This window comes from Eumetopias jubatus, unplaced genomic scaffold (genome assembly GCF_037043125.1).
Source record: "Eumetopias jubatus isolate StellerSeaLion01/CBP00866 unplaced genomic scaffold, mEumJub1_p1.0 scaffold_5, whole genome shotgun sequence".
NCBI lineage: Eukaryota > Metazoa > Chordata > Mammalia > Carnivora > Otariidae > Eumetopias > Eumetopias jubatus.
In genome coordinates, this window is record NW_028274811.1 from 120114248 (window position 1) to 120258426 (window position 144179).

The window sequence follows — 144179 nt, forward strand, 5'->3', positions numbered from 1 at the left end:
TGAATTCACAACCCCGAGATCAAGAGTCCCATGCTCCACCAGCTGAGCCAGCCAGGGGCCCTTGCCGACTCAAGTCTATGATGATAAAGGTGTGCATGATACTACCCAATTAGACCAGCAAAAATGCTGGCCACGGGTAATGCAAATTTAGGATGGGTGAAGGAGGGAGGGAGGGACGAGTCTGTAGCCTCGGGACCGGCTACAGGATGCAGACCGTGGCTCCGTAGTCTTCAAAGCCTGGTCCGTCCCTAGAAGCAGTATCACCTAGGAACTTGTTAGAAACGCACATTCTTGGGCCCCGCTCCAGATGTACTGAATCAGAACTCTGGGGGTGGGTCCTCACGGTCTGTTTCCACCAGCCCTCCAGGAGATTCTGATGTGCTGGAACTGAGAGCCACCCCTGTAAGCTGTCCGACTCACCCCACTGCATGGAGTCATTCCAGGCCCCAGCGCCTTGAAGGAGCTGCCTGCGGTGGTTTGGACGGAACAGAGGGCTGCTCGGAGGGGGGCCTGGGCTGGGCTGTGTCAGCTGCTAGGCACCATTCAGGTCCTTTCAGCCGTACTTCTCCCTCCAGCCCCGGAGGCCGTGACCACTTCCACGCGAGTTTGGACAGCGTCATGCAGGTCCTACTTGACTGCATCTTGTCTCAGGCCAACGCTGTGGACTCTTCCGTCCCTTGGGCTTTCCTGACACTAAGGCGTGGGAAGCTCCAGGAGCCCATCTGACACTAGCACAGCCTCATCTGCAGATGTTTTTCCAAAACATGCTCCAGTGGTGCCCTGGGGTGGGGTAGTACTTAAACACAATCTGGAACTGCAGGGCAGGTGACCCCCTGGGACCACTCCTGACAAGGGGTGAACAGGAGCTGGTGCGTCAATGCTTTCCCCTTTTGCACTCTGGGAGTCAGACACCCGAGAGGTGCTTCCTGAGGCCCGTCAGAGCGTCCTGCAGGACTGAGCACCAACCACCCGGAGCACTGGCTGATTTGTGTTGACTTTTCCTGTTTCCCTCCCCGCCACTCCCTCCTCTCCAGGCTCGTTTCCCCAATAAGCTACTAGGCTCTGTTTGGCAGGAACCCAGTCGAGAACTCCTAGCTGCCCAGAATGCTCTTGGCTGGCTTTCTGAGGGCCACCCCTGCTTCCCACTCAGATCTCAGATTGTCCTCTACTCAGCGTGGCCTTTCACAATGGTCCCATCCCACGGAGTGAGCCTCTGATATCAGATCACCTGACTTGAATTCTCTGTATAGCATCTGTCACTATCTCATGTTTTTCTTACAGCATTTTTTTTCGTCAGTGCCTTTGTCCAGCCCTAGCATATCCTGCACAGGAGAGCCAGGGCCCAGCCCAGCTCATTCTTTGCTCTTTCCTCGGTACCTTGAACAGTGCTGGCCCATGGGAGGTACTGGATAAATATTTCTTGATTAAATAAATGAATGAATGCTAGAGTTTGAGAACAAGAGAACAAATCTAGACTTTTGGGGGGGAATGCATATCTTAAGTTTAAATTTATTTAAAAATTACAAAAATGTCTCCACACAAGTTGTCCATGAAAAAGTTTAAAAGCAGCAACAATGCTCTTGGTTAATGTCCACCAGTTTAACGCAATTTATAAAATTGAACAAAATTTAGATGTGTGTCTGATGCCTCTATAGACACGGGACCCCTTCTTTAGGTCCCTTTCTTTAGGGTCTGGTAGTATCATTATCGGAACACTTTCCAAAGCCTTTTTCCTTTGGACTCTGTGTAAAATGATCCGATAGACTCCCGTGATGGAGCTCCGGGCACCTCTCCCGTGGCTGTTCCGGATGTGCTCTTCTGTAATACCCAAATATTCCAAAGTGCTTTTGACCTCGTTTTCTTCTTCTTTAAGGGTGCTGGTTTCGGACAAATGTTTGGGATCCAGTTGGAAAGGCTCCAGAGGGGTGGGGTAGGGCACCCCTTGCATCCACTCGTTGTTCATGATGGAGTCAATCCCGTGCCTGTCGGTGGGTACGGGCTGGAGGACGCCGCGGATGAGGCGGAGGCAGGGCTCGGACACGTGCGGAGGCACGCTGTATGCGCCCTCCAGGATGCTCTTCTTCAGCTTGGCCACGGTCTCTGCCCGAAAGGGCATGGTGCCTGTCACCATGAAGTACAGGAGCACCCCCAGGGCCCAGATGTCCACATAAATGCCGACATAATGCTCGTCTCGGAAAAGCTCGGGTGCAGCGTACGGAGGTGACCCACAGAAAGTGTTGAGCATTTCGCCTTTTTTACTTACTGTGCTGAATCCAAAATCACCCACCTTCACACAAGTATTATTGGTATAAAATACGTTTTCTGCCTTCAGGTCTCTATGAATAATTTGGTTCTCATGCTGTGGTAGAAGACATAGGGAAAAGTCATCATTTTCAGGGTATAATACCAACATAAAAAAAAATGCATCAGTTGCTTGAAACAGTGAGGTGATGATGGGGTAATAACAGGAGTTCAATGGATGTCACCTTGACTCAGATCTGCAAACCTCCAGAGCTGCTCTGTCCTAACCCTGAGCAAACATAACACCCATACACCCCCCAAACAAATCAAAGATTCTGTTCTTCGGTGGGGCAAAGGTTGGAGTCTGTCCCACACATGTGACTCAGGAATTAGTGCCGGAAATGAGGTCTGGATCTTTCGAAACTGCATGTTCTCAAACACAGTGAAACTAATCCTTCATATTTGAGGCCGTAAATGTTTTTTTTCTGGCTAAGCAGTCTCTTGACTAGGGCTAATACCAAGACGGTTTAGAACCCTCCCCCAACTTTTCAACCATGCTCCTTTGTGGGGGTTGGGGGGGTCAGGGTTCTCCTTTATCTTTATAGAATTCAGTAGAAAGAAAGAGGCTATATTCGGCAAGGTTCTAGCAGCAGGTCCCACTGAGGGTGTCAAGCGCATGCCCCACCCCAATCTCACGTTCTGGATCCAGACAGACAACCTTGGGACCCCTGGCCTCCTTAGTCCCAGGGGATCTTGGGAGATGGTTTAATGTTACTTTGCTGGGCTTCCTGGGGTAAGAATCCAGGCTTTGGAGCATGATGGTTTGGTTAACTCTAGGTTCAACAGTAGCAGCTGTGTGATGTGTTTTCTTTCTTTGTAAAATGAGATACCGACAGCCACCACCTCACAAGATCACTGTGAGGAGGGCGTGTGGTGCTCTATCTGCAGTGCTCAGCAAGGTCCTGGCACGGAGTCAACACACTCCATGAAACCTGGATCTACATTCATGATTCTCTCTTCCTCTCTTCAGAGACCAGGTAACCGGGAGAAATGTCAGGGCACAGAGCTGCAGAGGACTCAGCCTGATTCTCTTCTCCTCTCCCGCCCAATTTCTTTTCTATGGAGGATGTGGAAGACTCTTCCCATCTGTTCTATTGCTCGATGTGGGTCCTGCCTACTCCCTGGCCCTGGGAAAGTTCACGGCAGCATAGGACCACTTGAATGCCAACACCTCAGGTCTGAAACACCCACTGCCATTACAGTCGGGCTCTTCTCTCTTGCTCAGTTTTTTTCCTCCCCTTCTCTCTCCTGATGCCTATCTTGGGTCCCTAGGTCACTAACTTCCCTCTAGTAATTTTTCCAGAAAGTCATTGATCCCAGCCTTACCCCACAGCATCCAGTCAGAGGAACAAACTAGAAACAGCCTCTCAGCTCACACAGAGCCCAGACAAGTGTGTCTTTTCTGCCAGCTGGGTAGAGGACAGCCCAGACTTCTGGACTAATGGAGCCACAGAGGTGGTGGTCAGGCCCACGTGCCAAGCTCCTCTGTGTGTGTGACAATATGGCCAATGGCGGAGAGGGCACAGGAGAACCAGCTCTTGGAGGAACTAGGGCGTGTGCTTTAGGAGTACAGACTTACCTAAAGAAATAATCGGAGAACTAAAGTAAGAATGACATCACCAAGTGTTAATCTGCTGAGCACGGAGGCGGCCAGAGCTGGAGGGATTCACCAAAGGCAAGAAGGGTCTGTATGAGCTGATGTGAGATTGGAGAAAATTCCAGACACAGACAGAGCTGAGCAGGGACATGAAGGGTGGATAGGATTTGGAATGTGAGACATGGTAAGAGGGGAGAGAGCATCCTACACACACAGGCAGGTAGACAGGGCCAAGCAGCAGCGAGGAGCCAGCTCTCTGGTAATGGAGGATGGGTGTGGAGGAATGGCTGTGGCCAGGACCTGGTGAGGGTCATCCCGCTACTCGGAGCAACTCCTGCCAACTGCCACAGAAGGCAGGAGGCTGCCGTGTAACTGGAGATCCCTGGGCGTTGCTTCAGAGGCTGAGAGTGTGATCTCATTGAAGCTTTGGACTAAAGCCTTCTGGGATGCTTGGATGGAGGTGAACCAAAGCCCATGCTCCCACTGTGGGGAGTGTGGGAGCAAGACTCCACTCCTCACCCCCACTCACCATGTGCTTCACGGCAGACACAATCTGAGAGAAGATGAGCTTGCTTTCCGACTCTGAGAGCTTCCCTTCTGTGCTAATTTTTCCAAAGAGCTCCCCACCTCCTGCATACTCCATCACCAAGTGGAGCTTGGATAAGGTCTCCACAACTTCATACAGACGGATGATGTTGGGATGGTGCAGTTTTTCCATGCTGGAAATTTCACGGGATAGTAGCCGTTGGGTTTTCTGGTCTAACTTGGTCTTGTCCAGGATCTTAATGGCCACCTTTTCTGGAAGGAAAAAAAAAAAGTCAGGGGATGTGCCAGTGTTCCTAGGCGCATAGAGAGATTTAGAACTGTAGGGGACCTAGATTGGCCCCTTTATTTCACTAGACACAGAAGGTAAACGGCTGTTCCCAAGCTCACAGAGCGTGATGACAGCAATTCTTGAGTTGAGATCAGTGCTCATCCCTTGGATCAGCGTGAGTCTTCCACGCACAGATTTTGATGCCAACTCCTGCCTTCCAAGGAAGTTTCAGTTTGATCTTTATCCAGTTTTCTGGATAAAGTTAAAGCTTCTTTGCTTAGCCCAGATCAGACCCAATCCACACCCTCTGCCTCCTCAGGCATGACCCCTGTTCAACAGTTCCCACCACCACACGCACAGCTATAGTCCAACTGTTACACAACTGTTTGTCGTTCCTAAAAAGGGACTGAACATCCCTGTCTGGGGCCTTTCCCCCACCTGGATCATGTCCTCTGCCTAGCTCACCACTGCTTCACTGCTTCCCTGTTCTTTATGCAGGTAACTCCTGATGAGCCTTGCGGACTAGCCTCAGAACCAGCCTCTTCCAGGACACTCCGATTCCATGTATTCTCTGTCCAATGATCTCAGCACACTGGCTTATAAATGTTGATTCCTTGTCTGTCTCCCCCTCCTACCCCTTCCTGTGTGGTTATATTTTATCTGATTTTGTCCATGCCAGGCACATAATGTCACGTGCAGGCCACAGCGGCGCTCAGCGTGTGCAGAGTCCCGGGGAGGGCACGAGCAGATGGACCCGCAGGGGGACACGCAGCTGGAGGGAGGGGTTGCCAGTCCGATCGTTCTGGACTGTAGTTTGCTATTATGTATTCAGAGTCCTAAGAATGGCTGCACGTTTTGACCCAGCCATTTCACCTCTGGCAATTAATCTTAAATCATCTGACACGTGTACAAGACAGGATGTGGAAGGAGACTTCTGTGATATTGAGAACAGCATCCAGCAAGACAGAGGGTTAAAGTGAAGTCTGGTTCATCTATCTCTGTAACAGTACACCATGCAGCTATCCACATAATGATGTGGATCTTTATCTATTGAAACGAAGAGATGTTCAATAGAGAACAAGTGAGAAAAGAATACAAATATCCATTTGCATACATTTACATTTATATAAATATACATCTGCATACAAAAAAATCTGGCAACTTATGCACCAAAATGTTTAGATAATAGTTATTTTATTAATAAGGGGATCATGGGGCGCCTGGGTGGCTCAGTCGGTTGAGCATCTGCCTCTGGCTTAGGTCATGATCCCAGGGTCCTGGGATCGAGCCCTGCATTGGGCTCCCTGCTTGGAGGGGAGCCTGCTTCTCCTCTGCCTTTCACCCTGCTTGTGCTCGCTCTCACTCTCTCTCTCTCTAATAATACATAAAATCTTTAAAAAAAATAAGGGGATCATGGGTGGTTTTTAAAAAAATTTTTCACTTACCTGTATTCTCTAATTTCCTACGATAAATTTATACAATTAACATAAATTGTGTAATAAAAGTGGTTAATGTTTGAAAATGATGAATCTACTCCAAAGTGAAACAATTCACTTTTTGGTTCGAATTGGACCAGCCTTTCTATGAGGTGAGGAAAGAAGTTTCCAGGCAAGTAAAGGGGAAAACAGGACTGCAAGACCCCCTTTGACCCACTTGCCAAACAACTGTTTTGAAGAACTTTGGCACAGTGGTTGTGGGCATGAAAACAGATGCGGCTGGTTTGAAATCGGAGCACTGTTGGTACTAAACGTAGGTCCGTTAGCGCTTCCGGAATGGAAAGGGGCAGGGTCCACTGGCGTCTGATGTGACCACACTTGCTCTGGTGGAAGCAATACTGGGGAAGAAGGAGACGAGCCATAAGCGAGCAGAACCCTTGGGGTTTACATAACCTCTGCAGGCAGAGTCCCAGGGACAGACCCCCCCCCCCCCCCCCCCCCCCCGCAGCACACACACAAAGCCCGGGGAGGCATGCCGCCGCCCGGCTCGTGGCTTTTCAACTGTTCAGTTTTTAGGATTAAGATTCACTACACCTGCTTACCAGAAACAGAAACTTTTGGTTTGGGTAGCCTGTTAGGTGAGCTGCTCTTTTAAGGGCTGGAATAAAGAGCTCCATCCTTGAATCTGGCAGATGGCTTGCAGAAGAGCCCGCTCTGGCCCCCCTTGATCCTGACCCCAACTTCTGGGAGGGCGCGCAGCTCCTCTGCTGCTGCTTGGCCGGCGGCCACACACTGTCTCCCACATTGCGAGCACCCAACAACCAGGTCATGGTGCGGTCAGGCTGATGTCACAAGCCTCCCTGGAGCGCAATCCTAGCCTTATTTTTATTCTGTGTTTGAGTGGTTCTTGGCAAGGCTGCAATCCCAGGGCCTGGACCAGAGTAGGACAGGAGAGGAGCTGGGGGGGCGAGGGGAGACTTCTCTGAACTCTGTGCCCTGGGCACAGAGTTGGCCTCACGCTCCTCCCCACCTTCTCCCTCTACTTTGTGTTAAATCAGATTATTGCCATGCTTCATAACATAAATGCATAATCATAGAACACATTTTAAAAAGCCCTGGTATTCAGAATGGTTGCTAAGTGCCAGAAACTGCTCTTCCACGAAGAGCGAGGTCTCCACATCCACTCTTTCCACAAGTGTTCAGTGAGGACAAGTGAGCACCTACCGTGCACCAGGCAATGAAGACACTGTCCCTACAGTCCGGTGAGGGACAGGGATCTTTGAGAAAAGCCCCTATTACAAGTGCAGCCCAGGGGAGGAAGGAGTACAGGCAGCACGGCAAGGCCTTCCTGGGAAGGGACACTTGAGCCGCAGCCACGAGGTGAGGAGGGAGGCCCAGCCCGTGGCCGTGGGAGCCACAGGTGTGCTGGGCCTGAGCGAGGGACGGCCTGTGTGTTTGAGGACGGGAGGGGAGCCCACTATGCTGGACACAGAGAATGAGGGGAGTGGGCCCAAACCAGCCTTGTGTGGTCGGCAGGGTCGGAAAATCCTGGGCCTTGGAGGCGGTTTCAAGAAAGGCAGCCTTTATCTGTAGGACAGTGGCAGACGGTCCACAGTTTTAAGGGAGGGTATGATCATCTGATTTCCGTGTCAGAATGAGTCCTCTGGCTACACTGTGGGGAACGGATAGACAAATGGGCCTGAGAGCAGGTTCGTGGTTTAGGAGGTGATCATGGCAACCCCACAGACAGGACTCTCTTGGTGCTGCCAGGGGAGAGAGAATGGACACGTTTGAGAGTAGCCTTCCCCTTTCTTCCAATAGAGTAAAGAGTCCGACACAGGTCCCGTGTAGTGGGCAACACATTCCTTAAACTAGGACTTGCAAACTCAAGTATCTCGAGAGGCCAGGGTGGGGAGAGGGTGGCAAGCTTATTGTGAGGCGATAGGGAGTAGGTGGGGATGCCGGAGTCCTGGGGAGTACATGGCCCGGTGCAAACTCCACCCAGACAGTTGTCCCTGTTTGGAATGTAGACTCAGTGTTGTCAAATCTGATTTTTTCAAGAGAAGCCAGACATCTGAAAAAAAAATTTTTTTTAAGATTTTATTTATTTATTTGACAGAGAGAGCACAAACAGGGGGAGTAGCAGAGGGAGAGGGAGAAGCAGACTTCTTGAGGCAGGGAGCCCGACGCAGTGCTCCATCCCAGGGCCCTGGGACCATGACCTGAGCCGAAGGCAGACGCTTAACCATCTGAGCCACCCAGGTGCCACAGACATCTGAATTTTTATGCAAATATTCCAATCACTAAGTGTCAGCAACAAATTCAAATTTTTAGACCTCGAATGGACCAAGCAAAATATGTCTGTAGGACTAAAGGGACAAGGGGAGAAAACAGATATTAGAACACAGAGTGCTGTGTAGAGAAACTTGCCGTGAGAGGAGCTGAGACCTTCCTTCCAGACACCCAGCCAGGCTGAGCCAACCTTATGGTGAGAGGCTGGGAGAACAGAGATCAGGCCCTCCCTCTCCATCCTTTGGTCCCCTGCAAGAGACCAAAGCCAACTGGAACCCAGAGAACTAAGGAGACTTGAGGTAGCCTGGGCAGAGGGCAGAATGAGGGAGGAGAGTGGATCTGGAAGGTCGCTGGCAAAGGAGGCTTACAGGGTAAGTGTGTGGGAGGCAATGTGGGCATAAAGCAAGGGGGTGTGCCCCTAGTCTGGGGTCAGGGGAGACTTGGAGGCTTTCTCTGGAATCTGACCGTTAGCTAGAGGAAAGTAGAGAAGAGGCGATGAGGGGAGGTTCTAATGGTAAGGATGTGTAAGAGAGAAGGTCTCGGAAGCAGGAAAGACCTTGATACCTTAGGGTATTTGTCTATATACCTTCTGATTGGCTTTCTTTATCAATAAAATATTTTGAGCACTACTCTAATATATATATATATAAATTATATACATGTACTACTAATATATGCATTTTAAATATATAATCATAGAAATTAAAAAGATAGAATGACAAATAAATATAGATGGAAATTCTAATATTGCCTTCCCTCACCCAGTGAATCATTTTGGGCATCCCCTAGGGAATGCAGACCCTATTTTGGAGACCACTCAGGGTCACCAATGACCTCCAAGTTGCTAAGACTGATGGTCAGTTCTTAGGCTTTATCCCTCCCCCTTGAAGCACCTTTACCACTTGGTTTCTAGGGCAACACACACTCCTGGCATTTCTCCTAGCTCTATTTTGTTTTTTTTTAATTATTGAAGCATAGCTGAATATGATGTTATATTCGCTTCAGGTGGACCACACAGTGATTCAACTTCTACACATGACTTAATGCCCACCTCGGTAAGTAGTCACCACACAACGGTATTACCATAGCATTGACTACATGCCCATGCTGTGCTTTTCCTCTTCATGACTTATTTATAACTGGAAGTTTGTAGCTCTTAATCCCCTTCACCTATTTTACCCATTCCCCATCCTCATGTCTGGCAGCCACCAGTTTGTTCTATTTATTTATTTATTTATTTATTTTAGAGAGAGTGCGTGTGTGCAAGTGGGGAGGGGGTAGAGGGAGAGGGAGAGAATCTCAAGCAGACTCCCTGCTGAGCGCAGAGCCCATGGGGCTCGATCTCACAGTCCTGAGATCATGACCCTAAGATCATGACCTGAGCCAAAATCAAGAATCGGATGCTCAACCGACTGAGCCACCCAGGCACCCAGTGTTCTCTGTATTTAAGAATCTGTTTGTTTTGGGGAAAAAAAAAGAATCTGTTTTGTTTTTAGATTCCACATATCAGTGAAATCACATGGTATCTGTCTTTTCTCCTGCCCCTCCTACTTCCAAGGCTCCTTTGCTGTGTTCTTTTCATCTCTGCAGCCCCTGAATGTTGGCTACCTGAAGGCATCGTCCTTGGACTCCTTCCCTACAATCATTTCCTTAGTGATTCCAGATGCATAAACATGTCTGCCTATATATGATCTCTCCCCTTAGTTGTCTTAGTTTGGGTTCTGCCTGAAGCAGAGCCTGAGGCAGGGATTCAGGTGGACAAAGTAGGTAACCTGGGAAATACAGGTAGAAGAATGAGAAACAGAGATGGGAAAAGAAAGATGGTCAGGAAATGGTGTGTTACCAAGCAAGTTACCAGTCAGACCTGCTAAGAGTTACTGTGCCTAAATATCACGAGAAGAACTGGGATATTTATATATCAACGACTGCCAGTAATTGGTGTCGGCTGCTCTGGGGGATATAAATTTCCGTCTATTTCTGGCCTCCCACGCATGCGGGAAGAGCAGGCTCCAGCAGCTAGAGAGAGCCCAGAGGCTAGGAGATGGTGAGACTGGCACGTGGAGGCCAGGCTCACATGCACTGACTTGGTAAGGTGCTAGGAGACATGATGTGTGTGGAGGCGGGGAGACACCCACAGCACCTGCCGTATATGTGTAATGGATGTGTAACAAGCATGCACAACAGAACATGTTCAATACTGTGCTCCTGATCTCCCCCCACCCCAAACCTGCCCCTCCTACAGTCTTCCTGATGTCAGCAAATGGACACTCTAGTCTTATGCTTGTCTAGACCACAAATCTTTGAATATCTGAGTCCTCTTTTACATTTGACTTTGAATTTGTCAGCAGATCCTGTTATCCCTACCTTCTAGACACAGCCAGAATCCAGCCACTTCTCAGAACCCCACTGCTGCCTTCCTGCTCCAAGCCACCATTCTCTCTCGCCTGGATAATTGCAATAGGCTCCTCACTGATCTCTCTTTTTCTGCCTTTGACCCCTTGCAGTCTATTTTCAACAGAGCTGCCGGGGTGATCCTATTAAAGCATAAGCCAGATCATGTCACTTCTCTGCTCCCTCAGAGGGCTCTGGTTTCACTCAGAGGAAAAGCCAGAGTCCTTCCTATGACATAATGACCCCACATGATCTGGTCACTGCTGCCCCCTGGCCTCAGCCCCCTGGCCATTCCTGGAGTACCACAGGCACCCTCCCTCCTTAGGCTTGCTGTCCCTTCTGTCTGACCACTCTCTCCCCCACATCGGTGGCCAGAGAACGTATTTCTTTCAGGTCAGTAATCGCCCCCTCAGTAAGGCTGTCCTGGCCAACTTATTTAAAATGTGGCCCTCACTGTTCCCTATGCCCTCCTCGATTTCCTTCTTATCACTTATCACTATGTAACAGAGTGAATACTTTCCTGACTTACTTTTGTCTGTCTCTCCCCACTAGAATATAAGCTCCATAGGACAGAGATTGTTGTCTGTTTTGTTCATTGCTGTATCCCCTGTCCTTAGAAGACTACCTGTTACATACACAGTAGGTGCTCAACAAGTACTTGTTGAATGAATGTATGAATGTTCTCACCAGCCCCCCAAGAACCAGGGTGAGTCTTGTCATCGCGTTCTCACCAGCCCCCCAAGAACCAGGGTGAGTCTTGTCATCGCAGAGTAAACTCAATTTGGCACTTGGCTTTTTCATTTACTATTTTGTTCCAGGCACCTTCCATGTTACCATAGACTCTTCAAACCCTGATTTTTAATGGCTGTATAACCTCCCATCCAGCATATATGCTTTTATTTACCTGACCATTCTTATGTCATTGGATCACATCAGTGATTTCTAGTCCTTTGCACTATAAATAAGACCACAAGGAGCATTTTTGGGTTCTAGTATTTCTAATAGTAGACTTATTTTTAGGATGGATTCACCAAAGCCACTAAGTAGCAATTTTTAAAACAAGAAAACAAGCTTTAATTGCTGTTTTAATGAATGTTGTTCAAAGGAGATATTACTTCTTTAAAGTCTGTGGGCCTTCTCTATGAAGCTTGACTCAAGACTGAGTTAGTCCCCAGTCCTGTCTGCCAGGAGGGGACAGAGAGAGGACCTACCAGAGAATACTGCTATGCACTGCTCCCTCGAAAATCTCTTCCCTGCCATTTCTGGGTTTTCATGAGAAATTCTATACTAATTTAATTCACCAAATACTTCTTGAATAGTTATTATTTATAACCCATATGGGGAAACTCTAAGGATCAAAATGCTACAATGACACCAAGGAGCCTGTAAGCAGAACACCCAATATTTTCACTATTTCCTGGATTTGTTAAGCCCCGAAGTCTTATTTCCCATTCATACTTTCTTCTGGGCTCCAAGGTGGCTGTTGGACTCCATGACCTTCATGTTCCTCCAAGTCAGTGCTTCCAAAACTTTTTTTAAAGATTTTATTTATATCTTTGACAGAGGGAGACACAGCGAGAGCAGGAACACAAGCAGGGGGAGAGGGAGAGGGAGAAGCAGGCCTCCTGCTGAGCAGGGAGCCCAATGCGGGACTCAATCCCAGGACCTGGGGATCATGACCTGAGCCAAAGGCAGATGCTTAACGTCTGAGCCACCTAGGCGCCCCCAGTGCTTCCAAATCTTTACTCTCAAATCCATTTCTTCTCCTACAGTCACTCTTCACTGCTGAGTCGTTAAAGCTGGAAACCCGGGGGTCACCTTCAATACTTTTTCTCCTTCCCTGTTCTTACCCATGTAACTCACCACAGGGTTTTCCAATATTCTGAAATAGTTCTCAAATGCATCCCCTTTTCTCCATCTTTTCTGTCACTTCTTTTTAAAAAAATTTTTTTGTGGGGTGAACAAATCTTTTTTTTTTTTAAGATTTACTTATTTATTTGAGAGAGAGGGAGAACAGGGGGAGGGGCAGAGGGAGAGAGAGAATCTCAAGCAGACTCCCAGATGCCCGTGGAACCCAACACAGGGCTCGATCCCACGACTCCAAAATCATGACCTGAACCAAAATCAAGAGTCAGAGGCTCAACCAACTGAGCCATCCCGGTGCTCACCTGTCGCTTCTTTAGTTGAGATGGACATCATCATTCATCTGGACAATTAGACTAATATTTTTTCTGACTTCTCTGACTTTTGTCATGCCCCAACTTCAATTTGCTTTCCTCACTGAAAACTCATATAAATCACTTGTGTAAATTGCTTGCTTAAAGCTCTTCAGTGGCTCCCCAGTACCTAAATGACAAACCCCAAATATGCAAGAAAACTCTCCATGATCTATCTAGTCACTGCCTGCATCACCCTCTGTGTCCCCCTTGCTTAATTCCTTTTAAATCTCCAAAGACTCCATTCCCTGGCTCATAGCTCCATGCCCTTCATAAACCTCAAGACCTACTATGAGCCTGTCCTGCTCAATGACCCTTTCCTTCTGCCCTCAGGCACGGCGGAGCACACTCTTTTGGCCTTACCCTGTGGCAGCACCTACCAATTATATCCTGTCTCTGTGACCTACTGTGAGTTCTTAACAGCCTAGAACTGTATCTTACTCATCTCTGTAAGGCCCAGAACAAAATATGGGCCCAGGAGAGTTCACTGTATTTTTAAAAAGGAAGGTGGCAGGGGCATGAATGAACGGATGAATAAGTAAATTGAGAGAAAAGAAGGGTTCTAGAAATGTGAGACCAGAGTGACAGACAGGAAGACCAGGGAAGAAGCAGCCAGGAAGGACAGCAACAGAGAAAGGGACAGGCACCCGCGGCCTCGTCTACTTTTGTTTGGGACAACAGATGGAACATAAAATATTCAGAAGCTGAGTGCATCATCTCTTTTGAGAAATTTCTAATCAGCTTAAAAGGGGACTCATAGCTGCCCTATCAGCTTGCAAGGCCCAGGGGAATCTGAGCTGGTAGCTATAAAAATAAACTCCAGCCAACAGGGGCCTCTCCTGGAGCCTTCTTTCTAGAGATCCATCCAGAACAGCTGGGGCCCTTTAAAAACTACCGTCCTGGGAGCTGCTCCCGGCACCCAAACCCTCTGCTTTCCTGGGAACCCCTCCACTGTCTCATTTAGGCTGTCCATTTCCTAGACAACCTGATGACAATTCTGGATCAGCTGGCTTTGAATGGGGACCCTATTTATACAAGCTCTGTCAAGCGACACCATCTGATGTGGCAGGCAGTGGGGCAGCTATTTGAAATGCCCAGCGTGGCTTTCTAAGCCACTCACAAAGCCACTTCACTCTCTTTCCCCTTTCAGTGGTGAAGATTTTGGAGGCAGGTGGCATCTATCTTTCCATCCCAGTCAGCTCAAGGTGGCCAAATGTCCCCCCTCCTTCTCTCAGCCAAGTCTCCCAGTCTGAGACTCCACCTCCCAGTACCTGAGCACCCCCTCTCTCTCCTGAGCCCTCACATCCGTTTGCATCTGGGCTCCCCCCTGCCCCCTTCTCAACTGCTTTGTCACCTTCCTGCTCCTTCCTGATTAGGGGGCTCACCAAAGGCAGAACCGCAGAAGAGAGGAGGGGTGCAGCTCTAGGACCAGGCCTTTATGGGATGGGCCTACAAGTGAGGCCCAGGATTCATTTCTCTGTTGCTCAGTGACCCGCCCTTGCGTTTTCTGTTGCTTAAACTTGCTCGCTGACCTGATTTTCCCACTGCCTGTTCTTTGGGCCCCCCTCCCCTCTTCTGCACTATGTCCCATAGCCAGAGGGTGACACTGAACCTTTGACAGTAGGGCTACGCTGTGGCAGGTCGGCAGTGAGGAGTGCATGTGGGTGAGGCCACTGACGCACCCAGTTTGCACAGCAGGAAAATGCCATGTTCTCTGGAACTCAGGGAGCTAGGATTCAGTTAATTTGCAATACCGCAGATGAGAAGCCTGTGGCATTCGAGCAGGAGGTCACTACGTCAATCTCCATTGTTGCTGCTCGTCTTTCTTCTGCCCTCCTCACTGAACAGGCTGTCTGCAGACTCAGACGCTTGCTCCTGGCTTGTGATTTCTCTACTCAGCCTGTTATTGTCTCCACGGCGGACGTGTCCGTCGATTTGCTGTGCTCTCTACTACTCTCCCCTCCCAGAGACACTGGTTAGGACCTCAGGCTCTGCTGACACGGCTGTCGGGCGCGTCACCCTAGAGGCTGCCGCTGACCTGACGTGGGCGTGCCCTTGAACTCAGCGGTGGCCTCTCATCGGTAGCCTGTCATCGGTTGGCTGGGGAGCAATCACATTCTCTCTCTTTAAAATGGGAGCTGGCCCAGAATGAAACTAGTGGTAAGGAGAAGGGTAATAATGCCGGGAGACCATGTAAACATGGGACTGGCAACCACCATTCCTGGCCAGGAGTCCTGTGATAGCTACACAGAGAAAGCCGCTCTGCAGAACGAAGTTTGAAGATGGAACACTTTCATCAAGGGAAGTAGAAATGAACAACCGTGAGGACCCAGAGAAAGAGGAGATGGAGAGAGTACGATCTTGCCACTCACTCCGCTTCCCTGCTGTGGGTGCACAGAATTCCCCTGTCCACGATGCCCCCCTTTCCACGTGAGCTAATTTGCGTAGCCTTCTGTTCCATGAACCCAATGATGTGTGACTCAGCAGGCCCAAAGAACCTAGACTTTTCTGAAATCAGACTAATAATAGCATTTAATGAATATTTACTGTGTGCTCTGTCTAAGCACATGGTAGATATTCAATACATTGCATGTTTAAATTTTATTCATGAAGAAATTGAGGCACAGAATGATAAGGTCACTTGTTTGGTGTCACGCAGCAAGAGATAAAAAGACCACCCAGGTCTCACTGATTCCAAAGCTAGGATCTTTCCACAATATTTATTGCATGCCCTTCTGCTACTTAAAGACACAGCTGTCACTGAGACCCTGAACAGGGAAAAGGACTGGCAGAAAGGAGGCTGCAAGATGAACCCGCGCTATTTCTGCAAAGCAGGAGGACTAGATGAGGTCAGTGCTTCCCAAAGTGGAGCCTGTAACACTCATGGGGTGCAGAATGATTTTCATGCAGGGAAACTGCCTTAAATAGCACTGAATCACAGCATAAAAACATCATCCCCATTCGAATTATTCTTTAATTCTCCTAAGTAAGGCAAAGAGAAAGTCTCAGATTGGTTGTTGGTATGTTTTACTTTCTATTACTTGGCGATTTTCCTTGACAACTTCTTGAAAGTTTCTAATTAGCGAGAGTCAATCTTAGAAGTTCTCACCATACACACAAAAATCCTAACTCTGTGAGGTGACAGGTGTTTTAAGGAACCTCATTACAGTAATCATTTTGCAATATATACAGATAGAAAATCACTATGATGCGTATCTTAACCTACCCAATGTTACATGTCAATTATGTCTCAATAAAACCGGGAAAATACATAAATAAATAATAAAACTTTTACATTTTTGCATTCTACCTGTTTTTACCATTACCTTCTATTCATAGCAAGTGACATTGGTTTTTCATTATTTAAATAATATTACATTTCCTTTTGAAGTAAGTTTATTTAAGTAAAAAATCAAGTTGTACCAATGATGGTTACTCTGTGCCATACACGTACTTTGCATGTCATTTCTGATTTTCCCAACAATTTTAAGAAAAGAATCATTATCTCTATTTTACGGCTGAGGCAACTAGGGACCACAGAGTAAGTGCCCAGTAAGAGACTGAAGCAGGAGGTGAAACAAATTTGCCCGATTCTGAAGTGCCTGTTCTCTGCACTGCCCCATGCTGCCTCCTCACCACTGGAATCCAACACCTGAACCCACACTCGGGAAACAGCTCCAAGTTGGCCACACTCGGCGGCCTTCGCTCGGACTTTCGCCTCACAGCCTCTCTGCTGTACTGGACACGCTCTCCTTTCTGGGTTCCTCTCCCAGTTTGCCTTTACCCACCTTCTCCTCTCCCTGTGTCTTAGCTCCGTCTTTCATTCTTGCTCCAGACCACGGGTCCCAATCAGATTCGTGTTACAGCACTAGATCTACCTCTGTGGGTAAAGTCAGCGCGGTCCCTGGCTGCATTCTGTACGTGAGGAAGCGGAGGCTCCCAGAAGCACTGGCATTTACCAGGACAAGTCAGGTGAGCAGCCGAGACGTGAGGACGTGTGGACCCAGACACTTGGGCTCCGAGCAAGATGGAAGGAGACTTGGAGCTCCAGTGATTTGGGAATATGTGTACACATGTGTGTGTATGTGAGAGTGCTTTTTATGTAGGGGCCGAATGTAGGGATGGGATTGGGGGTCAGAGGAGAAAAGAAAAAAAAGACAACTCTAATATAAAAGAGCAGCCCCAGGGACGCCTGGGTGGCTCAGTCATTAAGCATCTGCCTTTGGCTTGGGTCATGATCCCAGAGTCCTGGGATCGAGCCCCATGTCCGGCTCCCTGCTCAGTGGAGAGCCTGCTTCTCCCTCTCCCACTCCCCCTGCTTGTGTTCCCTCTCTCGCTGTGTCTCTCTCTGTCAAATAAATAAATAAAATCTTAAAAAAAAAAAAAGCGGCCCTGGGTTTATGGTAGCAGACTGGGGCTAAGGTGAGAAAATGTCGGTACAGAACTCGCAGGGACAGGGGAGTCTGTGGGCTTTAGGAAGTTGGTAAATTATACCAAGTTGCATGTGTTCTTTTCTGCCTTACAACTCCCTTATGATCATCTCCAGGCTTCAGCTAAGTTTCAGGTGACATGGGGAAGTGCCCACACCAGGCTGGGCCAGCAAAGGGCTGCTGGGCTAGCAAAGGGCTGCTGGGCTGTCTGCATAGTTCTTGCCTGAGGCCAGAGTGGTGGGTGCTGCTGGTCTGGGATCCAGAGTGTCCACAGCCAAGCCAGCATGGGTCTTTGGTAGAAGCAAGGAGCCAAGCAACAATGAGAAGTAGTACAGAGTAGACCAGAACAGAGCAGGTCCTGAGATCCAAAGCCTTTTCCCCAAATATAACAGAAGTAGCAGCTTTGGGTAAGAAGGGGGGTCTGAACCCTGCTATCCACTGACTGTGGTGACCTGGGAAGTCTCCTGTGCCATCCTGTCTCTCTCTCTCACACACACACACACAGAGGTTATAACTAAGGACTTGGGGGGCGCCTGGGTGGGCCAGTCGTTCAGCGTCTGCCTTCGGCTCAGGTCATGATCCCAGGGTCCTGGGATCGAGCCCCCTATCAGGCTCTCTGCTCCGCGGGAAGCCTGCTTCTCCCTCTGCCCCTCCCCCTGCTTGTGTTCCCTCTCTTGCTGTCTCTGTCAGATAAATAAATAAAATCTTTAAAAAAAAAATAAGGACTTGGAAGACGAGTTGCCTGGGAACCAGCCACACCCCACTCCAGTTCTCCAAGGCCTAAACTGGAAAGGACAAGGTCCCCTCAACGTTGAGTGAGTTCATCCACATGGTACAATAGGAGAGTTTTTAGAGTTAAAATCTTTCAAGGTTGAACTGCCGACACTATATTTAACTTCTTTGGATCTCATTTTTTTCTTATCTGTAAATGGAAATAAAGATACTGACCTCACAGTGTTCCTGTGAAAATCAACTGAGGTAACAATGGAAGGTGTGTGACCCTCAGGGCCTCGGTGATGTCGCTTCACCTGCTGCCCTGGTCCTGGCCTCCTAACCCCTTCCCCAGACCAGCTCCCAATACCACGGGAGATGATCCTGGAAGGTCAGATCCTACCTTTGGTTAGGGAGTGAATCCCGAGCTTGACTTGGGAAAAGTTCCCACTTCCAATTTCCCCTCGGATTCGGTAGAAGCCAATCCGTTTCCCCAACGTGATCTCTCTCACCACCTTCTCATCCTGGGACATGTCCTGCGTCAACTTCTCAAAAGGTGTCAGCTGACGGGGCTGCCCCTCCTCCTCGTCCGGGCTGCGCTCTGCCGCACCGCCGCTTCCCACGCTTTCCCGCCGATCCCACCTGGCATAGTGGGGGGTCACCAGGCCGCCTCCATTCGCGTACACTGCAGTCATCGTCCACCACAGGCTCACATCTCCGTCGTGGCCAAGAGGCACCAATGGAAGGCCGCGTGGGGAGCAGCGCCAAGGGCCCAGGGCGTGGGTGCAGGGCGTTAGGGCCTGCCAGAGCCCCGTGTCCCTGGCAGCTGGCCTGCAGAACCACGCAGTCTCCTGGCTTCAGGGAGAGGAGGGCAGAGGCGAACAGGTGTGCAGAGCTTGCCCAGCCAAGCCGAGAGCTGCCCCCCTCACTGCAGACATTTCGCACCTTCCTTCACAGTGCACTGCCCAGCTTTCACTGTCCCGGCACGCACACATCCAGTTACCATAACCACTTCCCTGATCGGGCTCCAGGAACCTTCTGGCTGCCCATGCAGTCCGATGCTCTGTGGTAGGTGACCACGTCCCAGGACAAAGGCTCCAGTTTGCTATTTCCTTTGATGGCCCGAGAATCTTCCACTCTGGTGTGTGAGAGCCCCGGGGAGGCCCCCAGGTCCCTGCTGCTGGCCTTCTGCTCCCACCTCCTTCATTTTGCACTTCTCCTGCTGGCGAGTCACAGGGCCCCAGGGACCCAATGATCTGGACCCCAGGAAAGAAGAAACTTGCAAATCGGCCTTCTGGTCACACGGGCTACCAGAGAAGGATTAAGTCCCTGCAATGTCACTTTAGCCGGCCTTTATTTAGATGAGCCTTCCTCTAAGCCGTGAGCTGTCTCAAAAATTTGGCAGGTGCTGATTCATCCTAAGAACAGAGAATAAGAAAATTTATTAGCCTACGCTAATGTATTGTACAGGATTTATAATGAAATGAAACTGCCTTGTAAGCATCGATTTAAAAAAAAACACTACACAAATTTCAGTTATGACTCTCAGTAGTAAATGCTTGATTATATATGATTTACTAAGAAGAAAATGTATACCCCCCCCCACACACTCCTCAATCTACATTTTAGAAAAGCCCTCACAGCCTGTAAATATTTTTAGCAAAACTATTTTTCTGTTTCTTGACATTTAGGAAAATATGCATGTTGCCTTGAATTGCTTTAAAGCCAGACTTTCAAAATAATAATATGGCACTAATGATGATAAAGATTTTCTATTAATATCAGTTTTCAAAAATTCTTACATTGATTCAAATAACAATGTGTTATATTTCCTGTTACACTGTATGTTCTTGTACAATTTTTCCTATATTGGTTGCTCCCACTCTCTCTTTATGTGCCATTTGATGACAAAGGCTAATTTTTCTCCCAGGCTTATTTTCTGGGTATTTCTGACCAGGTGTTAGCCTCCAGGCCTGAGAGTTCATTCTGAAGGTGCAGAAACCGAGGGTAGTATTGCTGGAGGGTTTAAAGCCTATGGCATCCTCAGTGAAGAAATACTGTCCAGTATTCATGACTTTTTCTACTGCACCCTCCAGGAAAAAATAATCACTTTCTGAATTCCCACTGCCCTTTGTACATTTTCCAAAATGCCTTATATCCATGAAAGTGGGCACTGGGTTTAATTCATCTGTATGTCTTGCTCCTCTCCTCCCTCCCTCAGCATGGAGCACAATGTTCTACATAAAGAAAGTATGTTGAACTTGATTTTTTGGACTTGAGCATTCTGAACCAAAACCCGAGTGAACGTGAGAGATTACCTTGGAAATGTGAATTCTGAATTCTGTTTGATGATATCACATTATTACAATTAAGTACAGAGTTGCTTATATTATTATTGTGGTTAAATATGGGGTTGCCAAATAAGATAAGGACAGGAAAGAGTAAACTGCCACCCAGCTCTGTTCCTCTTTTGGGACAGGGAGACAGGAAGCTGGAAGAAGGGTAAGGGATAAAGGTTTAAAAGGGACCAGGTATTAGTAACCACACACATCTCTAGGTTAGAGTCTGATTAGGATGTTTTAAAAGATGTTCTTAAGATAAAAGATCCTTAATTAAGTTGAGGAAAATCTAGTCACTGGTTCTTAAGTTTTCTGGGGTCACATGCTCCTTTGAGATTCTCATGGAATCTATGACCCAATCCCCTAGAAATAAAAAGCATGCACACATAATTTGCATCCAATTTTAAGGGGTTAACAGACCCTTTGAAACCCAACCTCAGATTAAGAATCTCTATGAAGATCAAGTGGCCCTACATTTCCTCAGATCCCTGGCAGACAGTTACCACACAGATGAGAAGTGGAGTAACATTAATTATAACATTATAATTCTGTAGCTTTACCTATATAAAAAGAATAAGGATTTTAGACAGGTATCAGTGATTGAGCATCTCATGTTCCAGCAGGCTCTATGAAGAACTTCTTGGCTCTGTGTCCTTCCTGGGCCTCTCTCTGAGACATCTCACCGCTATGCTGTCTCTGCAGCTCACCTACTTGTACCCCAACTGGATAAGCACCCGGAGGGCAAGGACCTGCACCTTCTTCTTCTCTCTCCCAGAGCTCAGCACACTGCCGCCACTTAGATGATAAATGTTCGATGAAGAAGGAATGAATTAATTTACCAATTTATCAGCCATTACATTTGGGTATGATTTAGTAGAGGTAAATATTTTTATTTATAAACTAGTCACGCTGTCCCAACATTTACTTGAATTATCTCAGAAAGCTTATTTCAGTCCATATTTCCAAGGCCAGAGGTACCTTCTACTGGCTGTTAGGATTCCTGGCCCCACCTTCTTGTGTAGGTGAAAGCATAGTCAGAATTCCACCATCAGCAGCGCTGGGAGTTGTTACTGGGCTGCTTAGAAACGCAAAGTCTCCCCCATTCCTGTTCATTCCAAAGGATCAGCTCTCCCCAAGCACCTGCGCCTCACCCATGCCTCCTGGAGCCTGCTCTCTGACTCCCCATGCTTGGCCAGGACTTTTCTGCTTTCCTGGGTCCCAGGTTCTCCTGATTTGGGCTCTGTTTCTTGAACTCCATTCAAGCCGGGGATTTACCGTTGGGATTTAGACTTGCTACCCTGATTAACTTCAGGATCCCTCAGGAATTCCTCCCCTCTCTCCTCCTAATTTGACATAGAGGGTCAGGCAGGATTGTCAAGTGTCAGGCTTTATCTTGCGTTACATACCCTCTACGTGCAAATTAAATGTCTTACACAATGGCCTTGAAACCAATTGTCTTGCTTTAATGGCTAAGGAGATAGTTTACCTTCTGTTAAGATCAGATAAAAGACGTTTTTGCAATTTTGAAAATGTTGGGATGGGTTTGTATTGAGGATGAATTGCAACTTGTTGAAACATGTAGCAACCCAACTAGAAAAATTTTGAACCCCTAACTCATCCTACTCCAAAACAAATTCCAAATAGGTCACCTGAGTAAATGTAAAACAAATGAAACCATAAAATACTAGAAAAAAAATAAACAATTTTTTTATGATCTCAGAGAAGGCCATAAAAGAAAACATTAGATTTGACTACATAAAATGATAACTTTCTGTTTGCCAAAAGGTAGCATAAACAAATAAGGCAAATTATTATTATTATTTTTAAGTAGGCTCCATGCCCAGCGTGGAGCCCAGTGTGGAGCCCAGTGTGGGGCTTGAACTCACAGCCCTGAGATCAAGACCTGAGCTGAGATCAAGAGTTGGACACTTAACCGACTGAGCCACCCAGGTGCCCCAAATAAAGCAAATTAAATGACAAACTGGAAAAGCTTCTAATCAATTTTTACAAATTGATTAGAAAAATACCAATATCTCCAAAAAAAATGATAAAGAACATAGGCAGACATTTCACAGAAAATACAATGGGTCTATAATATAGACAAAGATGCTCAGCCTCACTTACAACCAAAGAAATGCACATAAAACTACAAAGAAATGCACATAAAACTACACTGAAATTAGATTTTTTACAAATAAATTTGGAAACTATGAAAACTTTTTTTTTAAGGTTTTATTTATTTATTTGACGGAGAGAGAGAGCACAAGCAGGGAGAGCAGCAGAGGGAGAAGCAGGCTCCCCACTAAGGAGCCCAATGCGGGGGCTCGATCCCAGGCCCTGGGATCATGACCTGAGCTGAAGGCAGACGTTTAACCAACTGAGCCTTCCCGGGCGCCCCTACAAAAACGCTTTTGATAATGCACCGGCAAGAGAGGCTTTGGGGAAACAGGGACTCTCATTCATTGCTACTGAGAGTATAAAGTGGTATAAGTGCTTGGAGGGCGATTTGGCTGTAACTAGGAAAGCGCAAGCGTACATACCCTTTGCCTCAGTGATACCACTTCTAGAGTTAACTTATGCACGCTGTACAAAAATATACCTATTTCTAATACAAGGATTGCTGGATTGGTATTCACCACTGCATTGTTTTGCAGCAAAAACTAGAAACTGTGTATGTGACCATCAATAGGGAACTGGTTAAATAAACGGCCATCTGTATATAATGGATTACTATGCACTTGCAGAAAAGAATGAGTTACAATATCCAACAAGTCTTGTGAAGAGATCAGTAGAGTATATATAAATGTGATGTCAGGAGCGAGAGAGAGAGGAGGGCACCCCTAAGGACCTGCGTCTGAGGAAAAGGACTGGGCTGGGGTCCAAAGTGAGAGAAAGGTGTACTTCTCACTATTTACTCTTTTATCTGATTTACATTTTCCCCATGTGCATGTATTTACACTTAAAAAAGAAAACAATTAAAAATATGTAATGTGTTGTCATCTTACACAGTAAGTTTGCTTTATTTTGGTTATGCAGAGAAATTACTACACCTAATTCTCTAATATCTAATGGATTGCTTTTTAAAGTCAAAACATAATTAGGAATTCTGATTAAATACAGAAAACTTTATACTTTCATTTATTTCTACTTCCTTCCAAAAACCACAATAAGAATAGGAGGAAAAAGGGTGTAAACTCACAAGGACAAAAAGAATAAGAGACAGGAGAGCAGCCGATGTGAGATGTCAACATGTTTCTATGGGGTTGGTAAGCAAATTGAGGAGCAGTGAGTAACTTGGCAAAGACAGTGACAAAAACTGCAACGTCTATCTCGTTGGCATGCCACCGAGATTCACCTTTCTGAACACTCGAAAGACTTCATACTCTGAAAGACCAAGTGCCTCCACGTATGGAGGAATGAAGCAGACCAAAACACAACGGGAATTGTTTGAAATGTGGAACAGTTAAGATCCCCAGCCCTTTTTCAAAGCCAGCTTGTTGCTTTCTCCTCCCACCCACAGCCCAGCTCAGGGGTGCAAGGCCCAGGACAGAGGGTTCAGTCAGACTCCGACTTGTCGGGTCCCCCATCCCCTTCTCTCCATACCCCCGCAACCGAGTTTCCAGAATGGAGGGAAACACGTGTATAATCTTCCAGGTAGGGGATTCCTCTTTTCTTTTCTTTCTTTCCTTCCTTCCTTCCTTTTCTCTCTCTCTCTTTCTTTCTTTCTTTCTCTTTCTTTCTTTCTTTCTTTTTCTTTCTTTCTTTCTTTCTCTCTCTCTCTCTCTCTCTCTCTCTCTTTCTTCTTTCTTTCTTTCTTTCTTTCTTTCTTTCTTTCTTTCTTTCTTTCTTTCTTTCTTCTTTCTTTCTTTTCTTCCTTCCTTCCTTCCCTTTTCTTCCTTCCTTCCTCTCTCTCTCTCTCTTTCTTTTTATTAAGTAAACTCTATCCCCAACGTGGGGCTCAAACTCATGACTCTGAGATCAAGAGTCATCAGCCAGGTGCCCTGGATTCCTCTTTTGGATAAACTAAATAGCTCAAGAAGAAAGATCTCCTGAAACCAGTATTTGCAGATTCTTCAACACAAAAGCCGCCTGACCACCTGGTGTCCCGATTCACTTGCAGGCAGGGGGCTTCCACTCAGATTTTAGTGCCTTCTGCTTTGAATGAATGTCCAGTCGAGAAGCACCAGACACCTGAGGAAAGGCTCCAAAATGAAAGAAACCATCCTCAACCAAAACAACAAAAACCAAAGGAACATGAAGGAAACAGAGCGATGCAGGAAGCAGAAGACCAAAGAAAAGATATTGCATCTATAAAAAACAGGACAAAATGCTAAAAGAAACAAACACAAACCGTCAGAGAAACAAAAAGAGCTCTTTTTGAAAGTGAAATTAAATAATTCGATTAAAGATCTGTTAAAAAAAATCTAGAAGACATGAACAATAGAGAAAAAAAGAAAATTAGGTAATCAACTCAGGAAATCTAACATCTAATTATTAGAATTTCTAGAGTTGCACTATTGTATCCCCAGTAAAGTAAGACATATGGTTCCTATTGTACTTGAATTGCCAACAAATTTCAGAAATTTCAAAAATAGTAATGAATAAGGGAAAACTCCAGATTCTCAGATATTCCAATAGAATAAAAACATAGAAGAAAAAAATCTAATGGAAAGATAAATACCATTTGGGTATGTGTATAATGAATATTATTTTTATTTTACATAATTTTTTCCCCTAAAGACTTTTCTTAGATGTTTGCAAATAGAAATCCTGATTATAGGTTGTGGGGTTGCTACAAATAGCTTATTTTCAGATTACTTTCTAGGAGTGTTCCAAAACATCAAGTTACATCATGCTGAAAATACACAAATGATGGAAATGATGACATACCTAACTGCAGATGAAATCACCCTTTTCTCAGATGCATTTGTTGGGGGCTTTACCTTTTGCCCTTTTGATTTTGACCAATTTTTATGGACGTAAATGAGAGCTTAGAAACCCAACCAGCCAAAAACATGGAGTCACATCACTATAGATCAAAGCTTCTGGAGGAGGCAGACCGGTCTTTAATTATTAGCTTACTGTTGCTGAATAGCAATGCATTAAATAAGATTAAAGAAAACAGAACTTACTTAGTAATTCATTCTCTTGACTTGCAACCCACTGGGAAGAGTATATCAAAGAAAACCGTCTGGACTTTGTTCTCTTTGTCTGAGTTTAAATTACTAAACTTCTGAGCAAGGCTTTCAGACAACCTTTTCATTGGCCGGCAAGGGCAGGCACTGGTTTGCTTAGAGGAAAAGCTGGGTTTTCTCTGTGTGGCAACAGGATCCAATGATAGACAAATCCCATTTAATCCTTTCTCAGGCACGTTGCACCCTCAGGGAGGATCTTTAGGAAATAGATTTCATTTAAAAATATATTTTACCACTTAAAAATCATTTGTACTGCCATAGCTTCTGGCCTTAGCTCTTTATTTCTCAACACATATGTCAAGATCTTCAGGGGGGGCCATTGGGAAATTTTGAAGCAAATGGAAAATCAGTATGAACTGGGTGTGCCCTAGGGATGAAGAGCAGTGTTGTTCCTAACAGTACCTCTCACCCTGCTTGATCTTACAGGCTACTTTACCGGCCACTCAGCCCAGGTCTCCCCCATTCCACTTACATCCACCATCCATGCTCAGTCCACCAATCTGATGAACGTATTACATCAGCTCTTCCCACATGGAGTTCTACCACACTTGAGGTTCCCTCAGCCATCAAGGTCAACCTCAACCATCAAGGTCACAGACTCAAATACCTAGAGGGCCAAGCAGGTGTTCTATGGAGCTTAGTGTAATGCCCAAACCTTGCTTAGTGCCTATCCCAAGTATGATGATGAAGCCCACATTCAGTTCCAGCCAGAGTAGTTATGCTAGAATGCAGGCTTATTTTCACCTGGACTTTTGTTTAAAAGCAGTTGGAAATCAAGAAATTTTTGGTGAATGCTCTCAATTTTTAAATGGTGGATTAAATATTTTAAAAATACCCTGTGGCCAAGGAAAACTGAACCATCAGGTGCGATTTGGCATTCAGGTTGTCAATTTGCTGAGTCTGCTCTAGGTTTTCTAGGAACATCACCAGAAGAAAAGGGGAGGCTCATCCAAAGGTCCACAGTCAAGGTCACCTGGGAGTGACACATGTGATACCACTCAGCTATCTGCATTAGTATGTTACAGTCTTGTGATATTTAACACACACACACACACACACACACACACACACACAATCTGTTTTGTTCATTTGCTTGTTTGATTCAGTGTTCTTGAAGCTTATTTAACTATATAATTCATTCTCACAGAATATCTTTTTGTTGTTGGCATTTTTCTTTTTTCTTTTTTTTTAAAGATTTTATTATTTATTTGACAGAGAGAGACATAGCAAGAGAGGGAACACAAGTAGGGGGAGTGGGAGAGGGAGAAGCAGGCTTCCCGCTGAGCAGAGAGCCCGACATGGGACTCTATCCCAGGACCCTGGGATCATGACCTGAGCCAAAGACAGATGCTTAATGACTGAGCCACCCAGACACGCCATGTCATTGGTATTTTTCTTACAACTCTGCCCTCAGAGTTAGACAAAGCTATAAAATGCTCAACTGTCCATTAAATACCTGTAGGAATTTGGGTCCCAAGAAGAAAATTAGTAAAACTATTCAGTATAGAATGAAACAAACAAAGAAAAAACGGATTTAGTTGAGTTTCATCCACAAATGTGGCAGGCTGGCTGGGAGATGCTTACTTCTGTGACATCTAGAATGCCATAGTTACTTAGTGATGAAGTATCTTTTAACCTTGGGAAGATTTATCATCAAAACCAGAAATGTTTAAGAGACTCAAATCCTATAGTATTAATACTTTTGATGATGTATGGAGTTGGTATTTTATGTACTTGTAATGTGAAGAAAAGTTAACAATAAATAACAAAAAGCTTGGTGATTCTAATTTTAAATGAAGAATTGAATAATTGGTTTCGATTTGTGGTTTTGAGTTGAAATTTTATTGTTCATAAATAGCATAGGAATGTATTTAAGAAAATGTAAGGTTTACCCTGTTTATATGTGTAAATCATTATATTTATAAAAATTATTAGTATTTTGGAAGTATCTTGTTAATCAAATAAAATACTTTATTTAAAAGGAAATGAAATAATAGATACAGTTTAAAATGCTTAAAAAGGTTTAAAGCTTTAAGTGGGATCAAACATTAATCTTTAAAAATGATTGTTAGGGACGCCTGAGTGGCTCAGTCGTTAAGTGTCTGCCTTCTGCTCAGGTCATGATCCCAGGGCCCTGGGATCGAGCCCCACATCGGGCTTCCTGCTCCGCGGGAAGCCTGCTTCTCCCTCCCACACTCCCCGTGCTTGTGTTCCCTCTCTCGCTGTCTCTCTCTCTGTCAAATAAATAAATAAATAAATATCTTTTAAAAAAATAAAATTGATTGTTAGATGAGAAACTGGACCACTTTCTTACACCATGTACAAAAATAAGCTCAAAATGGATTAAAGACCTAAATGTGAGACCTGAAACTGTAAAACTTAAAAGAAAACATAGGGGGTAATTTCTTTGACATCAGCCTTAGCAACTCACATTTTTCTAAATATGTCTCCTGAGGCAAGGGAAACAAAAGCAAAGATAAAAAGCTTTTGCACAGTGAAAGAAACCATTAACAAAACAAAAAGTCAACCTACTGAATGGGAGAAGATATTCACAAGTGATATAAATGATAAGGGGTTAATATCCAAAATATATAAAGATCTTGTACAATGCAACAGGGAAAAAAAACACACAAATAATCTGGTTAAAAATCGGCAGGGGACCTGAATAGACATTTTTCCAAAGAAGACATACAGATGGCCAACAGACACATGAAAAGATGCCCAACATCATTAATCATCAGGGAAATGCCAATGAAAACCACAATGAGATATCATTTTACACCTGTCACAATGGCTAAAATCAAAAGGACAAAAATATTGGCGAGGAGGTGAAGAAAAAGGAACCCTCGTGCACTAATGGTGGGATGGTAAGGATGGTGCAGCCACTGTGGAAAACAATATATGGAGGTTCCCCTAAAAACAGAAATACCATATGATCCAGTAATTCCACTACTAGGTATTTACCCAAAGGAAACAAAAACACTAATTCAAAAAGATATATGAATCCCCAATGTTTATTGCAGTGTTATTTACAGTAGTCAAGATATGGAAACAACCCAAGTGTCCATCAATAAATGAATGGATAAAAATGTGGCTTATATATACAATTATTAAACCATAAAAATCACTAAGCCATAAAAAAGAATGAGATCTTGCCATTTGCAACAACATGGATGGACCTAGAGGGTATAATGCGAAGTGAAATAAATCTGACAGAGAAAGACAAATGCCTTACAATTTCACTTATATGTGGAATCCAAAAACAAAACAAATAAACAAAAACACAAACAGACCCACAAATATGGAGAACAAACTGATGGTTGCCAGAGGGGAGAGAGGTGGAGGGATGGGAAAAGGGATGAAAGGGAGTGGGAGATACAGGCTTCCAGATACAGAATGAATAAGTCACAGGGATAAAAGGTACAGCATAGGGAATATAGTCAATAGCATTGTAAAAATGTATAATGACAGATGGTAGCTACGCTTGTGGTGAGCATAACATAAGGTATAGACTTGTTGAATCACTATGTTGTACAACTGAAACTAATGTAACATTCTGTGTCAACTCTAAGTCAATTAAATAAAAACAAAGTTCCAGAAAAAATAATTGTTAGATGAAATGATACGTTTGGAATGTGCTTCAAAATAACCAGGAGTGGAGGGAATAATGGAAATTTAAATGAACAAGATTGGCCATGAATTGATCATTTTTGAAGCTGGGTGATGAGCACATGGAAGTTTATAACATTCTTTGTACCATTTTTGTATCTGTTTAAAATTTTCTATAATGCTATTTTTAGAAGGATTGTTAAAATTTACCAGATCAAAAATATATTTGTAATTTTAAAATATTAGATATTTTACAACAGTGATAAATAGATGGATGGATGAATGTCATGACATGACCTGACAGTCCTGTGATGTGGGGTATCGTCACCTCCTTTTCATAGATCAAAACAAAACAAAACAAAACAAAAACTAAGCCTGACTAAAGTTAAAGTTGCTTTTGCCAACAGACACATGAAAAGATGCTCAACCTTACTCATCAGGGAAATGCAAATCAAAACCACAATGAGATATCACCTCAGACCTGTCAGAATGGCTAAAATCAGAAACACAAGAAACAGTAAGTGGAGGATGTGGAGAAAGCACATTCTTGTGCACTGTTGGTGGGAATGCAAACTGGGGCCACCACTGTGGAAAACAGTATGGAAGTTCCTCAAAAAAGCTAAAAATAGAATTACCCTATAATCCAGAAATTGCACTAGTGGGTATTTATTCAAAAATACAAAAAAAAAAAAAAAACACCCACTAATTCAAAGGGATACATGCACTCTGTGTTTATTGTTTTTTTTTTTAAGATTTTATTTATTTATTTGAGAGAGAGAGAATGAGAGATAGAGAGCATGAGAGGGAAGAGGGTCAGAGGGAGAAGCAGACTCCCTGCTGAGCAGGGAGCCCGATGTGGGACTCGATCCCGGGACTCCAGGATCATGACCTGAGCCGAAGGCAGTCGCTTAACCAACTGAGCCACCCAGGCGCCCGCACTCTGTGTTTATTGTAACATTATTTGCAACACCCAAATTATGGAAGCAGCCCAAGTGTCCATTGATAGATGAATGGATAAAGAAGATGTGGACTATAAAATATTATATAATTATATAATTCACTGAATAATCCATCATTCAGCCATATTATTGAATATGTACGTGAATATTATTCAGCCATAAAAAATAAGGAAATCTTGCCATTTGCAATGACATGGAAGGAGTTAGAGAGTATAATGCTAAGCAAAATAAGTCAGAGAAAGACAAATACCATATGATTTCACTCATATGTGGAATTTAAGAAACAAAACAAACAAGCAAAGGGGAAAAAAGAGAAAGAGACAAACCAAGAAACAGACTCTTAACTACAGAGGACAAACTGATGGTTACCAGAGGGGTGGTAGGTGGGAAGATGGGGGAAACAGAAGAGGACTCAAGAGTACACTTACCACGATGAAAAAAATAAAATTATTTTAAAAATGGAAATACATATTTAAGTCAAAAGAAAAAGGAAGTTGCCTTTGATTTCTTGATCATTAGCTCCATGAGGGTGAAGATTGTGTTAAGTAAGCCTTGTAACATGTAGAACCAGGAATTTCAAGCACATAAGGAAGAGAATGCTGTCATGCTCCAATCGGGACATAGCAGAAACCCAAGGCCTTCCCCGTAAAGATTTTAATCTCATCTGTAATTCATTTTCAAAACACAAATCTTCCCATCTCCTCTGAGGAACCATGCCAGCCTCTAAACAAATAAGAAATGACATTAAGGTACAGGATGGATAAGGAATAGCCTTAAGGTGCAGGATGGAATCATGGATTGACTCACAAGCAGGTGGTCCTGAGCAGAAAAACACAATGTTTTCTTTGTCTCCTCAGAAATAATGAATTTAGGAAACACAGTGTGGGAACGTTCATGCCTATTTTCAGCTCATTTATTTTTAGGGGTCTAAAAATATTTGCAAGTCAAAGCAGAAACTGCTCTTTTGCTGCCTTAGAACTTTCTTCAACTCTTATATAGTATGTTCACTAGGAAGTAGGGAATAACATTTGAGTGTTGGCCTCAGGAGAAGATAGGAAAACATTGTCCTTTTCTATTTGAGCAGAACTCAAGAAAGTTAGCCTGACAGGAGGCTGGAGGGTGAGGGTCAGGGAAAGGGAGAACAGTGTTCCAGAACAAAAGCTCTTACTTTTACCATATAAAAAGTTCAGGTGGATTTGGAACCTTTATTACGAGCCTCCCATACCTCAGTTATCCCTTCACACTGAGAATTCTTAAATATTTACCCAGTAGTAGAGGTAAGTAAGGGTAGTGATGACAGGGAACAGGACAGAAGTTATCAAATATGAAAAAGTGAGCCTATGTCAGCATACAATGGCAATCTGAACGAACAGAATAGAGAATTAAAAAAAAAAGATCTTGTGGATTATGGAAATTTCCCATGTAATAGACACGGCATTCCAAACCACTGGCAAAAGATAAATGATTCCATACGTGATGCTTGTGGAGACTGAGCCAACAGGTGGTTCAGGTAGGCTTTCGCTCTCCCAGCACCCCAAATTCTCCCATCAGATTCCCCTGTTCTCTGATATTCATGTTTTCTTAAATTAATGTAAACTTCCATACAAAAAAACACAGAGGCTGACAACTTTTCTGGTAAGATTACTATGCCAAGACCCATACATATAGAAATTTGAGAGTCACTACTGGGTGTTTGGACACGCACATATGCATATATGTGTCCATTTGTGTATTCACTGAAAAAGGTCTGGAAAAACACAGATGGAACTAGTGGATGACAACCTGGCAGGGATGGAGACGGGGAGTGGGTAGTGCAGAGCTGGGAGTAGTGAAGAGGAGTGTGGTAGAGGCTGTTATTTGTACCCCCTCTATCTGTTCCCTTTCCTTCCCTCCCTCCCTTCCTTCCTTCCCTCTTTCTTTCACTTTCCTTCCTTCCTTCCCTCTTTCTTTCTTTCACTTTCCTTCCTTCCTTTTCTTTCTTTCTTTCTTTCTTTCTTTCTTTCTTTCTTTCTTTCTTTCTTTCTTTCTTTTTCTTTCTTTCTTTCTCTCTCTCTTTCTTTCTTTCTTTTTCTTTCTCTTTCTTTCTTTCTTCCTTTCTTCCTTTCTTCCTTTCTTTCTTTCCCTTTCTCATAGCACTGATTCTTAGCCCCAGCCCGCATCAAAATCACCACCAAACTTTTTTTTTTTTAATGCAGAAGCCTAGGCCCTGCTGCCAAAGATTCTGATTTCAGTGATCTTGGGAGAAGGCATAAATTTTTTTGTCTGTTTTTGGTTTGTTTGTTTGTTTGTTTGTTTGTTTGTTTTGGTCTGTTTTTAAGTTTCCCAGGTGACTGTGTTGCATAACCAGATTTGAAAGCCATTATTCTACAACAGAAAAGTTTTATCTGGGCACCGTGTTATCTCGTTGATGACTTAGTTCCCAGTCTCCCTTCTGGTTCAGTTTAGCCATGTGCCTGAGTTCTGGTCATGAGCTGTGAGCAAACATGACAAATGTAATTCCAGATTGTGCATTTAAAAGGGAAAAAGCATGTCATCTTCCTCTTCTTTTTTCCTTTCTTCTTGTTGGCTAGAATATGGATATGGTGATGTAGATGGAAATAGCCATCTGGACCAAGATGGAAGACATGCATTGAGAATGGCAGAGCCACAAGAGAGGAGGAACCTGGGCCCCCCTTGCTGCACAGCCACCGTATCAGCCTGGGATCGCTTACTTGTAGATTTGTTGTGAGAGAATTAAGATTCTGCCTTCTTTAAGCCTCCATTGTTTTGACCTCTGTTAAAGAACCTAATATTTTTACAACCTGATGTTATACAATATTTATAGTGTTTACAAAATGAACTTGTTTCATTTCTTACTCCCTATGTTTCCATATTGTTTGACTGTCTTATAACATGTATAACTACTTTAAAAATGAGAAGTGTATATATCCATAGAGAGAAAGTACTTGGGTCAAGGAGAGAATAAAAATTGCAGAGACTTCAGATAATGGTTTTCTGATATATCAAAATATTTCAAATTATTTATACCTTCATACAAAGAAAATTCACAAATATTTATTGAGGTCTGGTCATATGAAAGAAACTAAGGTGTGATATGAGTAACTATGTCATTGTTTTTAGGTTTCCTTTTTTTTAATTTTAAGTTCAATTAATTAACAATATAGTGTATTATTAGTTTTAGAGTTCAGTGATTCATCAGTTGCATACAACACCCGTGCTCATTCCATCACGTGCCCTCCTTCATGCCCACCACCCAGTCACCCCATCCCCCCCCACCTCCCCTCCAGCAAGCCTGTTTCTTTCCTATGCTTAAGAAGTCTCTTCCCTCTCTGGTTTCATCTTGTTTTGTTTGTCTCCCTCTCTGGTTTCATCTTGTTTTATTCCTCCCAGGTTTTTGTTTTTGTTTTTAACTAACCAGAATCATGCTGTATGTATTGTTCATGTGCTTTTTGGAGATGTTCTCAGCCTAGCACACTCCTTTTATCCATTCTGTATTCCACAGAAATAGATGTTTGGGTTGCTTCATTCTGCTGTTATAATTATTCCCACTTTTGTGCACAAACTTGGGTACAGGGGCTGAAATTTGAGGGGAACAGTGTCAATTTGAGCCCTTGGCAATCTGAGGTGAAGGCGTGTTGACTTGGCATTTAGCAGGTGGCAGGCCGTGCACGCTGACTTGGGCAGGAGGGCGGCTGGACCGTGAATTTGGGACCCACAGGCCGATGGCATCATGTGTGACAGGGACATGGCTGGTTTTGCTTTTAATTTTTGTTTTTCTGGGAAACTCGATCTCTCCCTCTATTCTAAACAAAAGCCTTGCTGGATAGAGTATTCTTGGCTGTAGATTTTTTCCTTTTAGCAGTTGGAATCTATCATGCCACTTTCTTCTGGCCTGCAGAGTTTCTGCTGAAAAACCCACTGATAGCCATATGGGGTTTCCTTTGTATGTACCTGCTTTCCTTTCTCTTGCTGCTTTTAAAATTATCTCTTTCTCACTACTTTTGGCCGTCTTATTTACTTTGTGTCTTGGTGCAGACCTCTTTGGGTTGGTTTTGTTGGGGGCTCTCTGTGCCTCCTGGTTCTGGATTTCTCTTTCCTTCCCCAGATTCAGGAAGTTTTCAGCTATTATTTCTTCAGACAAATCTTCTGCCCCCTTTCCTCGTTCTTCTCCTTCTGGGATCCCTATCATGCAACTGTTAGGCCTGACAGCGTTGCTCAGTTCCCTGGGTCTATTTTCATTTTGCGTATTTTCCCCCCCTCTCATCTGTTCGGCTTGATTGCTTTCCATGACTCTGTCCTCCAGGAGGCTGGTCCTTTCTTCTACTTCCTCTTGCTTGCTATTTATTCCAGATGGTCTATTTTTATTTCCATTTAGTAAATCCAATAGCTCTAACTGGTTCTTTTTTACGTCTCCTAGCTCTTGGTGGAGGGTCTCAAGGAAGTCCTGCAGTCCTTCCTCAATTCCAGCGAGAATCTTTATGAGCGTTACTTTAAATTCGCTATCAGACATATTACTTATCTCCGTTTCGCTTAGGTCTCCTGCTCTGATTTTGTCCTGTTCTTTGATTTGGGACACATTCCTCTGTCTCCTCATTCTGTCTCTTGCGTTGTCTGTTTTTCTGTGTTAGGAAAGTCAGCTACGTCTCCTGCACTTGAAAGTAGTGGCTCTATGAAGAAGAGGTCCTGCAGTGCAATGTCTGTTCCCCAGAACCTGGTGCTTGAGGGGGTGTCTCCTATGTGTGTTGCTCCAGGGGGTGTCCTACCGTTGTGGCTAGGATGTGTTTGCCTTCAGTCCTGTTGTCTGCGATGGCTCTCTGCCTGTTGTGGGCAGAGTCTGGTGCCCGTGGTGTTAGTGGGCTGCTCCGGGGCTGCCTCGGGCTTGAGTCGAGTCAGACCAGGCGTTTGCCAGAGATGCAGTAGCACCACACTGCAGGCACTGTCCCTGTGTCGTCCCCGGAGAAGCTTTTGTTGGTGGGTGGGGCCTGCTGCCTGCCCCTAGCCCACTGCTGGGATCACAGTCAGATTGGTGTGTGGTTATCTTCCCCTCTCCCTGGGGCAGGACTCACTCTGGAGTGGTGCTGACCCTCGTCTGGGCCGCGTGCCCACTGCCAGGCTTGTGGCACCGCTTTGACGGGATCTTGCCAAGAGCGATCAGAGGGGGTGGATCTGCTTCGCTGTGGCCTCTTGTCTATGCCGGGCTGTGGAGAGTCTGTTCTGCCAGTTTTCGGGCTGCTTTCTGGGTTATTTATGCCGACGTGGGTGCTCTCTAGGCGGCCACGCGGCAAGAGGTGAGCCGAGGGTCCTACTTCGCCATCTTCCCAGCAGCCTCTGCCACTATGTCATTGTTTTTAAAAGCACCATAATTAAGTTACTTTTGAGGAACAAATTAATTTCAACAGAACAATATCATCCATACTTTTCAAGTGATATTGTTAACCTAAATTTCACTGGTTGAAGTTTTGTTTGTATTTAACTTGATAAAATTTGTTTTGCTTTATAGCTGTACATAAGCTATAAGTATAAAGACTTAGGGTTAGAACGAGGTTAGGGTCTAGACCTTCCCACTAAATGCCTGTGTGACCTGAAGCAAATCCCTTCCCCTCTCTGGGATTCAGTTTCTTTACTGGCAAGTGAGAGTGATGGACCCCGTGAGGTCTACAGAATCATTCCTTGACCTAAGATTCTTGATTTTAACAATATCGGATGAATTCCAAAGCATCTGTGAAAATAAACCCTCTTGAAGTTCAAGTGTCACATTGCCCCCTTCTGGACCTTTGTAGCATTCACATGAATGAGATTATTAAAAATCCATAAGCCGACATGGACACGCTGAAATATTGTAGCTCAACTCTTTTCCCCTCACAAACAGTTTAGAAAGCCCGATTTGAAGGTTTTCCAATAGAATTATTACAAGACAACACAGGAAAGGAGAAAGGGCAAAGGGCATCAAAGGCATAGGTGTTGACGGTGGGGGGGTTGCTGGACTCAGGAGAGTTTTACACACAGTAGTATCACCTTCTCTTCCTCCAATACAATAAATGTTATTGGTTAGCCTTTATCAAATGTCTACTATGTACCAAGAACTAATTTTTTAACCAATTTTAAAAAATCCTTCCAACAACTCTTCCAGCCAGGCCAAGAATATCTGTGTCCTGAGTGGCTCCTGCTTGTTCCCACAATTTTGCCCTTTTTCCTCTAAGTTTTCCCCATCCTGTGAAGATGGCTCCCTTCCCATTTCCTTCTAGAAGTATTCTTTGACTACTTCTTCCTGCACTGCTACTAAGGAGACCTGCATCTCCTTAACTGGTCCTTGACTTCCAAGATTTTTTCACTTCGTGTGAGTCAAGCCTTCTCACAAAGTCTCCTTGGGAGCAGAATCCATGTGCAGGGCATCTTGCCTCCATCACCGAGAACAGTGCTGCTCACATTGGGCTTGACAACACACAATATGACTATCTCTATTGCATCCTCCAGTTACTCCCTCTGTAGGGGAAATTGCTTGTATTTTGGGTAGTAATCTCTCATATTTACTCTAAAGTAGAAAAGGCAAGCTTCTGATTGTCTTCTTCGAATGTGCTTCTTTCACACCTTGGTAAATGACAACACATCCTTCCAGCTAAAGCCAACCCTTGATTCTTCTTTTTACCTTATATCTCATGTTCAATCTGTCAGCAAATCCTATTGGCTCTACCTTCAAAATATGTCCACAACACAGTCACTTTATCCCATTTTACCCAAATCACAATCATCCCATTATGACCACTGAGTCCAAGCCACAGTCAGGTTTAATTGGATTATAGTAACGGTCTTTATAGCTGGTCTCAGAGCTTCTGTCTTTACTTGCCCCATGCCAACCCCCAACATGGTCTGTCTCAAACAGGGCATCTAGGAAGTTCCTTCTAAAAGATGTCAGAACATGTTACTACTCTACTCAATACCTTTTGATGGCTTCTCTTCTTCCTCAGAATAAAAGCCAAGACCCTTAAAATGGCCTTCCAGGCTCTGCCCAAGGTGGTCTTCCCTCTGGCATCATCTCCTCCAGTCTCCCTTTCACTCACTGCACTTCAGCCACACCAGCCCCCTCACTCTTCCTGGAGGGCAGCAGGCCTGCCTCCACCTTCTGCAAACTCCTACTGATCCTTTAAGGTCCACTTTAAGTGTCACCTCTTTCAGGAAGCTTCCCTACCCACTTCACCCTAAACCAGCTGGAGTTCTCCTCTGCACTTCCAACATTTCCTTTGCACTTCCAACATCTGTAGCACAATTATGACTTCTACATCAGACTGTTTATCTCATCAGATTGTAAACCCATAAAGATAGTGATTGTGTTTGACTTATTTGGACTATATTCATGAGAGCTGTAGTAATCAAGAAAGTGTGTAAGGATAGACCAATAGATCAAAATAAAGGGTCTAGAAATTGACCTACATATACATGGTAAATTGTTTTTCCACCAAGGCACCAAGCCAATTCAATGGAGAGAGGGAACACATTTTTTTTTTTTTAACAAATGGTGCTGCATCTACTGGATATTTGTGCAAATAAAAGTTGAATCTTGGGCACCTGGGTGGCTCAGTTGTTAGGTGTCTGCCTTCGGCTTGGGTCGTGATCCCAGGGTCCTGGGATCCAGTCCCGCATCGGGCTCCCTGCTCCGCGGGGAGCCTGCTTCTCCCTCTGCTTCTCTCTCTGTCTCTCATGAATAAATAAATAAAATCTTTTTTAAAAAAAGTTGAATCTTGACTTTTATCCTACATCATATGCCAAAATGAATTTGAGATGGATCATTGACCTAAACATAAAACCTAGGACCACAGAGTTTCTGGAAGTATACATAAGAGAATATATCCAGGACCCTGAAGTAGGGCAAGGTTTTGGACTAGAAACAAAAAACACAAACCATAAAAGAGAAAAAAATTGGTAAATTTGACTTCATCAGAACTAAAAATTTCTGGGTATCAAAGGATACCATTTAGAAAGCCGACAGACAAATCACAGATTACACTACAAATCTAGGGCTCAAAACAGTATCTGGCGCACAATAAATGCTCGATTAAATATTTGTTGAACAAATGTATAAAAGACCTGCCTCTTTCCCAACACAACACACAGCTATTCTAACGGGTACAGCCAGCAGAGCTGTCAACCCCCTTCCACTGTTGAGGGGACAGTGGTAGCTAGAGGGAAAATCTATTGTATTGGAGGAAAGAAAAGTATCAAGATTTGTTAGTAGAAATAAAATGTGTCAAGTCAGCAAACTCAATAGATTGTCTACAGATTATGAGGACTTACAGTGAATCAGACAAGATAAGGAGTGGATAACTACAGAACATTCACATAAGTAAATTAGCTCAAAATACAGGTGGAATTTCACCAAATGGAACAGAAGGCATATATCTCGTTCTTCATTGCCTCAGTGATGCTAATGATTTTATAATGAGAACTGTAGATGCTGTAACTAGCAAATGAAGGTGGAACTACCAGTGTTTTACCCAGAGGAGCTGGGAGGAGTTTTATCACAAAAGATGGGGTCAGGAAGGGAAAAAGTTAGGTAAAAAGGGTTAAACTGGTCTTATATGCTTGAGTGTGCTTCTGAGCATGGCATAGACCCAGGCCAACCAGACATTCCTGTTTGCCTAAGACTATCTAAGCATTTCCCAATGTAATCAATATTAGCTGCTTTTTCACTCTCAAAAGTGTCTTTGTTTGCATGATACATAGTGTGATCATCCTACTTATATGTGTTATTTCTTCCTCTTACTTTATTTTTTTCTTCCTCTTCCTCTGGATAGTCCCTGAGGATAAGAATAATCACATAGTTGCAGATCCATTGTATTGTTTTACTTGTTAGGTAGGATCACTCCCTGGAAGGAATCTCAGGCCAAATAAGAGGGAGTGCTCATTCTCCTGATGATCAGTGTATGACTGGGTTGAGCAACTGTATTTTTTGATTGCTTCCCTGCTCCCTGCTGTAACCAGGTGAACCGGACAGTAGGAATCTTCAATGTTATTATTTTGAATTAACATAGCTCTATTTTCTCCTAAGAGCACCAACTTTTTAAACAATATATTTTTTTAAAGATTTTATTTATTTATTTGACAGAGAAAGACACAGTGAGAGAGGGAACACAAGTAGGGAGAGCGGGAGAGGGAGAAACAGGCTTCCCGCTGAGCAGGGAGCCTGATGTGGGGCTCAATCCCAGGACTCTGGGATCATCACCTGAGCCGAAGGCAGATGCTTAACGACTGAGCCACCTAGGCGCCCCTTTAATCAATATTTTAATTGACAATTTCATTTTAAACCACAATATATTAATCAATACTCTTTTAAAGACATGGAAGCTGAGGCATGGGATGATCCAGCTAAATGACTTGTCTGGGATCATTCAGGGTAAAATTATTTAGATGAGACTCCTATTTATGATCAATTTATTTTCAGTTCACCTTCACCACCATCATTCATTCATTTAAAAATTAAGCACCTATTATGTGCCATCAACTTCCTCTCCACGTGATGCGTCATTCAGGACCCAAAGTTCTGAACATTCACTGCACATGCATGACTTAACAGAGGCAATCTGTTGCTGAGAAAAGAACATCAGGTACTAATGTTTGAAGTAAGTTCTATGCTTCTACTAGAAAACAACTGACTGAAGGGAACCTGCAGTTCTACAGTAAAACAAATCTTAATTGTACTCCTGAATTATACTTTAGGGGTCCAAGCAATAGTGGGTTATGAACACCTAGATGGGGAGGGGGGGAGGTTCTTGCATACAGTGATGGAAATAACCATTCAACTTTTCTACTGTACCTTTCTAATCTAAAGATTTTTTTTTAAGCCTCAAAAAGAATCTTTCATGATGCTGCTCTTTTACATGATAAAACCAACTAGGAACAGTCTTTAATTTTAGTGTTCTGAATGGCTTATACATTTACAGTAGCAACATCACCTTTGGTGCCTTTGATTTCTGAGCCCATTGATCTGCCACAGCTTTGCAATCTCAGATGGGAATTCATTCATATTAACCTAATTTGAAAAAAAAAAGCACCTTCTTTCCAGCCCTCTGAATTATCCAATGGATAACTGGATGATAATTCAGAGGGCTGGAATTATCCATTGGATAATTCAGAGGGTTCCCCTCTGTTCTGGTAACCTCTGGAATGGAGTTGGTTTTCAAAGGTAAAAAACAGCTCTTTGCCATAGTAATCATTTAACAAAATGAAACAAACATAGATAAGAAGAGGGTTGTTCCTTCTTAACAGCTCAAGCTTTTAAATAAGTAAATTCTTATGTACATAAATGGCTGCTACTAAGAAGATTTCTAGGTTGCTAGGTACTATGGATAATGGGAAGTCTAAAATTGTATTGAAATTTACTAGATGATCTCAATTAACTATTGTGGTCTTTGTTTAATAGTAACTGTTATATCAATTAATAGTAGTTGGCTCTTACATGTTATGTGGTAGGCACTGTCCTAGGTGCTCTATGTGTATGTTTAATCCAGAAGTCTGTAAGGTAAGTACTAATACCTCAATTTTACAGGAAAGGGAGCTTTAGTCAGCATAAGGAGGTCATTAGGTGACTCCATCCAGCTGGGATTCAAGCCCAGTCAGGGAGGCTCCAATCTCAGACATCTTAGCCACTATAAAGGACTATATAGTTATTTCCAGAATGTTCTTACTACAATGAAGTAAATTTCTTTATGTCTTGGATTTAATATTTGGTGTAAGGAAAGTTGAACACTTTGTTATATGCCTCTCTAGCCTAGTACAAAGCAGGTTTTCTTTAGGTGTTGTGGGGGAATGAATGAGTTAAATAAGTCTAGAATCTCAGTTGTCTCTGTCTATTACCAATAGTTTTCTTCTTCCTCATAGGCTACCCTCCACCCTACAAACTTGGTTAATGATAAATTTATCCTGTCTTCCCTCTGCTAAGTCCTAACCAAAGGGCTTATACTTCTCTTCCTTCAGTGATTGGACACCCTGATGAGAACATACAAAGGGAACTGACAGTCCAGTGGGGATATGAGATACAAGGTGAGAAACCCCAGAAGAAGCATCAGTGCAGAGCCACAGTCACTGAGAAGAGGCAGAGAATGTGTCCATTTGGGGAGCCCAGGAATGCCTAAGACTGAAACTTTCTTGCCTCATCCCCTAAGACCTGCACTAGCCATGGGATTCATCCAACCTTTACTGAGTATCTCCCAAATGTCAACACTGTGCTAAGCATCAGATACATGACACTGAATGAGAAAGACGTCTTACTTTTTACTGTGATTATTACCTCTCCCACAACACCACCACAATCATGTAATCTTATTCTCTTAATTTCGTCATTCTTCATCTCCCCATCTTTTTGGGATGATCTCTCTCTCTGGGAGTCTATTTATTATCTGTATGGAGATCATCATTCATTGATTTACATATTAGATGAGCACCTACTACATGACAAACACTGTTCTAGGTGCAGGGGATAAGACGACAAGCAAAGCAGAAATCATTTCTGTACCTAAGGGGCTCCTAATAACCCCCAAGTCTATCTATACTTGCTATCTTTCCTTCTCTCAGTTTCTTTCAAGGACATAAAATTATACAAAGTAATAATTATAACAATATGTTGTATTTTTAACACATATAGATGTAATAATTATAACAATAGCAAAACAAAAGGGGAGCTGGGAATGGAGCTATAAAGGAGTAAAATTTCTAGATCTCACTGGAGTTATGTTAGTATAAATTTAAATTAGGTTCTGATAAGTTAAAAAAATATATATTTTATGCCCTAGACCAACCACTCAGAAAATAACTAGAAATATAAGTTAAAAATAATTAAAAGGCTATCTACATGCAAAAGAATGAAGTTATACCCCTACTCCATACCATAAACAAAAGTTGACTCAAAATGCATCAAAGACCCAATTGTAAGAGTTAAAACTATAAAGCTCTTACAAGAAAACATAGGCATAAATCTTCACAACTTTGGATTTGTTAGCTGTGATACCAAAGTACAAGCAACAACAACAGCAAAAAAATAGATAAACTGGCCATTATTAATGAAAAATTTTATGCTTCAAAGGACACCATCAAGAAAGTGAGAAAACAACCTACAGAATGGGAAAAAAATTTTGCAAATCATGTATCTGGTAAGGGATTTGTATCTAGAATCTATAAATAAAGCTCAATAATAAAAAGATAAATAATCCAATTAAAAATGGGCAAAGGATCCAAATAGACATTTATCCAAAGAAGATATATAAATGGTTAATAAACACATGAAAAGATGCTCAACATCACCAGTCATCAGGGAGCATAAAACCACAAGACACCACTTCACACCCACTAGGATGGCTAGAATCAGAAAGACACAGTAACAAATGTTAGCTAGGATATGGAGAAACTAGAACCCTGGTACACTGCTGATGGGAATGTAAAATGGTTCAGCACTTTGAAAAACAATCTGTCAACTTTTAAAACAGTTGAATAGCAGCAGCTCTTTCTGCCTATAGGTCCTGTCCCCATGCCTTAATAAAATCACCTTTTGGCACCAAAAATAAATAAATAAACAGCTGAATATAGTTATCACATAACTCAGCAATTTCACTCCTAGATCTATACCTACAAGAAATGAATACATGTCTATGCTTTTATACAAGTGTTCATAGCAACATAATTCATAATAGCTAAAAAGTGGAAACAACCTAAATATCCATCGACTGTTGAGGGGAGAAATAAAGAGTGGTATACACAGACAATAGAATATTATTCATCAATAAAAAGAAATGAAGTACTGATATACACCATGACATGGAAACACCTTGAAAACATATGCTAAGTGAAAGAAACCAGTCACAAAGGACCATATATTGTATGATCCGATTTACATAAACTCTTCTGAATAGGCAAATCTATAAAAACAGAAAGTAGATTCGTAGATTCGTGGCAGACTGGGGTTTGGGGAAGGGGTTGGGAATGCTGCTAAGCAGAGCAGGGTTTCTTTTTAGGGTAATGAAACTATTCCAAGATTGATTGTGGTGATGTATGCACAACTCGGTGAATAAACGAAAAGCCACTGAACTGTATACTTTAAATGTATGCTTTTAAATACATTTAAAATAATGAAAGGAATTAAAATGTTACACCAGAAAATATTCACTTAATGCCAACTACCCAGCCAGTTGCCTCCATATCTTTTCTGTAACTACCTTGACCATGCTTTCGGATTAAAAACTTTCTGCTTTGGGACACCTGGGTGGCTCAGTCGTTAAGCGTTTGCCTTCGGCTCAGGTCATGATCCCGGGGTCCTGGGATCGAGTCCCACGTCGGGCTCCTTGCTCAGTGATGAGCCTGCTTCTCCCTCTCCCTCTACTGCTCCCCCTGCTTGTGCTCTCTCTCTCTGACAAATGAATAAATAAAAATCTTAAAAAATAAATAAATAAATAAATAAATAAAATAAAAACTTTCTGCTTCCAGACCATTCATGTTCCCTTTTCGGCCATTCACATCTTTGCTTGCAACTTCTATTCCTGCTTACATTCTTTTTTTTTTTTTTTAATTTTATCTATTTATTTGACAGAGAGAGACAGTGAGAGGGGGAACACAAGCAGGGGGAGTGGGAGAGGGAGACCAGGCTTCCCGCTGAGCAGGGAGCCCGATGCGGGGCTCGATCCCACGACCCTGGGATCATGACCTGAGCCAAAGGCAAACGCCTAACGACTGAGCCACCCAGGCGCCCCTCCTGCTTGCATTCTTAACAGCTTTCTCTCCTTTTTTGCCTCCTGGTCTTTGCCCAGACTGTCCAAAATGGCTAGAACAAAGAATTACACAATCCTGGAAGGTCAGAAATGGAAGACACCTCAGTGCTCCTCTCCTCCCACCTCCTCGTTTTAGGGATGAGGGGACAAAGGCCCAGAGAGGTTACATGACTTGTCCACAGCTCCCCAAAACAGCTTGTCCTTGCTCACCTCCTCCAAAAAGCATTCATTCGTTCAGCAAACTCTTCCTTATCTTTCTACCCAATCTCGGATACATTTCTTTACTGCATTACTAAAAGGTATCAAACGCATTGATCTCAAGACACCATTCACATTTAAACTCCAGTCTCACTTTCCAGGGGGAAAAAGCAGTTCCTTCATCTCCGTGGCCACTACATCTGATCTCAGCTGCTGCAGCTTTTCCTCTGTTGTCATGAACAACTCAAAATTCGTAGGAGGCTGGCTTAGGGCCAGCCAGCAGCAGACACGGGACAAACTCCCACCCGGTTTCCATAAAGGATAATCCCTCAACTCACCTCACAGAAAACCATTCCTAAGGTCTTCAGAAAAGAGAGATTCAGTCCATAAAAAATACAGCCTCTCTACATTTTTAAATGCTCTCAGGAAAGAAAATGGTTACGAAGGGCATGTACATGTCTTTCTGGTTTATACCTGTAAGTATACCGAGATCAAAGATTAAGTTGCTTTTTTAAAACAAAAAAGTATTCATCTTGATGGGAAACAGAAAAACCTCGGGTGGGGGGCAGGAAATTCATAAATCATGCAGTCATTCTGGACTTCACGTGAAGAGAAAATTCATCAAAACCAAACTGGCCTTTCATCTGCAGGGAGCCTGGTAAATAATGATGTAAATCCACTGAAGAACAGGAGTGGTGAAGTCAAAGATCTTGCAGGCCTACTTGGCTTGGAAAAGCAAAAGAAACTGCTAAGAGGAGAGGCAGGGCCTTCCCGCATCTGGCTGTGCCTTTACTGCTCCAAGAACTGCTTGGCACAGGCATCCACACACAGGACCTTCGCGACTGAGGAAGAGAAAGGCAAATGTAATTAGAGATGCTTTCTTCCCCAGAGCGGGCACCATTCTGGGGCTGATGGAAGAAGTGATTACATGGTGCTGAGGAGGCAGTTTAAGTGTTGCCCACCAGGGAGCCTGGAGGCTTTCGAAGCCAGTCCTGAGAATTACATGCTGTTCCGTAGTGCTTGCTAATTGACCTGGTATTTCTGGCTGAAACCATTTCCCCAAGGAGGCAAGTCAAAGTAGACAATGAGGATCTCTCATCTCCCAGGGCAGCTCGGAAACAAAGCTTGAGCTCTACAGACTAGATATTATTTCAATGCATAAAACTGCAAGAAGGTCGAGGATTGAACATGAAAAGATTCAGAACGAGGCATCAAGGTTTCCACTGTGATTCTCAGCCCACACTCCCCTCTCCCTGCCCTCTACTACTTGAGAGTTTTATGAATTACTCATCGTTGTAAGGATAAGGGATCATGAGGGAACAGCCACAGGGTCCACGAAATGCATACATTTCTTCATGAAAAGAGTCACTATTCACTTAAGCAGGGATCTATTCATGTATAAGGAAAGATATCTGCAAAGTGCAGGAAAAGTTCTGGATGCACGAGTTCCCAACTGTTGAGAGGGAGGAGGGAAATGAAATTGGGGGAAAGGGGAAGAATTCAAAGAGCTCCATCATATTTTACTCTATATTCTTCTGTATGTGCCTTCGTTGTTGATCCTATTTTGACTATGATTACAACAGAGATTTTCTTGCCTTACGGGATAAAAATACACATTTATCTCCACCAATATCCAGGGATTGTGGTCGGTTTCTGATGACCATGTATGTAAAAGTGACTCATCCCCAGTACCATACACCGGGCCCCCTGACTGAAATGGTCTAGCCCAGCACTCCAAAGCTGAGATTTTTTTTTAGTTTTGAATCCAGAAATAAGATGACTTAGAAATGAAACCTGGCACCATAGTAAATCAAGCAGTTGAAATGGTGACATAGTTATCAACTAACTACAGAATATATTCCCAAGCAAAAGTAGACGCTCAATTACTGGTCATGAAAATCAGTGGTACTAGTGGAGCCCGACTCCTGCCCTGGGCCTGGACGAACACGGAGGAGCAGCTAAGCCTCTATTTGAGAATGTATCTCTAAATATTATTTTGTTTCTTTTGAGGCTGGGGCTTTGGGAAACCTGAAGAAAACAGTGTAGTGAACATGAGGCCCAGGATGATAAGGGAAATTCTCTTCTCAGTGCTTGACACTTCGGAATATTCAGGAACAATCCCAGAGATACATTTGGCTGTTGCCTGGGGCTTTGTCCCCAGACAGATCTGGGGGCTGGGAGTGGGTTAATTAACGCATGACGCTGGGATAAAGACCTGTCTCCATCAGGCGGCATCTTCTCTTTTTTGTCACTGAGCCACAGTCCTACAGTGAGTAAGGGGACCAGTATAACTTTGCATGGAGGAGCGCTAGCCAGGGGACTACAAGAGGTGGGTGAGAGGGCTGGTTGCCCCTGCTGAGCCCTCCTACCCTGAGCCAAGCTTGTGTCAGAGGCCCGCTGACAGGGCTGTGCTGAAATGGTGCTTATGTCAGAGGCCGAATCTTGTCCTGAGGATCTGATGGTCTGTGAGGGATTTGCTTGGGGCCCTCAGAGGAGGGCGTTATAAAAGCCCTTGTTGGAGCCTGGACTAAGTGCAAAAAATGGAGGAACTCTGCAAGGGTAACTGATGTCAGAGGCATGCCTGCCTTGGAGGAGGCCTCTGCCGGACATCAGGAACGATGTGTCGTAGCAATCCAAAGGCAGGCCATGGCCAATACCCTGTCAGCCAAGTCGGAAACCTAAGCACCATCCCAGGTTTCTGTCTTGCCTTCACCTAGTGCTATAAATTCTCCCACTTCGATACCACCCCCCTTCTTTTGCCCATCATCCTGACTGCTGCCTCCTGAGCAGGGCAGAGTCCCACAGTAGTAGAGATGCACGTGCTTGAGGGCACCAGCGGGGAGGAGGCAAGAGAAGTCTTAAAATATTTTGACATCTGATACATTTTTTTGAAGGCATCTTTGTTTTATTAGACGTCTTATGGTTATCTTTGCTTAAATTCGAAATTGCATCTTGGGCTCTTGAGGGCCAATAGTCTCAATCCCATGCTAGACCTGGCTGGCTGAAACAGCCTCCTACTTCCTGTCTTTCCCAGCTCAACTTCATGCTCCAGGAAACCACCTGCAGGATCTTTCTCAAATATAGGTATTACTGCTCCACTTAAACTAACTTCATTAAAATGAATATTGGATAGAATTCAATCTCCATTGCATCGTCTAGAAAGCTCTTCAACATCTGGCTCTTGATTTTCTTCCTAGTCTCATTTCTCATCTTCCCTGCTCCCACTTGCCCTCCTCCATATGCCCTGATAGGGTTCAGGGCCTGCTACCCCAAATATGGCACCTTGAGATATTGAATATTTTAAGCAGGAGAGTCAGTCTGACTTCCATCTCCCCTTGCCCTTCTTCCCTGAAACCTGTTATAAAACCTTCAGGTGAGAGGTACCCTCCCTATACCTGGAAGAAAGGAGCATCCTTACCTCTGAAGACAAGGGGCAACAATTAGAATCCTAACAAATGGGGCTTGCTAAGCTTCCCCCAATTTACTACATTTACCTCATACAGTAGTCCCCCCTTATCCTTGGGGGATATGTCCCAAGACCCTCAGTGGATGTCTGAAACCACAGATAACACTTGAACCCTATATTATATGTACTATGTTTTTTTCTATACATGCATAACTATGGTAAAGTTTATAAATTAGGCACAGTAAGAGATTAAGAGCAATAACTCATAATAAAATAGAACAAGTATAACAATGTACTATAATAAAAGTTATAGGAATGGGATCTCTCTCTCAAAGTATCCTACTGTACTGTACTCACCCTTCTTGTGATGACGTAAGATGATAAAAGGCCTACATGAGGAGGTGTGGTGAGGGGACTGACGCAGGGTGGCGATGGAGCCTTGGGCTGCTTCTGACAGTAAGCCAGAAGAATCCTCTGCTTCTGGGCCCCATGTGACCTCAGGTAACTGAAACCATGAAAAGCAAACTCGCAGCTAAGGGGGAACCTCTGTACTCCTTAGTTCATCATATTCCTCCATGACTATCCACTCCTCATCAAACCTAGCATAAAATACTCAGGTCCAACTGCTTCTTTGAGTCTTCATTTCCTTATAAAGTCTCCCATGTCACATAGAACTTATAATGAATACACATGCATGTTTTTCTCCTGTTAATCTTTGTCAGTTTAACTTTCAGACCCAGCCAAGGACTCTACGAAGGTCAAGGAGCACTCTTCCTCCTTTCCATGGAGCCCTGTATCTGAGATATAGCGCCATACTTGAGGTCCCACAAGCATCCCATGCTGCTTCACGCCTGTACGCCTTTGTACATGGCATTTCTTCTACAAGGAGTGCTTTCTTCAACCCATTCACCATTGAACCTCCCAAACTCTATCCCACTGTGAAGTCGTCCTTGCCTCCTTTAAGTCCAAGGTACTCTCAGAGTACTTCATACACCCCTCTGTGGACATCTGTCTCTTGTGTGCACCTCTCTGTTGGTCTGTGTCAACAGTGAGGGTACTGCGGGCAGGGACGAAGGACGTTCTATTCACCTCTCTCTCTAAGTGGTGTCTGGCACAACGCAGGTAGTCAGTACTTGTTTATGGAATAGATGAATGAATAAGCAAATCATAACAGATTTATTTTGTTGTTAAGCACAACAATTATTTTAAATTCTTGTTTTACAAGAGGTTCATTCCATTCTTTTTCTTATTTCAATCATCTAATGGTTAAAATTTTACTTATTCAAATGTAACTTCAATTCCCTTCTCTTCCCTTCCTGATACTCCAAGCAGAATTCAGCTCTCCCTCTGGTATTTCCCCCCATGAACTCTGTGTTTTCCTTGAACATCTTCAAATTCTGTCTAGTATTTGTGCTACTTGTGCACATATTTGTCCTCCCCACTGGCACGAGGTTTCTATGGGGCAGGTCCTCAAACGTACTAGCTTCATGATTCTGGACACCAAATACTCAGGAGGAGTTCGTACATGCTGCCTGAATTGATCTGAGTTGTACAGATATTTTAAAAGGTAGCATGGATCCCAGAAGATACAGACATAGATATTTCTTTCATATCCTTCTCTGGTGGAAAAACAACAACACCACTACTAACAACTGTTCTATGATAAAGAAAAAATAAAGGTAAAAAATTTTAAAAACACAACCCCCAAAACTCTTTCAAGTGTTCTCTCCTGAAAGAAGGGCAGGTTTTTTACAAGTGCCCCTAACCAGAGCACCTCTGGCTGGAAAATTTCTGAAACATCGTGGGGTTTGGTGAGATGCCCTGTTGCTTTTATACAACATTCTAAGGTTCCCAGTGAAGCACACCTCAAATGTGGGTAGACATTCCTAAGAAGGCTATTTGAGTTGGAAGGATCAAAATATTTATACACCAGCATTTGCTCCAGCCCACAGACTATAAAAACAACCCAGTTATGACTTTCCTTTGGAAGGTCACTGAGGTTAAAATGATCACAGTAAGAGTGAAAAAGGTTCCATATCCCTTTGTTTTTATTTTTAGGGTGTGATATGTTAGCAGCCTCCAGCAGAATTTGCTTTATTTTAAAGCATGCCAAATAATCCCTGCTCTGTTTTCAAGACCGCTTCTGCACTTCTCAACTCCTCTGACAGTGCAGCAAATACTCACAACCAGCACTTGCTCCCGACTCCTTTCCTTCTTTATGTTTACACTTCCCCAGGGGAGCCGAAACCAGCACTAATTAGCAGTGAATTAAATCCTACCTCTAGGACACTCGAGGGTCAGTGTTTACCGGGGGTTCCAAAGCATCCCTGGTCCCCTTCCCCCAAGCTCAAAAGACTGAGAGCAACATATCCAGTCCTGAAGGGAAGTTCTGACATCTGAATCAATTATGCAATTTACTCCTAAAGTTTTACCTTTCCTATCATAAAGTATCTTTTCATGCCTGGGTAGTTTTATATACCCAGCTTGCTCGGCCTGGAACACATTTGCTCCTTACCTTTTTCAGCCTTTAAGACCCTGCTGAAATATCATCTTCTTGGTATTTTCTTCTACTTACCTACTTCCTCAGTAGTCCCACTGAACTCATATCTTGGTATCTCATATCTTATCCTATAGTCCATCTCGATATTTCACATCTTAGGTTCTATCAGTTCATATTCTAATTGTGTTTGGTCTCTTTAGACTGATCTCTGCTACTTATTTGTCTCATATTTTCAATTTTCCCCAGCATCTAGTCCTAGGATATAGGAGGCACCAAATAAATATTTGTTAAAAGAAAAAGAATTAAGACAGAATATATGAAAGGCACTATAACATAAACTTAAAATCTAGAAACTAATAGCATGTTTTGAAGGACATTTGAAAGAAGCCATATTTTTAGTTGGTGCCAGCATATATTGTTAGCATTTTATTCACTCTAACAGGAAAAAAATACTAAAAGCTACTTTTATTAAGCATTTACAATATACCAGACACTGCGCTCTCTTACAGATTTAATCATTATAACAAACTCTTTAAGACATATTAAAATTCCCATTGCACTGATGGAATAATTAAAGTTTTAGAGAGGTTAAGGAATTTGTCCAAACTCAAAGTCACAGGGCCAGCATGGCATCCAAGCCTGCCTGATTCCACTTGCTGCCTCCATTTGGTGTATTCTACTGTGGAACATAATGCTCTAAGGCACCAGCAACCACCATGAAGTCCAAGCTTGGGCATGACATGAATCAGTGTCAGTAGCAAAAGCAGGTAGGAGAATCAGAAAGGAATATTCTTTAAAGAAAAAGAAAAGATTTTATTTGTCAGAGAGAGAGAGAGAGAGAGCAAGCAGGGGGAGAAGCAGGCTCTCTGCTCAGCAGGGAGCCCGATGCGGGACTCGATCCCAGGACCCTGGGATCATGACCTGAGCCAAAGGCAGACGCTTAACCGACTGAGCCACCCACGCCTCCCCAGCAAGGAATATTCTTTAAAGTGCTTTGTTTTTAGATAAACCATTGGGCCTGATGAACATCAGTGATAGTTAATACACAAATTAAATTATTCTTTATTCCCAACTTCATAATGGACTTGTTATCACCACTGCAAGCATCCAAACTGACCTGATGAAACACTAGATAACCCTGTGCTTTTGAATGACAATCTATACAGAGAAAGTCCAAAATAAGTCATGATTATTATCATTACTACTAAATGATTCCAAATGCCTCAAAGGAAGTTATAAATGAATAAGAAGAGATACCATTGTTTGCTGTATATGCACACACCACAGAAGAAACAAACTATACTTTAAGCTACAAGCACAACTCAGGCCTCTTGGGAACAGAATACCTGTTGAAAGTTTGGCAGACTGTACAAGAAAGTGAAATTATAAGCCAATTTCACTCCCTAACATAGATACCAAAAATGCAAAATAAAATAGTAATACTAAATCAAAGCTAGCAATATATTTATAAAAGCTTATCTGAGTAGAATTTCTTCCAAGAATATAAGCATAGCTTAACAATAGAAGATGTGTAGATTTAATTCAACACGTAAATCAGTTAAAGGAGAAAAGCGAAAGGATATTTCAGGAGATACAGAGAAAACATTTGGTAAAATTGTACACTCATTCTTAATAAAAATATTAGCAAACTAGGTGTACAAGGGAACTTGCTCAAGCAAATTAAGGCTATCTACCAAAAACCTATAGCAAATATCTTTTTAAGTGGCTCAGTATTAAAAGCATTCTCTACAACATCAGGAGAACAAAGGATGCCTGCTAACACTGCTTCTATTCAATATTTATTGGAGCCTCTGGCCAATGACAGAAGACAATAACTAAATATTGAAAAGGAAGAAATAAAATTGTTCTTATTTTCAAACACAGATTTTATTTTTTTAATTTTTAAAAAAGATTTTATTTGAGAAAGAGAGAGAGAGTACAAGCAGGGGGAGTGGCAGAGGGCGAGGGAGAAGCAGGCTCCCTGCTGAGCAGTGAGCCCAGTGTGAGGCTCAATCCCAGGACTCCAGGATCATGACCTGAGCCGAAGGCAGATGCTTAACCGACTGAGCCACCCAGGCGTCCCTGCAGACACAGATTTTAAACATAGAAAATCCCAGAGCCCCTACTCATAAACCGTTAGAACTGCTAAGTAGGTTTAACAGTGTCGCTGGAGACAAGATTAGTGTAAATTCAATAACATTTGTATTCACCAATAATAATCTGGTAATAATAAGGAAATAATAAGACATATTTCATTGACATGAGTAGCAATAAAATTCATGAGATACCTAAGCATAAATCCAACAAAGGAGTTGAGAGAGACATAAATTATGAAAATTATGAAAGCTTATTGGAAAACATAAAAGAAGATCTAATAAATGGAAAGACATACCATGTTTAATAAGGGAATACTCACTATCATAAAGACGTAAACTCTCCCCCAAACGAATCTATAAATTTAATGGATTTCAGTTGAAATCTCAACTGTTTTTGTTTTTCTGTGTGGAAATGCTTAAAATGGTATATTTGGTCTTGTATTACATGCTACCCACATATGAGCAGACCTGTTGCAATATCACAATGTATATTGGTACTACAAACATCTTCATAGCTTCTGAAAGAGGTGTGAGCACAACTGTTACCTATGAGTGGTTCAGAAGAGCCACAGAAGCCCAGCACTTTGAGCAATTTTGGACAAAGCAATGAGTTGTCCTAGGAATGGCACAGGGAGGAATCTTTTTCAACATTTCCATCAGTTAGCTAAAGTAGGAAGTGCTCAGCAGATGATTCTAAATCTGACAAGTGAAAAGTTGAGAAAATAAAAATCTACCTAAGGAAGATTTCATAAAAAGAAACAAGTTTTTAGGAATGGGGAAGATAAGATACTTGGACAGGAGGTAAAGATGAGGACTTAGAAGGAGAAAAAAAAATCCAAAATAATTCCAAACCACATTAAAGGTGGTCAGAGATGGGATCGTGGAACGGGTCAGGACCAGCAGTCTTTGGAACCTTGAAGACATCAGTCCAGGATAACCATCGCAACAGGCAACTTAAAGACCACAGTCCGTGGTGTGGTTACTCCTGAGAGTGGCAGCATGACACTGGAGTGCCCCTCTCTTCAGCTCTTTGATAACATTTCTTCTCAAGAGAAAACCTGAACACAAAGTGGTTGGGGTGACTGAACAGTCAATTTATCTAGATTCTAAATCTTTCCCTTCAAAAATAAAAGTAATAGGGAAATGGGGCTGTAGAATATTGGCGATGTCATTTAGAAAGGAGATACAGGGTTCCACCACTTTTCGAAAGTAGAGGGATGCTACGAAACCTTTCATGAGCTGAAATGGCATAAAGGAGCAATTACCAATTAATTTTATGGGATTTTTTTTTAGCATTCCCAGACCCCCAAAAATAGCTTCTCTTGGGCTTTTCTGATACTTTTGGACACAGTTTGCTAGCGGATGCACAAAATAAATTGAGATAAAGCACAGATGCTCACAGACCACTGTTGGAAGCTCTGGTGGCGTGAAGCTGAGATGCGGAGTGTAGTTCCCAGGGAAGGAGCTGGGTGGGGCCTCTGCCACCGCTCCAGGTGCACTGCCTCTAGAATGGCTCACTGCAAAACCAATGCCGAATGCATTTTCACTTTTTGCCTCTTTTCATAAAAGCCAAAATCCTCTTTGGATTTCATTGGGTTAGCGAAACAGGTACCAATGTAGATGTTTTGTAAAAGCAGAATGGTGTACCGTGAACTCTGAAAAGTGGGGGATATCTGTAGCAGCAGAATGGGAGTGGGAGGGCTGGTGTCGGACCATCACCAATAGACTGTGTCAGAATGATTAGACCCGTGATGTGCCATTAGAACTTCTCAGGACATAAACCCAGAAATAGCTGAGCTAAGCCTCATTGCTCTTTGAACCGTGTTAGGTCATTGAACACTGCAAAATAGCTCAGAACCTAGAATAAAACAAGTCTTTCCCTCCCTTGTCTTTCTTCCCTCCAACGCATTGAGTGCCACTGACCTTCCATGATGCTTAGGAAATCCTTCCTTCTGCCAAAAATGAATGGCAAATTGCTTAGATGGACAGTCAGGCACTTCGTGGCCTCATGTCAGTTTTCCTTGCAGTCTTACTTCTTAACACCTCCTTAAACCAAAGTGACCTGAGACTACAAGCAGATTGGCTGTTTCATGGTTTCCCTTGATAACCCAAACACACTCATGGACTCTTAGGAACACAAAGTAGAGGAGCCACAGCATTATTTAATCTCTCGTTTTGTATTCGAGAAACAGATCCACAGAGGAAGGAGACTTACTAGTTAGTGGCCAGGGACAAGACAAGATCCAAATGTCTTTACTTTGTTTATTTCCATTATGTCAGCCCACCAACCCCCCAACAGAATGAATGAATATGTAAAACAAATTGTTGGGATTTTAAAACCAAGCTAAGGAAAAAAAAAACAGCTAAGTAAATATTTTCATTTCAAATCAACTCAAAAGAAAATTTGGAAGATTCCAATATTTTATCTTGATTAAGGAGGACTTTGTTACTAAATAGCTCAAGGTCATACTCTACTGCATGCTCTGCAAGATAATAATCTAGAAACTAATGTAGAAACATATGCAAAATTCCTCTGATAAATTTTGTGATGGCAGAAGAGTATATTTGACTTAATATATAAATGGCTTTTTATTTTGTGTTGTAAGTCTTCAAAATACTCTTAGGTCAAATCAATATCTTAGTATTATATCCCATATTACAAAGTGTTCATCACTCAAACAAAGGCAGCATTAAAACTTATTTGTTGTTAGTTTTTTTAAAAGATTTTATTTATCTATTTATTTTAGAAATAGGGAAAGCAAGTGAGCAGGAGTCGGGGGAGGAGGAACATGAGGAGGGAGAGGGACAAGCAGACTCCACACTGAGAGTGAAGCCTGACACAGGGCTCCATCTCACAGCCTGAGACCACGACCTGAGCCGAAATCAAAAGATAGGCGCTCAACCAACTGAGCCACCCAAGGACCCCTGTTGTTAGTCTTTTCAAGGCAAACCCTGGCACATAAATTTTTCCATTTTTCAAACTGTGCCCAATCCATTTATTTTTCATGCCATGGTGTCACATCTCCCCCTATACTCATCTCCACCCCCAATCAACTCACCCCAACTCATTTACCGATTCACTCATTTCTTTTTCCTATAAACCCAACATATCTGCTGCCTGTACCACACAGGCATTCACCACATGTAATCTTGGCTTATTATTTATCTTATGGTTACATTCTATCTTTTTTATTAATAACCACTATTTAACAAGAGCCTACAATAAATAGCTAGTGCTCACTAAGTAGAGTGAACACAGAATTTGTCATTTAAACCAGGATACTTTTGAGAATAGAAGGGGTTGCTATTAATAATCACACTGGGACAACATGTGTAAACCAGGGTTATCCCTCAAATATGTGGACATATGGGCACCCTATCATTAAGTGACAGTGTGGCAAACATTACAGGCTGGCTCACTCAACATCTTTATGAACTCTTTTCTCCCTTCCTTGACTTCTTCTGCTATAGAAGCTGGAAAGCCCACTTTCTCTTTCTCTCCCACAGCTAACACTGGCCAGGAGCCACAGCTCTGGATAATGGGACCTTAGTAAGGGATTTCTGATAACTTGTTCTTCCTGATAAAATAGGGCATAACACTTTTAAAGTTACTATATAGCAATGCTAAGTAAGGAGACTCTTGGCTTACACCAAGTAACTAGCACAGCTCCTTTCCCTTTCTTCCTGTGTGGACACTGTCTCGAGGTGTAGTGGTCACCTAAAGACAGTGAAATGATAAATATGAGAGCAGGAGGAAGAATGGCAGAGCAGAGAGTCTCCTTACTTAGCACCGCTATATAGTAACTTCTAAACGTGTGACTAACAACAGGGGTCCTTGGGTGGCTCAGTTGGTTGAGCGCCTATCTTTTGATTTCGGCACAGGTCGTGGTCTCAGGCTGTGAGATGGAGCCCTGTGTCAGGCTTCACGCTCAGTGTGGAGTCTGCTTGTCCCTCTCCCTCCTCATGTTCCTCCTCCCCCGACTCCTGCTCACTTGCTCTCCCTATTTCTAAAATAAATAGATAAATAAAATCTTTAAAAAAAAACTAACAACAAATAAGTTTAGAAGTTTAGAAGTTACTATATAGCAGTGCTAAGTAAGGAGACTCTCTGCTTTCTCTAGATATTAACCAACGCAATTGTTTCAGAGCTTTGGCAAATCTTTTTTACTTTCTTTGGCAGACAGTAATCAACAAACCACACAGAGTGGCTTTCATGTGGATGAGATGTGCTACACAGAGAGAGTGATTCTTAAGGAAGCCTGAGTTTAGGCAAGACAGAAGTACACCTCTTTACCTTCTAAATTACCTACAAAATGTCTCTAGCCAAAGCCCGCCACCCAGCCTACACTCTTCTGAACATCGTCTCTGCTTCTTGGGAAGATAGCAATTCTCTGGCCTGTGCAACTTGACAGAACACAAACCCACTAACACAAATTGGCCACAGTGCTCCATGCAGTGCTCTTAGGAGGCATGAATCCTCACTGGAGCTGCTCAAGGCTTAATTCCAAAACCCTGAAAGTGTTGCTAAGTGGCTGTTTCTGGTCACACATGTCCTGCGTGAGTAAAGCAGGCAAGTGACTGTCATGGACTGTGGAAGAGCCAAACTGGGTCAGATCTCCCAGAAGGAGACTGGGGAGATCAATGCAGGCCAGCCTTCAGGAGGTGTCCACACACAGAAGCTTTCTCACCGGCTTCCCAGCCTCACCTAATCTCTGAGGTTGCAAGGAAAAACCAAAACATCAGACCTACATTTCTTTTGGCCTTGGCTGTGCAGTACGGAGACCCACACCTCCCAGCTTGGTGGCCCCACTGAGTCATGCCTCGCTACTTCCACTCTGGTTCTTGCCCTGTCACCCCCATACTCCTCCATCATCTTCCCACATGAGTATTCCTTTATTCTGTTTCTGCTGTGTCCACACTTTTCAGGTGCCATTTCCAGAATGTTTCTACTGCATAGGAAAAGATAAGATCTGTCTTAGTTGCAGGGGGGCTTCTCAAATTCATGATGGAAGGACCTCTCTTTACACCTGTCCAAGCCCAAAGGGTCCAGAAGAAAGGTTGGCTTACCAGACTATTAGTACTTACTGAGAACGCAATTTGTAAGGCTCTGTCTTAGGATCAATACAGAAAACAAATATGCCATACAGAAGAATATTGACTATCCAACAACATGGGAGAAAAGCTCAAAACAGAAAGATAAGTGGGAAGAGCAACAAATAAAACTGTATGTACAATATCTCAATTTTTTTTGGCTTTGTTTTTAACTACCAAAAAACAACCCTCTGAAATGTTAATGGTAATCTCTCTGGCTAGGATTAAAGATAGGATTAGAGATAGAATTATAGATGATTATTTCTTTCATTTTAATATTTATTTCTGTGGGCTTCTGGGTGGCTCAGATGGTTAAGCATCTGCCTTCGGCCCAGGTCATGATCACCAGGTCCTGAGATCGAGCCCCACACCGGGCTCCCTGCTTAGCAGGGAATCTGCTTCTCCCTCTTCCTCTGCCTCTCCCTCTTCCTCTGCCTCTCCCCACTGCTCATGCTCTCTCTCTATATATATCTCTGTCCCAAATGAATAAGTAAAAAATTATTTAAAAAATAATATTTAGGGGCACCTGGGTGGCTCAGTTGTTAAATGTCTGCTTTCAGCTCAGGTCATGATCCCAGGGTCCTGGGATCGAGCCCATGTCGGGCTCCCTGCTCCGCGGGAAGCCTGCTTCTCCCTCTCCCACTCCCCCTGCTTGTGTTCCCTTTCTAGCTGTGTCTCTCTCTGTCAAACAAATAAACAAAATCTTCAAAAATAAAATAAAAAATAATATTTATTTCTCTATTTTTGATAATAATACTAGCAACAATGACATTTATTGTGTGCCAGGCACCATTCTAAGAGCTTTACATGAATGAACTCATTTAATTCTTACAATAATCCTAGAATGTAGGTGCTGTTATTATGCCAAAGAAAGGTGAGGCACAGAGATCAAATTACTTGCCCAAGGTCACATACATAGTAAGTGAGTCACGGAGCCAGGATTCAAACACAGCAAGCTATTTCCAGAATTAAGATTTAACCACCTGCAAATATAAACTATTGGGACTACATCAGAATAAAAAGCTTCTGCAGAGTGAAGGAAACAATCAACAAAACTAAAAGGTAACCTACTGAATGGAAAAAGATATTTGTAAATGACATGACCAAGAAAGGGTTAGTATCCAAAATATATAAAGAATTTATACAACTCAACATCCAAGAAACAAATAATCCAATTTAAAATAGGCAGGAAACATGAACAGACATTTCTCCAAAGAAGATATCCAGATGGCCAACAGACATATGAAAAGATGCTCAACATCACTCATCATCAGGGAAATGCAAGTCAAAACTACAATGAAATACCACCTCACACCTGTCAGAATGGCTAAAATCAACAACTCAAGAAACAAGTGTTGGAGAGGATGTGGAGAAAAATGCACTGTTGGTGGAAATGCAAACTGGTGCAGCCACTCTGGAAAACAGTATGGAGGTTCCTCAAAAAGTTAAAAATAGAACCACCATACAACCCAGGAATCGCACTATTGGCTATTAACCTCCAAAATACAAAAAAAAAAAAAAACAACAAAAAACAAAAACCCACTAATTCAAAGGGATACATGCACTTCTGTGTTTATAGCAGCATTATTTACAATAGCCAAATTATGGAAGCAGCCCAAGTATCCATCAGCGGATGAATGGATAAAGAAGAAATAATGTACGTATATACAATGGAATATTCTTCATCCATACAAAAGAATGAAATCTTGCCATAAGCAACAACACGGATGGAGCTAGACAGTATAATGCCAAGTTAATTAAGTCAAAGACAAATACCATATGATTTCACTCATATGTGTAATTTAAGAAACAAAACAAACAAGCAAAGGGAGAAAAAAAAGAGACAAACCAAGAAACAGACTCTTAACTATAGAGAACAAACTGATGGTTACCAGAGGGGAGGTGGGTAGGGGGATGGGTAAAAGAGGTGATGGGGATGAAGGAGTGCACCTGTTGTGATGAGCACCAGGTGTTGTATGGAAGTGCTGAATCACTATATTGTACACCTGAAACAAATATAACACTGTATATTAACTATAAAAATTTTTTTAAAAAGTAAATAAGACTTGGGGCGCCTGGGTGGCTTAGTCATTTAAAGTGTCTGACTCTTGGTTTGGGCTCAGGTCATGATGTCAGGGTCATGGGATCCGGCCCCCTGTCAGACTCTGTGGTTTAGCAGGGAGTCTGCTTGTCCCTCTCCCTCTGCTCCTCCCTTGCCCCCCGACACACCCTCAGCTCATGCTCTCCTCTCTCTCTCTCTCAAATAAATAAATAAATATGGTCTTTAAAAAAATAAGACTTAACCACTATTTCTTGCTATCTCTAGAATATGTAGTGTTTTATAATACATAGTTTATAATAAAGAAGTATAATCTTTCTTTTCTTTTTTTTAAGATTTTATTTGAGAGAGAGAGAGAGAGAGAACACACACATAGGGGGAAAGTCAGAGGGAGAGGGGGAAGCAGACTTCCTGCTGAGCAGGGAGCCCAATGCGGGGCTCTATGTAGGCAGGGCTCAATCCCAGGACCCTGGGACCTCGACCCAAGCCAAAGGGGGATGCTCAACCAACTGAGCCACCCCAGCATCCCTGATCTTTCTTTATAATAAAGAGAAAAGGTTTAAAAAAAGAAAAGGAATATAAGACAAGGTTGTCAAGAAGAGAGAGGGTGAAAGAATGAGTATTTAAAAGAGAGTCAAGAGAGGGGCGCCTGGGTGGCTTGGTTGGTTAAGTGTCTGACTCGATCTCAGCTCAGGTCTTGATCTCTGGGTGTGAGTTAAAGCCCCATGTTAGGCTCCATGCCCAGCATGGAGTAAGGAGAAATGACCCCACACTTAGTATCTCTGGGTTTGTTACCTCACCTGCAAAACAAGAGGGTGAACAAGACTACATTCTAGAGAAATATTTACCTTGCTCGTTACCAATAGTTGGCATGAAAGATGCCTCATCATTTTAGACTTGGCCATCACATCATTGATTAGTCTACAGCAAATTTGCTGTCTTTGTGCTTTAATTTACATTTTAAAACCCACATGTCCCATAAAGCAAATGCACAGAGTATAAAAACTATTAGTAGACCTAAGGGAATAATCCTATATGAATGAGAGCACTGATCAATTTTAAAAGACAGAAAGTGGTAAGAAAACAGAAATGGAATGCAAAAGGGCCTGGCAGCATGCATGATTCCAAAGAACAGCAACCAAATCATTCAAAAAAGGCCTTGTCCCCTGCAGCTCTGGCTCCTTACCTTCCCACAAGACTTAGCCCCTGACTATTCCTCCCCATTCCCTTGTATAAAATCCAAATCACGCAAACAATGGATGCTAATCTGTGAGAGCAATTCCTCCCTCTCCCAAGAGCCACCCTTGATCAACTATTTCTGATACTAGCCGAACTTTGGCTGATCTGGCTAAAGTTCTAGGAAATATTTAGCCGTCCTGCCCCAAGCCAGATGCTCTTAAGGGCTTTCCCATGCCTGGCATTTTCAAATAAAAGGTTATGCCAACAGTGCCCTGGCTGATTTCTTCCCACCAACTTTGTTGCAAAAATAAAAGGAGGGAAGTTGGAAGGGGTGGGATGAGAGAGCTATATCCCCCCCTTCAATAAGAGAAAGCACATAGTTTCTGTCTAAAACTGATAAATGAAGATCAGCTACATATGCAAATTATTCCGCAATAGGGAGGGAAGTGATCAAACAGCCAAGAGCGGAGAGTGACTGTATCCAAGGAGGGGGACTGTTGTTTTTGTTAGAATCTTTCAAAATGCTCTAATTCATAAAATTAGATGAATATATTATTTGATAACAAGCAGTTTTTAAAAGTTAAAACTTGTAATTTAAAGTAAAAAATTACAATTACATAATCAAGTGTGTCTACAAATTATCCCAGCTAAATGAGCCCAACAAATGGAGATGTATGTTTTCTCGGTGACTTCAGGACTGGGAAGACAGCGCGGTGAGTGGAGAGGGGTGACTGGAGGGAGTGAGTGGGCCAGCATGCGCCCAGATCAGGCCTCCCTCGGGTTCTCTGACATCAGTCGGAGGAGTTTGCTAAGTGGGATCCCTGGGCTTTCTGGAAAAGCATCAAGCTCTCTGTTCTTGGAAGATGAAGAGTTCCTTTTAGCTTCCTGCTCTCTGTCTTGGTTTTGTGTGTCTGTTTCGGTGCAACTCTCTTTGCACCTGACTTTTTCTCTTTGACTCCCTTTCCCTTAATCTGTGCGTTTTCTGCTCACTGAAGACTCCCTTTTCCCTAGTTTTATTTTTCTCTCTAATCTTAAATTCTTCTCACCATTCCTACCTTGTCTCTCTTCTCATTCTGATTTCTCTCTCAGTCTTAGCTGACCCTCATGTATTTTTGTCTCTCAATTTTTCATGTGGTTAGCTGAAATGACTTGAGTCTTTTGAACGCAACTTGCTCATCTGTAAAACTGGTTAATACTCCTCAGTATCCTGTATAATACTGGCTGAGCTATCTTGAAGTTCTTGGGAGAAAATAATTTTATTTATTTATTTTTAAAGATCTTATTTATTTATTCATGAGAGACAGAGGGAGAGAGAGAGAGAGAAGCAGAGGGAGAAATAGGCTCCCAAGGAGCAGGGAGCCCGATGCGGGACTCAATCCCAGGATCCTGGGATCATGACCTGAGCCGAAGGCAGATGCTTAACCAGCTGAGCCACCCAGGCGCCCGGGAGAAAATAATTTTAGAAGCTATGATCTGCTTAATTCAAATTGTAGACTATTGCCTTCATAAGTAATTTGAATATTTTTTCTCTTGAAATATATAACTTCAATTCTAGAAAACTTTTTTTTTAAGATTTTATTTATTTGACAGAGAGAGACACAGCGAGAGAGGGAACACAAGCAGGAGGAGTGGGAGAGGGAGAAGGAGGCTTCCCGCCGAGCAGGGAGCCCGATGTGGGCGCATCCCAGAACCCTGGGATCATGGCCTGAATGGAAGGCAGATGCTTAACGACTGAGCCACCCAGGTGCCCCTAGAAAACTTTTTCTAGAATGACAATAGGAAATGACAATAGAATGAGACTAATTTTATAAACAATTGGTCCTCTCAACAACTGAAAGAAATCAGTCAATGAATTAAGGCTCTTTAGTCCTTAGTGAAATACTATAATGAGATTCAAAAAATGAAGTTGGATTTCACATTATATTTTAATTTTTAAATTTCTCAAAATGAAACTATATATTTGGCTGAAAACATTAACCTAGTGGGACGAAATATTTTTTTCTTTTTTTAAAACTGTTAAGTCTAGAGGTTTTCAAATTTTCCAGTCATGTGCCATCAATATACAAAATTGATTTTATAGGATTCATTGCTCAGGAATTGTGGATGTGTAAATAATTATGGTTCTTTAAAGACACCAACATTTGCTAATGATCTGAATGATGTCACTGCTGCCCCCAAATGAATCCATCTTAACTGAAACCCTAAAGCTTAAACCAAGAGCACAGAGGGCTCTATGGCCTACCTGTAGTTATTACCAGGAAATTTAGATTTCATACAAACCTGCCTTTATTTTAAATGCAGTTTAGTTATTAGAAAAAAGCACACACCTCAAACTAAAGATCCAATCCACATTTTTTCCTAACACAGAAGGAGGCCTCTCTGAAGGGTTTTCCAGGCTTACCACTGAACGGTGGTCAAGCCAAAAATAAACCCATGGAGGCAAATTCAACAGCACGCAGAACAGGCGTCCATGGAAAGCAGGACTTAGCTTTTCCCCCACTGGCCTCCTTCTAGGACCCCCACCCACATTCCCCCATCTCCTAATTAGAGAGCTAATTAGGACTCCAGATTTAAATGCTAAATGGGGAGGGAGCCTGGTGCCAGGCCAGGATTCCTTTAACATCAAACACTCTCCTCCTTCAGGCTTCTCCCCTTAGTGCAGTGCGCTTTGGGAAGAGAGTTGGGCCAGCAGGGCCGACTGGCTGCAGGGCAGTGTTTACACTCAGTTGTCTGAGAGGGAAGATTTGTCTCACAAATTGCAAACTCTGAAAAGATAAAATTTAAAAACAACATGCCCGGGCTTTTAGTACTTTAAGGAAAAGAAACAAGTATCTTATAAGCTCAGTTATTATTACCATGGTGACAGGAGGGGACGTGAGGAGATCTCAAGAACAGTTCCTGGTTCCAGCCAGGCAGCGTCTCAACGGTGCGGGGCGACTTCTTCGGTTACCATGGCAACCAAAATTAGAAGTGCTTTTGCAACACTAACAGAAACCAGCTTTTGAAGCGCTTCTGTGAATCACACTGAATACTGATGATGCAAGCTTGAGTGATACATATTTTTCAAACACACACACACCATATTGCCATAAACAAATATTCCTTTTAGATTTCCCCCCTTGAAATCTTGACTTAACTTGGAATAGATTTTTTGGTCTGGTTCTGTTTGTTTCCCTTTTGGATTCCCGCGGTCTCAAGTGCAAACGCGATCTGTTTAATTTCCAAACTTGTCTGAATTGCACGGGGAAGAGCTTAGAATGTGGTTCATTTGCTCCCATTTTGAAACGGGATGAGGAAATGGGGTGGGGGAGGGTGGGTCTAACAGAGAGCCCTCTTGTCTACTAAACTCCGGAGGACGAAAACGGGGGGAGGGGTGGGTTGGGGGTAGGGGTAGGAGAGGCAAGGAGGGGAAGGAAGAGGGCGGGAAGGAAGGGAAGAAATAAGTGCGGACCGCTGAATCTTTGCTGCCCTAAGAGCACCTTTATCTGCTCCCTCGACCTGTCCATCTGCCCAACTGTTGTGTCAAAGCTGACCAGAAATGACATTTTAAAGACCCCTTTGCCATCCTTTCCTGGTCATCCTGACGCTCCTAATATTCCTGAAGGGACATTCGGGAAGAGGAGACGAGGTTCTTCCTTACTTGTGCAGTCTTCAAAGGAAGCACGACTCTTTAGGGAGCGTCGTGGTGTGGGGTGTGCTGGGCCACGGCCGTTCGCGGTCACTGCCCTCGCTGCCCGTCCCCAGCGCTCAGTACGAACTGTCTACACCTGGGCTCGCGCCCTGGGGCTCTGGTCCCCGCGCCGGGTGTGCGCCGGGCAAGGCGCGAAGCGGTCCTCCCGGGCTCCCGTGCGGGCGCGCACACTGACGCGGAGCCCGCACGGCGCCGGGGCGCGGGGACACACGCGCGCCCAGACCCAGGAGCGCCACGCACCGCACAGGCAGTGCCCCGCACGCGCCAGCGCACCCGCGCCTACTGCTCCAACGCCCTGTGCTCGCGCGCGCCGAGCGGCCCGAGAGGGGCCGTCCCGCCGGAGCGCCTACCCTTCTCCTGACCCCAGCTCCCCCTCCACCCCGCCCCGCCGGCAGTCGTGTCTCCGTTTCCCGCTCGGCTCGCGGGAGGCACGGGCGCCGCTCGCAGTCCCCCCGCCCCACCCAGCTCAGCAACCTGGCGGAGGAGGCAGGCAGGGTGTGGGTGCTGGCTGCGAGCCCCGTGGCCCTCGCTTACCTTCGTGGCGAGCCTGGCTCACGGGCTCGGCGGCTGGGGGCCAGGGGCTCCGAGCGGTTGGCGCTGGAGCACGCGGTGGGTGCGTGGGTGGCGGGCGCCGCGACCGCGCGGAAGGCTCCCGGAGCTGTCAGGGACGGCCGACCTGACCGACAGCGGCCCGGGCAAACCCCGCCCGCTGGCCCAGGCCGGGGCCCTGCGGCGGGAGGGGGGATGGGGTGGGGGGGGGGGACAGAGGCGCCCCGCAGCGTTTCCCGGAGGACCAATAGGGAGCGGGGGGCTGGCCCGGGGGAGGGGGCCGGGGGCCGGTCAGGCGCCGGGACGCGGGCCAGGACCTCGTAGGCCGGTTTCTATGGCAGCCAGGAAGGAGGGGCTGGAGGGAGGGGGGTGCGCGGCGCGGGGACACCTATCGCAGACACGGGAGGAGGGGGGTTTGACCCTCTCGCAGAGAGAGTCCCTCCTACAGCACGGATGGGAAGCGGCGACACCGCCCAAAGAGGGTTGACACGGCTCTCGTCAACTCACGCCTCGTACTGAGCCGCTCGAGCCTCCTGATGAAGGGTTTCCGTGTCCTTTGGAGACCGCGACCCAGTAATCTTCCCAACAGAACGGGGTTTTCAGCAAACCACCGTGACAGCTCCTTCGGGTGAGTCTGGCAGGGTTTAGGCTCTGCAGAAAGAAGTGCTAATACCACCCTCTGCCTGGGTCCCTCGCAGACATTATGTCCGGTTCCATTGGTACCACTTAGGCAGTGAATCCCTTATCTCCTGCCTACTCCCCAACTATAGCCTTCCCGCTAATGGTAGGTGCCAAATACTTTTACAGTTTACAAACAGGGAAGCCAAGTCACTGAATTGAGTGCTGAGCAGGGAATGAGATTCACAGAATAGTAAACGCCTAGAGGTTATTTACTGAAGTTAAAATACTTCATTTTACAGAGGAGGAAAGTGAGGTCAGAGAAGTCAGTTAACTTAACAAGGGTCACACAGCTTGGTTAATGGCAAAGCCAGGCACCCTAAGTCACAGCTCAGTGAGCACTCTTTCCACCTCCTCATGCTCCCATATTCTGTGTTCCTGATTGCCAGGGTAATATTTACAAAAGCAAAAGTGCTAGGGAGACAAACTTTAAAATCTATTTATGGTAGAAATTAGGGAAGCCAAAGATTCCTTTTTTTTTTTTTTTTGCCAGGCACTGTTACAAATACTTTCACAAGAATAACTGATTAAATCCTCAGAATAACCTTATAAGTTAGGAATTCTTGTTACCATTCCTGTTTTGACAGATGACGACAGTGAGGCCCAGAAATGTTACTTGACTGCTGAAGATCACATAGCTGTCCAGTGCTGGTGCTGGGATTCAAACCCAAACAGTCGACTCCAGAGTCAATGCTCTTCCTTACTCTGCTGCCTCTTTGTATGATTAAGGGGTCCGGAAAAAGGAACAGCAAGAAATAAAACCTTGGACAGCTCCAGGGACTGGCCATTGAGATTGGCAAGCAACCAAAACAACCTGGAATGATTGCTTCTTTGGTTGATGAGAGGGGTTATCTCCTTGTGTAGGATAAAATTTCTCTGTGAGAAAGGTTTGTCTTTAAAGGGAGGCCCTTTCCTAAAAAGACAAATGGGTTTTCTTTTTCTTTTAAGAGTGATTTTTAAAATAGTACATGCCATCAGTTTGTTTTTTTTTTTTAAGATTTTATTTTTAAGTAATCTCTACATCCAAAGTGGGGCTCGAACCCACAACCCTGAGATTAAGCATGGCATGCTCCACCGAGGTGGAGCATTACTGAGCCAGCCAAGTGCCCCTTGTTTTCTTTCTAAAGCAATAAAATACAGGGTAAGACTCTACATGTTTAAAAATATGAAATGCTCCTTGAATCCTATAACATGGCAACCCACAGGATAGGAGTTCATAAGGAAACTGCCTAGAAGTCAGGATCCTCAAGCTCACAACCTAACATAGACTCTCTTGTAGACCCTTTCATCACGCCCCCATAGAGCACCATAGATGCTAGATTCTAGTGGCTTGGAAGGTGACTGAAGATTTTAGGCTATGCACAGAAAAGGAAAACTTCAGCATCAGAGACCACATTCCATTCCAGGAGCCCCCCTGTACCCCTATTTCTCTTGCAGCCATTCTGCTAGGGCCGGATCCCTTTCAAATCAGAAACTTTCCGGGCTCCTGGGTGGCTCAGTCATTAAGCGTCTGCCTTCGGCTCAGGTCATGATCCCAGTGTCCTGGGATCGAGTCCCACATCGGGCTCCCTGCTCAGCAGGAAGCCTGCTTCTCCCTCTCCCACTCCCCCTGCTTGTGTTCCCTCTCTCGCTGTCTCTCTCTGTCAAATAAATAAATAAAATCTTAAAAAAAAAATCAGAACCTTTCCTTCATTCTTTCCCTTCCCTTGGAAGTCCTGGGATCCCCAGCCATATAGGACTGACTTCTATTTCAATTCCCTCCAGGTGAAAAAAGTGTCATTTTTCTTCTCGAAAGGACCATTCAGTAGGTTGATTACAATGCAGCAGTATACAGAAGTTAAAAATTGTTGTTTTGAATAGTATGGGGAAGTATTTTTCAACATATTAAGTGAAAGCAAAAGATACAAAGCAGAATGATACAAATCTGTGATATGTTTGAGTAGAAGGAAATGCACTAGATATTAGTAATGTTTTTTGTTACTTAATAGTTTCCAGCATTTTTTTCTTTTTTCTACAATGGGCATATGTGTCAGAAAAATACTATTTTCAAAAGAATTGATGAAACAGTCAGACCTAGTCAATGTAGGTAGTCTCCGTTTTCTAACCCCTTCTCCATTGTGTTGGCAGAAAATAAGTCAAATACATTCTTAGGAACAGTCCTTCATGATTCTAACACAGGAGGTGCTTGTTCTATGTTTCGAGAAACACTGGCAATGGCTGAAATTTTAGACTTTTGAGACATAAAGTTACACCTTGCCTCCTAGCTCTGCCACTGATTAGCTGTATGAATTCTTTGGTTTCAATCATCTTCTAACCTCAGGTTCTTCATCTGTACTCTGGGAATTGTGAGAATTGATGAGATAAAGTTTCTGGCAAAGAGTTAATTTAGGCTGCCTTAACCTGGAGTCCATGGGCTTGGGGTGGTTAATAGGAGGAGCCCTCGCTGAAAATTTGTTAAAGGATACTTTCATCACAATCTTTAAGTAGCTGGGGCCACAAACAGGGCAGTACTTCCTCTAGTAAGTGCTTAATAATAATAGCTATTATTACTATTTCACATTCTGAGGGATTGTTCCACGTTTGGTACTATTCTAGGGCATATAGGGACATTCTACTCATTTTCTGGACATTGTTACTCGTACCTTGCATCCCTACCAAATGTGAACCTGGACTAGGGTTTTCTGGCCCCTACTTTCCTTCCTCCTTTCTTCCCATAGGGATATTTGGCAAATCTTAGGAGAGGAGGTGGAGCAAAAATTTTCTAAGACTGCATAGTGCTGTAGGGTTGTATCTACAACTCAAAAGAAGTATCTTTTTCCAGAAAAAAATGTCTTCTTTATCCTGCTTAGGATCTGCGTGCTACCTAAATCTGATCATTCATGTCTTTCAACAATTCAGAAAAATTCTCAATCTCTTTGATTGTGACCCCTATCTCATGTTTTACCTTTCTTTCAGAAATTCCAATTGGATATTATGTATGCCTCATTCTAGCTCATGTCTTTTTTCATGTGTTCCAGATTTTTACCTTCAGTTTAACTTCTTTTATATTCTGCTAATTTCTTCAGATCGATCTTGTATTTCACTAATTCTCTCTTGAGCTGTAATTAATGAGCTGTTTAACCAGAACACTGACTTTATAAACCTTGACAGCGCAAATAACGAAATCAAGAGGTGGAAGTATGAGAACGCCAATTTCATCCTTTCACAGCTGGCGGTCAACTGACAGTTTAAAATTGGATCACAATTAGTATTTACTAACATCTTTTGTCCTTCACTTTATAAGAATCTTTTTTTAATTTTATTTTATTATGTTATGTTAGTCACCATACATTACATCATTAGTTCTTTTTTACAGATGTTCTTATTTTTTATCTTGTTATGTTAATCACCATACCTTACATCATTAGTTTTTGATGTAGTATTCCATGATTCATTGTTTGCGTATAACACCCAGTGCTCCATGCAGTACATGCCCTCTTTAATACCCATCACCAGGCTACCCCATCCCCCACCCCCTCCCCTCTAGAACCCTCAGTCTCAGAGTCGATAGTCTCTCATGGTTCGTCTCCCTCTCTGATTCCCCCCCTTCATTCTTCCCTTCCTGCTATCTTCTTTTTCTTCTTTTTTCTTTTTAAACATATAATGTATTATTTGTTTCAGAGGTACAGGTCTGTGATTCATCAGTCTTACAGAATTCACAGCGCTCACCATAGCACATACCCTCCCCAATGTCCATCACCCAGCCCACCCCATCCCTCTGACCCCCCACCACTCCAGCAAAACTCAGTTTGTTTCCTGAGATTAAGAATTCATCATATCAGTGAGATCTTATGATACTTGTCTTTCTCTGATTGACTTATTTTGCTTAGCATAATACCCTCTAGTTTCATCCACGTCGTTGCAAATGGCAAGATTTCGTGTTTTTTGATGGCTACATAATATTTCATTGTATATATATACCAGATCTTCTTTATCCATTCATCTATCAATGGACAGCTTGGCTCTTTCCATAGTTTGGCTATTGTGGACATTGCTGCTATAAACACTGGGGTGCTCATACCCCTTCGGATCATGACATTTGTATCTTTGGGGTAAATACCCAGTAGTGCAATTGCTGGGTCATAGGGTAGCTCTATTTTCAACTTTTTGAGGATCCTCCATATTGTTTTCCAGAGTGGCTGTACCAGCTTGCATTCTCACCAACAGTGTAGGAGGGTTCCCCTTTGTCCGCATCCTTGCCAACATCTGTCGTTTCCTGACCTGTTAATTTTAGCCATTCTGACTGGTGTGAGGTGGTATCTCATTGAGGTTTTGATTTGGATTTCCCTGATGCCAAGCGATGTTGAGCACTTTTTCATGTGTCTGTTGGCCATTTGGATATCTTCTTTAGAAAATTGTCTGTTCATGTCTTCTGCCCATTTCTTGATTGGATTGTTTGTTCTTTGGGTGTTGGGTTTGATAAGTTCTTTATAGATTTTGGATACTATCCTTTGTCTGATATGTCATTTGCAAATATCTTGTCCCATTCTGTCGGTTGTCTTTTGGTTCTATTGACTGTTTCTTTTGCTGTACAAAAGCTTTTTATCTTGATGAAGTCCCAATAGTTCATTTTTGCCCTTGCTTCCTTTGCCTTTGGAGATGTGTCTAGGAAGAAGTTGCTGCGGCTGAGGTCAAAGAGGTTGCTGTCTGTGTTTTCCTTTAGGATTTTGATGGATTCCTGTCTCACACTGAGGTCTTTCATCCATTTTGAGTCCGTTTTTGTGTGTGGTGTAAGGAAATGGTCCAGTTTCATTCTTCTGCATGTAGCTGTCCAATTTCCCCAACACCATTTGTTGAAGAGACTGTCTTTTTTCCATTGGACATTCTTTCCTGCTTTGTTGAAGATTAGTTGACCATAGAGTTGAGGGTCCGTTTCTGGGCTCTCTATTCTGTTCCATTGATCTATGTGTCTGTTTTTGTGCCAGTACCATATTATTTTGATGATTACAGCTTTGTAATAGAGCTTGAAGTCCAGAATTGTGATGCCCCCAGCTTTGCTTTTCTTTTTCAACATTCTTCTGGCTATTCGGGGTCTTTTCTGGTCCCATACAAATTTTAGGATTATTTGTTCCATTTCTTTGAAAAAAGTTTACGGTATTTTGATAGGGATTGCATTGAATGTGTAGATTGCTCTAGGTAGCACTGACATTTTCACAATATTTATTCTTCCAATCCATGAGCATGGAAAGTTTTTCCATTTCTTTGTGTCTTCCTCAATTTCTTTCATTAGTATTCTATAGTTTTCTGAGTACAGATTCTTTGCCTCTTTGGTTAGATTTATTCCTAGGTATCTTATGGTTTTGGGTGCAATTGTAAATGGGATCGACTCCTTAATTTCTCTTTCTTCTGTCTCGTTGTTGGTGTATAAGAATGCCACTGATTTCTGTGCATTGATTTTATATTCTGCCACTCTACTGAATTCCTGCATGAGTTCTAGCAGTTTTGGGATGGAGTCTTTTGGGTTTTCCACATAAAGTATCACATCATCTGCAAAGAGTGAGAGTTTGACTTCTTTGCCTATTCCGATGCCTTTTATTTCTTTCTTTGTCTGATTGCTGAGGCTAGGACTTCTAGGACTGTGTTGAATAGCAGTGGTGATAGTGGACATCCCTGCCGTGTTCCTGACCTTAGGGGGAAAGCTCTCAGCTCTTCCCCATTGAGAATGATATTCGCTGTGGGTTTTTCATAGATGGCTTTTATGATATTGAGGTTTGTACCCTCTATCCCTACACTCTGAAAAGTTTTAATCAAGAAAGGATGCTGTATTTTGTCAAATGCTTTTTCTGCCTCTATTGAGAGGATCATATGGTTCTTGTTCTTTCTTTTATTAATGGATTGTATCACATTGATTGATTTGCGGATGTTGAACCAACCTTGTAGCCCAGGAATAAATCCCACTTGGTCGTGATGAATAATCCTTTTAATGTACTGTTGGATCCTATTGGCTAGTATTTTGGTGAGAATTTTTGCATCTATGTTCATCAGGGATATTGGTCTGTAATTCTCCTTTTTGATGGGGTCTTTGTCTGGTTTTGGGATCAAGGTAATTCTGGGAGTTTGGAAGTTTTCCTTCCATTTCTATTTTTTGGAACAATTTCAGAAGACTAGGTATTAATTCTTCTTTAACGTCTGGCCAGGGGTTTATCAGTCTTATTAATTCTTTCAAAGAACCATCTCCTAGTTTCATTGCTCAGTTCTACCGTTCTTTTGGTTTCTATTTCATTGATTTCTGCACTGATCTTCACTATTTCTCTTCAGCTGCTGGGTTTAGGCTTTACTTACTCCTTTATCAGCTCCTTTAGGTGTAGGGGTGGGTTGTGTATTTGAGACCTTTCTTGTTTCTTGAGAAAGCTTGTATTGCTATATGCTTTCCTCTTAAGACCGCCTTTGCTGCATCCCAAAGATTTTGAACAGTTGTGTTTTCATTTTCATTTGTTTCTATGAATTTTTAAAATTCTTCTTTAATTTCCTGATTGACCCATTCATTCTTTAGTAGGATGCTCTTTAGTCTCCATGTATTTGAGTTCTTTCCAATTTCCCTTTTGAGGAAATTCTTGAGGAATGAGTTCTAGTTTCAAAGCATTGTGGTCCGAAAATATGCAAGGAATGATCCTAATATTTTGGTACCGGTTGAGCCCTGGTTTGTGACCTAGGATGTGATCTGTTCTGGATAATGTTCCCTGGGCACTAGAGAAGAATGTGTATTCTGTTGCTTTGGGTTGGAATGTTCTGAATATATCTGTGAAGTCCATTTGGTCCAGTGTGTAATTTAAAGCCTTTATTTCCTTGTTGATCTTTTACTTAGATGATCTGTCCATTTCAGTGAGGGTGGTGTTAAAGACCCCTACTATTATTGTATTATTGTTGGTGTGTTTCTTTGATTTTGTTATTAATTGCCTTATATAATTGGCTGCTCCCCAGTTAGGGGCATAGATATTTACAATTTTTAGGTCTTCTTGTTGGATAGACTTTTTAAGTAGGATATAGTGTCCTTCCTCATCTCTTATTATAGTCTTTGGTTTAAAATCTATTTTGTCTGATATAAGGATTGCCACCCCGGCTTTCTTTTGATGTCCATTAGCATGGTAAATGGTTTTCCACCCCTTCACTTTCAATCTGGAGGTGTCTTTGGGTCTAAAATGAGTCTCTTACAGGCAGCATATTGATGGGTCTTGTTTTTTAATCTAATTTGATACCCTGTGTCTTTTGACTGGGACATTTAGCCCATTTACATTCAGGGTAACTATTGAAAGATATGAATTTAGTGCCATTGTATTGCCTGTAAGGTGACTGTTACTGTATATCATCTCTGTTCCTTTCTGGTCTATGTTACTTTTAGGCTCTTTCTTTGCTTAGAGGACCCCTTTCAATATTTCTTGTAGGGCTGGTTTGGTGTTTGCAAATTCTTTTAGTTTTTGTTTGTCCTGGAAGCTTTTTATGTCTCCTTCTATTTTCAATGATAGCCTAGCTGGATATAGTATTCTTGGCTGCATATTTTTCTCATTTAGTGCTTTGAAGATATCATGCCACTCCTTTCTGGCTTGCCAGGTCTCTGTGGATAGGTCTGTGCCAATCTAATGTTTCTAACATTGTAGGTTACAGACCTCTTGTCCCGAGCTGCTTTCAGGATTTTCTCTTTGTCTCTGAGACTCGTAAGTTTTACTATTAGATGTCGGGATGTTGACCTATTTTTATTGATTTTGAGGGGGGTTCTCTGTGCCTCCTGGATTTTGATGCCTGTTTCCTTCCCCAAATTAGGGAAGTTCTCTGCTATAATTTGCTCCACTATATCTTCTGCCCCCCTCTCTCTTTCTTCTTCTTCTTCTGGGATCCCAATTATTCTAATATTGTTTCGTCTTATGGTATCACTTATCTCTTGAATTCTGCCCTCGTGATCCAGTAGTTGTTTATCTCTCTTTTTCTCAGCTTCTTTATTCTCCATCATTTGGTCTTCTATATCACTAATTCTCTCTTCTGCCTAATTTATCCTAGCAGTTAGAGCCTCCATTTTTTATTGCACCTCATTAATAGCCTTTTTGATTTCCACTTGGTTATATTTTAGTTCTTTTATTTCTTCAGAAAGGGATTCTCTAGTATCTTCCATGCTTTTTTCAAGCCCAGCTAGAATCTTTATAATCATCATTCTGAACTCTAGTTCTGACATCTTACTAATGTCCGTATCGATTAGGTCCCTGGCAGTCGGTACTTCCTCTTGTTCTTTTTTTTTGAGGTGAGTTTTTCCGTCTTGTCATTTTGTCTTCCAGAAAGTTGTCGCTTTTCTGTTCAGAGAGTTGCTGCTATTCTTTTCTTTGATCTCCTGTTGAGTTTGTAGGTGTTCAGAATAGTTTGATACCTATCTAGCTGAATTCCTGGGACCAGATGAAATTTAGGTCTCCCACTCCTCTGCCATCTTGCTCCTCCTCCTTTAAGAATTGTTTAAGAACTAATATTTCTTGGGGCACCTGGGTGGCTCAATCGGTTAAGCATCTGCCTTTGGCTCAGGTCATGATCCCAGGGTCCTGAGATCGAGCCCCGCATCAGGCTCCCTGCTTGGCGGGAAGCCTGCTTCTCCCTCTCCCACTCCCCCTGCTTGTGTTCCCTCTCTCGCTGTTTCTCTCTGTCAATTAAATAAATAAAATCTTAAAAAAAAAAGAACGAATATTTCTTGCAGTAAAGAAAGATTTATTTGAGCTTTACTATTTTATTCTGCTTATTTGTTAAATTCAAGCAAAATTAAACTGAAAGAATTAAAACTAGCATGGCAATATTGTTTTAAAAAGTACCCCCCACATCTCTCTCCCTCCTTCTCCCCTTCTTCCTCCTCTTCCTTCTCTCTCTTGTGTGTGTGTGTGTGTGTGTGTGTGTGTGTGTATGTGTGCAGACCTAGATATTCATATATTCATATAATGTTAACAATAGTTATTTCTGGTTAATGGGTCTTAGAGTGATTTTTTACTTTACTCCTTAAAATATGTGAATCTTTTACTTGAGTAGGTATAATTTAACATCAAAAACAAAATGAAAAAGCAAGAGGTGGCAAATTTCAGTGGCTGAGGGGCCACTACCTCTCCCTCTGCCAGTAAGCTTAAATTCTATCGATTTTCTCAATACTTTATTTAATTCACTTCAGATCTTCCTGTCTCATCATTTAGTCTAATGTTCAATATTGAACTTTCTTCCTAAAGGTAAAATACAACAGATAAGAGAAAGAAAAAAACAAATTGTGATCTTGAGAAATTTTCGTTATAAAATTTGAGTCCCTGAGATTCTCACTATAGTAGCAACTATACTCCAAACTTTTCTTCAATATGTAGCCAGCCACGTAGAGCAATTAGTGTAATATGTTCTTATAATTGGCCTTTGCGTATTATTTACAACTGGGCAATGAAGAACAGCTTAAGAGCCTTGGGCCCACTGATAAGCAAAAATTATCTTATGAAAATTTATAAAAATAAAACTTGACACATTACATTTGTTTGAATCTTAGTTTTTGATGGGCACCATTTTAATTGGACGGGGGTTCTGAACCCATAGTATTCCTTCCATAGTAGTTCACAGCTGTATCTAACAGGTAACTATTATTTCACAGGCAAGTTTCTGTCTTAATATAGACAGTCTACCAGACCGCAAAACCATAGCTAATGATCAGCTAGTCTCTTAAGTGAATTCATATATTGGCATTTACTTCTCAGCAGATATTAGCTAACATTTTGTGTCTAAAGTATATTTGGGTTACTCAGAAGCAGCATAACTATTCCTAGTCAACTATTCTGATTTTTTTTAAGATTTTATTTATTTGAGAGAGAGCACAAGCAGCAGGGGGAGAGGCAGAGGGAGAGGAAGAAGCAGGCTCCCTGCTGAGCAGGGAGCCTGATGTGGGGCTCAATCCCAGGACCCCGGGATCATGACCTGAGCCACCCAGATGCCCCTGATTTTTGGTGTTTAATTTCCTATTATTCTCTAACATTTGTCTTTGTGGCATTTTCATTTTAGAAGCAGAAAAGCAATTATTTACTGAGAATGAATAAGCAGAATGTTCTTGCTTGAAATTAAAAAACCCAAGACAACTGCCTTCGCCCAGTCCATTACTTGAATGATAAACATGAACAATAGGTAACAGGATATTTTTAGAGTAGCACCTGGCTACACTATAAAAAAAGAGACCATCAGAAAGGTCCACTCCACTGGCTACTCATCGGTGCTTCTTTGAAGTGCTCTATCCCCCTTGTTCCCCAGTTGACCCTGGTTCCAGGACTAAGGGTGTTAGTATTAGCTGGGAACTTGTTAAACATGAACTTTTGGGGGCCCTAATCCAGGCCAGTTGAATCAGCAACTCAGAGTGGGGGCGTCTAGCAATGTCTTAACAAGATCCTGATGCACACTAAGTTGGAGAACCATTGCCTAGATGGTGTTGTCTTAGGGCCAGGAGATGGCAAGGAGACATCAAAAGACAATTTGCTGCATGTATCTTGCCAGCTTTTCTGATCTCCCATTCCCTGCACCCCAAACCCCATCAAGAGGGGCTGATGTGGATGCTGAAAAAACGGATGTTTAGCTTTTGCTCTGTGCAATCCAATGTTGTCAACCACAAAGAGATCTCATACAAAGGTTAACTGTATTTCAGTGATCAAGGCTGTAGTCTGTGGAGTCCAGTTCCCTGGTTTCAAATACTGGCTCTATTCTTTACCAGTGGTTTCTCATTTCCTCTGTCCCTTACTTTCCCCCATTTATATTTACCTCAGGAGGTCATTGAGAGGATTAAAATGTTCAATGTTCAGGATATGAAAAGTGATTCATAAATGATGCTATCATGTCACGAGATTTTTCTATCCTAGGCTGTGTTTTGGTACAATGCACAACAAGGTGGGCATTGCTTCAGGTGCATAATTATGTGCTATTAGGTTTTAGGAAAGGTGAGAAGAGAAAAATATTGAATTCACAGCCTGCCTTCCTATTTATCATGTCGACAGGATTAATGAAGTAATGTTTATACAACACAGTAATTTGAAGATATCCCCATAAGGTCAGGATACATTTATAATGGCAGTCTCTGTGTTTAGCATTTTAAAGCAGTACACTTCTAGGCCTCCAACTACAAAGGATCCTATTAATTAGTGGTGGTGGTGAGGGTTTAAGTTTTAATTCCTGCTGCTTCTCATTTAAATCTTTTATGACAAACTGTGTAAGAGCCATAGCACAACTCAGCGCATTATATCTTAAAAACGTTGAGCTTAGGTTCCCCCCTCTTTTAATGTAACTAACAGCGGTAACCTAATGAATGCAAGGCTATTAAGTTTTCTCCAACAGAATCAGGCTAAGCTTTTAAGGTCAGGCATTTCCTTATAATTTTGCATGGCATAGTTATAAAACATTGTTTCCATGTGAACATGTTAATGACCATCTATCTGATCATGGGTTTAAAATAACCCATGTTAAATTGAAGATGTACATTAAAACGGGCTTGATTTTCTGGTATAGACTTTATCTACATTTAGGCCTCAGTCAGTACTGTTGGCTTATTCCAGTTATAAAGTGATTAATTTCAAGTTGAATGTAGCAGAAACAAGTATTTGTTTCCACAAAAATATTCCCACCTTCAGGAGTGTATGAGGACGGCAACCTTTTTATTTACTTTTTTTTAAAGATTTTATTTATTTTACAGAGAGAGACACAGCGAGAGAGGGAACACAAGCAGGGGGAGTGGGAGAGGGAGAAGCAGGCTTTCCTCCGAGCAGAGAGCCTGATGCGGGGCTCGATCCCAGGACCCTGGGATCATGACCTGAACCAAAGGCAGACGCCTAACAGACTGACCCGAGGAACACTGAGGGCAGCCTGTTTAAACTAGTAAGACTGTAAGAGTCTTCTGTTTTCATACATAATTCAAAAGACTTCTGGGTTTTAAGTGTATTCCCATTAGGGTGCGGTTTAGTTCTCCTTTGAATCTGACTGTAGATGTGGTATAATAAAAAAAAATATATATGTATTCAGTCTTGTCCCTGGTTCTTGGCACAGAGCTCTTAAAATCCTTGGAATTTCCTGAGTGATGTCTTTTGTCATAAGCTTTTTGCCCAAACCCGAGTTTATGCTCATGAGGTGATCTTGGCACTGGTCACCAGAGGAACCAACCACATGATTAGAGGGCTAGAACGATCAGCCACACCCCAAGATATCCAGGGAAGGAACGGCTGGAGAGTGAGTTCAATAATCAATGGCCAATGATGTCATCAATCACATCTAGGTAATGAAACTTTAGTAAACAAAGTAAGGGGTTAAGAGAGCTTCCAGGTTGGTGAACACATCCATGTGCAGGAGGGTGGAGCATCAAGAGGTCATGGAAGCTCTGCCCACTTCCCCCCACTCCCTTTGCCCTGGATATCTCTTCCATTTGGCTGTTCCTGGGTGTTTTTTTTTTTTAAGAGATTTTAAAGTAATTCCTACACACAACGTGGGGCTGGAACTTACAACCCAGGGATCAAGAGTTGCATGCTTTACCAACTGAGCCAGCCAGGCACCCCTGGGTTGTATCCTTTATAATAAAACTATACTAGTGCTTCCCTCACGTCTGAGTTGTTCTAGTGTATTGAACCTGACAAGGGTGGGAACCCCTCATTTGTAGTTGTCAGGGCAGAAGTGCAGGTATCCTGGATACCTCATTTTTGGCTGTTGTCTTGTACCGATCACTTAACTTATAGAGACTATGCTAACACTGGCTGGTGTCAGAAGTGACTTGTTGGACACCCAGGTGGTGTTGGAGAGTACCGCTGTTTGTTAGAACAGTGGAGTAGGGGAGACAGAAGAGGCTCTCCTGTCATTCTGCAGTGCACTTGGGATTCCTGTGATAACCAGTGTCTGGCACTCTAAGGCCCAGCTGTCACTGTAGACCTAAAAACCCCATTGGAGTAAAATGGGAGGAATAACATATTCAGTTCAGTACTTAAATATACATCATGGTTTTTCATAGTTGTTTTTACTATATGTAGTATGTTTTGCCAAGTGCTCATCAACATAACGTTTATCACCAGTGGGAAGCTTTCCTCTCCTGCAATCAAATTTACTGGCATTCAGGGTACACTGATACAGCCCTTGTACCTTTTGGGGAAGTAAAATAAACTCTACCTGCCCCTCAAACCTGTTTTGAAAGGCCTTGCCAAATCTGAAAACTCAAGTGTTAATTTTAACACCTCCTTGTGCCTTTGTCCCTGATCTCTACCTTGTGTCAGAGTTCTTGAAAGGTTATGTTTAAAAATAAACCTCGCTTCATACCTTGGCTTAAAGGGCACATCATGAGCTATTTTCAGCATTCAAAATTCACTAGATACTAACTAGTTATTTACATACTTGAAACCACTGTCAGGGATTTTTTTTTTCTTTTTAAACTACAGCTAACTCAGGAACATGGACATCTTATGGCAAACTGAAAATTCCATGTAATATAATTTAACTCTATCATCAGTATTCTCTGACTCCAAAGGGGGGAAAATATATCTATGTCTATAAAAGCTTTGTAGTAAGTACCCAATGGCCAAGCAGAACATACAACTGCATACAATTTTTTGATCTTAAAAACTCAACTTCTTATTCCTGTTATCTCTAAATCCATGACCTCTCCAGTTGTGGGGAGCCATTCTCGTTCGAACAGTTCATAAACAGTTAATATTAGGATTACCAAATGAGGATAAGCTGAAGTGATCTTTTAAATTTAACATACTAGTAGTAAGTGGAGAAAGTATATTAAAAATAGGCTCTATTTTAAAAATCCCATTGGCTTTTCTGCCCTACCATGGAAGAACAGCAAATGCCAACCTCTGCCTCCTTCCATTCTTTGGAACTGATTTTTGGGGATTAGAGGTGCATACTGAAAACTGTAGATCTTAATTCACGTATCAGTCATGTTAATACAAGGTCTCCGAACACAAACCAACTTCTACACTAGTAATCAAAAAGAAAAAAAAAAAAGAGTCATGAACACATGATTTTAAACTTTACTTTAAAAATGTAAGTATCTCCCAATATTTAACAGGTAAAGAAAATAGCATATTGGTTTATTTTATGTGGTTGTTATATTTTATTTTCCAAGTAATACTGATTAAAAATATTTACACACCTACTTTAAAGTCCACAGTTTAGCACTCTTATTTGTATGGCTTTAAAAGTTATAGCACAAGATCTTTACATTAAGGATCGGGGGAAAAAGATTCATTCAAAACAAAGCCTGATATATTATATACATGTTTTTCTCTGTACTTTATTTTAAATACATTAATTTTTAAATGATGCTCATCTTTTTTTCATCTGGTGGTAAAATACTAGTGCAACCTTTCATTTAAAAAAAAAAGTTTACCACAGATATAAATGAATTTTCCCAATTGGAAATGGCCCTTCAGTTGCCATTAAATGAAATTTCTCAACCTAAGTTACCAAGAAAAAGAATTGGTAGTTGCCATTATAAGCAAAAACATAAAATACTATAGCATCACCTACATTGCTCCATACAACACAAATTTTGAAAGAACCAGAGACACTTTAAAGAAGTTTAGTTGGTTTTGAAAAGGCACATGGGTGTGGGGTTTTTTTTTTTTTACATTCTAGAAATTTTGCCACCACCACTCTGTTTCTGTTGCAGAGATGACATCTGTGACTATCAGTATAGACAAGGTTGTTCAAACTAAAGAAAGCCAGAAGCCAAAATTTAACTGCACAGTAACAATGTACTTTTCTTCATGCAGCCTTGTGTTTCCTATATATTCAATTTTCTAACATGCATTAGAATACATTGTTTGTATTCTAATGATTTTATGTTTGATTTTACAACATGGAAAGAATCTGAGAAAGGACATGACCTGGGAAAGAGAGAAGGGAGAACCCTTATCACAATGAAAATAGATACATTCGTACCCAACTATATAATAAGAATATAATCCATTTAAGTTTCCAGAAATAATACTTCTCAAAAGCTTCCCATCCACTTATGGGAAAGATCCCTCCTCTGTGGCATTAAGTGGGGGGAAATCAGTTTGTTTCAACAGAAACAGTTCACAACAGTAAAGACTTTAACTTTGGTCCACTTGTCTGTTAGCCTAAGGACAGTCACACTGCCCATCAGCAGTTCAAAAATCCAACACATAAATTTAAAAATATATTCATTTGTTATTTCATTCTAAAACAGGCATAGGTGTTCTGTTCTCATTCCCTGCTTGGGAATCCACTGTTGATTTGGTCTCTAAACCATCAGCATCTTGGTGATCTTCCCTGGCAGCCTCAGCAGCATCTGCTTGGGGAGGCTCTCTCTCCTCCTGGTTCATGATTTCAGGGGTCACTTGTTCCAAGTCGGCTTCTAGAAGTTCAGTCTGTACTTCCACTGGCATCTGATTTACCCGTTCGACATGCAGCTCCTCCACGTGTACTTCAGTACCTTCTTCAGTCTGAATTCGACCCACTTCTAGATAACTCACCTGGACCTGCTCTGGAAGCTCACTCATATGTGAATCATGCACTTGGCTGTCCTGGAGCAGATCTGGATGGACCTGTTCCACAGTCACTTGTGCTGAATCCACCTGAACCTGAAGCAATGGTAACACATGCACCTTCCCAACTTGTTCTATAATAGTCATTGATGTCACAGGTTCGGTCTGCACACGTGTTTCTACTGAAAGAACTTCTTCGGTTACTAGACGCTCTGAAATATTGTGAGTATCACTGAGATGCCTCCTTAATTCATTTCCTTGCATAAACCACAAGTCACATAAAGTACAATGGTTGGGTTTATCTCCAGTGTGTATTACCAAATGATCTTTGAACTGGTCCCAGCTGTTAAACACACTGTTACAGACCTGAAATAACCAAACATATGGTTTTAACAATACTAATATTTAAACTGAAGAAAATACGAATGCATTTATTCTCTTTAAGGAAAAATTTGAAGTTTTCTGAAAAATGTATGATATTTATCATGTGGTCTAAGATTTCATAATTCTTTTATTTGATCTTTTAGCTGATGTAGCTAACAAATACATCCTGGAAAACATTTTAACACTGCCTTCATTGTTTAAATGTCATATAAATTCGAAGAATATAAAGTACCAATATTATAATTTCTCCCACAGTACCATTACCATTTAGAACAATTACATTATTTGGGTTATATACACACTAATCATGGAAGAAGAGCTGATCACAGCTAGTCAGCCAGCCCCTCACTGCCTCACTCCCAAATTCTAGTAATTGCTCAGTGGTTAAGAATAACCAGTTTCAGATTATCTATTATTTAGGACATAATTTTATTGAAATTGGTGTCATCTAGGGTTGAGTAAAAAAACACCCTATTCTAATCTTCCTTCTAAAATCAAGACAGTGATGTTCTTTACTCTTATTCTTTCCAAACTATCAGCTCTATACTTTCACTCTATACTCTGCTACCCTTCACTTTTAATGATTTCCAACACAGACCACTCCTTTGCTAAGGACAGAATACACCCACACATACCTGACATTCATAAAGCTTCTTTCTTCCCTTTTTTGCCCCTATTCCAGTTTGGCACGCAGTCAGGTGACATTTGAGGGTGCTATTTCTAGCAAATCGTTCATGACAATTTGGACATTCAAAAGGTTTTTCACCTATTACAACAGAAAAAAATTACATTGACAAATCAAGAAAAACAGAAAAAGCAAATAAAGTTTTTTTCTTTTTGGTTAATGCTAATAGCACCTTCTTGAAAGGAAGATCTGAATTTATAATTCAGATGTTTCTACCACATCCAAAAGACTCTCCTAGAGGTGGAAAAATAAGTTTTCAGTAATTATTATAATTGTATTCGTGCTTTGAGGAAGAAATAAAATTTGGATCTGCGTTCTGTTTCATGTTTTCGCTATTCTTAAAAAGTTGTTTATTTTCCCTTAGGTGAAAATCAAGATCAATCTCTATTTTGGGGAAATGCATCCAGAAGCATTTTTTGAGCACTTACTATGTGCCAGACCATGTGCTAGGTGATGATGATAAATAAACTGTCCTTTTTAAAAACTCTATCACAGGCCAGAGTATTTTACAAAGGTGAAATACATAGAAATGAGCACCTGCAATGTACCGCAGAAGGCCTGTTTCAGAAAAGAGGGCAATGGAAAATGTACTCCAGCAGCACAGGAGGAGAGTATTCTGCCTGGAATGGAGTAAGAGAAGGAAAGAGGGAAGTTTATTCTAAGCAGAGGCACAGAAGTATAAAACAACATGGTGGGTGAGGAGTAAGGAGGGAAGGTATCAGTAATGACTCCCAGGTCTCTGGCTTAGAATACCAACCAGAATAAAGAACACAGAAATCCAAGTAGGTTTGGAGTGGAAAGTGTGTTAGGAAAGATAATAAATTTAGTTATGTATCTGCTGATTTGAAGGTACTCAAAGAGGAAAAGTCTGGCAAACAGCTATATGGACTAATCTGAAGCCAAATAGAAGGTGGACTGATACACAGATTAGGAGTTACTTTAGGTGGTAATAAAAACCTCTGATGTGGTTAAAACTCTAAGTACGTTATGTGAAAACAGAATAAAGGACAGAACTCAACGAAACACCAAGTAAAAACACCAGGTAAACGAGGCAGCAAAGACGAAAATCAAGAAATTTCAGGAAGATGAGGGCAGTGAACATTGCCAAACTGAACAGAGATGTCAGGTAGGACAACAACATGAGACTGTACCAATTCTAGCGAGAACAGTGTGAGTGATATGGTGGTGGGGTTAGAAGCCAGACTATGGTGGGATGAGAGGCAAGTCAATGAAAACAGTACAGAAATTCTTCCAAAAAGGCATGGAAGTGAAGAGGATGGAGAGTTTTGACAGATGATACATACGTCATCTGCTGGGGTGGGGTGCGGGCAGGGTCTTGAGTATTGGACTGAAGGTCTAGAATAGCAATTTTGGCAAAGAAAGATATAAATCAGACACCAAAAGGCCTAATGTAAGATCTGATATGATTTTTTTCCCCAAAAGTCCTCAGCAGGGAGTAGAGAGAGGCAAATGACTGCAATAATTCCAGGATTTTTTAAAGGGTATTTTTAGAGCAAGTGGGCTCAAAAGCCAAGGGAATATGCTTAGCATGCAAAAAAAAATTGATTCAAGCTGTATACAAGGAAGACAAAGTAAGATAGAGAAGTCAGAAATGGGGCAATAAGCTAGGTGGAGAGGGATGGAAGCACTAGCAGGCTAACTGAGGTAGAGTCAGAGTAAGGGAAGGAGAGGGAGGATTCAAGGGAGAGCATGATGCTTGCAGAGAACAGGCCCCAGTGATGAGGTCCTAGTTGTGACCCCCACACTAGTTAAGTAACTTTGAGTTGTGTTTTTTTTTTTAATTTTATTTATTTATTTGTCAGAGAGAGTACACACACAGCAGAGGGAGCGGCTGGCAGAGGGAGAAGCAGGCTCCCCACCGAGCAAGGAGCACAATGGGGGACTCGATCCCAGGACCCTGGGATCATGAACTGAGCCAAAGGCAGACGCTCAACCGACTGAGCCACCCAGGCATCCCTGCATTTTTTTCCCTGACAAAAAAAATATTTATTTTTTGTATAATGTTCATGAGATGAAAAAATTAGACCTTATGATCTAGAATTACTGTTGGTACAGAAACTCCTTTTCAACTCAAATATTGGGAGATACTGCTAAATAAAAAAAGTTTTGTGGTTTTAGTAGTGCATAATTTTTTCACTATAAATTGGTATAGCTTCTTTAAATGGTAATTTCATGACATATACCAAGATTTAAAATGTACATATTCTTTGACTTGGCAATTCTGCTCTTGAACACATACACAAAGATATATGCACAAGTATGCTTATTCCAGCATAGTCTGGATAGCAAAAGACTAGCAACAAACTAAATGTGTATCAATATAGATAAATTATGGGGGCGCCTAGGTGGCTCAGATGGTTAAGCATCTGCCTTCAGCTCAGGTCATGATCCCAGGGTCCTGAGATCGAGCCCACATCAGGCTCCTGGCTCGGCGGGGAGCCTGCTTCTCCCTCTTCCTCTGCCTCTCTCCCTGCTCATGCTCTATCTCTGTGTCTCAAATGAATAAATAAAATCTTAAAAAATACACACACACACACACACGTAAATTATGGCATACCCATACACCGAAACACCATGCAGCCATGGGGGAGGGGGGGAAATATAGATTCCTGAATTTTCACATATTTAAAGAGTTTAAGAGAAATGGCATGACATTGTACTGCATGCCTCCATTGTTTTTTCCCCCAAAAAACTGTGCGTCCATCTGTGGTGACTCAAAAATGCAAAGAACAGATAGGGAAGGATAAATAAGAAAATGATGGCAGTAGTTGCTTCTGGAGAGATCTACTAATCTCTCTCTATTGATCATTGTATGTCACTTCAGCTTTTATGTCATTTGAGTTTTACTATTTAAAAAATTAGCTAAGTCCAATAAAATCTAGAAATAGCAACAGATTAATTCTACTTTAGATGTGTAGACAGCACAGTCTTGAAAGTACTTTTACTGTTTTCTCTTAATTGTCACAACCCTGTAAAGTAGGTTATTATTACCCATATTTACACAGACGAGGAAAGAGGCCCAAAGATAAAGTGACCAGTCAAGTTCATCATACTGGCAAATGTCGGAACTGGAGCTGGAATCTAATTCTGATTTCCAGACCCACATTCTTTCTATAGTTCCATACCTCCTCTCTGGGAAACAGGTAACATTTGAAGACATGGTTAAAGATCACTTTTAGGTCTGTCTCATACTAGGTGTCCCATAGGTAAATCTGTCAATATGTCTGGTATCTCCTCCCACCCCTAAAGTGCTTACCCTTCTATATTTTTCTAAGCTAATAAACCTCCAATCCTGTAGGCACCCAAGCCAGAAAGCTGAGATTTACTCCCATATTTCACTGGTCACCAAATCCTGATGATTCTACCTACTTAATTCATATCCCTAACCCTCTCCCACTATCACTGCCTTTACTCAACTCTTCATTCTTGCTTAGACTGTTCCAACAGCTTCCTAATTAGACTTCGGAGGTTTCACCCCACTCCAATCTATCCTGCCAGTCATCCCTCTAAAACATAAATCTGATCCTGGTTTAAACATCTTTAAATGACTCAGTCTTTCAAGATAAAATCCAAATTCATGTGTGACATTTATGAAAATAACTACGTGATCTTGGCTTCATCTTCCATCACTTTCTCTCCCTTGCCCTTGTCCATGATGCCTAAGTGCGTGCCACTTGGTAGCCTTTCTAACTCTTCCAGCTACATCTCCTGTCATTCCTCTACTTGGACCCAATCCTCCAGCCATAGTAACCTACCAGCAGTGCTCCAAACATGTGTCTATCTCTCTTTCCTCTATGCCTGTGCATGCTTCATTTCTTGTACCTGGAATGCCCATGTCCTGGCTAACTCCTTTTCCTTTGGGAGTCATATAGGGTGAATGCTCCAGGAAACCATCCCTGTCTCTTCCATCATAAATAAGCAGCCCAGGCAGGCATTCGCATAAGACCGTGTGCTGACATCTACCAGCCCTTAGCCCATCACATGTGACTGTGCCTGCTTGTCTCCCCCAACACAAGGGTAAGCTCCTTGAAGGCAGGGACTCTTAACATTTATCTCCATGACCCAGCAGGTTGGCATTACTATTTTCCAAATGGAAACAAAATAATTCAGAGGACAACAACCAAATTTTGCAAATCAAGCCATAGACTATAGTGCCTGTTTTAAGAACACTGAAGAAACCAAACCGCTAAACTAATAAAAGTATGCAAAATATGAAACTGAGGGGGATTTATGTATATTTTGAGAATAGGAAACAGGAACGGGATTGTTTCCTTATGTTTACATTGAGTTTGTTATAAACAAGAAATGATTCATTCTTTATTAACATAAGCACAATTTAAAACTATTTACTTATGTTCCTCTTGAATTCACCAAGTCACTTATCACATCTGCAACTATCTTGTTACTAATTACTAGTACGGTTAATTGAAGTTAAATGCCAACAAAAGTTCAGCTTGCTTTATGTGTTAAACTGTTTCTCCAATGGACATCTAGTTCTATAACTTGTAGCAACTGCTTAATTATCTCACGTAATTATAAAGACATACAACATAATATACTTTAGCTCTATATTCTGCTGTTTAATCCAAAATACAATAGGATGTGGAAAGCACATTTTAAAACTTCTAAAATAGTCTGTGTTGCCTGTTTTTTAACAGTAAGTCACCAGGTAATGTAAAAAAAAAAAAGAGAGAGAGAGACAATTGCTTCTACTTTTACATTACTAGAAGACAGAAGTGACTGATTATCTGTCGGGACACTGGAAACCCTTATCAAAGCATACTAGTTACCAAGTAATATTTATTTACTAATTTAATGTGCTGCTGATATAGCAAGTGTTTTTGCAAAACTAATCTACATTAAAACATGAATATTTAAGGACCAAAAACTATTACTATAGGCAGTTTCTAAATATACAATAGGTATATTCCTATATGTTTGAAAATCAGAAAGCATTTTCCTAAAAGATTTCATAAATGCCTATTAGTTACCCAAACTAGTACCCTAAAGCTTTTTAAATCCATATGGAGACTTAAGTATGAGATTCTTTCTCATGTAACCACTAAATATTGATACCAAGCATTTATTCAGTCCCTGAGTATTGATACCAAGCATTTAAAAGTGAGGGAGACCCCCATTTATCTGAATCTACCCATTTCCTCAATTTCAAGCAGTATGCAGCGAGCAGCTTAGGACAGCAAAGGATCTATGAAAAAATTTCTTAGAAATTCTCCAAACTCCAGCAAAGACTCCAAATAGTATGGAATACCTATGTTGTATTCACTGTATTAAACAGTTTAAACAGCTTTAGTCACCACACAGAACTTGGGAACAAGGGTCCAGAGTCTGACACTTAGCACACCATATCCACTGCTCTCCCCACACACAAGATTCAAGTCATAGCTGGTAACTCCTGTGTGTGACACAGGAGACTTAGCAAAGAATGCTTGGGAAGTGGAAAGACAGAGAATCTGACAGGGGAAAAACAGGCATAGGGGATGGATGCAGGACTCTAAGGACCAGAGGCCCGAAGTGAGACTCCCAGGGATGGCTCCTGAATGCCTGAGAGGGACTCCCAGGAGGAGGGCAGTAAAAGACTTTAGCTTTCTCATCTCCTGGCTGTCCATCAGTCCTGACACTGTGTGCTCTTGAAGAGGTGTGGGAAGATGAACATATACTGCCTACCTAGCTACCAGATTAAAACAGGTGACCAAATGTACGCAAAGGTATAAACACGCCAGGGATTGTTCATAAATGTACACATCTGTGTAATGTATAAACGAGAGACAGGAAATGTAAAAATAGTAACAGTGAAGTTTCTCTTTAATTAGGATTTCATAATTTATGATCCTTAGTAAATAATCACAAACTGTTTTGTATATGTCTTTTAAAAACACAAAAATTGTAAGGTGTAAGAGTAACAACTACTTTCAAAACTGATACGATTTTACTTTTAAAGTATCAATATTTCAATAAACTAGTATCATGAGAACAATGTGAGCTCAGCCTGCATATTAGAAAATACAGGAGGATGGCTTCTGTGGTAACTCATTTAAAGAAAGGATTAGGGCGCCTGGGTGGCTCAGTTGGTTAAGCGACTGCCTTCGGCTCAGGTCATGATCCTGGAGTCCCGGGATCGAGTCCCGCATCGGGCTCCCTGCTCGGCAGGGAGTCTGCTTCTCCCTCTGACCCTCTTCCCTCTCGTGCTATCTCCCATTCTCTCTCTCTCAAGTAAATAAATAAAATCTTTAAAAAAAAAAAAATAAAAAAAAATAAAGGATTAGACACTCAGACTTGCAGTGAATGTGGAAAAATATACTTTTAACATAAAAGATTTGCTAATTACCTGTATGTTTTCGAAGATGCTCTTTAAAATGTCCAAAGTGGTCAAACTGTTTCTCACAGTATTGACATATGTGAATTTTTTTCCCAGTTCTTTGCTTCTTACTGACTCCACCTTCTTCGAGGTGGTAACAGTTGAGGTGCTGTTTCCATGCGCTCTCCCGAAGATACCTTTTATTGCATATTTCACACTTGAAACTCTCAGTGGAGTGTGATTTCATGTGTTCCTTAAAATGGTAAAACAATTTAAATGAACGGTTACATTTCTCACAATGGAACAAGTCCTTCACATGTGACAGCTGAAGTTCCACAATTTCAATACCTTCTACCTGTTTGCTTGTGTGGTCAGATGCACAACCATCTTCTTCTTTTATCTGCCCTTTTCTATCACCTTGACGGTACTTGCTGGTAATATCTGCCAACAGTGCCAGGGCGGATTCATCAGAGGAACCTGTGCTTTGAATGTACTTTATGGACTGCTTGGCAGAAGCCACTTCCTCCAACGTTTCGATGCCTTCATCTTCCACTTCAATTGTGCCTTCGGCGATCTCCACCTCAATTTCAACAGGTTCTGATTCTGCAGAGGGCAATGACTCAGTGATAACATTTGAAGTTTCTGCAATCTTTCTTTTTTTTGCCTCACTTTTTCCTGTGGTATTTTCCTCTAGTGGAGCTGAGTTTTCTTTGTTCCTGAAATACATAATGTATGGATTTAAAAATCGATAAAGCCAATGGAAATCCTTCTGGGAAGAAATTGGTAAGTTCATAGTAAAATTTATATGGAAAAGCAAAAGCCAAGATCGGAAGACTTATACTACCTGATTTCCAAGACTTACTGTAAAGCTGTATTGGTGACAGACATGAAGATTAATGGAACAGAGTAAAGTCCAGAAATAGACCCACTTTTTCAACTGATTTTTGAAAAAAAGGTTCCATGATAATTTAATGGAGGAAAGAACTTTTAAGAATGGTGCTGGAACAAGTGGTCTTTATATGGAGAAAATAAACCTCAACCACCACTCTTCAATCATACACTCAAAAATTATTTCAAAATGGACCACAAACTTTAACATAAGAACTAAAACTAACTTCAAGAAAAAGGTAGGAGAAAATCTTTGCAAAATTGGGGTACTGAAAGATTTCTTAAATAGCATGCAAAAAGAAGAAAACTTAATAGCAAAAATTGATAGATTTCATCAAAATGAAAAACTTGTGCCCTTTGAAATAGTTAAAAAAGGCAAGCCACAAACAAAAGAGAACAAAAAGGCAAGCCACAGACCAGGACAAAACACGTGCACAAATATACCTGCCAAAGCTCCATACAGACAGTATAAAACGTTTTCTCATAATCCAATACCCTCAATAAGAGAAGACAACTATTGGGAGACAATTATCCATGAGTCTCATGTTTCTGCACATCTCCTGTCCTGACAGCTTTTCTTCTGGACTCTCTTCAAGGCTATCTGCAGTACAGCCAGCAATCTGGAAAGACAGAGTATGGCTCCCTCTGGAGCGATGGTTGGGCAGGTCTGCTTCCAGCCTATTCCCTAAGATGTGGGCTTCCTAATAAGCTGGAGATGCTTCAGCTGTGATGTAAACCAACTAGATGCACAGCATTCACCTGGGCCACTCTATGTCACCCCTTTGGGGGAGAAGGGAAAACGCACAAATATAAAACTCATGCTGCTTGCTGTGCAAAAAGTAAACTCTTTCTGACTTAACAGTCTCATATCTTCTATCAGCATCCATGAAACTATGCAGGATAACTTGCTGGCTTGCAAATAGGGTAAAATCTCAGATCCGTCACACTTCTTGCCAGGTTTTGGCAACAAGGAAAGGATGCCAAAAAAAGACAAGGTTTTCTGGAACACAAAGGATGAGGCCCCAAGGAGCAAATAATGGGATGTGAGGAAGTCCACTGGAGCTGGCAGCAAAAATGCTGACCAAACTGTAGGGTCACCTGGGCAATGCATGGTCTTCCATTTAATTGCCTACTATATGAGTTAAATTGTGTCCCTCAAAGATATGTTGAAGTCCTAACCCCTGATACCTGTGAATGTAACCTTATTTGGAAATCAGTCTTCAAAGATGTAACCAAGTTAAAATGAGGTCGTTAGAGTGGACCCTACTCTAATACAACTCTGTCTTTATAAGGAGAAGTACATTTGGACACGTGCACACATGAGACAGAAGACAGCAACACGAATGAAGAGGGAGGCAAAAATTGGAGTCATGCTGCCACAAGCCAAGGAACCCCTGGGGCTGGCAGAAGCTAGAAGACGCAAGGGAAGGATCCTCCCCTAGAGCCTTTTGGCCCAGCCAACACTGTAATTTAGGATTTCCAGCTTACAGAACTGTGAGACAATAAATTTCAGTTGGACCCAGTTTGTGGTACTTTGTTATGGCAGCCTCAGAAAACTGAAACACCTATAATGAGGAAAAAGTGGGAAGTTGCAGGATGTGTACTGGGCAGTAAGTTCAAGGACAGCTGCTAGAATGGTTTCCTGGTGTTGCAAATTCTCCCAGGGTTGGGGGAGGACTTCCCTGCCAACCTGTTGGTCAGCCTTAAGTTTAACTCATCAAAACAACAAAGATTCACGGTGCGGACAGGGGTAGACAGATGGTCTTGCCCCATTACAGACAAGTTACCTAAACCAAGGGTGACAGGAGGGTAATGTGCAACTGCTACTAACAGAAATGAGTCATTAGAACTTTGGCTAGTCCATGTGAAAGATGAGGGTGGCTCAGTCTGTTAAGCATCTGCCTTTGGCTCAGATCATGATCCCAGGGTTCTGGGATTGAGCCCCGCATCGGGCTCTCTGCTCAGCGGGGAGCCTGTTTCTCCCTCTCCCTGCCGCTCCCCCTGTTTGTGCTGTCAAATAAATAAAATCTTTAAAAAAAAAAAAAAGAAAAGAAAGACGAGGGGGCAACATGATGCTCATCAAGAAGAATGGCAACACCTGGGCCATCACAGGGCTCAGCCTCTCCTGCAGTGTTGTCTTGTCTACCTTAGATCCATGTGGAGAGGACTGTAAAAGGTCTCAGGGTTTTTTTTTCTGCAGTATGTCCTGGCTGCCATAAGGATGCTATGGCGCTCTTGGGGCTGACTAGTAAATCTTCCCGCCAATTGGGTTTATAATGCTGACGAAGATGAGTCACTAGAGAATGAGAAAAGAATCCAAAACAATGTAAATTCTTATGGTCAGGCCTCCTGAAAATCCCAACTTTTATGTTAAATCAGGTAAAAACATAAGAGTTGTTATCATGACAACAGGGCAGCAAATGTCCAGGATTAATGTATACCCTTTTTTACAAAGCCACCAATGTGCAAGTCATCTGAGTCAGCCAAAAGGCATATAAATCTTATGGCCCTGGGGTCCCTGAGAGGCTTAGTGGGTTAAGCATCCAACTCTTGGATTTCCACTCAGGTTATCATCTCAGGGTCCTGAGATCAAGCCCCATGTTGGGACCTGCGCTCAGCAGGGACTCTGCTCAAGATTCTCTCCCTCTCCCTCTGCCCCTCCCCTTGCTTGTGTGCTTGCCCTCCTTCTCTTAAATAAAAATAAATAAATAATAGATAGATAATAAATAAATCTTTAAAAAAACTTAGAGCCCCAATTGAAAAGCAATGTGGACAAGGCAGCTGAATCAAGGGGTCCCCAAAACGGAAATAAATGGTGTCAGTAATGATGACCTTGCTGGCTGATAGAGGGCTTTTGATGGGCTGAAAACACTTGAGATATGTTTAGTTAAGCCACACGCAGCTTTCATCTGCTTGAAACCAAAAGTAAATATGCCTTGCTCACTGGCATGGTGTCACTTTCTCCCTCCATATCTTTTCCTCTTCTACTTTCCTTCCCCCCATACCTGCTTGGAGGAAGATAACCAGGGGTGGAGCCAAGGCCTCCCTGTCCCCAAGGGTATAGTGAAGACACCACATACCCATCCAAGGATGTGGAGGGAAACTCAGGATTGGGAACAACTCAAACTTTCATGGCTCTGTTAGATTCAGGTGTCCAACTCACCATCCTACCATGGGCAGAGGAGGCACTTACATTCAACTAATGGGGTTTGGGCAAGGTTCACAGCAGGAAAGGGAGGCTGTCTTAACCCTGTGGGTGGAGCTGATTCTACATACTATTGTTGCTTTGACATCTGAATGTAGAGCAGGAACTGGTATGGATTTACACTGCCCTATTCTATAAATATCAGATATGGATTGTCCCAAATGGGAAGAGCTACTGGAAGAAACCCCCTGACAGATGCCACCAGCAGCTGGTCAGGGTTTAGCATGAGTGTCTCTATCTCGTGATGTCTAAAGTTTACACAATCTTGATGTCCTGTTGACTGGAAAGCTAGAAGTCTGTCTCAAAGGCCCTGACCTCAATGTTAGCACATCTCCAGGACGAGGTGTTGATGAACCCTCAACAAAATTCAGAGGCCTGCTCAACAAGTGAAGTTTCTTGGGACTAAGTACGGTGGATTCACAACACTCAGTCCCTCCGGCAGTAAACGAAAAACTATGTTTCTTTACCTCCTCCCTCTCCCTAATGAAAATGAGGTCGGCACCTTATTGAACCTTTTTGGGTACTGGAAACAGCATGTACCTCACTTGGGCATTCTACTTTCTTCTTTACATCAGCTAATCTGAAAATCAGGATCTTTTAAGTGCAGCTCCAACCAAAAAGTTGCACTGGAAGTTGCCCATCAAGCTGTGGCACATTCTCTATTTTGGGGGCCCTACAACTCTTAATGGCCCCTTCAAACTAGAAGTCTTTGAGACTGATGCTTTTGCAGATTAAAGCTTGTGACAAAAGGAGTCAGGCTCCACCCACAAGGTATACCTTGGGTTTTGTACCTGTCAATTCCCTGACACATCTAGAAGGTACACTCCCTTTGAAAAGAAAGGATTAGCTCACTGTTGGGCTGTTAAAACTGATGCCTGATCCATTGAGGTTTTGAGGCTCTCTAGCCTGATACTGCCATTTGGGAGTGCATCAGCCAAGACTTCACAACCAGCAAGGTAAAACATGCCCACCAAGTCTCACTTCTCAAATAGAAATAAGACACTCAAGGAGCACGTGGGTGGCTCAGTCGGGTGAAGGTCTGACTCTTGGTTTCGGCACAGGTCATGATCTCACGGTCGTGGGATGGAGCCCCGAGTCAGGCTCCGTGCTCAGCAGGGAGTCTCCTTAAGATTCTCTCTCCTTCTCCCTCTGCCCCTTCCCCCACTCCCTCGCTCGCTCTAAAATAAATCAATCTTAAAAAAAAAAAAAAAAGACACTCAAGAAAGCAGCTGACCTCTTGGCTTTACATGAAAAAAATGGTAGCTCCCCCAACTCTGTTCCCCAAAGAAAGCCACTAGATCAATGAATGAGGTCTTTGATTCACTGATGGTTTGGCTAAACTCAAGACTGATGTTGTTCACTGGGCTGCTGCAAATGCTCAGCTTTAGCATCAACTATGCAAAACCAAAAGTGGATGTGGTCCCTTGTGCTCAGAGGGCAGAACTCAAAAGCTTTCTTCACAGCCCTGGATGACATTCTCCACAATGAACCATATATTTTATTGACTCCTGGGCTGCTGCCAATGACCCAGCTGTTTGGAAGAGCTGGAAATCTTGGCAGATTAAAGACATCTATCCTCAGGACCACAACTGTAGAAACAAATAGCAGTTGCTGATCAAACTATTTGGATCACTGATTCAGATGCCCATGGTTAGGGCCTGTTCTCTAATGATACTAACCAGAATGAAGCTGCTGATTAAGCCTGCATTGCCTAGACTTTCATCACTGACCCCCTAGATCCAGTGTTATTCTGAACATGCTGACATATCCACCATCACAGACAACATAAAGTAAAGGACCTTATGCTTCTGATATACAAGTTGCCACTGGATGCCAGACATGTGACACCCGCCAAAAGCTGGCCTATTTGTCTCGTGGTGAAGGCGGCTACACTGCGCAGAGCATTGTCTCTGACTGTTCCTAAAGACTGACTACACTGGACCTTTGACCCCATCCCAGGGCTATCCATACCGTCTCACCACTGCTGACACTTTTTAAGGATGCAGTGCTGCTGTTTCAGACTATCTGCTGGTTCTGGCCACACCACTGTGCCCTTGAGACGAATCTGTGTCATATGTTTAGCTGTCTGAATCATCTGCAGTCTGATCATTCTGTGCCTAAAGCTACTTGACAACTGGCTGACAGTCAAGGTATTGATGAACCCTGCAAGCTCCCTACCATGCACAGATATAGATAATGTAGAGCATTGCAAAAGCCTCCTTCAATACTGACTTAGGAAGATTTCTGACTCTACTTCCCTTATCTCCTCTTTGTCCAAAAATCTGAGTAAGGCAGTTTGGTCATCGAATTCAGCTGTCCCCAGAAAGGAACCATCTCTTCTCTGCTTCCTGGATAATGATCAAGACAAAATGAGTGGGAAGTTATAGAAATCAAACCGGAAAGTTTGAATTCTGCCCTAACCATTCTCAGACACAATCCTTCTCCTTCCCTTGCAATGGCAACCCTGGCACAGCCTGGTTGGTGTCTCTTCCAGGTGACAGCTCAGTCTAAAGTGGGCTTAGCAGATTCAAACTTAATTCCAGTTCAGTCATCTGGACTTTCTTATTGAACTGACATCATCTTAGATCCTAAAAATAATGACCACTTGGTTGAATAAACTGCGTGCCAGGTACACTTAAGAGTGGTCCTTGTGGGGCGCCTGGGTGGCTCATTCGGTTGAGTGTCTGACTCTTGGTTTTGGCTCAGGTCATGATCTCAGGGTCCTGAGATCCAGCACAGAGTCTGCTTATCCCTCTCCCTCCCGCTCAGCACCTCCCCCAGCTCACACTCGCTTGCTCTCTCTAAATAAATAAAAATCTTAAAAAAAAAAAAAAAGAGCGGCCCTTGTGAGTCAAAGTGGGAGATACAATGGGTCTCTTAAGTTTTATGAAAATGCCTTTGATTATATGGAGGTGAAGGGAGAGCAACAACCCTGACACATGAGAAAAAAAATCTTAAGACTCCAGGAGGTATGGGGGAGGAAGGGATTAATGGTCTTTGTCCTTTAGAACTGCCCCGATAGCCTTCCTCTGTAGGAAAATGCTCTGATGCAGCTCTCCCCAACTGTTACAAGCAACTTTAAATCAACTGCTGGATCTGTCCTCCCCTGCCCAATGACTCTGACCATGATTTGATGATCATTTCCCTTAACTATACCAAGAAGTCTTTTGGAAACAGCAGGGGATGGCCAAGCTCCTACATGTTCCATATTTGCCCCACTACTGTTCCCAAAGCTGAGGCTCAGTTCATGAGGTGGATAATTACCACTCAACTGGCATTCAGGTGCACATGACAAACAGAATGGTTTGAGCTGACTGCCCTCAGACAATCCCTCCAAAAAACAAGGACCAGGTTCAATCAGGGAAAGGGGGAAGCCACATCTGAGACTTGTGCCCCTGAAGGATGAAGGTCCTACTCTAGGGCACAAACAATTGTAAACAACACTTTCTTTCCGACCCACCTATATGCCCCATGGACCATATGTCTTGTATGAGAGCCAGGTACTAACTTCCCTCCCTAAAAGTAGGCCGACTTGCACTTCGGGGGTGGGTAGAAGAAATCATCTAGTTTTTAAGGAAACACCACTAATAGATCAGTTTAGTTCTCAGATGACTAGAGTGATGATCCCTCCAAAATAAGGCAACTTTTGGGTACTTGGGGGAGTTTCCTAGAAGAATAACTGACTTATTACTTATGTGTGCTCCATGGGTAGTTTTCCCTACAATGGGAATCATCCAAATTAAAAAGGTGATACAAAATTTGTGCCTCACTTAAGCCTATGTGATCAATGATACCACTTGGGTCCTGGAAGTCATTCATGTCAGCCTCAAATCATTGGTTAGGGTTATTATGGATGATAGACTTGCCCTAGACTTCCTCCCAGTGGGCCAATGCAGAGGCTGTGCAAGTGCTAAAAGATCTTGCTATACTTGGATTAATGCTTAAGACTAAGTGGAAAAGTCAACACAGAGACTAAAGATAAAAGCTACCTGGCTTTCTAGGGATTTATTCAGTTGGTTGAGTTCAGGACCTTAGGGGAGTGAATGGATGGTTAAACTCAGCACTGCAGGGTGGCCACATCCTCCTGCTTCAAGTTCTGTTTATAGTTGCCTTAATTAAACCCAGTGTGGAAAAAAAACTGAATGGATTAGGACCCAGTCCCTATTGATCAGATTAATGAGAGTGCTCATAGAGTAGTATACTCGTGGAAAAATTTACCAGAAGCTAAAATAATGTAGAAACAAGGATACTGTTGGATGATAACTCTCCACGGATCCCTCATGTTTCTATAAGTCTTATAAACAAAGATACCTTTGTTCTGGATCTTTTCAGGGTTGTCTGCATAGCAAATAGCCTTAGAAGAGAAGCTTGTCTTATCAAGTGGAGGAGAGGTTCATTTATTACCCAGTATAATAAGGATAATGGCCCCTCCCGGCAGGTTTGCTTGCAGCTCATTATAAAAACACTGCAGTTTCCTCAAATGTAATGCAAACCACTGTGAGTACAGCACACACCTAAGGCCACTGTTGTCACCCCTAAGGGATTTGGGTGGGGGCTGAGGAGGGAAAGAAAAATTGATATGAGCATGGAGCCATGCTGCTCCTTATGCTGTGAGAGAAATGAAGTCCCCTCTCTCTGACTCAGGAGTCTCCTGTCTTCTGCCAGCATTCAAAAAAACTGGCAGGCCAACTTACAGCTTGCAGATAGGATAAAATCTGACCCTTCAGAGTTCTTGACAATAACCCAATTTAAAAATGGGCAAAAAATCTAGACACCTTGCCAAAGAAGATAAACATATGGCAAAAAAGCACATGAAATAATGCTCATCATTAGCTGTAAGGGAAATGCAAACTAAAACCACTATATACCTACTAACACAGCTAAAATGAAAAGGCCTGATCATACCAAGAATTAGCAAGGCTGTGGAGCAATGGGAACTCTCATACACTACAAGTTGGAATGTAAAATGGCACAACAATTTGGAAAACAGTTTAGCAGTTTCTTAAAAAAAATTAAACACACCTACTATACAACCCAGCTATTCCACTCCTAGGTATTTACTGAGAAATGAAAGAACAGCCACTTTATTCGTAATAGTTGGAAAACCATCAACAGGTGGTACAGCCATACAATGGAATACTACTTGGTAATAAAAGGGAACGAAATAGTAATACCCACAACAACAATGACAAATCTCTAAAACATAATGCTAAATGCAAAATGTCAAACACAAAAACTACACTGTAGGAGTCCATTTATATGACATCCTAAATAAAATACAACTATAGTGATAAAGATCAAATCAATGGATAACTGAGGCTGGGGATCAGGGTCGACTAGTCATGAGAAAACTTAGGATGATGGAAATATTCCCTTATCTTGATTATGGTGGTGATTACACCACTGTATACAACTGCCAAAATTCAAACTCAATATTAATCTGGTGAATTGTTTTACATGTAAATTATACCTCAACAAGTTGGGAGAGGAAAAATCTGTAAGGCAACTGTTGCCTCCCATCAAACATCAAGAACCCTCTCCTACAGTTTCGAATAAACAGTAATGCAACTCCAGCAAAGCAAAATAAGGTCCTTATACTTTCCTCAGTGTCATTCAAAAAGTTGACACTATATTCCAAAAATACTTGCATACTGCGAATGTGAGAACAGGACCTAATTCACCTTCTGTATCTGCAAAACATTATATAATAATCTCAATACAGAATTGCCTTAACCAATTTAACCACAACTAAATTAATTTTTATTCCTAAATTGCATTATAAAGAGCCAATACATATAACATTGCTGTCTTCCTGTTTGTAAAGAACTCTTCAGAGTATAGTGCATGCCTAATTGGTTCAAGAAACAATTCAACATGTTACTCTAAAAAGCACTCACTTATGGTTGTAATTACTGTGTTATAATAATAAATCTTCTAAAAGGTTCTAAATAAATAGGCTTGGGAAAACAGCTGTGCCCAGTTGTTCTTACCTTCATCTCCCAATAACTATACACATGAACTCAATTCCTAACCCTCCCAAATCCAACCTAGAGTATTGTCAGAATAAGTTCCACTCTTCTGCCACCAAGAACTTTCCCCATAGTGATATACTACTCACTACTATGAGCAGCAAGGGGACCACACAGATAGAACATTTTTCCAGAAGGTTCTCATCCAGGATTTAACCACGAATCTGATGTTGTCCCATCCATACTGTATTCTCTTTACTTCCATTTTGAAAAGGTATGACATCATCAGATAATAACATAACCTCAACACACCTCGATTTTGTTGCCCATGTCTCAGCTCTCTCTACAGAAGAGTACTGATCTGGTCTTTATCAGCATGCACCCATCCATCCATTCACAAATGTGTACCACACACCTACTATGTGCCAGGCACTAGGCATTAGAGAATATGTACACATCAAGCTCTTGGTTTAATCCCGAATTCTGTCATCAAACTAATTAAAATGGAGAAATGGTACTTTTGGATGATTATAGTTCAATTATTTCTTAGAATTATTCTAAATTATATCTTCTGACTGAACCACACCAGTGACTTGGACTAAATTATGTTGCTCCATTTGTAATTGATTTTACCAAACTGCACTTTAGTGTTATAGCAACGACCTATACTAAGATCATGAATTGGGGCGCCTGGGTGGCTCAGTCGTTAAGCATCTGCCTTCGGCTCAGGTCATGATCCCAGGGTCCTGGGGTCGGGCTCCCTGCTCAGCAGGAAGCCTGTTTCTCCCTCTCCCACTCCCCCTGCTGTGTTCCCTCTCTCACTGTGTCTCTCTGTCAAATAAATAAAATCTTTAAAGAAAAAAAAAAAGAAAAGAAACAGAGCCAGGAAATAATTTTAAGACCAGTTCACATTTAGAGTACTATATGCCAGACACCATGCTAAGCACTTTAGATGCATTAATTCATTCAACCCTCACAAGTAATCCTATGTAGAAAGTACCATTATCCCCATTTGATGGATGAGGAAGCCAAGCTGCTGACAGGTCGAGTAACTTCATAAAAGCCACACAGTGGTAGAGCTAGGATATCATCCAGGCAAACAGACTCCAGAGCTCTTGTTCTCAGTCACTATATTACAGTACCACTATTCTTTATGCAAGATGTTGGAAGTCTTTATTCGTTATATCATTTAATGTTTTAATACTTTCTACGAGAAATTTTGTGTCTTAATACCAGGAATGGCTCCTAAGCAACTGGTTTGTTCTCATAACCATGAATAATGTAACTTAGGATTTTTCTTTCCTTTTTCTTTGCACTAGGTGCTTCAGAGTTCAGAGCTAGATTTAGCTCATCTAGCAAGTATACAGACTTAAATGGCATGCATACTGGCTACCATATTTCTAACTTCACTGATCATCGCCCCCATCTGGTCTATTAATCTTCATCCATTTCCTCACTTATTTTTAAACAGTACTAGGTTAATCTTGGTAAGCCAAACCCTTTTTAGAGTATGGCTTGGTGCAATTAACAACTCAAATCCAACAAAACAGTTTACAGGGACACAAACAACTCCTTTAAATGCTGCCTAGTCCTCCTTATTTTACTAGGTACAAAACATGCTACTTTAGTTATCCTTAGCAGTTTTTACGTAAGGACAAGAAATCAAGTGTGGGAGAAAGAGCAATCAGTATCCAGAATTTTATAGATCCTTAAATATTCTTACTTTTAAAATGACACTTCTTGGGTGCCTGGGTGGCTCAGTTGGTTAAGCGACTGCCTTCGGCTCAGGTCATGATCCTGGAGTCCTGGGATCGAGTCCCACATCGGGCTTCCTGCTCAGCAGGGAGTCTGCTTCTCCCTCTGACCCTCCCCCCTCTCATGCTCTCTATCTCATTCTCTCTCTACACTAAGAAATAAATAAAACCTTTAAAAAAAAAAAGTCAGTTCTTTATGGTATAACACATATAATAAAATCTTGACTAACAAGGTGTACATGACCGAATATAACTGTGTGTCACTAAGAAAGTAATTACCTGACTTCAAGGGCTTTGATAGCTTCTAGCATTTGTAGAAACTCTGCTGCTTTCCATACATCATTGGCTTCTTCTTCTCCTTGTATCATTAATTTTGCTGTATATGTGAACTCAATTAAATGACGGAAGGCCATTTTACTAACACCTATAAAAAAAATATGTGCATTAGCATATATGCATGTTGATTCAAATCTTCTAACATTAGTAAAGAAAAAAAGCTCAGTGTTTGAAACCTGGTTAGTATCTGAATTTTGGAAAATTATTTCCTGGTGAAATTCTCATTAACAGTACAGTAAGACCGTACCAAGTTCCAGCAGTAACTACCAAACTATTTTAAGATCTTTCCCAAAAATTTCTAAGGCCTTTACGATGGTAAAACCTACCACTCAAATACATGAATGGGTTATTACAGGTCAGACATGCTACTTTCCTGCCAGGGATCTCTGCACCAACTCAGCTCCAAATCTTCAAGGGCTTTCCACAGCTCAGCAAATAAAATACCACTCTGCCTTTATTTCAAGGTACTTCACGTTATTTTTTCTATTTACCACTATTTTTCCCTTCCAAATTTTAAACTCTATAAATCCCATACTATATACTGATCTTCAAACTCTTCATTTCTAAAGCTTCCTTGCCTTTATTAATATTTACCCTCCTTCCTGAATGCTTAATCACTTTATCTCTGTACAAATCCTAGCACCCTTGAAGGCCCAATTCTAATGCCACATACTTAATGAAACTTTCTTTAATGCTCCTCCCCACCCCACTGGCTGAACTCTGTACTTGTTCTGACAATTACAACTCATGGGCATCTCTTGACTCTAAGCTACTTGAGGGAAATGATTTTTGTTTCTGTACACTCACCTCACAGTATCTAACACAATGCTCTCTAAGATGCAGATACACAAAATAGGAATGAGTAAGAGCTAAAGTCACTTTCAAAATTAAGCTTACACAATTCCAATTTTTCTTTACAAGTTTTATGTTTAAATTTTGGCCCAAAAGATACTCTATTTTTTTTGTGCTCTTCAATGCTATATATTATTATTTCAATCTGCTAATACAAGTCTACAAAAATCTACTGAAACAAAGAAAAACTACTTTATTTATTTTTAAAAGATTTTTAAGTACTCTCTACACCCAACTTATTAGGGTTTGAACATACAACCCCAATTATCAAGTCACATGCTGCACCGACTGAGGCAGACAGGCACCCCAGAAGAAAACTATTTTTAACATAGAATTTTTACACTAAGGGGCGCCTGGGTGGCTCAGTCGTTAAGCGTCTGCCTTCGGCTCAGGTCACGATCCCGGGGTCCTGGGGTCGAGCCCCACATCGGGCTCCCTGCTCCGCGGGGAGCCTGCTTCTCCCTCTCCCACTCCCCCTGCTTGTGTTCCCTCACTCGCTGTGTCTGTCAAATAAATAAAATCTTTAAAAAAAAAAAAAGAATTTTTACACTAAGAAATGCCCATGTCCAAACTGCACACAATATACACAACTGCAAATACAAAAATGCTTTTATGTTCTTCCTAGGCACTTTATACACCTGAATAAACAAACTAAAAATAACTGGATTCTTTGAAGGTTACTTTGAGTCTCCTAAATCTTTATTCTCCTGGTTATCTTTTGACAATGTTATTCTTTTATTATATGAGAGTAACTAAAAACTTTTTTTAAGGAGTTTTAACTAAATATTTAAAAGTGCAACAAAAGTCCTTTCTAAAAACCTGTAAATTTTTCCTGAAGTGGAATAAGATTTTGATTTTTTAATCAAACACACACATATAATACTGCAAATATCAAGCACGACTCCAAACACCTCACAAGTATTAACATGACAATCCTATGGAGAACTTTAATCTCCATTTTACAGATAGGAAAACTGAGGCACAGAGATATTAATAACTGTGACTTTGGCAAGTTACTTAAGTGATGAAAACTAGAATCAACCCTCGATGGCCCAACTCCTAAGTCCAAAATAAAGATTTTTACATAAGATGATGGCAGGAAACATGCCAGCTTGGAAGAGTTTGAATACCTATGACTTCATTCACTGCAGGCCCACAATCTCTTATTCATAATCCCGAAGTCCCCAAAATCTCTTAAGACCAGGAGTTTTCCCATAAATTTGGCAGCAAAATTTGATTTGAACTGACATGGGACTATTTATAGTCTTTATCCCATTTAGAGTAAATATTAATATGCTACTCTTCCAAAATATTATTTGGTTACAGGATGTCACCCTAAGACCCCTTTGGGAGTAATGTAATACACAGACTGCATTATCTTAGAAAATTTGTAATTTCAAGAAACATCTGGCCTCCAAGGATTTGAATAAGGAACTGTAGACTTAGTTCCCAATTTTGGTTAATTAGAATCATTGTAAACCTAATAAAAGCATGGGTCTCTGATCTTCAGGATCAAAACTGGGATAGGGAACCTTTTTTTATAAGCATCTTAGGTGCTTCTTAAGTCGCCAGTCCAGCACTAGTCCTAGGAATAAATCACTGACCTAATTAACTAACATGAACCAAACTGATACCACCTACCCAGGTAAGTGACATGGTAACAGATGATGCACAGTTGCAAAAACATTATTCTCCATCAGGACTAGTCTGGTAACTTTCAAATCTCAGCCCACTTTCTAATTAACCCCTTGCTCCTTTCATAACAGAAGTGTGCAGGAGAACACAATTTTTCTGAGTATCTAAAGAAACAGTTAATATGAACACCTTAACCTGCATCTTCTTTTTTTCACTTAGGAAGAAGCAAAAGAGGGCAGCATTCTAAATATATAGAGTGAGGTCATTATTCATATTTTACAGATGGGGGTTCCAATTCTAGCTAAGACAAAGAAAGCACACTCTACCACTCCATACTCCATCTTGTCCACCGCTTACAATCATAAGTCCTGGGAAGAATACATAAAGCAAATATATAAGGATTCTGAAAGATAAACAGAAGCAAGCAGGCTGGGGAGAGAAATCAAAACTCAAAGAAGAGCACTGAATTTCCTGCGTTTTTATTTTTCCTCAAATATATCCCAGCTTAGACTTGAAGACAGCCCAAATCCCATTTCTGGGTAGGAGGAACAGACAAAAAAGCCTAAGAAACTCTTTCTGGCTAGAGAACCAGGAAAGGGAATGTAGAGTATGAGTGGGGCAGGAAATCCTTGGTTATTATTCCTCTTAGCCCTGCCTCCAAGCAAGTTCAGTTCTGATGCTGCACACCTGTGCTGGTGGCCACCAAGCAGGCACTAAATTCTGAGAGGAAGTTTTTCTTTTTGACGATATCTAGGAAATGGATGATGATCTGAAGAGCATGGAGAGAAATCTTATTTTTTTTCTCTCATCGCTTTGTCTAGGAAACAGATCCCACTGTGGGAAGCATATGACAGCACAGGGATGCTAAAACCCCAGTTTTCTAGCAGACGATCAGGGAAAGTTGCTCCTAAGAGCTAAAGTGCAGAAGAAGTCAGAAGAGGGAACTAGAAGAAGGTCCTCTTTGAATGAAGTCTTGCTCTAGCCACCAACTTACACACGTGTAGAACTGAGCTGAGGCAGCAGAGCAAAGGGTTTGAGTACCGCACTATGATGCGGTCTACCACTCAGGTCGGCACACCTGGGACCTGAACATCACAACAAAAGTTTTGAAAACTAAATTGGAATTGCATCCACAATCCACATAAAGGCAGTCTGAACCTAAAGCAGGTTGACTGCCTGCTAGAAACAAAACAAACCAAAATCAACAAAACAAAAAGCATTCTCCAGAGGACTTTAACACAGACTGTCATTACATTCAAACTGCTCATGACATAATACAAAATTACTTGACGTATCTTACAGATTTGAAAGGAAAAAAATAAAAGGGAAGCCAACATGTTCAAGCTTATACAACAGACAACAGTAAAGAAAACTCAGGTTTTCGAATTCCATGCCCAGGGCTTTCTCAATAGCCAGGTGACCTAGACAGGTTGTACAGTGATCCCAAAGTTAATGGCTTAAGAAAACACTGAACCACATTGATTTTTTAAACCTGAATCTGGCAAATAACAAAAACAGAAATGTTCTTACGTTCTGTTTTCTCATTTGTCTATATTAAATACTAAAGGTTTGTATGTGCTCTACTATAGTGGAGACAGTAGGTCAGAGGTATTAAAAGGCACAAGAAACAATCTTAAGGTGATTAGTCTTTAGAAGAGAAGACCCTACTTCTCCAGGTATACTCCTTGCTCCAAAAGCAAAGCATATTCTAGCCTGGGCCACTTACTGACTGTTTAAGATTCCACTTTAAAAGCAGAAGTCAACTCCTCTTGGAAATCTTCCCTCTCTAAGGTGGACTAAACTACTCATTCTCTCTCTTCAGCTACACCATTCCACAATAAAAGTCTCTGTAACACTTTTTACACTCCTTTCTATATCTGTTGCTAATCTGTGATTAAATTTGCAAATTCTTTTAAGGGCTGTCTTATTCATCAATTCTTCATTTCCTTGGTCGAGTATAGTGCACAACATATAACAGGTATTCAAAATCTGGCAAAGAGCCCCAATTTATTAAGCTTTGACAATGCACCAAACACTATGCTCAGCACTCTGCATATGTTATTTCAATTAATCATTACAAGCCTATAAAGTAATGAGGACTCTTCAGATGAGGAGGCAAATATGCAACTGAAGTAAAGTTACCTGCCTGGTGTCACACAGTACCTCAGGTAAATGAATGGATGAAATCTTGCCCTGTAATAGAAACCAATACCGTATAGGCAGCTAGATTCTCACTTTAGTAAGCTTCGTGGATTTCCATTATGCCTGTGGCTCTGTCCATCACAGATAATGAAAAGATTATCTATGGATATATCAGCCAGAATGCTAGATAAACTGGAATGTACCCAAAAAAAAAAAAAGGAACAAGCTTAACTTTTTCATTTTCTTTACTCCCCAGGGCACCAAATTTCCCCAAGGGAATAGCGTTTCTAGGCAACTCATTCATAACAAAGAATATATACAACCATGAAAAAGATACAAAACCCAAACGCAAGAACACTGAAAGAACTAAAATTCTGTATTTACTTAGGCAAGTTTATTTATTTCCTATAGTTTTGGATGACAGGGAGGGGTAGGTAATGTAGCAATATAAGACAAAAGCATAGTAATTAATAGTACAAAGTGAATCCCTTGCTAGCTGGACAACACTGAGCATGTAACCATTTACAGCCTGTTCCCTGATGTGTTAATTGGAAATAATACCACTTATTTCAAAGGATTGCTGTAAATCACAGCAAAGGCACACAAACTGCATAGCACTATAGCTGGCACTTGGGAAGCTATTATTATAAAAGTCAAGCAAGTACAAAAATCACTTTCTACTTTAAGGCAGTATCTATTGAATGATTCCTTCCATCCCAGACTCTATCCACTAGAACTTCTGAATGCTACTTCAGTTCATCTTTCCTAGCCTTTTCCATATTGTGGCAGCCCACTTCATTTTCTGCATGTCATATGTACCCCTGCTAGTAAAGAACCTGCTACTGTAACCTGCATAACCTACCTACTGTAACCCACCAGTCTGAAACTTTAGCCCACTGAACAAAGATGGGAATTCACTTTTATACGTTTCCAAAAGAGAGTGACCACTGGTTTTAGAAGTGGAAGAGACTCTTTTAAGAGACCAACAGCTACCATCTAATGTAAGAGTTTTTCCTGACAGATCATTTTACCAAGCAATTTACTAAAAGTAAGAATTCTCAAGTGTCAAAAGAACAATTTATCCAGTCACCTAATAGGAACCACTGATGCCTATTTCCCATGGTATCTTGCTAAATTAACTAACACTTCTTCATCAATTAAAATGTTCGCTAAGTATTGTATTTAAAACAAGCATTTACCTTCTATCTCCACCAAAGGTTCCTGAGTAAACTCCTGAAAGAATTTGTAGAAGAACTTACTGCAAGCAGCCAAAACAGCCTTGTGGGCCTTAAAATGGTGTCCTAGATTAAAAAGAAAAAAAAAAAGAGTCACATATATTCAAAAATCAAAAGTAAAACCAAAAAACAAAGTAGGAAATTATGTAAAGTAGACCTTTCTCCATAATATAATCATAAGACTATATAAATTACTGAACTAAAGTCAGAATGTTCCTAGCGGCTATCTTAACAAATTTCAATCTTAATTAGACACAAAGCCAGGTCTTTACCTCAAAGACCTTTTTAAGTCAGTTTTATAAAAGCCAGTTTACAAAACTAAAAGAGGTACGGGGCTTCTTACCACTTCAAGAGTCAAAGGTATATCCTATTCATCTAAAACTGCTAAATATAAACACAACCCAAAATGTTACATACATCATTTGGAAAGAGAGAAGAAAAAGCCATAGAATAAGCATAAAGCTGGATCTATTTGTTATGGAAAACATGTTAACATGCCTAATATTTGGAAGCAGCAGACCTACAACGCAGTGTATCTATAATAAAGAATAGCCTGCCTTGAAATGCCTATTTTCACTAAATAGAAAAGTTACCCAAGCTGCGTCTGCCTCCACTATAATGACAACTCCTAATACTGGTAAAGACCCCATTTGATTTGGCTTCCCAAAGAGGGTACCAGTGCTGCAAAGGAATCTCACTTTCTCCCTCCAAGACCATCTGGGAAACGAGAAAGAATCAACACTTCCCAAATGATTGCTGTGAAAGGCTCCTCAAAGCAGCTTATGAATAGAAGGCTATTATCCAAACATTTAGAGATATCCTCCCTATCTCCAACACCATCATCTTGCACACCAGTGTGCAATGGGAAAACTTAAAAAGCCTGCAAAAAAAGTTAAGATGCGGTGATTATGTTGAAAGCGTGACTAGCCAACTAGCATTCTGCAACATGGTCTACGTGAGTGGACACTGACAAGTCCCCCACCCAGGTCCCAGCGCACACTCAAAAGGCACAGGCCATAGAGGGTGGGTATAAAAGGCGGGTGGGGGAAGGGGAGATAAGAACGGAAGCCACAAATTCGCTGCTCTACCCACCACCCTACCCACCGTCGACAATCAGGGTGATGTCAGTAAACCGATCCTGCTCCCGCTGTTCATTCAATCGGTCCAGGATCATTTTATGATGTTCCGGGAACTCCTGAAGGCATTCCATCGTCTCTTCGGCCTCCATGGCCGTCGGGTTGCTCTACAAAAGAGGAGCATGATAATGTACACCCATGAGCTCGGGCTGAGGCACAAAACCCCTAAAGCTTAAAACAACAAAAAACAAAACCCCAGCTACGTGAAAAGAAGGGGGGAGGGTGAGGCAAGAGGAGAGGAAGGCGAGGGAAGAAAGAAAGGCGAGCCGGGTGGCCGCCGCGCGTTGGGGGCCGGAGCCGCGGCCGCGGGACTCCGAGCCTGACCTAATTGGAGTCGGGAGACGCGAGCTGAAGCGGGGTGGGCAGAGCGCCGGAGGCTCCGGGCGCCGGGGCGCGCAAGTCCGGCAGAGGAAGGGACCCGACAGCCGTGGCGGCCCCCTAACGGCCCGCCAACCCTTCTGCCCGGCCCTGGCTCCCGCCGTCCCGGGACCCGGTCCGGCCCGCGGCCCACAACGACTCCCGGGTCGCCTCTCCCTCCCCCGCCCTCCCTCTTCTCCCCCGCCCCGACCGGGCCGGCACTCACTCAGGGAAGGAGGAGCGGCCCGGGCCTGCGCGTCACTTACGTCGACGTGCCGCGTCACCGCGCTGGGCTCCGGCTGACGCGGACGCCGACCAAGCGTCGACCACTGAGGAAACGGGCCACACCCCCACCCGCCCCCACTAGTGGAGGGCGGAGTCTACCGAGGGGTTTGACATGGGCGATGGTGAGGCCGCGGCCGCTACCGCTAGGAGGAGGAAGTCCGGCCAAGGGGGCGCTGGGCCAGCTCTGAGCCAGGCCGTACCCGGGGCGGGGATCCTAAATCACTGCCTCTCCACGCACCCCTACCACGGGGCTCCAGGTGTGAGCGCTTCCGACCCGGACCACGGAATAAGCGCGCAACGCGATCCGGCTGCGCTTTTATTCGGCGACTCTTCCCGCCCCGCCCCCTTTCCTCCCAAGCTTTAGGTCGGCCAGCCTTACCTAGCTCGTGATCCTCCCTGTCTCCTCTCCGGCCCTCAGGGCTTCTCTTCCCTCGCTCTCCCCTCTCGGGGCGAAACTCAACCCACACTGTTCCCTACCCCTAAACAGCACCTCGCCCTCCATTTCCTCGCGAGTGCCCGGACACTGCCTCCACTGGGTCTGGCCGGCGCACGTGCGCTCGCTCCGACACCCGGGCTGCCGCGCCGCGGGCGGCGGCCACGGGCGCGAGCACGTTCCGGCCGCCTGCGACCTTCCTCCCGGGTGCCCGCCCTCTCCACGCTCGGCAGGCCCCACGTGTTTGCTGGGCTCAGGACCTGGATCTCCTCCGATTATTTACACATGATGCTAGTACTACAGCTCTCCACTCCCAAGCCCCGCGCTTAAAGAGGCCAGTGACTTTTAATCAGCCTCACTTGGCTGGGTCACTCACTCATTCCTCTGGGGAAAAAAAAAATGCTTTCGGAGGATAACAGGTTGAGATTTCCTTGTGGGGAATTAGGGGAAGACTCAAATAGCTGGCTATATGCAGGAGTGAGTGTAATCATTATTTCAACAGACACTTATTTAGAACCAACGCTGTGCTAGGCACTGTTGAAGGGACTGAGAAATCAAGTGGTGAAAAAGGGGTATGTGGTTTCTGCCTTCCTAATCTTAGTCTGAGAGAGTAGATAGATATTTTGTCCAGTTAATTGCCTGGGTGCAGAGTTCTGAGTGTTATGAGATGTGAAGAACAAGGTAATCTGGGGTGGGGGTGGGAGGGTCAAGGAAAGCTATAGTGACCTGTAAGAAGCAATATGAAGTCTGAGTGTTCTTAACCAAGTGTACAGCACATTCAGAGGCAACAAGATTATAGCATTTTGAGAACTAAAAGAATGTTGGTGAGACAGCCCCACAGGGGCCTTGTAGAGATGATAGATTTTCTTTTAATCGCAAAGGGAAACCTTGAAGGTTGAGCAGGATAGTGACATTTTAAGATTTACTTTTTAAAGAGAGAATTCTGGCCCCAATATGGAGGATAGACTAAATGGGAGAAGATGCAAGTAATGGGAGGCTATTAGTAATGTAGATGAAATCATGGTGGCAAATGGGATTAGAGAATTGGATGGAATCCAGAAATAGGATCAACACTGGCTGGAAAGCATGTCATGGGTACTAAGTACATGTTGGATGTATTCATGGTGAGAGAAAAGAACACTCAAGAATGGCTCCTAGATTTCTGGCTTGAGTGGATGGATTGTTGGAACAATTTTACCAAAATGGAGAATATAATTGGAGGAAATGGGGAGGGAAGAGATCATTTTAAGGAGACAACTAAATGCAGATGATGTCAACAAGTCATTTTATATATGGACCTGTATAGCATTTAGGGGAGAGAGCTAGTATTAGGGATTTGGAAATTTTTAGCATAAAGTGGGTATTGAAGCTATGGAAACATGGTATTTTTTTTTCATCCATCCTAATGTAAAATTAATTAAGATTTTAATCCCAATATAGTTAACATACAGTTATATTAGTTTCAGGTGTACAATATAATGATTCAGTAATTCCATACATCAGCCAGTGCTCATGAGGAAAAGTACACTCCTTAATCCCCATCATCTATTTCACCCATCCCCCCACCCACCTTCCCTCTGGTAACTATCAGTTTGTTTTCTATAGTTACAGTTAAGAATCTTTTTCTTGGTTTGTCTCTTTTTTCCTTTGTTTATTAAATTCCACATATGAGTGAAATTATATGGTATTTGTCTTTCTCTGACAGACTTATTTCACTTAGCATTATACTCTTAAGCTCTACCCATGTCCTTGCAAATGACAAGATTTCATTTTTTTAAATGGCTGAATAATATTCCATTGTATATACATATACCACTTCTTTATCCATTTATCTATTGATGGACACTTGGGTTACTTCCATAATTTGGCTATTGTAAATAATGCTGCTATAAACATAGGGGTGCATGTATCCCTTTGAATTAGTGTTTTTGTATTCTTTGGGTAAATACCCAATGGTGTGATTCCTGAATTGTAGCGTAGTTCTATTTTTAACTTTTTGAGGAACCTCTGTACTGTTTTTCAGAGTGCCTGCACCAGTTTGCATTTCTACCAACAGTGCAAGAGGGTTCCTTTTTCTCCAACCCTCGGCAACACCTGTTTCTTGTGTTTTTGATTTTAGCCATTCTGACAGATGTTAGGTGATATCTCTATGTGGTTTTAATTTGCACTTCCCTGATAATGGCTGATATTGAACATCTTTTCATGTGTCTGTTGGCCATCTATGTAGCAATGTCTGGAGAAATGTCTGTTCATGTCTTCTGCCCATTTTTCAATGGGATTATTTGGATTTTTTGGTGTTGAGTTGTATGAAGTTCTTTCTATGGATACTAACTCTATTGAGTATGTTATTTACAAATATCTTCTCTATTCAGTAAATTTCCTTTTAGTTTTGTTGTTTCCTTCGCTGTGAAGAAGCTTTTTATTTTGATGCAGTCCCAACAGCTTATTTTTGCTTTTTCTTCCCTTGCCTCAGGAGACAGAACTAGAAAAATATTGCTATGGCCACTGTGTGTCTTTAAAGCTGAGGTGAGTCTCTGGTACTGCCTATGCTCTCTTCTAGGATTTTTATGGTTTCAGGTCTCACAGGTCTTTCATCCATTTTGAGTCTATTTTTGTGTCTGGTGTGAAAAAGTAGTCCAGTTTTATTCTTTTACATGTTTCTGACCAGTTTTCCCAACACCAATTGTGGAAAAGACTGTCTTTTTCCCATTGGATATTCTTCCCTGCTTTGTCGAGATTAATTGACCATATAATTGGGCTTTCTATTCTGTTCTATTGAACTATATGTCTATTTTTGTGCCAGTACCATACTGTTTTGATTATTACAGCTTTGTAATATAACTTGGAAGTCCGGAATCGTGATGCCTCCAACTTTCCTTTTCAAAATTCCTTGGCTATCGGGTCTTTTGTGGTTCCACATAAATTTGAGGATTGTTTGTTCTAGTTCTGTGAGAAATGCTGTTGGTATTTTGAGAGGGATTGCATTAAATCTGTAGATTGCTTTGGGTAGTATAGGCATTTAAACAATATTTGTTCTCCCAATTAATACTTGAGCACAGTATGTCTTTCCATTTATTTGTGTTGTCTTCAGTTTCTTTCATCAGTGTTTTATAGTTTTCAGGATACAGGTTGTTTACCTCTTTAATAGGTTTTATTCCAAAGTATCTTATTATTTTTGGTACAATTGTAAATGGGATTGTTTCTTTAATCTCTCTGCTGCTTCTTTATTAGCGTATAGAAATGCAACAGATTTCTGCCTATTGATTTTGTATCCTGCAACTTTACTGAATTCATTTATCAGTTCTAGTATTTTTTTGGTGGAGTCTTTTGGTTTTTCTATATAGAGTATCATGTCATCTGCAAATAGTGACGGTTTTACTTCTTCCTTACTGATTTGGATTTCTTTTATTTCTTTTTGTTGTCTGATTGCTCTGGCTAGGACTTCCAGTACTATGTTGAATAAAAGTGGTGAAAGTGGACATCCTTGTCTTGTCCCTGACCTTGGGGGAAAAGCTCTCAGTTTTTCTCCCTTTGAGTATGATGTTTGCTGTGGGTTTTTCATAGATGGCCTTTATTATGTTGAGGTATGTTCTCCCTCTAAACCTACTTTGTTGAAGGCATTTATCATGAATGGGTATTGTTTTTTGCTGAATGCTTCTTCTGTATCAAAATGATCATATGGTTTTTATCCTTTTTCTATTGATGTGATGTATTATGTTGATTAGTTTGCAAATATTAAACCACCCTTGCAACCTGGAAATAAATCCCACTTGATCATAGCAAATGATGTTTTAAAATGTATTGTTGGAGGGGCTCCTGGGTGGCTCAGTCGTTAAGCGTCTGCCTTCGGCTCAGGTCGTGATCCCAGGGTCCTGGGATCGAGCCTCACATCGGGCTCCCTGCTCCGCGGGGAAGCCTGCTTCTCCCTCTCCTACTCCCCCTGCTTGTGTTCCCTACCTTGCTATGTCTCTTTCTGTCAAATAAATAAATAAAATCTTTAAAAAAATAAAATAAAATAAAAAATAAAATGTATTGTTGGATTCAGTTTGCTAGTATTTTGAAGATTGTCACATCTATGTTCATCAGAGAAATTAGCCTTTTCTTCGTGTATCTTTATCTGGTTTTGGTTAAAATGTCCTCATAAAATGAATTTGGAAGTTTTACTAATCCAATCTTCCTTGCTAGTAATCAGTATGTTCAAATTTTCTATTTCTTCCTGCTTCAATTTTGGTAGGTTATAAGTTTCTAGGAATTGATCCATTTCTTCTAGGTTGTCCAGTTTGTTGGCATATAGGTTTTCATAATATTCTCTTACACTTGTTTGTATTTCTGTGGTGTTGGTTGTTATTTCTTCTCTCTTATTTGTTTATTTGAGCCCTCCCCACCACCTTCTCTCTCTGAGAGTCTGGCTAGAGGTTTATCGGTTTTGCTGATCTTTTCAAAGAACCAGCTCCTGGTTTCTTCTATTTTTTTTTAATTTCTATATCATTTATTTCTGCTCTAATCTTTATTATTTCCTTCCTTCTGCTGGGTTTGGGTTTTGTTTGTTGTTCTTTTCCTAGCTCCTTTAGGTGTAAGGTTAGGTTGATTTATTTGAGATTTTTCTTGCTTCTTGAAGTAGGCCTGTATGCTATATACTTCCCTGCTATATACTTCCCTCTTAGAACCACTTTTGCTGCATCCCAGAGGTTTGGGACCATTCTGTTTTCATTTTCATTTGTTTCCATGTACTTTTTTATTTCTGGTTGACCCATTCATTGTTCAGTAGCATGTTATTTAACCTCCATGTATTTGTGGTCTTTCCAGATTTCTTCTTGTGGTTGATCCTTAGTTTCATAGTGTTGTGGTCAGAAAAAATGCATGGCATGACTTTGATCTTTTTCAATCTGTTGAGACTGGTTTTGTGGCCCAATATGAGATCTATTCTGGAGAATGTTCCATGTGCACCTGAACAGAATGTGTATTCTGCTGTTTTAGAATCAAATGCTCCGAATATATCTATTAAATCCATCTGGTCCAGTGCATCATTCAAAGCCACTGTTTCCTTGTTGGTTTTCTGTTTGGATGATCTGTCCATTGATGAAATTGGGGTGTTAAAATCCCCTACTATTATTGTATTACTATCAATTAGTTCCTTTATGTTTGTTATTAACTGTTTTATGTTGGGTGCTCCCATTTTGGGTGAATAAATATTTACAATTGTTATATTTTCTTGTTGGATTGTCACCTTTATTATTATACAGTGTCCTTTGCTTCTTTTTACAGTCTTTGTTTTAAAATCTATTTTGTCTCATAGAAGTATTGCTACTCTGGCTATCTTTTGCATGATAAATGTTTCTCCATCCCCTCAATCTACAGGTGTCTTTAGGTTTGAAATGAGTCTCTTATAGGCAGCATACAGATGGGTCTTGTTTTTTTTATCCACTTTGTCATCCTATGTGTTTTAATTGGAACATTTAGTCCATTTACATTCAAAGTAATTAATGATATATATTTATTACTATTGTTACTTGTTTTTGTAGTTTTTCTCTGATCCTTTCTTCTCTTTCTTTCATGGTTTGCTGATTTTCTTTAGTGATAAACATTGATTCCTTTCTCTTTATTCTTTGCATATCTATTAGTAGTTTTTCAATTTGTGGTTACCATTAGGTTTGTATATAACATCTGCATATGGTAGTCTATATTAAGCTGATGGTCACTTAAGTTTGACACATTCTTTACTCCTCTCCCCCCAACATTTTAGGTATTTGTCATTCTCACCCTTTTGTGAATCCTTGACTGATGTTTTACAGAAATACGTATTTTTACTGCTTTTGTGTTTCCTTCTTTTCATACCCTCACTCATCATCTTTCCTTTCCACTCACAGAGTCCCCTTTAGTATTTCTTGTAGGGCTGGTTTAGTGGTCATCTGACTCCTTTCGTTTTTGTCTGAGAAACTCTTTATCTCTCCTATTCTGAATGATAGCCTTGCTGGATGGAGTATTATTGGCTGTAGATTTTTCCCTTTCAGCACTTAGAATGTATCATGCCACTTCCTTTCATGGGCACATCCTCCTCGGGTGGTCAAGAGACACGGTTTGCAGGGGTCTCCTGGGGGAGGGGCTCCACAGCACCAGGACTGAGGCGGGTCTGGCTTGGGGGGTAGCGGGGAGGCAGAGGGTGCCGTGTAAGCAAGTTTGGTAGTGAGTGCCAGCACTGCGCTGGTTCCTGCAGGTGGCTGTGTTTATGATGAGGGGTGAGGGAGGGAAATTCCTTTATTCCTAGAGAAGTCCCTGCTCAGTCAGTAGAACATGCAACTCTTGATCTCAGGGTCGTGGGTTCAAGCCCCAAGCTGGACATAGAGCCTACTTAAAAAAATAATAATAAAAAATAAACGAACTCTGAGATTAGTAATTAACTCTTCCTCCCATAAACCTCAGGTCCCTTTCAAACTGCTGCTTCTCCACAGGCTGTTTGCTGTGCTGTTTCTTTAAGGGCAGGGTCTCAGCTTCCTATTGCCCTCTGGGTTCTCTCAGAGCCAAACCCTACTGATTTTTAAAGTTCCTACTGATTTTAAAGTGCTTACTTGTTGTAAGCACTCATGAAATTTGGCCCCTCTAATTTTCAAAGCCAAATGCTATGGGGATTTCTCTTCCCTTTGTAGGTTTCCCAATATGCTAGTCTGTTTCTTTTCTTTTTTTTTTTATTTTTTATTGTTATGTTAATCACCATACATAACATCATTAGTTTTTTATGCTAGTCTGTTTCTTACCTGCTGCGTCAATGCCTGAGGTTCCCTCCCTCCAGTGGTCAGACCCACAGGGTTTAGGTTACCACAAAGTCCTGGCCGTTTCTAACCTCTTCAGTGTGGCTTCTTCTTTACATTTAGTTGTGGAGTTTGTTCAGCCAATCTTTGGGTCCTTTTCTGTGCTGTTTGCTCTGGTGCCAGTGTTATCTAGTTGTATCCATGGGACAAGATGAATTTAAGGTCCTCCTACTCTGCCATCCTCTTTAGAAGTCCCCAGATGAGATTGTTTAAGGAGAATCTGCAAGGATGTTAGACAACAGCTTATAGTTTGAATTGGACTACTGGTGTTTTAACATTATCATCATTATTCCCACACTGTTTTTTAAGATGAAGAAATTGCACATAGAAATAGGCTTTTTGGAAATTCCAGTATATAGGACTACTTTCTGATACAACAATTGGGTTAGGCCAAAGGGAGACTGCCCTCTCCATATGAAATTTGAGCTATCTAGTTCATAGTTTTCATCACTTTCTAATGTCTTAGATCGGAATCACATCATTCATTTTTACTTGCCTTGTTCCTAAACCATTTGAGTTTGGACTCTGGGTGCACAGCATCAGGATGGAAGAGAGTGTAGAACTTTATCCCCGAGAAGTATCAGTGTTTATGGGTTGAGTACAAGGGAAGAACCTGAAAGGACAGCATGGCTGCTGGAGAAAGGAGGAAAACCAAATGAGTATGACATCAAGGAGGTCAACGTTTTAAAAGAGAGGTTATGATCAGCAGTGCCAGAAGCTGCCAAGTGTCAAGCTAAATAAAGATTAGGAATGATTGGTCCATTAGATTTGGCATCATGGATGTCTTTGGTAGAAGACCTTAGCAAGAACAATTTTTAGTTAAGTTCTGTGGAAGGTAGTGGTGGTGGTGAGAAGTCTATATCCAAGTAGGTTAAGGAATAATTAGGAAAATAAAATGAGATAATTATGATAGAACTCACATTAAAAAATGAGGGAGGAGAGAAAGGAGTACCTGTAGAGGGTGATATGTCAAGCCAGTTTTAAGTTTTGTGTTTTGGGATGGGAGATACTTAAGCAATTTAAATGCTGTTGGGGAAGGATCCAGTAGAAAAAGGTGATAAAAATACAGGAGGAAAAGGGGCTAATTGTATAAAAGAGGAAGAGACTAGAAAAAAATGAAGTTGAGAAGATATGTGAATGAATCAGCCTTAGATGGAAGGACTCTCTTCCATTACCACTGGAAGGATTAATAGATTGGATGCTCTTAGGAGTATAGATTTGCTATCAAAAGTTGATATTCCTATATAACTGAAAACCTCTATTTTCTCCACGAAATAGGTGGCCAGTTTATCCACTGAAAGCCAAAATTAGGAGGAGTGTGTGTGTGTGTGTGTGTGTGTGTGTGTGTGTGTGTTGGGGAGGAGAAGTTTGAGATTGGAAGATGTATTAGTTATTTAAGGCTGTGCAACAAATTACCCCCAAATGTTGTGGCTTAAAACAATATTACTATTTCACGGTTTCTGTGAGTCAAGAGTGTGGATGTTACTTAGCTGGGTTTTCAGGGTGTCTCACAAGGTTCTAATCAAGAAGTCAGCTGGGGCTGCTCTGATCTCAAGGGTTGGCTGGGGGAAGATCTGCTTCCAAGGTCACTTGGGGCAGATGGTTGTTGACAGAATTAGTTCCTCCTGGGCTATTAGACTGAAGACTTCAGTTTTCTTTGCAAGGCCTCCCTCCATGTGGGGCTCACCACAGGTTACTGACAGAGTCCACCAGAGAGAGCAAGAGAAAGTGAGCAAGACAAGCCAAAGTCTTTTTGTAACCTAATCTCAGAAGTGACATTCCACAACTGTTGCTGTCTTTTGTTTGTTAGAAGCAAGTCACCAGCTGTGGCCCACAGCCAGAAGAAGGTACATGCTGGGAGGAATGATCATTGGGAGCAATCTTAGAAGCTGTCTATCACAGAACAAAATGGAAAAGATTTGAAACGGATCTTGGACATAGTAACATCATAGTAGTATCGACAGAATTAATAGAAGTTGGTGACCAGGGGCACCTGGGTGGCTCAGTCCACTGAGTGTCTGACTCTTGATTTGGGCTCAGGTCTGATCTCTGGGTCATGAGATCAAGCCCTGTGTCAGGCTCCTGCTCAGTGGAGCTCTCTCTCCTTCTCCCTCTGCTCCTCCCCTGGCTCATGCACTCGCATGCTCTCCCTCCCTCTCTCTCTCTCTCTATCCCTCATAAATAAATCTTAAAAAAAAAAAAAAAAAAAGAAGTTGGTGACCAGAGCTCAGCACTGCAATTTAAGATCTGTTTCTGATCTAACCATTATTGGTGTTGTTGCCATTGGTTTTTCTTGAAAGATTTGTACATAGGGCTTAAGAAAGAACCCCACTGGGGCACCTGGGTGGCTCATTTGGTTAAGCATCTGCCTTTGGCTCAGGTCCTGATCCCAGGGTCTGGGATTGAGCCCCGCATTGGCTCCCTGTTGAGCATGGAGACTGCTTCTCCCTCTTCAGCTGCTGCTCCCCCTGCTTGTGCTCTCTCGCTCTCTCTGTCAAATAAATCTTAAAAAAAAATAAAGAACCCTATTTGTGCATAGGGTTCACATACTACCGAAATGGTCTATTAATATGTCTCTCTCTCCCTGAGATTGGAATTTTCTTGAGGATTGATAATATGTCTTACCTGTGGTCTCTCAGAAATCAACAGGGCATGGCCACTTTCGTTTTTGGAGGTTCCTGGTATGTTAAAAAAATCAAGAAATCCCAAAACAAGTTTCTAAAAATTTAAAATTTCTAAAATTTAAAATATTTAATAAATTTCTGCTTTTTCACAAAGTAAAATATAATGCAATATAGTTAAGTTTTTCAAAAGATAAATGACAGGACTTTTTGTAAAGAAGATATTAAGGGACACCTGGGTGGTTCAGTTGGTTAAGTGTTTCTCTCTTGATTTTGGCTCAGGTCATGATCTCAGGGTTGTGAGATCAAGCCCCACATTAGGCTCCGCATTGGGCATGGAGCCTGCTTAAGATGCTCTCTCTCCCTCTCCTTCTGCCCCTCTTCCCACCTCTCTCCCTCTTAAAGAAAAAGAAAAGGGACGCCTGGGTGGCTCAGTTGGTTAAACGTCTGCCTTCGGCTCAGGTCATGATCCCAGGGTCCTGGGGTTGAGTCCAGCATCGGGCTCCCTGCTCAGTGGGGGGGAGCCTGCTGCTCCCTCTGCCTCTTCCCCCTGCTTGTGCTCTCTCTCTGACAAATAAATAAAATCTTAAAAAAAACCCAAAAAAATGAAAAATGAAAAAAATGAAAAGAAAAAGAAAAAAGATATTAATTTATAGTGCAAGAAGAGACAAAAATGTAAAGTTGTAGAATTACCATCTTCCCTTCCTGTCACTGCAGCTCTGTGGGTGAGGCCTCTCAGGTATATGAAGCTTTGCTTCAGAGGGGCCTCCTGCCTCCTCTGGCACCAATTCTCGAGCCTAGGACAGTGGTTGGTTCAGAGCAGACAGTCAACAAATGTATGTTGACATTTGTTTTTAAACTAAACTCTTTTGAGAATGATTCACTTGGCTTCTGAAAGTCAAGGTACCAAAATATGAGTTTTCTATTATGACTCTTAAAGTTCTATCCTACACATAATTTTGAGACTTTGCAGTGCTTTCACTAAACTCCCAGTGCATGACTTTCCCTCAGGCTTTCCTAGCATGATTAAAAATTCTCATATGGAAAAATCTAAGCTGAATTCAAGGAATGTGCATATAACGAGGAAGGGAGTGGGGAACAAATAAACGGGAAATCCGTGCCTCAGCTTTTGACTCCGTGAACCCATTTTATTAGGGATAAACCCAAGGGATGACCCGATCAGAGAATTATAGAGCCATCTTAGGTGCATGCTAAAGCAGGTGAAAACTCTGGAACATCCTAGATCCATCTTAGCCATCCCAGGCTCCCCTAGACTGGGAAGACCCAGACCAAGTCTTTGGGATAGTGGGAATTCTCCGGAACTCAGCTTCTATCCTCTTCTTATTCCACACACTTGAGGTAGGTGATCTCACTCTTGGTCTTTCTTTATACACAATCCACACCTGTATCTCCAGCTTAGACATTGATATTCAGCTCCAGGCTGGTGTCTCTGTTGGGATGCTCCTAGGGTACCTCAAAACCACATCCGTACATTGGTTTTATTCCCCTCACTGAAATTATAATCTTGGTTATTGATACCTATATCTACCCATTAGAACAACTCATAAACCTGAAACACTTTTTCTCCCACTTTTCTCTCTCTCACACAGAAAAATCTAACTGATACATTACCAAGTCCTGTTGATTTTTTTTTTTTTGAAGATTTTCTTTTTAAGTAATCTCTACATCCAACATGGGGATCGAACCTACAACCCCAGAGCAAGAGTCATATGCTGTACTGACTGAGCCAGCCAAGTGCCCCCCAAGTCCTGTTGATTTTAAAGTCTAATAACTTTCAGACAACTGACTAACAGTATTTCTGGAAAGATGTTTGGCCATTTTTATAAAGAAAGTTTGACAATTCATATCCTTTCACAAGTTGTATAGTATTATGTAAGTCAGGGGTACAATGAAATCTCCAATTTTTAAATTATATAGATGTGAGTATAGGGATAACAAAAGTGAGCAAAAAGAAAATGCAACAAAATATCAACTCTGGCTGTCTTTTGACGGTGGAGTGAGAGAATATTTTTCTTTTCTTCCTTACGAGGTTCAGTATTTCTAAATGTTTTACACTAAGCACGTGTTATCATTAAATGTGAGCTCCACGGAGACATACTTTTTTTGTTTACTTGTGTATTTGAAGTTCCCAGAACAGTGTCTTAAGTATAGTAGGTGCTTAATAAATACTTGTTTGTTGAATGAATCTTTATCATGTAAAAAATCATATGAAAAGGATTAAATTATTAAAATTCCATTTCTTCCTCTCCCTGGATTTATCTTATTTTAATATATTATTCATCCTTTCCTTTAGATCACCTGTAGCTGAAATGGTAAGCAGTGGCCATGCCTTCAGAAGTTGTTTCTGGCTCTTGATTTTTTTTTCCCCCAACATTACAAAGATTTGCCCTCTTACTCTTTCCTTTTACCTTCTCCAGCAGACAGTTAGGCAGACTGGTCCAGAGAAGTGACATCAGCATCATGGTGGAATAAGATTTTCCCTTATTTTTGTCTGCCCCCTCAACAACGTTAATTTAACAGCCATCCACAGACAAAAGTGCCTTGTGGGAGCTGTGGGATGCAGCACCATACACTAAGGGACCCAGGAGAAGTCTTGCTCACCTTTGTGTCAGGTAATAGGCATATATATTCCTGGGTCCTGACTGTGGACCCTGCAATGGTCCATGAGCCAGCTCCACCCCTCTCAGCTGTGGTCCTGGAGCCCTGGAAAACACTGTCTTAGATAATCCCCAACAGACAAAAAGAGCCTTTGTGGAGGTCCAGGTTTCTGAAGAAGTTCTAGCACGACGACGTTGGAGGAAAACAAACAAACAAACAAATTTGGATGCACTAGAGAGAGTAAGAAAACAGCTTGACTTTACCTTCACTATCCCTCCCCTAGGAGAGCACAGCTTGGGGCCCAGATCTTGGCATGTGATTTCTCTGGAGTGGGAGTGGGGAGCGAGAGTGATGTAGTTAGCACTCCCCAGCTGTGCAGGATGCCAACAAGGAGGCTCTCTCCCTACTGTGGAGCAAGAACAAGCTTTGGCAGATGGCTAATAAGCATACACAGAAAACCGGCTTGAATCTGCAAGCCAGAAACCATAAACTTGAGCCTTAGTGCCACCTTTTGGGAAAACAAAGGAGAAGCCGTCAGTGGTAGGCCAGGTTCACTGCAGGATCCAGAGAAAGCATACAAACTTAAGACTTCTGCCACAAGAGGGAGCAAGAAGCATGAAGCAGGTGTACCCTTAGAAGGTTGAGAGAGCTTCAGAATCTCTAGGAGAGCTAACAAGGCATTTCTCTCCCAAGAGCAACTAGTAAAGACTGGAGAAAGTGACTCATTTCAGATGAGCAGATAGCAATGCAAAACTGTAAAGAACATGAAAAATCAAGAAAACATGATACCACCAAAGGAGCACAATAATCTTTCCGTAACTAACCCCATAGACCTAGAGATCTGTGATTTACCTGATTAAGAATTCCAAACAGCTATTTTAAGGAAGCTCAGTGAGCTACAAGAAAACACAGAAAAATAATTCAAGGAAATCAGGAAAACAATGTGTGACCAAATGAGAAGTGTGATAAAGAGATAGAAAACATAAAACAGGACCAAACAAATTCTTGAGATAAAGAATGCAGTGAATAAAATAAAAAAGGCAACAGAGAGCACCAAAAGCAGAATGAATCAAGCAGAAAAAAAAGAAAGGAGAAATTCAGAGGAGGACAAAGGCAGAAGAATAAAAGTGTGAAGAAAGCTTCCTCTTGATAGAAGAGAAGCAATCTGCAAATTATTGGAGAACCAGAGGGGCCAGAAAGTTTATTTAAAGAAATAATGGCTGAGAACTCCCAAATCTGGTGGGGGGATCTGTCCATCTAAGTTCAGGAAGCTCATAGGACCCCAAACAAATTCAACCTAAAAAGATGTTCTCCAAGATGCATTAGAATAAAGGTGTCAAAAATCAAAGACAGACAGAATCTTAAAAGCAGTAAGAGAAAAAGAAACCTCACTTACAAGAGAACCCGCATAGACTTATCAGTAGATTTCTCAGCAGAAACATTATAGGTTAGTAGAAAGCGGGATGATATGTTCAAAGTTCTGAAAGAAAAAGCTGCCAATCAAGAATACTCTATTTAGTAAAGTTATCCTTCAGAAATGAGAGATAAAGATATTCCCAGATAAACAAAAGCTGAGAGAGAGCATCGCCACTTGACCTGCCTTACCAGAAATGCTGAAAGGAGTTCTTCAAGCTCAAATGAAAGGGCACTAAGGAGTAGCATGAAAACATATGAAAATACACACACACATACATGGTCAAATTCAGAATACTCTAAAACTAATATGGTGGTGTGCTAACCTCTTAACTCTAGTATAAAGGTTGAACATATTAAAAATAATGATAGCTACAATACAGGCATGCCTCAGAGATGTTGCAGGTTCAGGTCCAGACCAAGGCAATAAAGCAAATACTACAAGAAAGTGAGTCAAATGAATTTTTTGGTTTCCCAGTGCATATAAAGGTCATGTTTATACTCTACTGTAGTCTGTTAAGTGTGCGATAGCATTGTATCTAAAAAAAATGTACATAACTTAAAAATATTGCTAAAAATGCTGACCATCATCTGAGCTTTTAGCAAGATCATAGATCACCATAAAAATATAATAATAATGAGAAAGCTTGAGATATTGTCAAGATCACCAAAATATGATACAGAGATGTGAAGTGGGCAAAGGCTGTTGGAAAAATGGCACCAATAGACTTGCTCAAGGTAGGGTTGCCACAAATCTTCAATTTGTAGAAAACACAGTATCTGTGAAGCACAATAAAGTGGAGTGCAACAAAATGAGGTACGGCTGTAATCTGTTAATGAATACACTGCATAAAAGGAGGTCAATTGTGACATCAAAAACATAAAATGGGGAGTAAATGGGTAGAGTTTCTGTATGTGAATAAAACTTGTTATCAGCATAAAATGTGGCCATAGGTAAAAGATATTTACAAAAGCCTCATGGTAACCAGAAAGCAAAAATCTATAGTAGATTCTCAAAAGAGAAAGAGAAGGGAGTCAAAGCATACCACTACAGAAAATCATCAGTTCACAGAGGAAGGCAGTAAGGGAGAAAGATGGGAACAAGGGAAGTATAAAAAAGCTAGAAAACAGTAAGATTGCATTAATAAGTCCTTACCTATCAATAATTACTCATGTAAATGAATTAAATTCTCCAATCAAAAGGTATAGAGAGGTTGGATAGATTAAAAAAACAAGGCCCAACTGTATGCTGCCTACCAGAGACTCACATCGGCTTTAAAGACACACATAAGCTCAAAGTGAAGGAGGGAAAAAGATATTCTGTGCAAGTGGAAATCAAAAGAGAGAAGGACTAGCTATACTTACATCAGACAAAATAGATTTTAAGCTAAATGGTAACAAGACAAAGAGGGGCAGTATATAATCATAAAGGGATCAATTCATCATGAAGATACAGCAATTATATATATTACATCAAACATCAAACACCTAAATATATTAATCAAATACTAACAGATCTGAAGATAGAAATAGACAACAATTCAGTGATAGTAAGGGAATTTAATACTCCACTTTCAACAATGGACAGATCATCCAGACAGAAAATCACTAAGGAAACATTAGACTTGAACTGTATTTTAGACCAAATGAACCTTATAGGTATATATAGAACATTCCATCCAACACATTCTTCTCAAGCACATGCGGCATGTTTTTCAGGATAGATCATACGATACGTCACAAAACAAGTCTTAGCAAATTTAAGAAGATTGAAATCATACTAGATATCTTTCCCAACCACAATGGTATGAAACTAGAAATCAGTAACAGGGTGAAAGCTGGAAAATTAACAAATATGTGGAAATTAAACATTACACAACTGAACAACCAATGGATCAAAGAAGAAATTAAAAGGGAAATTTAAAAAAAATTAAAATTAAAAGGGAAATTTAAAAAAATTCTTGAAACAAACAAAAATGAAACACAGCATATCAAAACTTGTAGGGTGCAGCAAAAACAGTTTATAGTGAAAAATGCCTATGTTAAGGCGTTCACACCTTAAGGAACTAGAAGAACAAACTAGGCTCATGCTAGCAAAGGAAAGAAATAACAAAGAGCAGAAAGAATGAAATAGAGACCAGGAAAATAACAAACGGGATCAAAGAAATTGAGAGCTGATTTTATTTTATTTATTTATTTTATTTTATTTTTATTATTATTATTTTTGATGTAGTGTTCCATGATTCATTGTTTGCATATTACACCCAGTGCTCCATGCAATATGTGCCCTCCTTAATACCCGTCACTGGGCTAAGCCATCCCCCCACCCCCTCCCCTTTAAAACCCTCAGTTTGTTTCTCAGACTCCACAGTCTCTAGTGGTTTGTCTCCCCCTCCCATTTCCCCCCTTCATTTTTCCCTTCCTATCTTTTTTTTTTAACATATAATGTATTATTTGTTTCAGAGGTACAGGTCTGTGATTCATCAGTCTTACACAATTCACAAACCATAAGAGACTCTTAATCTCAGGAAACAAACAGGGTTGCTGGAGTGGTGGAGGGTGGGGGGGCTGGGTGATGGACTTTGGGGAGGGTGTATGCTATGGTGAGTGCTGTGAATTGTGTAAGACTGAGAGCTGATTTTATTTTTAAAGATATGAAACTACCAAAGACCCCAAATAACCAAAGCAATCCTGAGAAAGAAAAAAAAAAAAAAGTTAGCGGTATCACACTTCCTGGTTTCAAACTATACTACAAAGATAAAGTAACCAAAACATTATGGTACTGGCACAAAAATGGACAAGTGGAACAGAACTGAGAGCCCAGAAATAAACTCAAGCATATACAGCCAACTAATATTTGACAAAGCTGCCAAGAATTCTTAATGGGGAAAGGATAGTCTCTTTAAATAAATGGTGTTGAGAAAACTGGATAACCACATTCAGAAGAATGAAATTGGATCTCCCTCTTAAGCTACTCATAAAAATTAACTCAAAGTGGATGAAAGACTAAACAAAAGACCTGAAACCTTAAAATCCTGGAAGAAAATAGGAAAAGATATAGGGGAAAAGCTCCTTAACATTGGTCTTGCCAGTGATTTTTTTGGATATGACACCAAAAGGACAAGTAACAAAAGCAAAAACTAACAAGTAGGACTATATAAAATATAGTTTCCTTCTGCATAGCAAAGGAAACAACAAAATGAAGTAACCTACAGAATATAAGAGAATATTCGCAAAGTATATGTCTTATACACACACTATATCTTCTTTATCCACTCATCTGTTGATGGAAACTTCGGTTGTTTCCATTTCCTTTGTATATATACCCAGAAGTGAGATTGATAATATCCAAATACATAAAGAACTCACACAACACAGTAAAAAAAAAAATCCCTTTAAAAAATGGCCAGAGGAACTGAATAGATATTTTTCTAAAGAAGACATACAAATGGCCAATAGGTGCATGAAAAGATGCTCTACTACTAATCATCAGGGAAATGCAAACCAAAACCACAATGAGATATCACCTCACACCTGTTAGAATGGCTATCATCAAACAACAAGAGGTTAAGTGTTGGTGAGGATTTGGATGTGCACTCTCGGTGGGAATATAAATTGGTACAGCCACTACAGAAAACGGGAAGGAGATTCCTCAAAAAATTAAAACTAGAACTATCATATTTTATCAATCTCACTTCTGGGTATATAACCAAAGGAAATGAAATCAGGACCTCAAAGAGATATCTGCACTCCCATGTTCAATGCAGCATTATTCACAATAGCCAACATATGGAAATAACCGAAATGTTCATCAACAGATGAGTGGATAAAGGAGATAGGGCGTGTGTATTAGGTATGAATACTATTCAGTCATGAAAGAGAAGGAAATCCTGCCATTTGTAACAACACGGATGGAACCTGAGGGAATTATATTAGATGAAATAAGTCAGGTGGAGAAAGATAAATAGTGTATGCTCATACATGTAGAATCGAAAAAAGATAGAAACAGAGTAGAATGATGTTTGCCAGGGGCTGGGGGGCCTGGGAGAAATACAGAGATGTCAGTCAAAAGGCACAAACTTCCAGTTAGAAACAAAAAAGTTCTGGGGATCTAATGTACAACATGGTGACTATAGTTAACAATACTGTATTGTATACTGAAAGTTGCCAAGAGAGTAAATCTTAAATGTTCTCACCACAAAAAAGAAATGGTAATTATATGAGGTAATGGGAGTGTTAACTAAAGCTATGGTAGTAATCATTTTGCAATAAATAAATCAAATCAGTACCTTGTACACCTTAAACTCACACAATGTTATGTATCAATTACAGCTCAATAAAGCTGGAAAAAACAAGAAAAGGAGTTTTCAAATTTCACTTTTTGGGGGAAGGTAGCATCGCCTCCTAGTGGCTGTATCTAGAATGGCAACGTTGATCAATCCTCAAAACGGTGTGCTGCATTAGGCCCCTTCAAGTTCCAGGCTCGCCTATGAAACCGCAAGGTCCTGCGGAAGCCCGGCGTGCCGCTGCCCCCTAGTGGTGAGTGAGGAGGCACAGGCCTCACAGCTTTTCTCCCAGGCTGAGGGGGTCCAAAACTTCCAGCGGGAGGTTATCAAACGCTGAAATTGGCTGGGCTATTGAAACCAGCAACAGTCCATAGACCTCCCTTCAAGCCTCCGGGAAAATGGAGGAGGCAGGAGGAATCGTCAGGCCCTGCACTGGGAGGGCGGGCTGAGATGTGGTCCCTCAGCTGAGGTGCAGGATCTGAGCACTTTCCTAGTCAATGCCATTCCCCCGCTTGTGAATGCACAATGAACACAACGGGGAGAGAGGACACAGTGGATCTTTCCCCAGCGACCCAGGGCCAAATTGTCTTTTTTTTTTTTAATTTATTTATCCATTTAAGAGAGAGAGAGAATACAAGTGGGGTGAGGGGCAGAGAGAGAAGCAGATTCCCCGCTAAGCAGGGAGCCCCAATTGGGGCTCAATCCCAGGACTCCAGGATCATGATCCGAGCCAAAAGCACACGCTTAACTGACTAAGCCACCCAGGTGCCTCTCCTCTTTTTAAAATGAACTTAGTTGACCCTTGGTTTGCAGGGGGGACGGGTGTCTCTAGTGGACAAAAGGTGACATGTCCATCACAGTTTAGTTCATCTCTCAATTCTACCAGTGTTTTGGTTGTTTTAGTTTTGGGTGTTTTGTTTTCTGTTTTTTGCCTCCCAACCCAAGGTTTTGAAAGAGGATTTCCTCTACCCCCATTTGACCTCAGTCTGTACTTTCCAATTGATTAAGTTCTTCTTTCCAGCTTATCTCTTAACTCAGGCAAAAGACTCTGTGGGCAAAGCATCCTGTGATGGGAACAGGTTACCCCCTTCCCCAAGCAATAAGGACTGCCCTGAGCCAGCAAGACCCTAGGTGATTGACCCCAAGACAATGATCGGCCTGACCTTTACTGGCTGGCCACCAACCTTTGTCTCACATTTTCTTTATGTAAACCTAGAAATATTTTCAGTACTTTGGACAGTCTTTGTGATGTTATCAATGTCCACTGTCTTCCCAGTGCTGGCCTCACTGAAATAATATTCCTTTCTTGTTTTACCACTGCTGGTCTCTCTGCCTTGGATTTTGTCAGCGGAGAGTGGCCACACCTGGTCTCTTTGGGACCCCCAGGGCCAAGTGCTCTTGCACCCCTGCGCCCTGGTCAGTTTCCTTCTCTCTCTTCTTTTTTCACCTTATTTTTCTCCCTGGATTCACCTGCTCTGATAGCTCTAAGCCTCTGTGCCATCATCTTTTCCAAGTCTAGAACGAAGACTCATGCAGCCTTGAAGGATTGTGGCATAAAGGTGTATCTAAAACGAGCCCATATTCTCCCTTGTTCTCTTCATTCCTCTCTGCCTCTCACAGATACACCTGAGTCCATTGTCATGGAAATGGTAGATTCAGTGTTGTAAATGGAGAGGGATGACCAACAGACCAATGGAACACAATACTGAGCCTAAAAACAACGCTGCACGATATGAAAGCCACAGTGTCTCAGACTATCAACACCACTATTTGTGAGACATATCCTGATTCTCAGTATGTTAAAGTAAGAAAAATTGTAGAGTTCCTCTACATATATATAACCAATGCCCAGTCTTCTATGGCATTCCCAGTCTCTCCCAGCCCAGTGGACTTCACACCCTATTGTTCTCCATGAATGGGATGTTCTTTTCACACCACTTGGGCTCAGAACCTTGCCCAGTGGGCAGGTAGCCTGTAAGATGGCCTCCGGTGATCTAGTATTCATGTCTCTCTTGTAATCTCCTTCTGTTGAGTGTGGGCTGGACCTGATGATTTCCTTCCAAATATAGCTGGGTGTACTCAAAAGCTGAGTTAGGCTTTGCTGAAGCTGAGAGCTGGAGGCTGTCAGATAACTGTGCTCCCCATAGCTGGGCATCAAGTCCTTTTATTCAAGGGGGAACTGAACAGTTCGTACCAAACAAATCAAATATACCAAAAAACCAAGTGCTCATACTGATACTTAAAACTAATAAAACCTTTAATAATCAGCACTGGATGTTGCTAGGGCATACCTTTTCTCTGCAAACCGATAAAGGGCAAAAATTAAACATTTATTCAGTCATTGCCATATGAATTGCACTGTAGTCTAAGAAAATAATTACTGAAAGTACATATTTATAGTAGACATCTAATAATAAATGAAGATGAATGGTAGGATGAAGTAATCATCATTTTGCAACCCCCCAATTATATAATGGATCCAGGTCATAATCATTAACAGATGCTAATGCCAATAATTAACACATTAATGGGAGCATCTGTAAAGAGGGATCAAACCTATATCACTTAAATCCAGTTAAATTCTTAATCTCACTATATTATGTGCTTTTTAATTGACAGGGAGACACAGCATCACTTATTAAGTATTTTTGTCTATAAAATTCAAACTAAATCTAATCAACATCAAGATCTTATGTTCACAAAGCTATGAGTAATAAAACAAACAGCACACAGGAAGCTATCAGTCAAATCCAAAGACTGATCAGTCAAATCCAGGAAGTGGAAAATTCTACAGGATAAATTACCTACATTTTTCAACAATAAAGGGCAAGAAAAAGGGCCTTGGTAAATTGCTACAAATAAAAAAACTACGAGGCAAATCAACCATATGCAATGTGTGGATTATCTCTGAATCCTGATTTAAAGAAATCAACTGGCGGCTCCTGGTGGCCTCACCCTTCTAACAACCCAGGCAGGGCTCTGCTATTTGCATATCTTATTCCAATCTTCAACTCAGCTGTGAGAATCCAAAATTGTTCCCATGAACCTTTCAACTAGCTAGAGCTTTCAATCATCTGCCATCTTTACTATTGTTCAATTTTCCTATTTTGTTATTTCTCATTTATTACTTCTGCTGTAGTCTATTTTTTCCCCTGCAGTTAAGCAAACAATAAAAATCTGGCTTTGAAGGGAGGTATCATGTTTAGAATATTTCTTTCTGGTCATTAAATCATCCCTAGCAATGCTCACAACATTGGCTGTGTTCTGAATGGTCTCTTGACTGTCTTTCCTCTCTCCCTAGGATGTAAGGTCTGAAAGCTATAGGCAGTTTTTTTTTTTTAAGATTTTATTTATTTATCTATTTGACAGGGAGAGACACAGCGAGAGGGAACACAAGCAGGGGGAGTGGGAGAGGGAGAAGCAGGCTTCCCGTGCAGCAGGGAGCCCGATGTGGGGCTCGATCCCAGGACCCCGAGATCATGACCTGAGCTGAAGGCAGACGCTTAACGGCTGAGCCACCCAGGCGCCCCTATGGCAGTTTCTTCATCTTTGTGTTGTGTGGCTCCCAGTACAGCGCCTGGAACGTGGGAGGATTTCAAAATGTGCTTCCTAAGTATTGGGGATAACTAGATGAATATCTAGCTGAGGAAATCCATAATGTATCCACGGATGCTTTTGTCAATAGGTTGTTTGACATAGACGAAGAGGGATGTATTACTATGCAAGACACCATAGATAATAATATACTAAGGGGAAAAAAATAATTCATTTAGAGAAAGAAAACTCCCCCAAAAGGCAGTATTTAACATTTGTTCTCATTAAGATTATAATTCTATCCATGAGAATATTGAGAATAAAGATAAATCAGAATAATAATGCAGCAAATTAAATTCATGAATGCTACCTTGTAATGAGAGGTGATTTGCTCCCCATTTCAGAGATGACAAAGGGAGACCTAGAGAGGTGAGATTATCTGCTGAGGGTCACTCATCTAGAAAGGGGTGGAGCTTCCCCTTCGCCCAAGCAGTCCCTTGGAGCTTCTGGGGGTAACACCGGTCCAAACACAGCCTGAAGTCTTTTGGGTTGAGCAATTATCAGGAGAACGCAACACTGGGAAAGTCAAAGTCCATTTTAAGAATGGGTCACCACCCTTGTAACCTCTTTCACATCACAAATGATCTTTTGTCATTCCTCCCATTCATTGTTCTGCTTGGAGACCTGGGCTTCTGTTTCCGGTCCAACACTGCAACCCAGTGTCCCCAGTTTTCTTCTCTGAGGTGCGTTAGTACCTTTTTTTTTTAGTACCTTTTATTTTCAAACCCAATTCAATCTACCATAAAGAGAATTTGACCTTGGATAATTTCACCCAAGATGATTGGTTTTTATTTTAGTATCATCAGGTCTTCTGATCGAGTGTGGGCTGGACGCTGCGCGACCTTGCAGCCCTTTTCCCGGCTGCGAGCAGGGGGCCTGGGATTCCGCAGCCCGGGCTCCAGGGCCCCAGACGCCCCCAGCCCCGAGCTCCGCAGCCTCTGACCCTTGGCCGCTCCCCTTATCTCCCGCCCTGGGAGGGCTCTCTTGGGACCGCCAAGACGTCAACTGGGAAATGCTTTCCAGTCGCAGCGGGCTTCTGCGCTGGCGCTACACGAACATCCGAGGAGCCGACACTTGTAGAGCGCGGAAGACCTGACGCCTGGCGGAGAGCTCGCTGCCGGGACCGGACGGCGGGCCCCCACCAGGGAACCCACGGGGAACCAGAGGCTCCCCCAGGCCAGCGAGACGCCACTGAGGAGCCGCGCCGCCCGCCCCCGCAGCCTCCGGGGGGGGGGCGCGGTCGCCTCCCTCCAGGGCCCACGAGAGGAGCCCGAGGCCACTGACAGCGGGGACTCTTCGGAGGGTCGCCCCGTTACTGCCCCCAGGAGCCACCACCGCATGTCCCAAGGCACTGGATCCGAAGCGCTGTGGCCCAGACGACCCTGGCCACCGAGGAGCCCTGAGATTTCCGCCGAGGCCCTTCTGGGCACACCAGCTTCCGCAAACAAAAGATGTTACAGTAACATCTCTGCGTTTGCACGATATCCACGCAAGCAGTTTTGTCTTCAGATAATTAGATAATTTTCATTTCGCTACTCGGGCCAAGAACAATGCCAAAGTCCTTTATCTCTCCCCTGTGTCCCTGGTTTGTCTGCTTGGGGAAAGACGAGGCGCAGGGCCGCGGGGGACGCTGCGGGTTCCCACGCGGGACCCTCGGTCGCCTGGCCTCCCGGGGCGCGGGGAAGGCGGTGGGGTCTGCGGTGCATTGGGGCGCGGTGGGGGCCGCCAGGGGTACAGCGTGGCCCTTCGTCTAAGCTGCCGACTATCGCGGGGCCTTCCAGAACTGCAGCCAGGCTGCAGGCCGCCGCTTAGCCCGAGAAGCGCCCCGCCGCGTGGCCCCCGCCCTTCTTGGCTGCGAGTCCATCTCAGGGGCCGCCCGGGCCTCCGCCTTCTTCCCGCACCCCCTCTCCAAACTCACCCAGAAGTTCAGGGTCCCTCACCCCTCCGACTCTCTTAAAAAACCTTTTTGCCCAGCGCCTGCCAGGTTCCGCCGAGCAGTCCCGCCGCAAGTTCTCTTAAGGTGCAAAGCGAAGGCAGGCGTGACCTGCACACGTGACCTGGGAAACCAGCCACCCAGCGGAGAGGGTGATCCTGGGTCCCGGAGGGGGCGTGCTCGCTTGCAATCCCAAGGTGCCTTAACTCCCAATACCAAAGGGACTGGAATTAGAGTATCTACTCCAACCTGGACGTGAGAGGGAGCTCTCCCTTGAAAACAATGCCTAACAAGATGGTAATAGTATCAGGCTCAGCATGTGCGACCACGTTGGAATTCCCGAACTAGATGAATTCTAACACAATGTTAGAATGTTTCTGAGAAGCTATTGTGAACCTGTCAGTTTGCTAGTTATAATATATATGCATATAAATATATAACACAGAAATGGAATAATATGCATACCCTTACGTAGCAATCTTTTTCATTCCATTGTAGCTACAAAATGAACTTTTATTTTTTTTAAGATTTTATTTGACACAGAGAGAGAGCACAGCAGGGGGGAGCGGCAGGTAGAGGAAGAGGGAGAAGCAGGCTCCCCACCGAGCAGGGAGCCCCATGCTAGGCTGGATCCCAGGGTCCTGGAATCATGATCTGAGCTGAAGGCAGATGCTGAACCGACTGAGCCACTCAGGTGCCCCCGAAATGAACTTTCTTAATTTCATTTACCCACTAGATACATTTCTTTTGGGGTTTAAAATGACTTATTTCAAATTTCCTATTGTTACATTCTTCCCAGTTCTTAGTTTTGACTATAAGCATGCTGAACTTGTCGGCAATACTGTGTATATATGTGTGTGGAGGGGGAGAAATATGTGTGCTCGTTTGTGTGCTGTGTGTAACAAGCTGCCATTTAAGTTTTGTTTTTGGAGGATATGTGCTTTGTAAACTTCATTACCTCTTTATTTCACTGTATTCCTGTGCCAAATACAGCCCCACTTGCAGTATATGAAATATGTATTACCTTACAATGTGAAGATCATTGGTAGTATAGATGTACAATATCTTTTCAATTTGGTAGGTGAAAGATACATGCCGTGGTTTCAATTTCTGTGTTTTTTTTTCTTTTTAGGAGTTTGAACCCTGTTTAATAAACTTAAAAAAAATTTATGTGACATGATTGGTATTTTGCTTTCAACAAAACCGGGTAGCTAAATTTTACTAGTTTGAGATTAAGTTTAAATTCCCTGGCTGATGTTGGCTGGGAGCTGCCCTGAGTTCCTTGCCAAGTGGGCTTCTGCAGGGGTCAGCTAGCCAGAAGGCATCCTGCTTCAGCAAAGCAAGCATGAGAGAAGAGTCTGAGAGAGGGACTATGAGGCTGAGGCAGGAATCAGGTTAAGCATGAAGTCTTTCTCGTAGATAATTTGCTTGGTCTAGCTAAGGAGCTATACTTTGGTCTTTAGTTTCAGGGTCCTCTCAACCCTCCACCCTCACTTTTTTTTTTTTTTTTTTTGGTCATCTTGTAAGAATCCAACCCTCCGGGTCTCATCTCTAAAACCAAGCAATCCTCTTGGATGCACTAAAAGTGTAGTTTGTCTACCTGTGCCTGACAAGTAGAGGGGCTTTCTCCTTAAAAAAATTTTTTTATTTTAAAGATTTTATTTATTTATTTATTTGAGGGGGGAGAAAGCACGAGTGGGAAGAGGGGCAGAGGGAGAGGAACAAGCAGACTCCCCACGGAGGGGGCCTCAATCTGGGATCCCGACCTGAGCTGAAGGCAGACGCTTAACCGACTGAGCCACCCAGGCGCCCCTAAGGGTTTTCTTCAGCGAATGGAAACAGCCAGGAACTGGACCTCTCTTTCCAAAGACCAGCCTTTTTCTCCCTGCCCCTCCCTTAATCCAATCACGGAAACCCTTCAAACTTTCAACAGCGCCCGCCAGAATGATGTGATTTTCTCCTTAATCCTATCAGGCTCTGAGGCAATTTGCAAGGCAAATCCTCCAAGTATTTGGATTGTCTTTTCCTACCTCCTAGACCCGCCAGAGCAGTATTAAAGGCCTCGCTCAGCGCCGGACTCCAGCGTTTGCCTCTTCTCCTAGACGGGCGGCGCGCCTTGCCCGCTCGGGAGATCCAAGCTATGGATCCGCACCCGCCGACGCTGGAAGAGCTGTCTTGCTGGCGGGCACGTCCGGAGCCCCACGTGCCGCCGGGCCTGAGCCGAGAACAGGCCTGGGCCTGGGCGCTGGATAACTTCCCGGCGCTGAGCCGCCGCTCCTGCCAACACCCCCACTTCTGCGGGGACGGGAACAACTGTGCGTGCGGGTTGCTGCGCCACGCTTGCCCCGGGCACGGAGCTGCTCCCCGAGCTGAGAGGGGCCGGAAACACTGCCGAGACCCAGATGTCCAGGCTGAAACCGCGATGGAGCTGCAGTCACCGCAACAAGAGGTAGATGCGACAGGCAGCGCTGCCCACTGGGGCCTGAACCAGCCGGGGGATGCCCGCGCCAGCGGAGGGGGACAGACCCACGGCCAGATCGCCTCCAGGAGCCCAGGCCGCCCTCGGAAGCTGCTGAAAACCGGGGCTTAAAGCAGGGTGGAAGCCGGACAGGAAAGGAATTCCAGTCCACAGCACCCCTTCAAACCGATGCCCTGGAAGGAGCCTGCGACACCCTTTGGGGGCCCTCATTCTGTCTGTATGGACTTCTTCGACTTCTGCCGCCCCCCTCCCACCCCAAGCCCCCCCGCTGGCCCCGAGCCGAGTTGAGCCTTGAGGTCTTTATGGTGGAGAACCTTCCTCATTTGTTCTTTCCTTAATTACCTACAGGTGTTTCGATTAGAAAACATTCTTCATGTAATCAATGTCTTTAAAACTTTTCTTCTAGATCTACTGAGAATTGACACAATTCTTATCTAATCGCACATGCCGATGAAAGCCTTTTTTTCCTTATTCTCAGCCTGTGGATTTGATTTTGGGTGGGTGGCGTCACCACCGGAAGAGTATTGGTTGGGTTTGGGGCTGAAAGGCTTGCTGTGACCCAGGTCAGAGCTCATTAAAATCAAAGAAATGCAAATTGAAACAATGACTATCGGGAGGAGATCGGTGGGAGGGGTCGATGGGTGAAACAGTCAAGAGTATTACGAGCACAGTTAACAGTGATGAGCACTGAGTAATATAGAGAGTTTTTGGATCGCTATATTATACACCTGAAGCTAATATAACACTATATTAATTATCCTGGAATTTAAATAATAAAAAACAAATTAAAACAATAGGATATAACTGACTACCACAGTGGCACACATTAAAGTTTTTCATTTTATCCAATGTTCGGAAAAATATAGAAAGTAGTAACTCTCAGATACCCGTTTTCGGAATGAATTTGCAAAGCTCTTTGGAAAGGCAATCTGGCAATATTATAGAAAACATTTCAATGTGAGTATTCTTTTGGCCCAGAAATTCTTTTTCTTACAAGCAAGAAATTCTAGTTCAAAAACAAGCATGCTGAAAAGTAAAAACAGATTGGGAAAAAGAATCATGGTATATCTGTACAATCCCAAACTATGCAGCCCTTAGAAATAAAATGGAAGGCATGATTTTGAAAAGCTATCCTAGAGGCTGAATGTGCTATACAGGGACTCTGAACACTGGGAAGGTAGTGACCGTAGCAATGGGGCTAAGAGGGTGTAGTTCCAACCATTGTGGGGAAGGAAGCACTGAGGTTCAGCCACCCAGGTAGGCTTAGAGAAAGGCTAAGTCTGGGGACACCCTATTGTAGTTCCTTCCACAACCACCTACGCTGGTGTTTTCTGGCATTTCTGAGTCATTCAGCCACCATCTGCCCTGCAGTATTAGGATCCAGGAGGCTAATGTTGGACCAGACAGGAACCCAAGGGTCAGCTCCAAGACAGGCCAATCTGGGAGCTTTCTAACTTCTCATTGCACAAAGTCTCTGAGTCTCCATCATTTTGCTCCCCCATTCGGTAGCTCTCATTCCCATTCCCGGAGGGTGTGAAAATTGCTTCAGAAAGCCCAGCTTGGTGAGAGGAAGAACATAAATATACTCTTCCCAAAGACATTAAGCAAAACTGAGTTGAATATGGTTTTGGCCAAGTCTGCGGATTGGGTCATGCTAGCGTTTGACAGTCATAGCTAGTTTACCAGCATTTTCTGAGAAGCAAAATAGAAAAAAAATTCTTCTAGGAAAGTTATTTTTCTCTTTTTCAGTGACATCTACCCTTTTTCTATTCAGAGAAACAGTAAGCATGCCAGCAAATAAATACATAAGACTTTTTTAGTATAATTGCTATCAAGAATTTTTATAAGTTCATTGAAAAGAAGGTAACTGGGAGGGTGCTATTTTACCTTAAAGAGTGAAAACAGAACTATTAGAGATACGGAAGTGTCCTTTCAACCCAAAACAGGACAATGTGATGAAAACACTACGCTGAATCTAGGGGAGCAGTTATTAAGAGACAATATCAAATTCAAGGATTCTGAGTCCAGAACATGATTAATACAGGGGCACCTGGGTGGCTCGGTAGGTGAAGTGTCTGCCTTTGGCTCGGGTCATGATCCCGGGATCGAACCCCTCCTTGGGCTCCCTGCTCAGCTCCTTCTCCCTCTGCCATCTGCTCTGCTTGTGTTCTCTCTCTCTGTCAAATAAATGGATAGAATCTTAAAAAAAAAAAAACCACAAAAAACAGAAACAAAAAAACACCAAGATTAATACAGTCATGCACAGAGGGAAGGCAAATGATGGCTTTCTGTGGCCCAAGGAAGATATATCTGGACCACAACAATCCTAGAGTCCTCCATCCAAGAGGACCTGCTAGCATGCAGTCATACTTGATAGTTTAAATGAAAGCCTGGATTTTTTAGTTCCTTTTGATTGAAAGATTTAATTACTGATAATAACACTGCTCAAATATATGATATTGACCTAATAAATGATGACATTGACCAGATATGTAACGAAGGGATTGATAAGGGAGATCTAACTGATAGTGTTCAAAGGTGTGTTCACATTGTTTTTCTTCATTTTCTCAGATTATATGACCCCCCCCACATCAGCTGAGCTTTTAAGTTTCTAGGTATTGTGACCCTGTATTTCCCAGGTAGAATACAAAATAAAGAGAGTATAAGAGAAAAATGTTGTAAGTGGTTATTCAAGAAGACTTTCCAGACACTAGAGATCAGTAGAATTTTGATGGCAAAGTAATATTGTAATTTTAGACTGCATAAATTCAAGGTCCCTTAATAAATCATCTTCTGTCTTAGTCAGCAGTTTCTGTCTAGAGGAGTTAAAAGGAACTGGTGCTATGTTTTGTACAGTTTGGAGGGATGGGCATGTGGGCTTGAGGGTGCTCAGTAGGTCTCTGCCTGGGTAGTAGGGCTTCCCACTGGGAACCCCTACTCTTGTGAGTTATAGGCACCCAGGCACATTCCTCTCTCTACAATACAAGCATCCACTCACTTTTCACACCTGGACAGATATATCCCTGCTACCTGGCATAGCAGAGCTGAAGCCAGCTTTTGGGGGTCACTGCTGAAGTAGCCCCAGTAATCCCAGTAATTTGATATTGCTCCTGCTCTCAGTACCCATTACCTAGACACCTAGAGTCCATTTACGGCGATGCTTTACCTTTCTGTTTGCAAGAGTTCCCACTCTGTTTTCTAAATAATACTCTACATTGTCCTGTCCCAGTGCTTTCATAAAGCCACCTTTTTTTAAAATTTTATTTCATTTTTATTTTTTAAAAGATTTTATTTATGGGCGCCTGGGTGGCTCAGATGGTTAAGCGTCTGCCTTCGGCTCAGGTCATTATCCCAGAGTCCTGGGATCGAGTCCCGCATCGGGCTCCCTGCTCCTTGGGAGCCTGCATCTCCCTCTGCCTCTCTCTCGCTCTCTCTCTCTCTGTGTCTCTCATGAATAAATAAATAAAATCTTTAAAAAATAAAAAAATAAAAGATTTTATTTATTTGACAGAGAGACAGCGAGAGCAGGAACACAAGCAGCAGGGGTGGGAGAGGGAGAAGCGGGCTTCCCGCGGAGCAGGGAGCCCGGTGCGGGGCGCAATCCCAGGACTCTGGGATCATGACCTGAGCCGAAGGCAGACGCTCAACGACTGAGCCACCCAGGTGCCCCTAAAACCACCTTTTTTTACACCAAAAAAATTATATATTTTTTTTACCTCGTTTCTCTAAATTTGATGTTGCAATAAAGTGTGCAGGCTTACTTCTCTGCGTTTTGTCACTGGATGAGGACTCCTTTGAAGCCACATTATTTTCCTAATATAAGAAATGTCCATCATTTTAATCTTCCTTTCCTGAAGAAAAGGTAAATTAAATAGATTGCATAGGCACTCATTAGCTTTGTGACTTTGGATGTGTCTCTCCAGGCATTAAGAATGGGTGGACATTTGGTGCGATGAGATCGACCTAAGATGGCGACTGTGGAACCGAAAACCACCCCTACTCCTAATCCCCCGCCTACAGAAGAAGAGAAAACAGAATCTAATCAGGAGGTTGCTAACCCAGAACACCATATTAAACATCCTTTACAGAACAGATGGGCACTCTGGTTTTTTAAAAATGATAAAAGCAAAACTTGGCAAGCAAACCTTCGGCTGATCTCTAAGTTTGATACTGTTGAAGATTTTTGGGCTCTGTACAACCACATCCAGTTGTCTAGTAATTTAATGCCAGGCTGTGACTACTCACTTTTTAAGGATGGTATTGAGCCTATGTGGGAAGATGAGAAAAACAAACGAAGAGGACGATGGCTAATTACATTGAACAAGCAGCAGAGAGGAAGTGACCTGGATCGCTTTTGGCTAGAGACACTACTGTGCCTTATTGGAGAATCTTTTGATGACTACAGTGATGATGTATGTGGAGCTGTTGTTAATGTTAGAACTAAAGGTGATAAGATAGCAATATGGACTACTGAATGTGAAAACAGAGAGGGAACACATAGAGGGAGGGTATACAAGGAAAGGTTAGGACTTCCTCCAAAGATAGTGATTGGTTATCAGTCCCATGCAGACACAGCTACTAAGAGCGGCTCCACCACTAAAAATAGGTTTGTTGTTTAAGAAGACACCTGAGTATTCTCATAGGAGACTGCGTCAAGCAATCGAGATTTGGGAGCTGAAACAAAGCCTCTTCAAAAGCAGAGTGGACTGCATTTAAATTTGATTTCCATCTAAATGTTGCTAAGATATAAGAGAAGTCTCATTCGCCTTTGTCTTGTACTTCTGTGTTCATGTTTTTTTTTTTTTTTATTTTGGCTAGAGTGTCCACTATCCCACTCAGAGAATTACAGTACACATCATCCCCAGAATCCATAAATGTGTTCCTGGCCCACTCTGTAATAGCTTAGTAGAATTACCATTACAAACACATCTTACCCACCCACAATATTCAAAAAAGAACTTGCATTTCTATACCTTATAGGAAAAAAATTCTGTTTATGTTCCATTGCATGCAGGAGCATATTTTGCTGGTTTGAAAGAGTATGAAGCATACAGTTTTCTAGCAATTTTCTTTGTTTCCTTTTACAGCATTGTCTTTGCTGTACTCTTGCTGATGGCTGCTAGATTTTATTTGTTTCCCTACTTGATAACATTAGTGATTCTGATTTCAGTTTTTCATTTGTTTTGCTTTTGTTTTTTTCCTCATGTAACATTGGTGAAGGATCCAGGAATATGACACAAAGGTGGAATAAACATTAATTTTGTGCATTCTTTGGTAATATTTTTGTTTTTTTGTAACTACAAAGCTTTGCTACAAATTTATGCATTTCATTCAAATCAGTGATCTATGTTTGTGTGATTTCCTAAACATAATTGTGGATTATAAAAAATGTAACATCATAATTACATTCCTAATTAGAATTAATATGTCTGTTTTTGTATCTTTATACTGTATTTTAACACTTTGTATTACTTAGGTTATTTTGCTTTGGTTAAAAAATGGCTCAAGTAGAAAAGTGGTCCCATTCATATTAAGACAGTGTACAAAACTGTAAATAAAATGTGTACAGTGAATTGTCTTTTAGACAAAAAAAAAAAGAATGGGTGGACATTTGCATTGTAGAGAGTGGGCAGTGCCTGGGTGACTATAACACACAGAGGTGTGGGCTTTCCCAACAAGGAGCCACATTACTCAAACAAACATTTGCTGAGCAGCCCCTCACACTGAAATATTATATTCTGCAACACTACCATTTTCTTACCTATAAAATGCACTTAAAATCTATTTTATTTAAATTTTTTAGAGAGGGGAAGAGGAGCAGAGGGAGAAGAAGAGAGAGAATCTCAAGCAGGCTCTATGCCCAGCACAGAGCCTGGCACAGGGCTCGATCCCATCACCTGGAGACCAAGACCCGAAAGAAATCAAGAGTCAGTTGCTTAACTGACTGACCCGCCAAGGCTCCCCAAAATGCACTTAATAATAGCACCTAATTAAGCAGGATAATAAAAATAAAACTCTTAATATAATGTCGATCATATAGGAAGTTTTTAGTGAATATTAGCTATTACAATTTAAAGGTAAAGTGAATGGGCATTAGAATCCTTTTATTTCTTTCTTAATTATTTCTAAACATTTTCACTATCGAAATAATATATTTTTAAATGAATAGGACAGTAAGGCGTCAAGTGAAAATAGAACTCCTTCTCCCAACCTCTCAACTGATAGGTAACCACTATGGATATATTTTGGAGTATATTTACAGTTTTATACAAATGCAAACACATCAATACAAATGAAATGTACAAAAATCATTCCCCTCCAAAAAATCATATTACACACATAGAGCAATAACTTAACTTGTCAGTTATTACTATTTTGGACACCTTTCTTTATTCAAAGTTCCTATTTTCTATTTAAAGCAGCATAGCAATCCAATTTATGGACTATGCTCCAGCATAAGCTGCTAGAACAAAAATTATTGTGTGAAAAAAGTCAACTTTGCCAAAAGTAGTAATATTCTCATAGTTTTGATGCTTAATAGTGGTCTATAGTGCACTACTGTGGGAGTCACCAACCAACCCCTCCTCCATTTTGACAACTGCTCCCTTCTTCCCCATCCACATGTCTGCAGGAATAGACAAGTTAATGCTTAACCCTTGTGTTAACTGGGTACTGGGTATTGGCCTAGGTCTCGGCATCTTAACGAAGCTGAGCCCCTAAGTCCCTACCCTGGGTTTTGCAACTGGGACTTAGAATTTGATCATACCATGGATTCCAAGTGTCAGTTTTCTTCCCAGTTTATTGTTACCTATGTCAAGTCTATGTGCAAAGCGGTTTTCTCATCTCTTCCTGTATTGTCCACACAGCCATTACATCACAATCCTCACTGTGGTCCACCCCAATATTCCCAGCTCCTCTGTAAACAAACTTCACATCATTGCTGCTCACCCTCTGTGTGGCAGGACATAGTCACCCTAATAGCAGACTGCTGTCTGTGCGCTGGTACCAACAAAAGGTTACTCTCTTTCAGGATGCATTTCCTTACTACCCCTTCTTTATTCCCACCGAGTGTGAGCATCATTACATGAGGTTGAAGTCAAACAGCTGTATCAGTTTTTACAAAAGGATTGCAGGAAATCACAATATAAAATGGGAGAAAATTAAACTAAATATTAACAAAAGTTATCATTGCTGAGAGTACCCTATGATCCTCCAGAGAAAATGAACCTCTTTAGAAGTAGTCTATTGATAGGGCACAAAAAGGGTTCAAATTGGAATCAGAACATTTACTGATTCTGCGCAATGACTAGTGCTAAGCAGATATCCTGCCATCTCTGCATCATAACCTCCCTCTCCTTAAGGAAGGTGGGCCCACTGCTGTCACCAACTTGTGCACTATATGTGAGACACACTACTGTTTGTGGTTTTCCCCCTTAAGGAGCCTGCATTTTATCAGACTGCTTTCTCAAAAGCAAAAAGATTAGCAATAAGAAGACAATCAATAGGCAAGGCCTCCTCCTCGTTCTAAGACTAGAACCCCAAACCCTTGAAAAAGGACGAAGTTTCCTTCCTAGCATGAAGTCAACCACTATAGGGAATAAGAGTTGGCGTATCCTCATGGTTTCTTGCCTGTGACTCTGTTCTCCCCCTAAAATGTGAGCTCTGCAAAAGCAGGAGCCAGTTCTTCAATTATGCATGTGCAGGACCAATCACAGCATCTTGCTCATGGCAGGTGATCAAAACATGCTTGTTAAGCCCTTTGAATTAAACTGACTTTGTTACATTGAAGATAAATGTCTGATCAAGGAAATGTAGGCATGGATGCACTGACAAATTTACCAACAGAAGGGCTGAAACTTTTGAGGAAGATGTAATAGGACGCAATTTCACTAGAGATATTATACAAGGAGGAAAAAGCAATCCACCAAGAGTAAATACAAGCAAAAAGACATTTTATATTTTTTTCATTGATGTTATATTTATATCAATGGCCATATCACCAATAATGACACTGAAAATAATAATTGTAACAGAATAACTTAAAAAAAAGATCAACTTGTTTTCTGCCAGGGGTATCTAATTACTTAGACTTTGTTATCAATTTAATCATAAAGACTACCTTATAAAATACTAAGTTTTATCTCCAATACACAGATGAAAATATGTGGACTAGAGAGGCTAGGAATTAGCTGAGTGTCACATACATAGAAATGATGGAGGGGCGCCTGGGTGGCTCCATTGGTTAAGCATCTTCCTTGGATCTGGATCTCCCAGTCCTGGAATCCAAACCTGGCTCGGCTCCCTGATGATCGGGGAGTCTGCTTCTCCCTCTCCCTCTGACCCTCCCTTTAGATCATGCTCTCTCCCTCTCTCTCAAATAAATGAAATCTCAAAAGAAGAAAAAAATGATGGACCGAACTTGAACAGAAAGTGTGCATCTGGATCCCTAGACCTTGACCCCTCCCCATCATACATGTTGGCTGAAATTCTGAAGCTCTTTTAACTTAGAAACAGATAAATACAAGGCCAGGGTGTGAGTCTGACGTCTACCACTAACTAGCAGCGTGATTTCATACAGAGATGGCCACTTCTCACTCTGTTCATCTGGGTAAAATCTGCTGGTATGTTCCAAGCAGGCCATGAAAATCAATGGATGTAAAGTTACCTAAAAGTGTCAGGCACATAGGATTTTTTAAATAAAAGAGCTTGTCTTGACCAAGCCCCTCTACCTGAAGTTTCTTTTAAACCAATCTTTAGGGGCGCTTGCGCAGCTCAGTAACTTAAGCGTCTGCCTTCCGCTCAGATCGTGATCCCAGGATCCTGAAATCGAGTCCCCTGTCAGGATCGCAGCTCGGTGAGGAGTCGCTTCTCCCTCTCTCTGCCCCTCCCCCCGCTCGTGCTCTCTCTCTAATAAATAAAATCTTAAGAAAAAAAAACTTTATTCTTATCATTCAACAAAGTACAATTTTGGATAACGCCCCACCAGATGATTGGATTTTCCCTTAATTTCATCAGGCTCCGTCTTCTGAAGCAATTTACACCTTAGGAAACGTCACCACCCAGCTTAATATCCTCTCCGCCAGCCCGGTCCTTAGAGCCCAGGGGAATATAAATAGGCAGGGAAGGAGAGTCCCCCGAGACGCTCCCTCCGCTCAGCCGCTGAAGCGATGGAGCAGAACTCTCCGCGCTGTGTGCGCGGGGCCTGGGATCCCGCCGAGCGGGGGCAGGGATCAAGCACGCTGCCAGCCTTGAGCTCTGAGGACTCCGGGCCCTGGCCGCTCCTTTTCTATCCTGAGCTCGGCCAACTCGCTTGGGACGACGAGGTCTTCAACCAGGAGCTGCTTTGTAGGCCCTGCGGGCTTCTGAGCCGATACTGCGGGAGACACCGAGCCAGAAGCAGATCGCCTCGAGGCAGGGGGCAGAGCCCCCAGCCCTCATCTCAAAGCCCCACGACCCGCGAGCACCCGGAGGAGCCCGGCGGCAGAGCCCGGTGCCGGCCGCCCCCGCAGGCCTTTCCGCCGGCGTCGCCTGCGGACTCTTCAGAGCATTGTCTTCCTCCTGCCAGAGGAGCCACCCCTCGGCTTTCGAAGGCTGCGGGGATTGGGTCCCGCACGCTGTGGCCTGGGTCCCCGGGGCCGCCGCCGCCGCCGCCCGCCTGGAGCGCCCGCCCCTCCCCCGAGACTTCCTCTGCGCGCATTCACGGCAGGATTCTCTTGCAACAACGATGCTGCAGTGATCCGTTATAATTAATTGATCAGTGTGAATTTGGCCTTCATAGACGTTGGGAGATTTTCTTTTTGCTTTCTT

General features: G+C 42.2%; 2 protein-coding genes and 1 pseudogene across 7 annotated transcripts; 1 reads left to right on the forward strand and 2 right to left on the reverse strand.

Moving 5' to 3' along the window:
• Positions 1–1489: 1489 nt before the first annotated feature.
• Positions 1490–64938, reverse strand: NIM1K (NIM1 serine/threonine protein kinase). Of its 2 annotated transcripts, none has more exons than XM_028098116.2 (4): positions 64793–64938; positions 18592–19606; positions 4428–4696; positions 1490–2359 (listed from the first exon to the last, which is right to left on the reverse strand). In XM_028098116.2, the coding sequence occupies exons 2-4, from the start codon at positions 18881–18883 to the stop codon at positions 1610–1612; spliced, it is 1311 nt and encodes a 436-aa protein (XP_027953917.1). In that variant the 5' UTR covers positions 18884–19606; positions 64793–64938; the 3' UTR covers positions 1490–1609. The 2 variants fall into 2 exon arrangements, with proteins under 2 accessions (XP_027953917.1, XP_027953918.1); XM_028098117.2 differs by lacking the exon at positions 64793–64938 and adding an exon at positions 63423–63498.
• Positions 64939–79538: 14600 nt separating this feature from the next.
• On the reverse strand, positions 79539–108758 carry ZBTB35 (zinc finger and BTB domain containing 35). Of its 5 annotated transcripts, XM_028098047.2 has the most exons (8): positions 108568–108758; positions 107515–107653; positions 106375–106476; positions 100490–100634; positions 88750–89110; positions 88425–88647; positions 82008–82138; positions 79540–81354 (listed from the first exon to the last, which is right to left on the reverse strand). In XM_028098047.2, the coding sequence occupies exons 2-8, from the start codon at positions 107636–107638 to the stop codon at positions 80677–80679; spliced, it is 1764 nt and encodes a 587-aa protein (XP_027953848.1). In that variant the 5' UTR covers positions 107639–107653; positions 108568–108758; the 3' UTR covers positions 79540–80676. The 5 variants fall into 5 exon arrangements, with proteins under 5 accessions (XP_027953849.1, XP_027953848.1, XP_027953845.1 ...); XM_028098044.2 differs by having other exon boundaries at positions 88425–89110; XM_028098046.2 differs by lacking the exon at positions 108568–108758 and adding an exon at positions 108130–108190 and having other exon boundaries at positions 88425–89110.
• A 29582-nt stretch (positions 108759–138340) lies between these two features.
• LOC114204837 (eukaryotic translation initiation factor 4E pseudogene) lies at positions 138341–138995 on the forward strand (annotated as a pseudogene).
• The last annotated feature ends 5184 nt before the right edge of the window (positions 138996–144179 follow it).

Bases quoted from the DNA above. Each gene is read 5' to 3' on its own strand.
- NIM1K (XM_028098116.2), bottom strand. From the start codon at position 18,883: ATGACTGCAGTGTACGCGAATGGAGGCGGCCTGGTGACCCCCCACTAT. The intron at 4,697-18,591 runs GTAGGATCTGAC...TTTTCCTTCCAG, and splicing joins GATTCACTCCCTAACCAAAG to AAAAGGTGGCCATTAAGATC. The intron at 2,360-4,427 runs GTGAGTGGGGGT...CTTCTACCACAG, and splicing joins TGTCTGCCGTGAAGCACATG to CATGAGAACCAAATTATTCA.
- ZBTB35 (XM_028098044.2), bottom strand. From the start codon at position 107,638: ATGGAGGCCGAAGAGACGATGGAATGCCTTCAGGAGTTCCCGGAACAT. The intron at 82,139-88,424 runs GTAATTAGCAAA...CTGTTGTAATAG, and splicing joins GCATCTTCGAAAACATACAG to GTGAAAAACCTTTTGAATGT. The intron at 81,355-82,007 runs GTATGTGTGGGT...TGGTTATTTCAG, and splicing joins AGAAGCTTTATGAATGTCAG to GTCTGTAACAGTGTGTTTAA.